Here is a 144,179-nt window from a genome sequence, read left to right as displayed (position 1 = left end):
TTGCAAGAGAAATGACGACAGTTTCCTTTTTCTCCGTCTGAAAGGTGAAGGGTGAAGGGTTAAGGGTTTCTTTACACTCATTATGTGAGGCGATAGAAGGCTTGATGAGAATCACTTTTATTATAGCTTCCACTCAGCTGTGTCCGCCACAATCAGTATATGAGCAGCTGATCTCAGAAATACACAATCACGTTTGTGGGCAACAGTATAACAATGGGCTTTGATTTCCAGGCTGCAAAAGATGATAAGGGATTCTGAAAGTGTCAATGATACCATTGGTACCTTTTTACATTTTTAAAAAATATACTTTTTGTAATTATTCTCTTTTAAATCAAATTAGCTAAATGGTGTGTTGGCAGCGTAGCAAAGAGGTTTTGTCAGGTGCAATACAAGGAGAACTTTCAAATACATGCGAAATGTTTAGAATATGTATATAATAACATTATTTTTGTCTGTATCATATGGATATAGTTGTTTTATGAAGACTGAAAACAAGCAGGTATTCCACAGAATTATGACTACCTGTCTCTGATTTGCAACTGCAACCCAAAAGATCCATAGATGCAGTGAAGCCACTGCTTCAAACACTGTCTCCAACTATCAGCACAACCACTATTTTCTATAACTCTATCTTTTAAGCATAAGTGAATGTTTTATCCAATAAATGATCTCCACTCAAGAGGTTTAAAGTTCTTACTTTCTTGATCACCAGATGTTCATTAAAGTCAAAATTCATGCACCCATAATTTTTTGATTTTAAGATAATTGCACCACTTATAACATTTGAATCAGCCATTAGACGTTGGAGGATCCACAGCTGTGGATATGAAAAGCACTTAAGTTCAGATCATCTGCAGGATGTACTCTCTCAGCTTGGATCAGCCTATAGGATGAGTCCAATTCTGGCACAGTAAAAAGCTGGTGATAACCATTGTGTAGAAACGGACCAGATAAGCTCTTCAGTGCCTAATCTACTGTTTTACTGCCCATTAATATAGGAAGAACCGGCTTCAGAAAACTTTGATTATTAGTGCCGAATGATTGCACTGCTGTGAGTTGGTGGGCAGCCACAGCTTAAGTGAGACTCAAGCCACTCATAGAACATGTACTGATCTAACAGTGTCATTACTCTCTTTGCTATACTTTAAAGGGCAATTTAGAGCTGTGGGATTTTAATCGGGGATTGAATAGATTTGTTTGGCAACATAAGATCCTTGGCGGAACAGGTGGTGGTTGGATGTTGGAGCCTGAAGCAGCAGGAGGATAGTTATTAATAATTAGCTCCTGTGTAGGTAAGTCAGACGTTGCTGGGAAAACTATAAATTGATGAAGTGCAACAGGAAGAAGTAAGTTGGATGATGGGATGGGAAGTAAGGAATCAAATGAATGGATATATGACAAGTGGCATGGCGAGAGGAGAGTAATAAATCATCGGGGGGGGGGGGGCGGGAACTCTAAATGATCCTGATACGATCCAACAAGCTCTTGATATTAAGTTAACTTTTATCAAGACCTCCATCAGACATTTTTCTTCTTCTGCAGCAGCGCCACTTGCAAATGTGCACTGCTTTGTGGGGCAGAAACTCTAAGCAAACTACATTAAGCCAACCAGTTTTTTAAGGAAATCAAACATACTTCCTGTTTGAGGATTTCATCATTTTAGCAGCTTATTAACAGTACATTGATGCTCATAGGTCTCAGATCCCATTTGCACATTAGGAGGTTTAAAAGCCATAATCTTGTGAGAGACAGACAGTCATTTTCCATAATAACACACAGACATGCACAGTTTGCACCTTCAGCCTTCTCTGTTTTACACATATGAGGCTGACACTGACTGCAAACATCATAGCTGAGGACATCTACTTACAAATGCATTTTAGCAGTTTGCTTTTACTTTTTAATATTACAATCCTAATATCTGTTGCCCCTTAGAGATGCAAAGATCGAACAATCAATGCACCTCAGTTGTGTTTCGCTAAATTAAAGATTAAAGAATGTATGCAGAGAGAGTCAGAGGCTTGATATTGGTTTTCAACTTCCTGGTAATTTCCTGTGATGTCTGCTTTGCACTCGGGCAGGTTAATATGATATTATTTGAATAGCACCATGCAAGTGGTTGATCTACCTTTACTCTCCTCACAACATGGGTACATGTCCAAAAAAGGTCCAAGGCACTCTTCTGGCAAATAGTCAAAAACCTTTATTCAAACGGCTATTACATATTAAAACTATAAAAACATAGACCACTGTTTTTACATGTTAAAATAGTCACAAACCGCCTTCTTCAGGGTGTGGGTATAGGTCCGCACAAGTCTTTACACATTATTGCCTTGTTGTTAAATTGATCAGCCTTAACAGATGGCGAAATCGTCAGACAAATTCTAGAAACGGCAAAAGACTCCGTTGTTTATGACTAAATTAGCCAGCCACGTGACCGAGGTGTAATCCGCGTCATGTCGTGACTCCTGCACCCTCTGCCCAGGCACCACCCCTCACCTCACTGGAGTATTTCCAGTAAGTGAGAATGTGTCTGACACAGACAATCTCCTGTGGTGTGCTACATGTGTGAAAGAGAAACTCTGGACAAGTTCATACGAGAAAAAAGGCACAAGATAATGTAATCATAGAAAAGTTCATGGGTGGAACTTTGTTTTGTTACCTCTCGCTATGCTAAAGGAGTTATTTCATCCCAAGTGTGCACAAACCAGACATTTTTCGTAGGTGTGGCGGCTCGGCCAGACTTTACTCGTGGTGCAACCCCATCCAGGTTTCATTACAAGTCTGACTGACCAATCTGTCAGTCTCCCTTTGTGGCCAATAAAGCCTCTGCCACCAGTTCTCATGGAGCATTTCTCAGCAGTCACCCCGACTGAAAGACAGCTTGACAGTAAGTGAGTCATCCCGTCAGAGAACAGAGAAAAATCTATATTTTCAAAGAGTGAGTCACATTTCTTCTTTTGGGCTTGGTCAGCTTCATAATAAAACAAATACTGCTTTGCCCCTTTTTTATGATTTGACATGAGAACAAATTGAAGCTTAAGTTTCACAAGGTCAAGGTACACAGTATCTGGCACGAGGAATGCATCATCATAGTTTAATTCTTTATATTTTTGCCAATGTCATGAAACATGTGATTGAACTCTATAGAGCTTGTGCCTTAACCAACTGAACCACCAGGATGCACCATTGTATTCCTCAACCTTCACAGTTAGCCTTGCACAGTGTTTCTGCAGATCTCTGCTGTTATCTGTCCCTTCAACAGCATCCCAACATCGCAGGGTCATCCCCATGGTAACTCCATGACATTCAGGAACTCTTACTCGGGTTCTTTTATAAGGACATCAGACCATTTGGCGAGCGACTGAAACTTCTCACCTCCCTCTCTCCCTGTCAAGCCAGCTGCCTCTCAGGGTAGACATACTGTACAGTACTCTGTTACCCAAGTCAGTCATAGAGCAACAGGGCTGCACAAGAATGCCACGTATAGCATGAAGCAAAGCAGTCGGTGTTTGTAACTTTATTACTGAAAACATCTCTCTAAATCTGTTTTCAAAGCCATTCCTTCTCACTAATAAGTTGTAAAAATCACCTAAACTGGTTTTTAATGCCATCATATTGTTGAAATTACTATAATATTCCTATCATAGAGTAGTATGTGAGTCATTTGCCTGTTAACTGATGTGAATGTGGGCGGTCTATACTACAAATCGAAACAAGTAATGGAAAGAATAAGAAAACAAATAGAAAATTAAAAGGCTTTTCATCATCGGTTTTCTGTCTGCACGCTCCAGCTTGTCCCTACTTTCTGTTCTTATTGATTTTAATTTGTGCACAATGGACTGTTGAAACTGGTGTTCCGTGCGTTTGATGTCAGACACTGGCTGATTTTATTCTTCGTGTTTGGATTACCACAGACATTCACGCCCCCCTTAGGATGAACGACAGTGATCCCCTGACATCCCCTGAGGGTGAAATGTTTGGTTATGGTGTCATTTCTCAATAACTATTGAACTAAATGCATCCAGTTTACCCTTTACCATTTCACCGTGGTATGTCTCGTTAGCACCGTCATTGTGAGAATGTTTAGAAGGATGTTTGCATTTAGCTCAAAGCACTACTTTGCATAGGTCACACACAATGGGAAGCGTGGCTATATGCTGTTCACTTTAATAGGCCAGAGTCATCACACCACTACAGCAGCAACTGAGGATTTTAAACTATTTGTTTAAGAAATATTAAAAGAGCATATGTGTGGGTTTGCACTTGTACATAGTTTACATTTGGCACTTTGGCACTTTTATCACTTTTATGACTGTTCTATTTTGTCTTTGAATGATCTGTGTGTGTGTAACTTTGTGTCCTGACCAGGTCTCTCTTGAGAACGAGACAATGAGATAACCTTTTATAAATAAAGGTTCAATAAAAACATCACATTTCAGAAACTATTGTGATGGTACACCAAACCATTTTGTTTTTTGCTTGCTTTTGCAAATTTTCTCTACAAAAAAAAAGAAAATGTAGGTGCAGTCTGCGGTTTTATTGCATTTATTCTCTTTAATTATTTTAATCATTTCTGCCGAAGAAAACCAGCCTGCTCTGAAATGGGCTGAAATTCTTACAACCAGCAGAGGAACATCCGAACAGCCTGCCACTGTGCTTGTTGACCTGTTTGAATGCTTTCAAGCAGTCAAACAGATGCGATTCCTGCGGGGCTTATCTTCCACTTCCACAACCTAATGAATCTTGGTTGAATTGTATTGCCTGAAGTAGAGTCAAAATGATCACCACAGAGTGGACACTGTATTGGCGACAGCAGCTAAAGCAATACTGCAGAACAATCGAATCAACCTGATAAATTCATCATATTTGACAACCACAATGCCCAAACTGCCACTGGAGGCACAGCTTTGAATATGATAAATGTTGTTTGCCTTTAAATTGACTGAATTTGAAACCCTTTCCTGCATATTGCAGATACACTTTCCTTTAGAATAACCTTAATGCTTGTTTCCTGGTGTTAGAATATGCCAATGTACATCTGGACTTACTGCCCGTTTGTCATCATTACAGTCACAGCAGCTGTTTAATTTCACGTCCTCCAGCTCGGTCAGATTCGCAATTGTTGTTTATTTTATCAGAATATTCTCTCTCCTTGTAGTTTCATATCAATAGCCTGACTATTTTGTGAAACATAGCTCACTAAAACAATGTCTTCTCTATGCAATGATTGTACATCTTAGCAAAGAGGATAACGTGTTATAGTTTAAATGCAGACACACATACAATTAATGCAACAGGTTGAACCAGGAAGTCACCTTGCAAAATTCAAAATGTTCCATTGATAAACCTCATCACATTGTCATCTGGCCCATGAAACCCCATGTCATAGTCTACCCATGGTATAATGTTTGTGTTTCACCTTTCCTGTTAATACTTGGTAATGAAGCATGTGAGCAAGAGATGAAGGTGGTGGAGCTGAGGTTGTTTCCTGTCATGTATTTGTGCATATTGATGTCATTTGCTGCAAATATGCTGCTCCCTGTTTATATGTCTGGAAGTAATCAGTTACAATCAAATACGATGTAAAACACAAAGTTTAATTTATTCTTTTTTTCAACTCATTACAGTATCTATATGTGTGTTCGGTTTGCCAATGTTATTATGGTAAACCAAAAATAAAATATTATTGATCAATTAATAAATACAGTGATCAATTAAATATTTCGAAGATAATAAAATGACTGTATGATTATACTGTTACAAAATAAAATATGGATTTTCATAAGATGTGCATTTTTTGTTATTAGGTTTCAAAATGCATTTGTAATCCTTTCTGCAGCTCACATGTGTGTTCCATAATTATATTGCTCCACTTTTTAAGCTTTTGGACACTCATTATTTACTTAATAATTACACAACTTGAACAAATTTGAGGTTTCTATAACAGAACATTGTGTTTCAAGATCAGAAGAAAACAGATTTGAAAAAGCAAATCGTGATGAGAGGCATCATCACCTTTTTCTGAAACCTCTCTGTACATTATGCAACTGCACATGAAGAAACTGAAAGCCAATATTATCATCACGTACCACTGACCTTGGAAACAATTTAGCGTTTCTCTTCACCACCAAACTGTCTCTGAAGTCGAGCTGTTAAACCACTAAAAAAGGGAGAGTGGAGGGTTTTATGCTGAGCTTCAGTTAAATACTAATTACGGGAGAGGGCTCTATGCTAATCAAAAAGAAAGAACAGGGAAGTAACTTTTCCTGCATCCAATTTATGACACGGATTGCATCAATTGTATGAACATTGTTTTGCGGATCAGGCTTATCATATTTAGTTCTACTGCGCGTTTCTCAGCTATGATATGAACAAATGAATTCCCTTAAGATACATTCCTGTGAGACCTAACCTTTATGCTCACACAGTAGTGTTTAATAGATTGTGAGTATTCTATTATAAAAGACAAAAGGAAAGACTGATGACCAGCTATTCTTATGACAATGTGTGCCGTGTCTGTGGGTATGTGACAGGTTTGTAATTACCTGGCTGACTATAAACTCAAATGCCAGGCCAGAAGGGAGGCTATATAAAGACAGGTCATTAAAATGAGACACAGCTCATTAGCCTCTTTTGAATACCACAGGTCTGACCTGTTGCTCTTTATTCTTCCTGAGGATGATAAACAAGACTACAGCCAATGCGGCTCTGAGGCTGCACTGAAGCACAGCAGTACTTTAGCATGATGATTTAGCAGCTGTAATCTTTAGTATCGTAGTTTAGCGTGTTAGCATGCTAACATCTGCAAATTAGCACAGTACAACAGAGGATGTGTTATTAGTGTCCCAAAGTCATTAGGATACCTCATCTCAGAACCATGAATATATTTACAAAGAGCTGGAGCTTATCCCAGCATGCACTGGGTGAGAGGTTGGTTACACCCTGGACAGGTCGGCAGGCTATCTATCACATTTCTAACGTACACCGACAACCAAGTTTACACCTATGAGCGATTTCTCCCAGACTTTGAACATACAAAAATGCAAACTTGTAGGAACACCCCATGCGGCCAGAAGAGACTCTCCTGCCGTGAAATTAGTTAAATGTTGTAGATGCCTTGCTGTTTAATGAAATCCTGTCTGCACTGACTGCAGTCCTCAGCTTGCGTTTTTCATTAAACCCCATGATTGAAGTACTGCAAAACAAACAAACAACTGTGGAATCATTTGAAATAATTGACTGCAAGAACATCAGCATAATGGTGGTACAGGCTTTATTGTTAAAATGAATGAAACAAATAGGAGACAGGGATTGGACGGGGGAGGCAGATGATGGTTTTATGTCTGCAGGATAGTTACTTTGATCAATCTACAGAGGACTGCAAAGTGCTGCTTTTTCGGAAATAGTTTCCTCTCTTTCAATCCTTTGAATTCAGTGTGGATTGTAAATGAACACGGGAACTATTGTTTAACACGTGCAGCTTTCCCTCACATAGAATGCCACGTGCAATCAGAAGAGTTTACGTGAAAGGTGATCTTGTGAACACACAAGTGCGTCATTTGGAAGCCGACAGACAAGGACTACTCTCAGCCCTCTTCATGTCTTCAGGTGTTCATCAGTTTTCTTTTCCAGAGATTTCACAATTGTGTTGTTAGAAATGATGGACCTTCAATGTGGTTTGGCTGCACAATGTAGAGATGTGATAAGCACCCACACAACAACATCACTTCAATCAAAATGCCACTTTCTGCATTTTCTCTACCATCTACCATCCGGTGTTTGAGTTGTGTCTGCGGATAAACCAGCAAAAAGGTTATGATGCAACAAACGTTCCCTAGATACTGCCTCTATCAGCTGTATTAACTCCAGATAAGCACAGCAATAACCCATAGTCATGTTGTGATATGGCAATATTGATTTCAGGAATATAATATCTGCAAGTAACACTTTCAAGTCCATTCCAGCAGTGTTATCTTCTTCTAGCAGATAGCAAGAGCCCTATCAGATCTATCGAGGGGATTAGTTCAATGTGGGGGCGCAGAGCTCATGGTCCTAAAAGATATACGAGAGTATCAGCAAACTGGTTCCCTTTTTTTTTTTTTAAGCTCCGATACTGCATCAGTAGAGAGTGGGATGTTTTTGTAAGGCAAGACGGATGCCTGTGATCACCTACTGATCTTGTGAAGCCTTATAAACGTGGGATAATCTCTCACACATTTACCTCAGTCAGCACCCTGCAGGGGACCTCGCTCTGAACCGCTTCTTATGCAACCAAATGGAGACTTTTGGTTGAAATGATTTCGACACCCTTCCCACATTTGTTCTGAAGTCACATTCTGTCTCTGAGGAGTGACTGGACAAATATGCAGTGAGTAACTTACAGATAAAATGTTGTGATGGCCTGCCAACAAGGAAAGTCTGTAACAGAAAGGCACAGATGGCCCCTGGCTGTACGGCTCCACCAGTCAGTGCAGAGGTGGAGTGTCAGCGCAGAACAAGGTTACTTATGAGGGAATGAGTAACTGACCATGGCTGTGAAGTTAACGTTGCTTGTTTTTCTGGATATATGTTATTTAATATGAATTAGTGTATTTACTTAGGTTGACATATATCATTGATATTCATATACAGTACAATCACTTTTGTCAGGGAGAGGATAAAAATGTCACTTTTGCTCTTGAAATACAGTGAAATGACCGCAGTAATAGTGACATTAAACTAAACGTTATAGCATCAATAGCAAATGTGTGAACTGGTGTGGCAAGAAATACATGTATAGATAGATCATCAATAGAAGATTACAGCAGGGGGCACTATAGTCAGTATGTACACAGTGTTGAGATCACCTCTAGAAATGTAGAAACTATTTTTATTTCTGCCTACTTGTATCTGTTCATTCAGATGTGATTTAGGATCCTTTTGTCAGACCCTCCTAAGAACAGAGCATCCATCTTTCTGAATCCTCTCCCTGCTGATGTATGCAGTGGTGTTTCTCCTGAACTGTTACTGTGTCTTTTAGGGAAACCGAGGCTGTGTTGTTATGAGGAATGGTCTGGAGGCAGTAATTGCTCATGAATGAAGCAGGGTGCTGGCAGGTGTCTTCAGAGCTCACACTGCCAGGGTGCGATTTATCAGAGAACAATGTGATACAAATTACTGGTAAATTACGGCTCTTATTCCGTTTAATTACTGCTCCATGCAACCAATAATAGTTATCAATTCTTAATTTGATTCCAGCAGAACTCCAAACTCTCGAGATGCATCACTTCTCTCTCTCTGTCTCTGTCTCTGTCTCTGTGTCTGTCTCTCTCTCTCTCTCTGTCTCTGTGTCTCTGTCTCTCTGTCTCTGTCTCTCTCTCTCTGTCTCTGTGTCTCTCTCTCTGTCTCTGTCTCTCTCTCTCTCTCTCTCTCTCTCTCTCTCTCTCTCTCTCTCTCTGTCTCTGTCTCTCTCTGTCTCTGTCTCTCTCTCTCTCTCTCTCTCTGTCTCTCTCTCTCTGTCTCTGTCTGTCTCTCTCTCTCGCTCTCTCTCTCTGTCTCTCTCTCTCTCTGTCTCTGTCTGTCTCTCTCTCTCTGTCTCTGTCTGTCTCTCTCTCTCGCTCTCTCTCTCTGTCTCTCTCTCTCTCTGTCTCTGTCTCTCTCTGTCTCGCTCAATCTTTCTGTCTCTCTCTCTCTCTGTCGCTGTCTCTCTCTCTCTCTCGCTCTCTCGCTCTCTCTCTCTCTCTCTCTCTCTCTCTCTCTCTCTCTCTCTCTCTCTCTCTCTCTCTCTCTCTCTCTCTGTAAACAGGTGTAAGGCCCCCTCTGCTGTGTGGTGATGCCACCTACTGGTCAAACCTAGGTTTTACACACAGAATATGAAACTCTATGGTGCTTGAGACACTTATCAAAAAGACTCATGCACATCTTGGTTGTTCAGCCTCAGAGGGCAACAGTGTATTTGCTCAAGATGGGTTGTCTCTCATGCACTGAACAAAGCATTCCTTTTATTCGAGCGATTTACAGCACTTTCCCTTCTGTACCTGCCTCTGTGTACTTATGATAAAGACACAATAACCTGCAGCAAACACACCCTGTAGAATGTGATTCAGTAAAGTATCTCTGTCTTTGGAGTATGGGTTATTGTATCTATACTGCTTTAATTCCCTTGCACACAAACTAGATTCCATTGAGATATTTTGACTCGACAGGTGCTGGGTATCAGTCTCTAAGCTGTACACCTGTCTTTGACTCAAATTTCTAATGAATCCCACTCCGTGTAGTTCACCAGCGGCTGTGTCCGTTCTTGGCTATCCCGTGTTTTTTAAGAAGGAAACCCAAACATGGGGGGAACAAAGAGCCCACTGTGTCTGCTGGAGATATTCGTCACCTGTGGTAACACTATGATGTAGTGGAGCTGGGATTACACGGGTTTAGGAATGTGAAGGGTGACAGTTTGGACAAGATGGCTATTGTTGAGAGTAACACCTGAAATGGTAGTAGAGGTGAAAACTGATCAGAAGGAAATGGGAAATGGCTCATCTCCGGCCAAGGAACAGTTCTGGCAAAGGTCCATAAGCATGTGATCTTACTGTCTGGAATAGACCGAGGGAGAAACATGTCCAGAGCTTATGATACTATGATAACAGCAGGTCACAGTGATTTTAGGAATTATACAGATGTTGTATACACATGTATATACGTATATACAAAAGCCAAGTTGTGTTCTCTTTAAGGTCACAGACAGATGAAGACAGGAATACACTTCTTTATGTTTGATAGTAATAAGTCTTTAAATTTTCCCAATCGCAAAACCTTGTTTCCAGCTTCCTTCCCAATACTATCTGAGGCAAAGACAGTAACAGACGGTTTGATCTTATTTTCTTGCTTTGTATAAAGCAAATTCCTTCAAGTGTGGCTCTTTGCCTGAGGAGAATTTAAGAAGACTCAAAGGCTACTGCTTTCAGGAGGATTGTTGCCATAAAACAAACTGCCAATAAAACAAGGTTGTCATGGAGAGACTGAACTTTCAACATGTTCAGATCTGAGAGCTTCTCTGAAAACAGAGCACGGTTTTTAAGATCACTGTTCATAGTCACATTTTTCAAATAAATTTAACACTTCTTAACACCCCGAGGCTCACACAGCTGTTCCACTAGAATAATCTGTAACAGATCCATGTAGGAACTTTATGAAGAGTGAATAGCATTACTTTATTTCCAGTCCAGATGGGATACATTAGGGAGTAGGCCTGGTTAAGAATACCCTACTATTTTAGCCTCCTTACAGCAGCTCTGTGCCCTGTGCATTAGGTCACCAGCTGCTCCGAGTCTCCAATCTTTCATTTCCAAAACAGGGCAAAACATGGAATAATATTTTGAGGGCTGGGAATTTTTTTCACACATATGTAAGGTGCATGTCACGCAGGGCGGCGGAAGATGTGAATAGAGCGATTGAGAGGCACGAGACCCCGCGGAATGCACAGGAAACCACTGTCCAGATGTGGAGGGGCAAGACAGGGTGGGGGATAGGGGTGTGGGTGTGGTGGTGGTGGTGGTGAGGGGTAGGACTTAAATGTTCACAATGTAGAAATGGTATGTTACTAGCAAAAAAGGGATGAATCTTTGACCAATACAATTAGGACAGCACAGCCCACACACACTGAGCTAGTTAATATGCCATTATTTCGTGGCTCAAGTGTGTGAGAATGATCAGTGTTCATTACTTGTTTTATTGGTAGTGGCTTTTAGGCCTGTTGTCCATCAGTGATCCATTATGTTTGCCTCTAGGTCCCACATGGGAAGAACCCGCTTCTCTTTTAAAAAAGACTCTGGGAAAAAAAGATCCATTTCACTAATTGACACCCACAACTCTGGTTTCCTGCGAAAGAAGCGTCAAAAGGAGGGATGAGCTGCGAAGTTCTTAACAGGTAATACCTTACCTTATCTCAGAAATATGTAATATCAAACGTATTGTCAGGTATTGTCAGACAGTCAACGTTTATTTCCATCAAACACTAAGGGTGTGTTCCTTATTTGTGTGCACGGGTGTATTGCCATGTCGGTGTGTATCCATATTTTCTATAACAAGTGGTTGCTTGTGTGTGGCTGCAGCGTATTGTAGTTATTAAAGTCAGTAAGAAAGGAGGCTTTGTCACGGCCATCATCTAAACCCAGTCACACGGGCCATCTTGTGCCAGAGAGCCCAACTCATTTTTACCACTGCATTCCTGGGCTGTTTGGTAAGCCCATAGGGGTCCTTTGCCTTCTCTCTTCCTCCCTCCCCCCTCCCCCCTCCTCTTCTCGTCTGGATTTCTCATTCCATCTTCATTTGGGTCCTAATGGAAACATTAGTCACACACACACACACACACACACACACACACACACACACACACACACACACACACACACATACACATTATTTATTTTCCAAACTGAAGGTTGTGTAACATGATGGGAGGAAGGCCAGGTGAGGTTGGTCTGAGGATATTATATAAAATAAACGAACAAAAAATGCAGAAAGCTATCGACTAAACAGAGTCATTGGATCGTATTGCATATTTGTACTGGGAGTGGATCCAGATAGAAAGTTAGTTTAAAGTGTCTTTGAGAACAGAAAAAGCTATTAACGAAAAACGACAAAGCCCTCTCGGCCCATTTGCATGCACTTTTGAGAAGGTTCCTAGTTTCAGCTTGTCAGTTCCCATTTACAAGTCAAGCAAAGTGCCAGGTAAAAGGTAACACCTACTGATCATCAGTCAACCATTATCTTGCACTGTAAGGATTGCGGAGGTTGTTTATTTCCCTAGTTTTTTAAGAAGCCTAAATGTCCTCACTTTCCAAAAATGTCCTCTCTCTCATTGTCTAAAAACTCTAATTGACCCTTGCAGTATAAACACACACACACACACACACACACACACACACACACACACACACACACACACACACACACACACACACACACACACACACACACACACACACACACACACACACACACACACACTGTCCCTATAGGCAGCTTCTTTCCCAAGCAGTCTTGATTACCTCACTGAGCCCTGGGCTCTGCTGCCAGCCCTGGTCAGCGGGTTTTGGAAACAAGAGGTGACAGAGAGCTTCCTCTCATTTTCTGCTATTCACTCTCCTACCTTCTTTCCTCTTCTAAGTGCTCTCCCTTTGTTTCATTAGAAAACATACACATTAAGTGACACATTCAATATTGATACAATCACTTAGGCTGTCAGAGGTTGTGTTGCATAAGCTCAGAGGGAGCAGGTAAACTGATGGGTTTTGCAGGAACCAGTTGCTCTTTTCTCATCAACACTAAGCTCTGGGTTTTTACTGTCTCTGTAAATGTCTCGGGCGTTGCTCCCCGCGTTGTTTCAGTGGCTGACAAACAAACAATCCATTCATTGGATAGCCAAACTTCCCAAGACACTCAACCATATGTTTATACATTCTTTCAGTGAAAGAGGCTGTTTGCGGTTGAGCTATTCTAGTTTCCCATATTCCACTCTCTCCTGTTGTCTCTCTTTAACATTTTCCAGACTTTCTTCCTCCTTCTTTCTCTCGTTCTCTTCCCTGACTTGCTTTATTATCTCTTTCCACAACTCCTCTGTTCTCAATGATATGATATTATGGGTAGAGAACTTGTTCCTCAACATTTGTTCAATCAAAGACTTTTCATTTGTCTTTGGATTGGGATGTATGTAACACAGTTCATGCATGTATGGTATGACTTCACCTGAAGTGTATTGGTGGAGTGAAATAATACTTAAAAAAATATGCTTAAAAGATGAAAGTAAAAATCATTGAACACATTTCCATCAATTGCACAAAAGTAAGAATATAACTTTATTCTAATATGGTTAAAGTAATTCCATGCTTGAATTTACTGCTGGAATAATTCTTGCTTTTTCTTTCTTAATCCAGAGTCAGTCATTGTAGGTATGAAACTGGGCGTGCACAACTGGTACTTTATTCTCATGTTTGTTGAGTCATACACAGTCAACTATGATACTATGGTTACCACGCTATCTTTGTTTGATGGGTTTTATTTTTGTGCAGGCAAATATAGTGTGTCTGTGGGTGTGAGTGTGGGTGGGTCGGTGTGTGTGTGTGTGTGTGTGTGTGTGGATGTGTGGGTGTGTGTGGGTGTGGGTGTGGGTGTGGGTGGGTCGGTGGGTGTGTGTGTGTGTGTGTGTGTGGATGTGTGGGTGTGTGTGGGTGTGGGTGTGGGTGTGGGTGGGTCGGTGGGTGTGTGTGTGTGTGTGTGTGGATGTGTGTGTGTCTGTGGGTGTGAGTGTGGGTGGGTCGGTGTGTGTGTGTGTGTGTGTGTGTGTGTGTGTGTGGATGTGTGGGTGTGTGTGGGTGTGTGTGGGTGTGGGTGTGGGTGGGTCGGTGGGTGTGACAGGGATGATTATTGTTAACCACATTGTTTGTTTTGTTTTTACTTGTGTAAATCTATTTGGAAATGATCTTTACATTTAGAGGGACATTTTCCTCTATGTTCCTCTATATTGTTTTTATTTATCTGACAGCCTAGTATTTCTTACTTTACAGAATATTTACAAAATGTGAATATGACTAAAATTCATCAAATATAATGTATTTTTGTTAGATCAAACCATCCAAAGAAATATAATGTAAATACAACCACCACCTGAAGTAGCTCAAACAGTAAACATTAAATAACTATCAAAGAAGCAATTTTAATAAGTACTTTTACTTTTTATATAGATTTGTACTACTCTACTTTTAGTTAAGTACACATTTGAATATCTATATCTGAATACTGAACACAGAACACTTCTTCCACTTCTGTCTAATCCTCTGAAACTTGAGCAGACAATGACTCAGCCAGCAGGCTGACTAATAGCACTTGTTCAAGTGTTATTCACACACATCCTGCAAATATCCTTTTCTTTCTTTGATCTTACCTGATATTCATCTTTATTCATCTTATAGTTCAGTGTGTGGCGTTAGTAACCTGGGCTGTGTTGTTCTCCACATGTTCATTTTTAGGACATTTTGGCATTTTTCTTTTTTTTGGACATAATGTCAAATACACAACGTAGCCCAATGCATTCTGCATTTTGGAATTCAGCATCACTTCAATGCAATTTATCAAAGGGTCTTCAGGATATCTCGGCCTCTGACGTCAGTGCTGTCATTAAGATCCTCTCTGAAGCAAATCCACTCATAGAAAATGTTAATGAACTCTGACATGGCACTGCCATGCTGCTCGCAAGATGGGATTGTGGAAAGGTTACTATGGGTTATATGGGTATTTATCCCTCATGGAATATATAGTTTGTTAGGATTTTTATGAGTTTACCATTCATATCCCACTTTCTAGAAATTCCGTCTGACTGTCTTAATTAGTTTAGTCTCAGACCTAATCAATGGATTTAACTTAATCTATGAGGTTTAACTCCTGCCCCAGCATGCCAACACTTTGGTCAGGCCTGGGCATATACTGTATGGCAGACAGCCTTGTGACTTCCCGACTCTCCCCTGTGTTTGTCTTGGCAGAGTCTCCCTCTCAGTATGATCTATTTTGCCACCCTGCCCTTCCCTACTACACCACGACAGCCATGCCCAGCTGCCCAAAAGTTATACCCCGCATGTGCCATAAAGACTAAACAAAAAAATATTATTATGTCAGCTGTCTTAAGAGATGTAGAACAGGGAATGGGCTCACATGGATTGTGTTTCCATGGATGAGCTTTCCGTTTGTTAAAACTTATTTTTCTAACAACACAACCTCTCTGTTGATCGTGTCATTCTGTTATTACAATAACATGGTCTGACTGCATAATGAATAATAATGCTTTAGAAGATAATTAATATGTTTGACCTGAGATATTACCCGCTTTAGTTGGTTCCCATTTGAATGGTTGGAGTGGGTTGCACTGGAGGTCAGAGGTGGGGTCGAACTCTGATACTGGCTTTTGTTTAAGAATTGAATGTAGTGGTTTTGGGTGAAATTATAGACATAAAAACATCAAAAATATTAAATATAAACAGCTATAAATGAGAATCAAGAGTAACACTATCTCCCTTTTAATCTACAGTATATTCAACATATTCAATCTCTAGTGGAATATTTACACACATTTCTATGCATAGTCAGTTGTCTTTCAAAATCGTACTTTTTTGTTACAGGTGTAACATTCCTTGTCAAAGACGTTGGGTAAAACTACTTTAAAGAAATTCCATTAATATGACAGGCCTTGCTTTTTTAGCCGAAAAAAAAAAAAAAAAAAAAAAGTTCCTTCCTTCCTTTCCCTTCCAGCTGACACAACTTGTTCACAGAGACCACAGCAAAAAAACCTTTCCTCCCTGGATACCCTTAGTATATTACTTCCTTAATTCTTCTGTGGAAACATTTCAACAAACCTGGCTCCAGAACTGCCAAGGCACATTCTGTACTAAAACAAGTAATGCGTTGTGCCCTGTTTGACTTCAGAGCCGTTGAAACACAGAGTGGCTCAGTTCCTTCGACTCCGCAGGTGCTGGGAGCGCATTTCATAAACACCTGCTGGGAGTTTAGAGTGTGTGTAACTCTGAAGCCTGGCTGATCGACAGTAAACTGTGATTGTCTGGGTTACAGTCAATGATAGACAGTCTAGACTGTCATCCGTTAGTCAGTTAAGTCAACCAAAGGTTAACACTTTGATATTGTATTTGAGAGCATTTGGCTGGACCAGTGCAATGGATGTTGACTTTTTTCACAACATATTTGACATTTCCTTGTCTGTATTAGTCAAGGGGTGCTCTCTTTATCTGCCAGCGTTCCTGGATTGAAGACTTCATCCACAGCTCTGGTCCTAACTCCAGCCACAGTCTTCCCTAAGGCCCAGCCCTAACCTCAGCATCAACCCTTCAGCAGTTTGGAGAGCAGGAGAGGACCGAGCGAGCTGACCCAAACTTCCCAGGATGAGAAAACTTTAAATCTAAATGTTATTCTTCTGGGTCCTCAAAGGATACATTGTGCGGGGATCCAGAAGGACATACCAGCCTGTGAAAGAGGCTCTTTCTTGTTTTCTGCCCGTTGGCCCCCTCCCAGTCTCTCCGGGGCGGCCTGTCTCTCTCTGACAACAGCTGCTTGCTGCCTGTGGAGGCCGGGGGTGAGCGGCGCAGCTCCAGACATCTGTAGGCCCTGAGCCTGGGCCGCCTAGCTCTCTTTCTTTTTTGCACACACATACACATACACACACACACACACACACACACACACACACACACACACACACACACACACACACACACACACACACACACATTGGAGCCCACAGTCTGCCCAGCACAAAGGACTACATTCATCCCCCTCATACAGTCTCTACTGGTGAAGAGGTCGTCTGAAGCTCCCAAGCTCTCACTCTTTTCTGCCTCCTCTCTCTCCTTGTCCATCTCCTGTCATTCTCTCAGATATTCCCTCCCTTCTCTAACAGTCTGTCTCCGTCTCCCTTCTTTACGGTGAGCGAATGCTCTTCCATTCAGATGCATGAGACTCACATAATCAATCATTAAACATTATGAGCCGCGGTGTACCAGAATGACAGCGAGGGCCACACATCTCAATACAAGAGGAGACATATTGGCCATTTTAGGAAGCACAGTGACCCGTCTTTAGGTTTAGATGATGTCTTAATGTGGGTGTCTTTGAAAAATATGTGGGAAAGTGTATGTGTTTGTGTGTCCCTCTGTGTGCGTTTTACCTCCTAACCCTGAAAACAGACATTCCAGTGCAGAGGACTTGCCGACTAAGTTCACAAAGGGATACTGAGAGAGGCCAGAGTGAACAGAGATCCTTTGTACAGAATGAATGTGGCCATGAGAAGTTTGGGAACGGCATGGTTTGAGAAACATCACAAAGTTGCTTTTAGAAAGCCCCATTGGTAGGAAACCATCTACTTTCAACATAGGAGCTTGAGGTTGACCATATGTTCGTTCCCTTGCCTTTTGAGAGACAGAGCCAGTCGCTCCAAACCACAACGTGTGTGGGAACTCAACCGTAAAGAAAATGCGCTTTGAATGATTAACGTCTTTAAGTCGGCTTCGCTGTCATCCAAAATACGTGTCACAGATGCACTGTCCATCACCTGGACCGCCTTTTGTGTAAACCCTGCGTCTCCAACCATCTGCCCTACTGATGTGCCCTTGAGCAACACAATGTATTTCAACCAGCTCATTGCACACTGTGGTGTAGCTGATTGACGCTTCGAGCTCCAAACTTGCCTGTCAGTAGTGTTTTGCAGCCACTCTAATGTGCACTTTTATAAATACACCCCATTGGACCTATTAATGGACTTTTTCATTGAACACTTTTCTAGAACCTATTTTATTGCACTTTTGCTGGATTTAGTTTTTTACAGTAGTATTGGACTTGCTGTAATATAAACCCCTTGTGTTTTAAGTTTATACAAACTGTTACAACTTTCTGTACTTTTATATAATTGTAGTGTACACATCAATTTCTCTTTGAATTGGCTCTTCATTTTATTATTTCCTTATGTGCTCAGTTTTCTTTTTCTTTAAAAAAAAGAAAGACATTGACGCTCTCAAACCATCTCCATTGTTGTTCCATGAGGAAATGGTTGTTCCCTATCCGACCTATGGGTGGCACATGGCTGTATTTCTCCCACTCTGTCAGTGCTGCAGCTCAGCTGTAGCTATTTGTACTGGATGACTTCAGAGGTCATTATTTGACACGTGCACACTGTACACTTACTGTTCCTATCTTCTTATTCAGACTCATTCACAATTCACAATACTTTTCAATCTCACAACACAAAGTTCTAATGTGTGATGTTGAAAAGAAATAATGAACACATGCAGAAAACACTTATGCCTGCATTGGTGAATAACTTGTTGACAGTGGTCATAAAATGTGATGCAAACCAGAGTGTATGTTTTACATCAGCGCATTTTGATCTCTGCATAAACTATGTGTTCAACCCCAGTCATGTTCCATAGCTCAGCAGTAAAACCCATCTAAGCTCTACACACACACACACACACACACACACATGCACACAGTGATGCGTGCACAAACTCAGTCACACACACGCATGCACACCCACACACACAGAGTCAGCGCAGAGCGCAACTTGTCTGCTCATCTGCTTCTGATTAGTGACGACATGAGCGATGCCAAATGGGAGATATGGATCTCATTCCTCTGCAGACAAAGCCTCATTCATTGGCAGAAAGCTCAGATGTGGGAAGACGATTCCTGTGACTTGGACCTGAGCCGCTCTGCTCCTTCTTGGTCTCATGTTGTGCTGTGAACGGGCGGTTTGTACCACATGTGTTTGTATGGATAGAGAGATGTTGGATCGGACAGTGGGAAGGTGCACATTAACACAACATACTGTATTCCTGTCTGAGGAGTGTAGACACTGGGGACGTTGTTCCAAAGTTCATCTGACTTTTGATGTGAGATAATATAAAATATGTTCCATTTAATCAAGGGTAATTTTTAGGACACATGTTTTCAGGTGGGAAAAGAGAAAATAGATCCTTCAAAATGAACAATATATATTTTCAATGACTTGCTTACATGAATTGCTCTTGTGCTCACAATGGATCTTTCTTATTAGCATGTCAAACAGATGTGTGTGTTTTGGATCACGTACAGGACACCAGGTAACCTTTTTATTAATCGTCTTGTTTGCTAATGTTGTGTTTGGCAAGCCAGTGAGTGTGTTCGAGCCTTAAGCCAGAAGTCAGTGACCTGCAGACATATACCTGACGGCTGTAAAGGCGATGGAACACCTCGAGAGGACAGGCAACCTTTTTTTAAGGCAGCTTACCCACAAGCCTTCTTAAGTGCTCGGTGTGACTCATTGTTGAGGGAAAAAAACTGACAGGTGCCCACACTTGGGTGAAACTTTACCTTCAAGCTCCAACACATATGACTAATACTCCAAACATTCAGAAACAAATCTAATAAACTGGCCTTTCAAAAGCACACACGTAGATACAAATGTACAGTCTTTGTCCCTCACGGAATGATGTCACACATTAAGTCCACAAGGAAAGAAATGCATACCAACACCCTAACATGTCACAGTGTAACGAAGTCCAATAAAGGTCATATTCTGCAGTTTATGCAACGTTTACCACCTCAGCCAAACAATGGCTCTTCACTGCAATTACCTTTGCTTTATAGTTTCACATTTAACTCTTGATGCAGCCAAACAAGATTTTGTTCATGAACATTTTTCAAAAACATATTCTTTTTATTCTAACTATTGTTCAAATGTTTTCGTTTCTAATTACACAATATGATTATACTCTATGTTTGCAATTCTGTTTGCTGAGACTGGCTGTACGTTCAGGCTCAGAGGTTGTTGACCTGTCGTTCAACTACGTGCTGGCGAAATACGTCATTGATAATAATGTGTGTGATTGTTCTGTCTTCGTTCCTCACAGGTGTGCAGTGTCATCACTCTCATTAAGCTCTTAAGCAATTGAATCACAGTAGTTACACTGCATGTGGACTATCTCTCAATCTCCTTTTCTCTGTCTCCTTTCTTTTCTTCTCTTGCCCTGAACTGGGGAGCAATGCGCTCGCCAAAACATTTGAGAGCAAACTCATCATAAAGTCATTTCCCCATCATATTAAGTGCACATTTTTAAGGGGATAAAAGGTCATTGGCATGATTTATTTCAGACAGCTTGGGTGATTTTGGATTGTGCTGCGAACCTCAACCACATAACATACTTGCCCAGAACTTTGCTCTTGAGACTCGGGTGTGTGGGTTTTTGTGTAAGAAATGGCTATGTGTTTTCTTGAAAGGTCCTGATCAACAAAACCAACACAAGCGGTCACAAGCGGTTGTTTATATTAAAGGAAGAGCCTGCACAGTGTTCTCCAGTGCTGTATTGTTTTTACATGCAATGTTATGAAGTGTGTAATGTGATGCCATGGTGTTAATCTTATTATCTTAATGTTGACATATTATCATTCAGGGTTGGGCGTAATGACGATAACACGTTTGTGAACAGTCAAAGACTTTTCTGTAGCATTAATATCAAAGGATTCAAGGTTTCCAGGTCTTATTATTGTCATTGTGCAATACAGGATTGCACGATCAAATGTATATGTAGCCCCCTCCATGCTGCTCACTCAGAAAATGTACAAACATATTAGAAAATGAAAGGACATTTTTTTTAAATAATGAAATGCATAATATTATATGATATCATGTAATGTAATAACTCTAGTAATATTATAATAACCAATAATACATCATATTGAGACATCTATACTTTGAATGTAGTCGTTAAGCAGGACTTCATTTTGCATCAATGATGCCATGACATGAAATGACCTTCACTGTAATAGAACACCCAAAGCACCCACACCTTGTCATCATGTTATGTAAACATGAGTTGTTAATAATAGAAAGTTGTATCGTCACAGGTTAAATTCTTAATGTAATAGCTGCTGTAATGCATCCAATAGGCGCCGAGTCAACCAAACAAAGTAAGAGTGAGGGTAACGGTTCATATTGCAAGTAGGTTAAAGTCAACGTAACGCTCAAAATCAGGGCTTAGTGTACAGTTTGGAACTATGATGTCAACAGGACTTTTCCTTCATTCCTTACTTCAGTAGCAGCCGTCTGAGTCTGAGTAGAAACCTGGCGATGTAGCGAGTCAACTCAACAAGATCCGAGTACAGCACCACCAGGTTTTCTGTAATCTGCGAAAACAAGCAAATGTTTTGGGCTTTTCTCTCCTGGGCACTCCCCTCCTTCTGCACCGCATGGAGCAGGGTTCATTTGAAAGGCGCTGTTTGTTAAGGCTTTAGCGGTTAGTAAGTGCTTCCTTTGTTTGGTGGGAGCGCGGAGACAGGGGGTTAATATCTCCCAGGGAGCGCATACAAAGAGGGCCTTCAGCTCCCCTGGCCGGAGAGGGGTGGCTAGATGAATGAGGCCGGGCCGTGGGGCAAAGGTGCCAGGGAGGGCACGGGAGGGTGGGGAAGTGCAGGGGGCAGGGGCGAGTCTGGGGGGGGGGGGGGGGGGTCACAGGAGTAATAGAACAGTGATGGGGGTCGAGGGGTCGAAAAGGCTTCAGGGGGCAAGATGCGAGTAGTTAACTTTAGTATAGTTGTGGTCGGGAATAGAGAAGAGGCTTGGAGGCGAGGGGGCACATCAGTGTACATTTTGGGTTAAAACAACCACCGCAAACATTTGTAGAAATCAAGCGCAGGTTTAACAAGTCATGAACCGGACGATTATGGCTTTTTGACGTTCCTCGTGTCTCGTTTCCAGCGCAGGCTAGTTTGATGCCCCATGGTAGGTGTTTGGGGATATTAGGTGTTACGATGTTTGGAGTAGCTCCCTCTGGACCCTGTGGTCTGTATGGTTCCGTAGTCCAGGTGCCACAGGTGGCAGTACGAGTATATTTTCTAAAGTGTTTTGTTTCTGCCCTCCACTTCCCTACATCTGCTTGGGACCGGGGATGCCACGGTGAGGAACATTTCCTCACCGTGGCATCCCCAGTCCCCACTCTCTGTGGGTTCATCCCCTACATTAGACACCTTTCACATTGTCACATTGGTTATACATTGTCTTGGTACGTTGTTATTATAAAATGATGAATTATAGCTTGAGCTATAGTGTGGAACACAGTGGAAATAATGAATGAAATAACACTGGTGTGGACTGTTCAAATCATTTAGATGTCTCTTGGGGGTTTGCAGGATTTCAAATGTCTGGTGAGCGGGTTGCTGTATTTGCTATATGTCGAAACACTCTGCAGAGAGAACTTAATCTACTACCATCACTACATCAGGAACAATCTATTATGCTAGTTGTATGCTTGTAGCAGCTAATATAGAATTCAGTAGCCGGTGGGGGCGATGGGCAAATAATGCAATCAATGTGTGCCTGAACACCGTCTATCCCCGGTAACACAGACTACTGCGGCAAGCCTACTTGGGACATCCAAAAGTGTGTGCATGTGTGTCTTTCGGTACAATGTTTAACAGGAGTGCAGAGTTTCCCAATAGAGCCTGATTATGGAGGGTCAGCGTTGCATGATGAAGAACAATGGGATTTCTGTAGTAGTTTTTGGATCAGATTGATGCTTTTATTTCATGGGAATCGGTGTGTGCTTTGGATTGCAACATTTGTTGGCTTGGGTCTTGATGCAGATAAAATGACGGCGGAACATGACTATAGGGAACAAGTCTCATTCTTTGAATTTGGCAGAAAGAAAGGAATTGATGGAGGATCAATAACACAAGACTTATTTCCTTGGTTGCTTTGTCCTTTTTCTGTTATGCATGTCCAACATTACAGATAATGAACACAATTCCATTAAACGTGCATGTTAATAATTACAGATAATGTTTTACAGAAGTACAGTTCACTTCCATTTGAAATTCTGTGTTCATTACCTCGTATTTGATTAGTCTTACTCCCCCGCTCGCAGTCTTCTAATGGTGCGTATCTCATGTTGGATTGAAATAATGCCTGCACTGAATTATTGAGGGTTGCTTGTGAGGGCTTTGTTGATGTCTCCATCTTCTCTTCTCTGTCACAAACTCATTGAGAAGAGGGAGAGAGAGAGGGAGAGAGATCTGTCTCATTGAGCCCAACTCTTCCCACGGAACTCCAACTGAATTCCCGCTGCGTCTCGGGCCAAACCAATGGTCCCTTTGTGCCCGTCTATCAGAGTTCCTCTCTCCCCTAGACACTGCCCTCTCTGTGCCCTGCAACCCTGGACCAACTATCGCCCCTCTTACTTGCTATGGGACTCTGTGGACTACATCAACCCCATGACCACTTCAGCCAAATCTCAGCAGGGTTCACTGCCCACCTCTGTCTAAAGTAGGGCTTATCGCGTGGGAAGATTTGGGGATGTAGGGGTGTACTGTACAGTTACTGTGAGAGCTACTGTAACTGATTTAACGGTATGATTTCACTATCTGCTGTCTGTATGCACATGCGTATGTGTATGTACCCATGTTTAAACTGTATACAAACTGTTATTTCTTAAATAATATGTACTGTACCATGATGCTTCCGATACATGTTAATGCAGTCTTTAGTAGGGGTGGGCAATATATGACCTAAAATGTTTGTGACAGTATTATATCACGGTATTACAAAATTAAAATGGATATCCCGCAAAAGAATATGATTCTATCTCTTTTCACTCCATTGGCAGAGCAGGGCAACATATCTTAAGTTAAGAAACAAAAAACAAAACAGATTTTTGGCTCCACATAGGAATGAAAGTAAGGTATAGGCCTACAAGTGTTTTGGGAGGAGTAGTCTGCCCCATAATGTAGGTTATTTAGTAATTGTTATGTGATTCATCTTCAGAGTTAACCGCTATGCTGTTGTTTTGAGTTGTGAGTGAACTGTATCGCTGAGCAACCTGAATCTGAGCATAAGAATATTTGCGGTGCAAACATTTCCCCCCACATCTCTGTAATATCGGTGCCACATCATATGTGATCTGACATACCAGCCCATACCTAGTCTTTAGTAAAATATTAGAAAGAGCTGACTAACTAGCTCCTGTCTCACATCATTTAAAGATCACTAGCACTGTGTTAAGTCATGCCAATCTCCAAAAATAACCTGCACAACAGGACTAAATGACTGCATGATGTTTTGTCCTGATGTCTGTGGTTATGAAGGCCTTCACAAAACTCTGTTTGCCCCCCCCCCCCCCCCTTAAGGACATTCCCTGCTGGACTCCTTTAGGATTAACCACGGGGCAAGAAGACATCCACATGTGACTGCACAACCTCCGGCATCTTCGATGATTTCCAAAGTTCTGATCTGAATGACAGTTTTGGTAACTCCCCAGTCAGCAAAATGGTCAAAGTAATTGTCAGTATCATGTTGCCCTTTTAGTTGCTCGCCATGAATATACTTTTATTGAAGTTAATGCATCCTCTGATCCCTATTCACCTTCGTCTTTTCCTGTTACCACTGAACGTTTTTGTTTCTTTTTTCGAATTTGGTCGCCATAGCAGTGTTTCTACCCGAATGATCTCATCAAATCCATACACCTTTTTAAATATGCTGTGCAACGCTGATTCAAAGCAGTGCTGTGAAAGAATAATATTTATTCTCTTTAATCCCCATCTCCACCTCTACACATTCCCCCGCCTACAGAACTGCAGGAGTGTGCCAACAATAGCACCCCTCCCTTCTTTCCTCTCTCCCTGCCGCCCACTCTGCTCTCTCCCGGGTCACGTCGGCAGAATGGGGGGCAGGTGTTTGGGTAAAAAATGCCATGGAAAGGAAATGTGTATAGGAATTGGCTCATAATGGTGTAAAGACAGTTTCAAATTCTGATATACGTGGCTGGAAACCTCTGCACTGTCGTCTTCTGTAGATAACCAACAGTTAGAGATATCACAGCTGTGGAGAGTATGTATTGCATAGTCTGCCAGATAAAACGGTGCTGAAAGGTACCATTGGGTTTGACTGTTTTGCTTAGCTAAATTAATTTCCTCCAGGTGCAGTAATGGAAATACTGAAGGGATTCAGTGAGTGATGTACCATAGTTTTTTCTTCAGTTTTGTTAAACCGCACTCCTGATGTAGTGATGGCAGTAATAGATTAAGTTCTCTCTGCAGAGTGTTTCGACATATAGCAAATACAGCAACCCGCTCACCAGACATTTGAAATCCTGCAAACCCCCAAAAGACATCTAAATGATTTGAACAGTCCACACCAGTGTTATTTTATTCATTATTTCCACTGTGTTCCACACTATAGCTCAAGCTATAATTCATCATTTTATAATAACAACGTACCAAGACAATGTATAACCAATGTGACAACGTGAAAGGTGTCTAATGTAGGGATGAACCCACAGAGAGTGATCAGCTGAACGTGGAGCTCCCCTTGGCTTTACGCAGCTTTATAGTGAGTTTCAGCTCATTGTTATCTGTCCGGCCGCAACTTTACCGTTTTGATTCACTCTCACTGCTCTCACAGCTTTGTTTTTGGCCGCAGTAGGCAGCTGTTTTCAGTGAGAAAATCCAGACAGAGAGCAGTTAGTGAATAGCTGGTGAACAAAGTGGAGCATTTAGCAGCTAAAGAGCCAGATATTTCTCTCAGGAGTTGGTAAAGACCACAAACAGTGCTTAGAGACAGTGAATATTGGACTTACATTCTTCAGGTCGCCAGAAACGCAACTCTAATGAATATAATGTTGCTGTGTGTTGCTAAATGTGTAAAAAAGCAACTGTTTGCTAACAATATTGCCATATTACCATGACAAGGTGATGATATGTTAATGTATACTGCTGCCCCCAAGTGCCCCCCCCCCAAAAAAAAAACAATATTGGTTGGAGAGTCAGGTGTGTTATGCTAGTGGCAGCTAATATAGAATTGAGTAGCTAGTCTTAAGCAAACATAAGGAGCAAACTACAGAGATCTGGTACTCTCACTCCTTTTTGTTTGATATTGAACATTTTTATTCACTTCTTTATAACTCCAGATTTCTTTATTTTTCTAACCTTTGCTCTTCAGCCCCAACTGACTCTGCCTCAAATGACATCACAGGCAATTTTACAGACTTAGCCCGGCTCCGTCTGGAACCACAAAAGGCTTTATACAACTTTATTCAAATGCAGTAATCCAGTAAACAAACTTTAATGTGTAAAAAGAGTGCAGTTCCCCTTTAAGGTTAGGTGTCTAAAACACTTTGCATTAAAGTTAAAGTAAAATGAATATATATTTAAGTAAGACATCTTGGATTACTGGTCAATCAGCGTTAAAGTCGACCACATTACACGGCCATGTACCACCACCTCCAAAACTTTGCTTTTCATTTCCCTACTCTCTGCATTGCCCCTGAATGTTGGCAGTGGAGGTAAAGTATGTGCTGCAGAATTGTCCAATATGAATGTTATTCCCAGAAAGTGTGCGCTGAATACAGCCCCTTAGTTTGATATTTCAACACTCTGTCTTGTGATGTCATTTTCTCTTCTCAGAGGGAAGTTCTCTGGATGAAAATGTTTTTTTTTTTTTACAGAATAACTTTCCCTTCATTCTTGTGGTCAAAAATGCCTGGCACCATGAAATGGATTATTTTACCATGTATTATGATGGAGGAATCCAGCCTGTCTCCAGAATGAAGTAAACAGCTTTGAAAATCACATACACATGCTCTCGTCCTCTCTTCTCTCTCTCTCTCTCTCTCTCAATTTGAGGAATCTTTGCTCCCATCGGGCGAACTTGGCTTCAGGATCATTTTTCATCTGTGATACAAAGACTGACGTTTGTTTAGGGACTGCGAAAGGAGTGAGGTCATCAGCTGTGTGGTCAGGGAATGAAAGACGAGATGAGGAGAGAGAGAGTTCACCGTGATCTGTGTCTGCCCTGGAGCCCGAGGTTTTCGCGTTGGGGTTTGGGCTGAGAGACGGGGAAAGAGGTCAACCCTAGTGGCACTGCACTCTCCTCAGCTCTTGCCTCATTCATCGTATACTAGTCGTTTCCTTCAAGAACTCTTGCTCAAGCTTTTCTTTGTTCTCTTTGGCCTTATCTTTCAATCCCCATTTTCCTGCTGAAAAGCATTGCTCTCTACAGGATCAAACACTTGCAAAGCTTGACATCTTGTACAGCGCAAATGATTCTAGCGAAAACAAAGTTTGACATTCCAAGAAATCGCCGCCCTTGGTAGTGTTTATGAAGAACCCCGAGTAAGATACTTCCCACTTGATGAGGGAAAACAATGTGCTAGATGAGAGTTCACCACCACTGTCTGTTCAGGTGTCATCACAAGACAGGGGATCTGTGAAATGTCTAGACCGTAACTAAACAAAAACCTGTGTAATTAGCCATTTCTCGCCCTCCCCAGGATTTGGCAGACATGTTGAGCACATAGAGCACGATCACAGGTGGAGCAGAAGGGTGAGGTTTTGTGAATTAAGTGGCTGTCAGAGCTGTCACGTGGACATTAGTGTGATGAAAATTCAAGGACGAATACATCCAGTCATTGTATTCACTGTTATGAACTGTTATGAAAGTTTAATGAGGATTGAATCACTCACCGAGTCACACACCTTTTACTCATACCTACTTTTATCACTTCCACACAGCAGTTCCTCACCTTTTTTTCTCCCCTCCCTCCATCCCGTCTCTCCATCTATTCCTCTCTTGTGCTCTCTGCTGCTGTACAGCCTTTCCGTGACTAGCTGTCATTAATCTTCCCTCTCTAGGGGCAGGATCTTGACTGCATGCCAGCAAGCGCTCATACAAAGCCAAGACAGCCATCCAAAAACAGAGCCGCTTTTCTTGTTTCCAGAGCACCACGTAGCTCACACTCACACTGATGCAGCCCTCGGGGCAACGCTGATCCATACAACAATGAAACTGCTCTGGATGCAGCTTTACGCATCACACCTAGGCTAATATCCATACATTTAGATACACATGCAGGTTGGCATGTATGACATCTCTTTGCTTTCGCCTAGTCACACTGACTCTTTCCTCTTCAACACACTCACACATCAGGTATTGTTTGGTTACATGTGTTTCTTATAACCTCTAATATTAATGCTTTTGGGATCTATATTTTAGCATTTGTTGTCACAATCATCAGTGTCTTATTTCAATTCACTCATCAGTACCTGCAGCCTTGACTAGCAGCACCTGCAGCAGCTTCCGTGAGGGAAACAATGATTATAATTACTACAAATACATGAGTCAGTCAACCGCTGTTTATATTAGAGTGTGATATTATCAAACCATACACACCTACGTATGTAGCATAATAATACTGTTTGCAAGAAGAAACACCTGAAGCAAAAATACATGAAATTCTTTGTCGGGACACGAAGTTCCACATTCATTTTATTGTTCCTTAGTGAAAACACAAAAAGCAGTTAGTGTTTTGTGTGTGTTGTGCTATTTATTTGATATGTTTGTATGTAATTGCCTACTTGTTATTCTGCATTGTTCTGTCTCCTGGATGACTTTTTGGCCCAGAGAAAGCGTGGGTCACCTGACTGTCGTGCTGTCCCAGCAATCAGCTCTGACTTCTGCTCCGCGTCATCCTCAGTGTGTTGGCAGCAGACTCTGGACTTTGTGTCTCAGGTGGAAATCACACATTGCAGCACTGGGTAGAAGAATGGGTAGCATTTTCAACAGTTGCCCCTAATAAAAATGCAGCTCCTTCGCCATCATAAAGAGATACTGCGAGGTTAACAGTCTATTGTTGGTGCTATAAATGTCAGTTAATGGAAAGAGATGAGAAATAGTGCAAATTCAGCTGTGTAGCAACACCATGTGTGTGCTCCACTATGATTATGTTTTACTATTTCTCATGCATGGGCTTTTTTTATCTTATCACAAGCCTTTTTCTAAACCTGGTCCCCCTCCTTTACTGTGAGAAGAGATACTGTGATCTGCGCAATAATAAATAAAAAAAGAAGGGGCCACCAGCAGTGAGTGTATTGCAAAATCTCCTTTTTTTTTTAAACAAGTGCTCCATTCAGCCCCCATCAACTACTTAAAAACACGCACATACTTTACCCCCTTAGAACACATCATCCAAACTCAACAAACCACCACCACATACTACTTAACTTACCCACTTCCCTTTGCCCTCAGATCCTTTATAGCCCCTTCACTTCAATCTAGCTTGGACCACCATGCTTTCCTTCAAGAGTTCCCCACCTATTCAGTGATCCAACCACAGGAACTATGCACGGTTTACACCTCTGACTAAATAAACATTAAGTGATTATAATGCTGATATGGTTCTGAAAAGCTTTTCACTCTTTATGGCTTTGCTTTTGCTCAAACCCACATTGTCTTGATATACGGGTGCACAGTAATGTGCTCTGGGAAATATGTTGCAAAGTCCTTAATCAGATAGCTACTTCATGGTGAAATTCTAAAAACTTAGAACCCTTGTTAACCCAGCTGTATTTTAACGTGTGGAACATTGTCTGATTAAAAGCGTTTTAACTTTATTCCAGAACATTGCTTTTTGAATTTCTTTGTTCCCTACCAAAAAGCACCTTCATTACACTTCATAGCGCTCCAGACCTTTTCTTTTTTGATGTTGCTGTCACTTAAAGATGTTTTTTAGCTGTACTTTAGATAGATCAAAAGCTGGCAGTAAACACTTTTGGTACTGCTGTACAAAAAGACAATATTTCTCTTAAGGTGTCTTACTTTCCATAGCTTTGACAGCCGCCAGACACTTGAAGAGAACGGTTTAGGGCTGTGAGTATATGTGTGTACAGATCCACTGCAGTGCTAAGGTTGACTTAGACAGCTGCTGTTTGTCTTAAGAGTCAGACATGTCACACACTGTTCTGTTATTGTTTTTACAATCAATCATCAATTAACATCAATAGTGTCACTTGTGCTCTTCAGTTTTAGCTTTTACAAATCTGCTCAAAGATTTTTCATGAATAACTCTGCAGCACCAAACCAACATCAGGCGTGAGTCTGTTGAGGAGCTGAATACTCATGTGGAGTTAGTGGTGACATAAATGTTAGACGCTCATAAGGCTTTCAAACAGATCTCAGAGTGCATTCTATGTACCCAGAGGCAGGATGGATTTACAGTCACTTGTGGATTCAAATAGTATAGTAATGGATCTTTTCTAAAGTGCGCAATGATGTGCATACAAAAATGTGGTACATCACAGTAATTGCTCTGACTTCTTAAATACAAAGACAAGATAAGCTCCGCGTAATTACTACTTTCTTTTGTGCAAAGGAGTCGCTAATAAACGAAATGTTACAGAGAAGTATCTTTCCTCAGCGCTTCATGTTCTCAGCCTTGAGGCAAAAGTCAGTCAGTCGTATTTCATTGTGTTTGTCTGGAGGGGGGAACACATTAACCTGCCTCGGCTGTCACGCTAGCTCCCAGTTGAGTGAGTCAGCATCAGCAAGAGAATTTGGACCTCAGCATACCTTTCTCACACATCAAAGCGAGGCTAAAGTGACTCCATGCGCTCAGCCTCCATGGCGTGGTATTCACATATTGAACACTGTTCCCTGGCCAGTTCTTTTGTACAAACAACATATTGTGAAGAGTGACACATGAGTGGTTAAAAGGGCATTAATGAGAATGTAAATGACAATGCTGATCATACTGGATTTGCCAGTCAGATAATCCCAAGTGTTACCTGGGGTGTGGGTGTTTCTTCATAATCCTCCATTCTGATGTCTCACAGCCGCACAATAATGAATTTCATTAGCATATGATGCAAACAAACAAACCGCAAACCAAATGCCAACACTCGTGCCTGTTGGGTGGAACAGCTTTGTGATTTCTGATAGTGGTAAGAGTATTTCCTGTTGATGATCTTGACACATTTGTTCCTCCTGAAAGGTCACTGAGTTCTCTGGATTTTAGGACTCAGCTGTTGGAGCTACTATAAACATATTAAACGAGCCATACATGTAGAGAACGTTTATTGTAATGGCGAGCATTGAATGCATTACAAATAAAATTGTAAATCAATACCGCACTGACCCACAAACTGCATGGCATGTGTGTAGGTCCGCGACCTTTCATCAATATGCAAATAGACGGAATACATCAAACGTCAGCAACAAAGACCGCTATCATTTTTACGCTTTTGTTGCGGATGAGTCTCTTGTATTCATTTCAAAGCTGCTTTGTCAGTGCTGCTTTTCTCTCTGCTAGAGCGTGCCAGGAAGCCACCATTGTATCCCAGCTCAACCCTGTCATTAGCTGGCTGGGGTGCGGGGTGTACTGTTTACAAACAGCTGCCCGGTATGACCAGAGAGAAAGTGACACACACGCTATGCACTACAACACAACTGTCTCGGCCTGCGTGACTGGATGACGTTTTTCTACTGATAACACGTTTCTGTTAAAGTGTCAAATCAAAGCTATTGTGGAAGAGTATTGGAGCAAAATCTAATAATAATGGGTTACTAATATAATAAACATGTAACAAATAACATCTGTAATAGTTCAAATATATTATAACCGTATACTAATTTGCATGGCTCTATAATAAAGCAGGTTGACTTCATCATGAACCATTACGTCAGCCTTTCAACCTCTAAAAGTCATCATCTGCATTACTGTATTTATGGATACATGCTGAAATGTTTGTTATCCACTTAATCTGGGTAATGAAAATGAACAATGGTTCCTTTAGCAGCCATGTGGCAGAAATTTCCAGAGAGGACGTATTTCACCGTTACGTTGCCACATTGTTGGTTTGTCTCCAAGCACACCTTGTAGTGTGAGGAAGGACAATACAGCTCATTCACAGACCTGAACCAACTGTGGCACCTTATATCCACAGGACATCCATTGGCTGGACAAAAGCAATTGTTCCCAATGAGAGCGACAGAGATGAACTGAGCATGAAACAATAGACAAGAGACAGGACACGGCAAGAATGAGTTAAAAAGCTTAGAATAAATGGAAACATGGAGGAAGCTCAATTTAAATAACAGAAAATGTGGCGGGGGGTTATAAAAACAAAATGGGTGAAATTGAGAGTTTCTGTATTTGGATTCAGAAAGTGTTTGTGCCTGCATCAAGGAGTCCAATGACACAGTGGAGACTGTAAGAAGTATCCCTTTATACTCCCACACCAATTGCTTCATATTCCCAATCACACAGCCCCTTTGTCTCAGCGTTTCGTCCGTGCACAGGGAAACAGTGCGCTGCAATGACGAGACGTAGACAGATTATCTTGTTTGAATAGCTTTTCCAGAGCAGCAGAAGGCCAGCACAACAATAGGTAACTTGTTGTAGGCACAACAAATCTAATATTCATTTAACATAGCCATGGGGGCTGCCCATGCTGGTACAGTAACTGTTTGTATTTGCATAATACACTGCACCTCACCAGGGCTGCTAATTGGGCTGGTTGTACAGAGCCAAAAGCCCCTGATGAAAGAGAGCAGCGGCCACAATTATCATAGGAGACACAACAATGTAGGGATTGAAATAATTTCTTTTATGCCTGCATGGGACTCTCTTCTCCTCTCTGACAGTCTGACTTTTCCAAATACAGAGAACAGGAAGGACTCAGCTGAACCTCAAGCTTAGAAAGTAATCTTCTAAATCTATGCTTATGTGACTGAATCTTAATGAATTGTATATAGAAACAATGCACTATGTTTGGTAACCATGCTGTCTGAAGTTGTCTGAAATCCCCATGCACTAACTTAACCCTCATGTCTGGGTTTGTCAATAGGCAGTATGTGAGTATTTGTGCAGACATGCATCCTTGTGTGGGTGGGGGTGTGTGTGTATTTGATATTGCTAACAAGCTAAAAAGGTCTGTCTTTGCCCACACATTCATTAGCGCTGATTGAAGTCATATGTGCTGCTGGTAACATTGGCAGAGAAGTTTTATGTTTTTTTTCTTCTGCTTGGACATGATGATCGCCCATGATGTGTCAGAACCAGTCAGACCTTCCTTCAGTCTCGCAGTCAGTACTGGAGTGCAGCTCGAGGGATGTGCGTGACTGAGATTGGCATTGGTAACAGAGCTGCAGTTCACAGACCAAATGTGGGCTTGTTTTATTACCTTGCCTCAGTGTTCAACATCTGTTAGATCACAATCATTCACACGCACCAATAAATATTTTGCATGTTATTCACATATTTTGTTTTGTGGAAGGTGCACCCAAAAAAACCATGGAGCAACAACATAATTGATAATCTGCGACGGCAAATCTTCTGGTTTCTGTTTCTAGTCCGAGTAGTATTGACCAATCACGTTGGAGCAGGCATTAGTTGCATGCAGGTAAACAGTTTGTGTGGAATGCAATCTCGGAATGCCTCGGCTATCGTGCGTCGATGATTTAGCTCTCATTGGCTTAAAATTAACTTGTAAACTGGCTACTTTTGAAACAATTCTGTCGTATTGTCTCTCAACTCCATTCTCACTTTTCAAGTTGCTAATCGGACTGTAAACAATGAGCAGCGCACAGAAAAAGAAGTCTTGGATATATCCGCTGGCTTCCCTTGCCCCCAGAGGCTGATAGCTGATAGGTTCCTAGATTGGAGAAGTGATGGACATGTGCTCTGATTATTGATGACTCTATAAAGCTGAAAATCCCCAAACTTATTGTTTTTTGTAACTGTACCCTAAATTCATATTCTCATCAAAATTCTAAACTAAACTTTGTTACGTTTTCTAGGCGCTGATGAGAATGTTAGAAGTGGTCGTTAACACTTTGAGTTAAAATAATTGAGTCATATATATATATATATATATATATATATATATATATATATATATATATATATATATATACTGTTTCTAAACAAAACTTAACTACTTTAGGTTATTGAGCGTTTCTAGCTTTTGTTTCTGTTTTGCCTCCTTGAGAGAGGCAACCCGCCGAGTTTGTTTTTTTACTCAAATCTTTCTTTTCCTCTGGGCACCCTTAGAGACGCGTAATCTCCATAGGCAGCCTTTAAAATCTCATAAATGGCCTGTTGTATATAATGTTTTATGAAGGCTCCATTTTCACTAGGAGATTTACATTTTAATCAAAAGCGTCGGGAGAGGAAATCAAATAAATGACCTAATGACGCTCTACCTGGATACTTGTTTACTTGAAGAGTAGTTTTTTTTTAATTGTATTTCTGATTTCATTTGTCCTTAGGACCTCTGATGCTGATGGGACAGTTCTGAGGTCAGGTTATTTCGGTCCTGGGGTTTTGGTCACGGGTTAACTTAATTTAATGAAATACATTTTTACATTAATGGCATTTTAACACAGTTACACAGAGATCCAGACTCTTGGAGTACAGACTACATTACAAATGGTTCCAACCAAATTAGTCGACTAAAGCGTGATAGTGGACAAGAGTGTCCAGTCAATCAAAAATTCAGTCAGTCACTCGGCAGCAGAGAAATAAACTTCATAACCTCTATAGGAAACAGGTGCTGAGTCAGTGAGGAGAGGAATGTCAGAAGAATGGGGTGGAGAGGGTAGCGTGTCTGTGTGTGCATATCCGAGAGAGAGAAGTGTATGTGTGTGGTGAGTGTGTGTGTGAGAGAGAGTGTGAGTAAGGCTGAGTGGAAGCCAAGGAGAGAACAAGGGGAGGAGACTCTCTGGGGATTGCGTGCGGACATCAAATGTTTACCTGTAACAAAAAGAAAGGGGAAGGTGTAGAAGGGAAAAAAAGGAGAGGAAAAAAAAGCCGTGGTTTACAGGGGTGGGCGGGGACCCAAAGCCTAAAGCATGAGCTTCGCACGCAACTTAACAATACTACCTTTATGAAGACTGTATTGCGTTAGTCAGTGAGCACACACACACACGCACACACACACACACACACTTATTCATGTATGATACCGCTGGTGTTACACAAACACACGCTAAACGATGGCACTCACACTGCAGCTATCCGTGTGAAAGCCTGTAAAAGAGGTGTAAGAAAAGTTTTGTGACTTCCAGATAATGGATCAAAGAGACTCTGACTCTTTTGTGGCCACACATTTTACACCAAGTGGGACCAAATAGCTGACCCCATCTGTAGAACAGCTGCAGTTATGTTTGACAGAAGGGATACTTGTGTCTATCCAAGCTCAACCCAGAACCAAAACTTCTAAAAGCAGATGTTCAGCATTCCCTCTCGTCCCCGACCCTCTCTGCGGTTGCCCTGTTCATTTTTCATCATAATTGTCCAACAAATCAAGACAAAATGAGATTCAGCCTTTGTTGTGGGAACCACAGAGAGCCCCAGTGATTTACAGACAGGCGGTCTCTCTCTCATGCTTTCTCTCGGGGTCTCTGTCTGGCTGTCCGTCTCCTGCTGTCTCTACGTTTACAGTATCTCGGCTCTCCATCTCAAGGTTTCCTTATCTGTACCGAGAACAAAAAGCCTGGAAAATCCTGTGCTAGTGCAAGACTGATAATAGATTACTTAACAATAGTCACAACAGGGGTTTATATTTAAATCTCTATATTATTATCGACCTTTACAGTAACACCTCTTAGTTATCTCTGTGTAGCTGTGTAAAGCTGTGGAGTAATATTACACTTTTAAATGCACACTCCAGACTTGTGTAGAAAACGCTCAACTTTGTAGCATTTGTTTGAACACCCATTTAAATAATCACATGTTGCATATAATAAAACAACACGTGCATGCAGAGTGTTCTCACGACAATTACGCATATAACCAAACGCACCCTTTTTGTCCCTTTTTCCAGTACTTTGTCTCTTCCTTTTTTATTGGAAGCAAAATCTGTCAGTCACAGCTATGATTGGCAGCTTGCGTGTAAAAGACAGAGTTTTTGGGATTTAGCCTGGGGCGCCTGCGGTCACCACAATATGTGTACTATAAATAATTTGACTCTGTATGTCGTGTGATTGTGTGAGCAGTGAGAGAGAGTGAGAGCGAGAGAGAGCGAGAGAGAGAGAGAGAGAGAGAGCTACACACACACTGGGCTCAGGGCTTCCTCTCCGTGCAGTGTCTGCAGTCAGAGCACAGGTACAATAGGGAGCATTGTTCAGCTGGCAGGCCTCTGCGTGCCGGCCCCCCCCTCCTTACCTGAGCACAGAGACAGGTGTATTTCTCCTAGTCACGCATAGCCCTGCCACACTCCCAGCTGCCTACACACAGCTTGCCAATGAAATCACACACACTACACACACACACACACACACACACACACACACACCTAGAAGAGCATCTACAGACAGCACATGCTGACTACAGCTACTAATTTTATTTCTCACAGTAGATTCTTCATTTGAACCCTTAACATTCAGCTAATTCAAATTTATTTTAACCTTAAACTAAACTTTAAATGTGTACTTTGGGGAGTATCAAAGCACATGTCTCTTTAACAAATGACACACATGTAAATAGACTAAATGTACATGGCAAGGAGTACAGCTGCACACTTACTACATTGTATTTTCCATTAAGGTGTATTCTGTTGATAATTCGTTTTCTTTTTTACATGTGATGTTTACAATGTTTGCTCTTTCACACATAAACCCTATAAACCCAGGCACCTGCAGGTTGAATAATTCTCATGGTCACACTATGGTAAGGCTCCAGGAAGGGTGTGTTTGTCCAAAGAAATTCTCCCATTTGCCCAGTGTGTTCGGGAGGAAGGAGGAATGAGTCATGCACATGTCAGTGGTACTGCACAGCCAGTACAGGCCAAACGTTCATTTAATTTCTCCTTAAGTGGGAAAACATGTTTGAGTAAACATCAGAACCCCTTTTACAGTTTGACATCTTAATGCAGCGCGAGAGGGGGAAGGCCTGAAGGCAGCGGAGGATAAAGGGAGATGACGAGCGCTCAGAAAAAAGGACTTGATTTTACCAAAAACAATCTTGACATTACAATCTACTATGTTAAGAATAACATAATAGGTTTGGGGAGGGGGGTCATTAATTACATGGTTTCCTTTTGAAAGAGCCTCCCTTCCACAGATCTGACTCCCTGAGGTGCTGGAAGTACTCCAACCCTATCAGTCTCATAGCACAAGAGGATTAGCTCTTTATCCTGGGTGATTCTATAGAAAAGGGGTACACGGCGCATTATGTCTTATTATATAGAGCAGGCGCAAGTCATTTTTTTTTTTTTTACCAGTTTTCACACGAGCAATCTTAACTCGCGTCACTCAGAAACCTTGCATTGACCCCTGTTTAGCTTCCCTTCGCCCGTTCCCACGGAGAGACCTAAAAGCTGACGGAAGTCGGCATATTGGCTGAAGATGGAATTACATGACCTGCCAACATGGATTCCAACCTCAGGTTTCCTGGCTGATATTTACCGAATTAATTTCCAGGCGGATGCAGAAATAATAACACCCATGAAAAATGGGAGGTGGAAAAACGAGGGGAAACCAAGTGTGGCAGGCTGGTGAGCCTGCGGTGAGGGCCGTGCCAGCAAAAGGGCATGCTGCTTTTTGGGAAATACTTGTCATTTCTCATCTAGCCTTTGATTTCCATGACGTCGCCCCCACCCCCACCTTAATAACGCAGCTCACATCATACTATAAGATGGACTGAGTCGATAAAAAGCGACAGTATGGCCTGCATTGTTTTAACCTTCTCTGTCTTTCGGTCTCATAGGCTCTTGCTCTCTATCCTGTTGCTGGAGCTTGGGCACTCAGAGCCACATAAGGAAACATTTGTTCCCAGTCTGGTTGAATAGAGCCTTGTGTTTGAGGTAGTCAAAGAGATACAAGGGGATAGGACATCCAAACAGTCCAACACAAGAGCTCTGCTCTGAAGCCCCTCTCTGTCTGAGCCGGGGCCAGTAATGAATGTCCTCTAGTCTTAATCACTCTCAGAGCACACACTGGAGATATGACTGACTCCATTGTCCTCTCTATGTTTTGTATGTTGAAGCAGAAGTCGTAGAGGTCATTGCTTGCAGTAAATATTAGATTTGTTTCACCACCACCAGGTGATCCCTGCACCACTTGTAAGGGCTCTTTGGGCAGAGCAGATTTCTACATATGCATTTTTATATTCCTGCATCACATGTGTTACAGCTATGCATCTTGATATGTACGCTAAGCAATTTGTTCATGCTGCTTGAGAATATCTGAACCTTCTCTTCACTCAGTCATCCTTGCTTCCCCTGGATTCTCTGATGCATTCCTCCTTTTCCTCCCATCTGTGTGAGCAGCGTTCAGAATAGTTATGTGCTCTCTGGATATGATTATCCTTGTCACACCAATCTGGAAAACATTTGCGTGCACATTAGCACATACCCACGAACACACACTGGCGTGAGTAGAGACATGGAGGAGGAAGATGCACAAGTAGGCACTTGCACACACACACACACACACGAAATCCTGCAGATATGCATGCATTATGCATGTACACACACTGAGAAATAATGCCTTTTCATTTCATTTGGCTCTGTTGTGAAGTGGAGTAATTGCCGAGCATGAAAGCACGGGGAACTGCCGGCTCTATTGTTGACATTCATCACATCGTTTTTAGATAAGAGATCATTACCTCTTAATTACCTCTACAAGATAATTGCCTATGGTAATACTTTAATTCAGCCTTGATTAATGATTAATGAGCTAAGGGTGCCGAATGGCTTTTGTGCAAGAAAGAAGGTCAACACAGTGAACCAGATAAAAATGTGTAAACTTCTTTTTATTTCTTTCTTTTTTCTCAAAAGGAAAAAAAAACCCTTCACACAGCAGCGGTGGCTTAGGAATGCGAGACAGGAATGTTGTTGAGTTACTATAAAGGGGGTTTGATCACTGAAAACAATGTCTTTGTGTTTTCATCCCCAGCTCTAGTCACGCAATGCTGTGTGCGCAAACCTCCTGCAACTTTTCAACCTCGGCACACAAGAAAGCCATCAAGTACCTGCAATTGACAGAATCGCGTGCAATACAGGTACTCCAGGATTGTACTGGAGCGGGGCCAAATAGGGAGTAAAGGAAAAGGTGGAGTGGATCTTCACCTGCTTAGAGTGTAATACACACTGTCTTGTGACTGGAGATCAGTAACAGTGGTGTAGTGGAGGGAAAAGACACTTTGACTTTGTTTTTTCATTACATTACATGTTAATTATAGGATGATACAAGTTTGTTGTAAGTTCTATGAGGAGAAATATAGTTGATTTCTTAGATGAGGAACACTTGTTTAAGTCAAAGTTTACCCACTTTACCAACATTATGTCTTCTTTTTGGTCACTTTCAGACATAATTTATCAAAGGAAATGCCATAACTCACATATTCATATGCAGTATGTTTACAGTGGTTTTATCTTAGTGGACTTTAAAATGACATACATAATCGGTGTACTTTGTTCAAATGATTGTATTCACAGGTAAGTCAAATTATCTCTTAAAACAAATGATCTCTCATACACAACAAAATGTGTTTTGTTCTGACTGTCATTTAATGAGTAACACTTTAATTTAACTTGACTTACTATACTTACTTACTTACTTACTATACTGCAACTTCAGTGCTGTTCTAATTTTAGTCTATGAGGCTGCACTCCGTTCCAACTAATCCAGTTCTTGTTTTGAGGTTTAAGGGAGGCTATGATCCCAGAAATACAAGCAAGCCTGGAGGTGGTTAAGACATGAAAGTGAGGTAAGAAAGACAAGAGATTCATTCATGGGAAGGTGATTCAAGGCACCGACATCCCTGTATCTCTGCACAGCGACAGAAGATCATTATTACTCACACAGGGCTCACACGCAAACCTGGGATCAAGCTGACATATGATGAGTGATTGCAGCATGATTATAACAGCCTATAGTGTTATAGATAATAAAAAAGTATTATGATAATCATAAAAATATATAATAAAAACATTAACAATACCAATAAAACTAAATCTAAATCATAATTAAAAAATATCATCAAAACTTTTTATGTTAACATGGTTCATTTATTGTAAGTCAGTGCTGTAAGTGAACATTTTCCAGTCATGGCAAACATGTTTTACCCTCCAATGTAAGCAACACATACTTATACAGTACTTTCAATTATACATTACTGCCACTTTATCTTATATGTTATACTATCATATAATATGTATTATATTCCACATAATGTGTTTTTATTTTCTCTTTTTGCTATTTTCAAAGGGTTTCAATCTGGTAGCATACTCCTGTGGTCTAAAGATTTCAGCAACATCAATAAACTCCATGTACCATCATGCCTTGCGCGCTTACGTTGGCCGAGAGCAGCATGTGCTGCGCTGCGCTGCTCCAACTATGGCTCAGTGCGGCTCAGGCTCTTCACAGGAGCGCATCGTATCAGCTACAGAGACGCTAGTTGGAGCTCCAGCAGAAACCATCACTGCACTGGAGCACAAGCAGGAACCAGCTTCTTGTATTGCTTATTGGATATAATCACAATGATCGATCTGCTTGATTTTGCCAAAGCAGCAATCACTTTACTCAAGGATTCTTTGGACGCATAAAGAGGATTAAATGCTGCGGTTACAGCACTGACACACGTGGAGGACTTATTATTATTGTTGTTATTTTTATTATTATGTATGGTTAAACGTTATGATGGCAACAGCTGATGGATTCAACACTCCAGCTGTGAATCGTCCTGTAGGATATGAGGAAATACTGTCTCTTACACTGGATATGTGGTGTCCATTTCTCCTGCTGCCCAAGTCCTTCTGCTGGACAAGCCGTTTGTTGGACAGACGAGTCTCTTGGGATAGTTCACGCGTGTGGCCAGTGTCATAGATGGCCACTACAATGAAATGATTTCTGAAATCGATATTTCTTGCGGTGGATATTGGCACAAGGAAAGGAATATCATGGAATATATTTTGAAAGCGATGCTCAGCAGATGTCCAGCTGTTTGGATAATGACAGAACGCATCTCTTCATCCAGCAGGTAAAATAACTACCTACGACTTCTGACTTTTTGGCTATGAAATGTTGAGTTGACTAAGTTTCATGTAGTCATTTATTTATTATGAGCTGTATAAAAAAAAACGTGCAACATAGTCAGTGCATTCTGACGTGTTCCAAAGGGGTCCCAATAAGGAATAACTTAATTTCGACTGCTAGTATTTGAAAAATTAAAGAAATAACGTTCAATAATGGCTGTTTTGACCAAGGGTTCTGTCGTTATCTCCCTACACACCCATTTGGCCCACATCTTCACTACCAAATTACAACTAACAATCAAACTGCTCGCACATGGGATTCAATAAGGGCAACTCATATCATGTTGGGCTATAATCTGTGTCTGAGGAGGGGGCGTGTTTCATATAAATCCTTGTCAAACCTCATTCTGCCACCCACCTGTTCAGTGTTGGAGCACTGCTCCGTTATTCTCTGGGCTCATTACACCCTAAAAACTTGCTCAAATTGATGTATTTCAGACGCATGACTTAAATCACCCCCCATTTTCAAATTGACACCTTTTTATAACCTGTCCTAACCCTGATGTTGCCATACACCTGCAGTGCCAGGTGTCCACAGACCATTCACAGAGCCACGACCTGTAATACGTTGTGAAATACCAGGTGCAGCACAGTAAATGAACAGTGTGGATACAGTGACCTTAGAAAGCAACATGTAGTCCACCCACCTCTCCCACAGTGACTCTATTCAGGTGAGAGTAAATCTGTCTCCAGAACTTTGCCCACAGGGAGGGCCTTCCACGAGAAGTGACTGTCACTAGTAGCTGCTGCTACCTGACACATGGCATGTGTACGGTTGATACACAGAAAGATTTGAATGATGTGTAGATGTTTCATTTGAGTGGAACCATATATGGTCAGGATCATATGAGAGAGGTGTTTGTACCTGTTCAGCTTCTTAGCATTTCCATCTTTTAATCAGCAATCCATGTGACAATGATGTTGCACTCGTAGTAGTTGTGTGTTCATGCAAGTTATCCGATGAAGCTTCCACCTTCCTCTCCCTTCACCCTTCAGCTCTCACTCCTCAATACTGTCTAACTTCCTTAGCATTGAAGAATTCCATCTATTGTTGGGGCAGGGGACAGAGCCCCACTATATGTCTGTATACAGCGCAGAGCACAGACCCAGCACCCCCCACCCACCCCTGTCCCCTCCAACTCAGCACCCCCACACACCCCCTCCATTAAAAATCTTCTCCAAACAAGACCCCCTTTCTCCACTGAAGAGGGACCCTCTGTCTAATGCCAAGTGACTCTCATGGCCAGCATTGACGGTGGGACACTTGCTTCACAAAAGGAGCTGAAGTGTCAAATAAACTCGGTCAGAGCCCCCGACACACAAGAATTCCTTTATCTGGCACCCTGGGAGGCAGACAAAGACAGACTTTGTGTCAGTGAGCAGGCCTTGACTAAACACTGGGGCTTTTTTTTTTTTTTTTAACTCCTCTTCTCCCAACTTCTGCCTCTTCTTCTTCCTCCTCCTCCTTTTGTTGTTTGAACGGCGGAGCGGGAGCATGTCTGTTGACGTGACCTCGCTCGCCCAGCATCTGTCCTGCACACGGCCAACATCACCCCTGTGCTGTGTAAGCACCATACAAACACAGATACACCCCTGCACTCCCACTCCCACACACCCGCTTCTCTCACTCAGACTGTTAGACATCAAAGCAGCTAGAATATTTCAATATATGTCTTTTTTTTTTGGGATACGTTTGTTTATGTCTTGGTCCAAGGCTGAGAATCACAAAGCAGGAATTTACTTTCTCACAGGGCTGAGTGTGCTGGCTGAGCTGTTATATGATATGCTTGTGGTGAACCGCAGTAGAGAGCCATATACACACCAGGGTCAGAGTCACTTAACAACCCTGTATTTACTCCACTCAACATTTCCTAGGAACTTTCTCATCACTTGCACTTCTTTTGAGTTCAGATTCAGCTGTATTGTCTTCTGTTTTATACTTAAATGAAAACATAATGAGCTAATATCAGATCTCCTCACACCAGGTAACATACACACTTAAAACTAAACTCTCACACACTCTCCTTCCATACTCTATAGCGCTCTATAGTCTGCTTCTTGAAGTTAAAAACCTAGTCTGTATGGAAACGAGCCCAAAGTGCTGGAAAATGACCTCATACACCGTGGAGACAACGCTGAAGCAGCACCACTGAGTTGTGGCCCGGAGCTGGAGCTGGCCGGCCCCAGTGATAGACATGTGTATCAGGCCCCCAGGCATGCTAATACAGGCCTGCCAGGGAGCGATAGTCCCCAGCACAGTGGTTAAGGTAAACAGATCGAGTTGCTGTGGTCGAGCGTGTTAATGGTGTGTTTATGAGCTTAAGTTGAGTGGTGATTTATCATGTCTAAACTCAAGGCTCACCTCGGGTCCTTGGCCTTGATCAAGCTCAGTATCTGGTGTGTGTGTGTGTGTGTGTGTGTGTGTGTGTGTGTGTGTGTTTGTGTCTGACATTGCACACAGGTGACAACACCGACTGAACAGCGAGACCTCATGGTGAACCGTGTCTGGATGTCATGACCGTTTTCGACCACTGAAGGGAATAAGAAAGCCATAGAAAAATTTATTACGCATTAATTACACCCTGTTTTTGTAGCCAAATGTGCCCTCAGCATTACCTCATCAGGTCCGCGGGGCACGAGGCTCAAATCGCAGGAAAATATCCTTCCATCATTAGTGTCAGATAACCTTTTAATGAGCTCCATGAGAAATATCAGACTGTGAAAAAAGCCGTTTCTTTCATATGGAGCACCATTTACACTGTGTGTGTGTGTGTGTGTGTGTGTGTGTGTGTGTGTGTGTGTGTGTGTGTGTGTGTGTGTGTGTGTGTGTGTGTTTTAGAATGGGCTCTAAAGTTTGTCTGAACAGGAGAACTGTCATTTATTGGTAGTGCAGGAACAATGGGGAGCTTGTCTCCGGGGTGGTGGGGGCCAGAGGGGGGCCAGGGGGGGCCGGTGGAGCCAGGGGAGGGTGGCCTGAGATTGGGCAGCAGCCTCTGACCAAGAACAAGCCCCTGTCTGATGGAGAGAACTGCTGACCCTTCCTGAGTAAAATGGCACCTTTGTTTCGAGGTGTATGTGTTTGTGCCTATGTGTTTATGTGTGTGTGTGTGAGAGGGAGAAGGAGAGAGGTTTTGAAAAAGCTGAGAGCACTGTGTAAAGTTTTCTTTCTTTTTTTTCACAGCAGTGTGGTGATTTGCCCTCCATTTGTGATTTTCTCTTAGCTTTAAGTTTTGTGACAGATTGTCAAGGAACGTGTTTAAAGAAATGGGGGCTAAATGAATCCGTTATCGCGCACAGAAGCCCTATCGTAACATGTCATTTTGTGAGCAGCCATCTCCTTAGAATGTGCCCAGCATTTGAATGTATACTTTCAAGAAGCCAAACAGAGGTGTCCAATACTCCTCATCATAGAACAAGCTCCTACCGTAATACACAACAGAGTAGCATGTCTATAATGCTACACAAAGCTATAGACCTCTTTGATGCTATGACACCAGACCACCGCTTCAAACTAATTAGCTATTTTGCGTTTTCCTCTGGCCTGTTGCCACAGTCTGTGTGGTGTTTTGTCCGTTCTGCCTACCAACAATTGTCTTCTCTCTCTAATGATGCTCATGAGGGAGAGATGCTTTGTTTAAACAGGGGGCTAAGGAAAATCGAAGAGAGGAGGGAGGAGAGAGGCGGAGTAGATGCTTGTGGGTAATGGCAGCAGATTGCTGATTTCCTACAGGGAAACCACAACTTGCATAGAGGGTGGCATGTGTGTGTGTTTATGTGTGTGTGTATAAAGGAGGGTGTTATACTGCTTTGGGAGCTATCAGGAAGTGGGAGGCTGAGAGAGACAGAAAGCTTGAGTGAGAGTGTAGCAGGGAGGCTTTAGAGGAAGCGGTGAACATGAAGTGGGGGATTCTTCAGAATGATGCCTCTGGGTCTGACACTTAAAGCTTGTCCTCTTTGATAAAGCTCTCTCTGCACCTGGTGTTTAGCCCTTTTAACTCCCTGTTGTATGGCCCGCCGTTCCTTATTGGGTGATAAAAAAATCTGGCACACTTTCTCTAACTTTTTTAAATTTGAAATCCTGCTATCCCTTCTGTCCTTGACCTCCTGTGTAAGCACACAGCCCCGCTGAACTCTGCAGGATTACAGAAGAAAGAGAGCATTGGAGAGATGGGGAGCACAGAAAGGTGAAAGGAAGATGGGTGGAGGACAGACTCTCCCCCCCGCCCCCCAACATGCCCCTCCTCGACACACACAGAGCAAACAGGGAAGACACACAGTGCAGCACAGGGGCATCTCTGTCGGCACACACGCAGACAGACAGCACTCCATTCAAACTGCTCTCAGCCACAGGAAGGCTGCACGCACCACCCACCTCACTACAAGGACACTATGGAGTAGTGAATAAGAGAAGTACAGGCTGAAACTGCTAGTGGCACTGGGATACATGCAGACAAGGATACCAGTGTGAGGGTGTGCAGTGTAGAAGTGTATTCTGTGGCACACAATATCGCTTCTTTTTCTTTTGTTGCTTTCATGTTGTAAAATGTATAATTCTCACAAGATTATGTTTCCCGATGAAGCCCCCAGGTGTGATGGATTGTCAGGTTGTTTTGCAATGCTTTAAATACCCGACATTCCTTCCCCTGTTTTCACTCGAACTGACCTCACTTGTTCTTTTTCCGTGCTCTCGTTTTGGAGGGAAAACTTCTCCCTTTGGCGTTCCCTTCTCACAATTTGTCACATTCCACCGAACCTGTGACCATGTTCGGCCTTTACTTTGCTGGGTGTGGGTCGCCACGGCAACTCCAGCGCGTTTCAACGAGTCACACCTACACAAGTAAGCCATCCTCATTCAGGAGTTGGGTCCTTTTTTTGTTTTGTCATTCGATCCACTCTTTCACTCCTCCTCCCTTTTCTTTCGTTCTCAGTGGGGAGGATAAAGGAGACATTTTCAGTGTGAAGAGGAGCGTGAAATTTCCTGTGTGACCTCCCCGGGACACCGCAGACCACCAGGCTCCTCAGACGACTGTGTTTGTGTGCCTTTTTTAAATCCTGCGCTTGTGGGGAGATCCGTGTGACGCTTGCTGACAGCTTTTCGTGCGTGTCTTGTTTTTATTTGCTTTGTATAAAAGAGATTGAATGAGGTCAAGTTACACTCTACTAGATGGAAGTGTCAGGACATTTAGAAGGTGTACACAAATGACTGTATCACATAAAAGCTGTAGGCTGGGTGACTGGGAAGCAGACGCTCCCATGTTTAAGGCTCTCCAAGTGGGCCGGTATGTTATGTGGTCAAGCATAACACATGAGATTGTGACACATGTGCTGTGGAAGTGGCTGTCAGTGTCCCTGACCAGGGGCACAGATAAGCATACAGAGCCAAAGTGCTGTAATGACAGCTAAAGCGACCGGAGGTTGTCCAGACGTCAGGCTGTCATCACAGGGCATCACTCATTCAACAGGCCGTGGGAAAGAGATATATATTCATGCAGTGGGCTATCGCTCATTGGATTTGTGTCACTTTTAAGAAGATTGAAATGTTAGCACTGACTGATGGGGTCCATAAAATGGTTTTATGACAAAGAATTGACTTTGATTTATATTTTCTCTCTGTAAAAATCTTTCATTGGAAACGGTGGCAATGTTGTGTAGTGCAATCTGTGAGTTTTGATTTTTGGAGTTGCCTTTGTGCATTTGTTAGACTCTGCTGCACCCTTGTGGACAATATAGGCAGCAACAGAATAACAGTTTACTGGGCTGCATTTCTTCCTTTGGCCACTAAAGATCTGTGGCGCTATATGAAAACCTTTAGTTAGAACATGAAGGATTTTCAGTGAGCTTTGCGTTTACATAAATAACTGTTTCATCATCCATAGTTCTATAGAAAGTAACAGTTCTGTATTGATATTAAGTATAGCTTTGCCTAATTCCTCAGAATATATTTGAAATTTCTATTTTAAACTAAGTTTACATTGTTCTGTCCCGGGGATATTGGATGTTAAAGTCAACAATGACTAACGAGACATTTACCAAAGGAATATAATTGTTTATTGAAAGGATGTTTTAATCCCCCACAGACCACATTTATATTTCAATGCGCCAATTGCATTTGAAAACATAAAGAAATGTCATTAACCTATTGTTGTCATCTCTAGAGAAACTCTTTACTCTATTTCTAAGATCGACTATACAATTAATCCAAATACTCTTCAGCCAACCTTTTCACACATTTGTAGAGATCTCACAGTGTACACTTCTCAGTTACGCATTTAGGTCACTCGACAGTAACTTATGTATCAGATGTGTATACACATTTTGTGAATCCAACCTCAAAAGATGAACTCCAATTAATAATAATAATAATAATAATAATAATAATAATAATAATAATAATAATAATAATAATAAGCTTTATTTGTATAGCACCTTTCATACAAGAATTGCAGCCAAAGTGCTTCACAGCAAAAACATAACAATTAGTACAAGATTAGAATAAGAGCATTTACAGTACAATAATCAAGGTGTAGATGTAAATGAGTCTGAAGTACCATTATAAAAATAGCCGAATTAAAATAGTATAACATAGCAGATAAAATAACGGATAAAATAATATAAAATAGCAGATAAAATTGCAGAATTAAAATAATATAATATAGCCAAATTAAAATTGTATAAAAATAGTTGAATTAAAATAGCAGATAAAATAGCAGCTAAAATAGCAGCCTTTACACATTCTTTGACATTTTCATAATCCCTTTGTCTGTACTTTCATCTATATTTGTCTTTGCAAATAATCCACATACTTTCTTTCTATCCCTGTTCTCTGCTTCCTTCTCCCATAACATAAACTTTTATGTTCTCTCATTGTTTTCAACGCTTCAGATTTAATCTTTCTCTTTGACATTACTTTTTCCTCTTGCTCTCTCAACCTTACTTTCTTACTTCCTCAACACTAAATGATCCTCCTTCAGGAAAACCAAGCTTAAAAATGTATGAAATCATTTAAATTAGTTTAAAGTGGCTAAGATAAAAAATATATAAAATATCACCATTTAAATGAAAGTGAAGAGATATGTTTTTAGCTTACTTTTGAAGATATTGAGATATTGATATTGATAGATTTAAGTCTTAAAATGTTTTTCCGGCTCACTGTTTTCTTGTTTAAATAACTTTATATATATTCTTAATGTTATATAAGTATTCTCAGGCTGAGAAATGTTTTTTATGCATTTCCAGTTATACTGCACATGATAGATGATTGATATATGGATGATAGATGATTGATGGATGATTGATAGATGGATGATAGATGATTGATAGATGATTGATAGATGGATGATAGATGGATGATAGATGGATGATAGATGATGATGGATGATTGATAGATGGATGATAGATGATTGATAGATGGATGATAGATGGATGATAGATGGATGATAGATGGATGATAGATGGATGGATGATAGATGGATGATAGATGATTGATAGATGGGTGATAGATGGATGGATGATAGATGGATGACAGATGGATGATAGATGGATGATAGATGGATGATAGATGATTGATAGATGGATGATAGATGGATGATAGATGGATGATAGATGATAGATGGATGATAGATGATTGATAGATGGATGATTGATAGATGGATGATAGATGGGTGATAGATGATTGATAGATGGATGATAGATGATTGATAGATGGATGATAGATGGATGATAGATGGATGATAGATGATTGATAGATAATTGATAGATGGATGATAGATAGATGATAGATGATTGATGGATGATTGATAGATGGATGATAGATGATTGATAGATGATTGATAGATGGATGATAGATAGATGATAGATGGATGATAGATGGATGATAGATGATTGATAGATGGATGATAGATGATTGATAGATGGATGATAGATGGATGATAGATGATTGATAGATGGATGATAGATAGATGATTGATAGATAATTGATAGATGGATGATAGATGATGATGGATGATTGATAGATGGATGATAGATGATGATAGATGATTGATAGATGGATGATAGATAGATGATAGATGATTGATGGATGATTGATAGATGGATGATAGATGATGATAGATGATTGATAGATGGATGATAGATAGATGATAGATGGATGATAGATGGATGATAGATGATTGATAGATGGATGATAGATAGATGGATGATAGATGGATGATAGATGATTGATAGATGGATGATAGATGGATGATAGATGATTGATAGATGGATGATAGATGGATGATAGATGATTGATAGATGGATGATAGATAGATGGATGATAGATGATTGATAGATGGATGATAGATGGATGATAGATGGATGATAGATGATTGATAGATGGATGATAGATGGATGATAGATGATTGATAGATGGATGATAGATGGATGATAGATGGATGATAGATGATTGATGGATGATTGATAGATGGATGATAGATGGATGATAGATGATTGATAGATGGATGATAGATGGATGATAGATGGATGATAGATGATTGATGGATGATTGATAGATGGATGATAGATGGATGATAGATGGATGATAGATGGATGATAGATGATTGATAGATGGATGATAGATGATTGATAGATGGATGATAGATGATAGATGGATGATAGATGATTGATGGATGATTGATAGATGGATGATAGATGATTGATAGATGGATGATAGATGATAGATGGATGATAGATGATTGATGGATGATTGATAGATGGATGATAGATGATTGATGGATGGATGATAGATGGATGATAGATGATTGATAGATGGATGATAGATGATTGATGGATGATTGATAGATGGATGATAGATGATTGATAGATGGATGATAGAATGGACATTTACTTTCCTTGAATGTTTTTTATGTAAATATAAAGCTTTTTCCACATATTAATGAAATGTAAAGGACAACAAGACCAAGTAGTTTCATCCCTCTTGCTGCATACCTTTAAGGACCAAAACATGTCAATGTCTTTTGAAAACACCACTAGAGGTCAGAGTTTGGTCCTTGTCCAGAAGCACATTGGAGGACTCCACTGCTTACTTACTGTTGTATACTGTACAGCAGGGATCTTCAACGTTTTTCAGGCCAAGGACCCCCAAACTGGTGTAGCGTGGTGCAGGGACCCCCTGCTGTATCTATTGTACACAATAGGCTTTAGGAGGTCTGTGCAATGGGGGAGGAGGGGACGGACGGACGGGACGGGGGGGTGTGTGGCGTAAATTTATTTTTGTTCACCCCTTTCCTTTCCTCCACTCTGTCTCTGACTGTAGGTGTGTCTCGCCGCCTTTCGGGAAGTACAGCGGAGGAGGGAATGTGAATGGCAAAAAAAAATTGTAATTTCTTTTTTTTTTTTATTGCTTTATCTACAAACAATTTTGCAACCCCACCACTGCAGTACCTCCGTGGACCCCCTGTTGAAGACCCCTGCTATACAGCACAATGTAGTCTGGTTGTAAATGGATGGTATTGGATGCTTTTTCCAATTTTTGAGATCACTCACTTTACAGGCATGTCATGTCAGCATTCACACACAGTCATACAGAGTCAGAGGCTACCTTACAAGGTGCACATCAGCTCGTCAGTAGGGATAACCACACACACACACACACACACACACACACACACACACACACACACACACACACACACACACACACACACACACACACACACACACACACCGGCCATTGGGAGTTCAGTATCTTTCCCAAGGACACTTCGACAGGGGCTGGGGATTGAACCACTGACCCTCCGACCACTGGAAGACCACCCTACCACTCTACCACTCTACCTCCTGAGCCACAGCCGCCCCAAATGTTATTTTCTTTTCTCAGTGGCATGACGTTTTATTTTCTATCACAGTGGTTGCAAAGTTAGAGCTCTGTATTGTGTATCCTGAGTTTAAACAATGTTCATGAACATTGCTGATTTTATTAGGGGCGGCTGTGGCTCAGGAGGTAGAGTGGCTCGTCAGTGGTTCGATCCCCGACCCCTGCAGTCAGCATGTCCAAGTGTCCTTGGGCAAGATACTGAACCCCAAATTGCTCCCAATGGCCTGGCCGTCGGTGTGTGTGACGAGCTGATGTGCACCTTGTATGGTAGCCTCTGACTCTGTATGAATGTCTGTGAATGCTGACATGTGTTGTCAAGTGCTTTGAGTGATCGCAAACATTGGAAAAGCGCTATATAAAAGCAGTCAATTTATCTGCACACTTTTTTTCTTGCTTCATTATTTTCTTGGTCACTACAGTTGACTACATTACCCACTAGGTGTCGCTCTTGCATTAGACTAGACTGTATAAGTAGACAATGTCCTCTACAGTACGTAGAGCAGTTTTCTACTTTTGTTTTCTAAGATATCTACAGTACACTTTCAAATTATCTGATTTGAATATTTATACATTTAACTTGTTACTGTTTAAAATCCATAAGCGAAAGACATTTGTTGAATCTAGTAAAAGAGAAATCTCTGTTGTTTAGCCAAAAGCTGCGTCACAGATTACTTTATAGACTTGTGTTTCAATATGTTTGATTTTTAAATGAGTAAGTAGAGATATTAGGTCATTACAGGCATAGTACACTCAGTACATGGCTGTATGTCTTTCTAGTGTACTAAAGGTTAGTTTCAAGTTGATCACTAGATGGCAATGTGGTAACATGAAACATTATTCCCCTTCTGAAAAGTAAAAGCTACTTTGTATGTCCGTGTAACCCTGTGATCTATGGAGTAATGGATGAAGATTGGTATTATTATCTTATTATTGCCCCTCATTCTAGCTCATCTCCCTTTGAAGATCAAAGTGTCCGTGTGCCTCTGTGTGTACCGACACTGATAAACCCCGAGTGAACTTCAATAAAGCCAACTGCTAACTCTGTACATCTGTCACTCCTAACCCCTTTCTGGCCTTATGAGTTGAAATGCTGTTGAAACCAGCAGAGTCGACCGTTGTGCAGCACTTCATGTTTATGCTCAAAGTAAGAGATTTCAGAATAATTTCAGCAAAGTTTGAGATACAATTGTAAATGTATGGTAGTGTAGCTCTGCGTGAAACAACAGAAACGGTAAACAACCATCGGCAAACAGTCTGGCTGTTCAAGCCATGATACGGAAACTTGGCAAGTCCTTTGTTGTCACCTTTCACTCCTCTACACTCCTCTGTGAACATTACAGAACACAGAGAATGAATGAGAGAAAAGTACGGGTGACAGGGCCAAAGATCAGGTGGGGCAGCTTATTATTGGGTAATGGCACAAGTATAATGCCACTTACAGTTTAGTTCCCACTGGTGTTGGTGTAATGTTTCAGGTACATGCTGGGAACACTATGTACAGGCCTAAGCGGTAGTTCATAATCGTTGTTGTTTATTGTTTCATGCATCCGGTTGAACTTATAAAACTTACAAACAGGGTTTCTGTATGTATTAGACCTCTGCAAATTCAATTCCTTGTAACTATTGTTGGAATATGACTAATGTTTAATTTCATCTGCTCCTGATTCATCTTTTTTTAAATTAATTTACTTTTGCTCTGACGCTCGTTTTGGAAGGCCCCGTCTTCCGTTTCCTAAGAGTGAGTGTGTGTGTGTGTGTGTGTGTGTGTGTGTGTGTGTGTGTGTGTGTGTGTGTGTGTGTGTGTGTGTGTGTGTGTGTGTGTGTGTGTGTGTGTGTGTGTGTGAGCACGACATTGTTGAACGTTGACCAATTTGCTTTTAGTAAACAAGATTTCAGAGTATATAGTTGTTCAGGTTTCTGTCAGTTTGAGATCATGGGAAAGAGTGGCATGAGCAGAAGTTTTAATCATGAGTTGCGCAACCATGTGCACATGCACATGCACGTGTGTGTGTGTGTGTGTGTGTGTGTGTGTGTGTGTGTGTGTGTGTGTGTGTACACACTTAGCCCCGCCTCTTGCACTGGTACAAGTGTATGTCAACTTTCCCATAATCTACAACTAATCAGATTACTCCTTTTGGGTTTGTCACTAAGGGGATTTAGGCCACCTTGAAGAACTATGCTGCCAAGTTGTGCACACACACAGAAATGCGTGCACACACACAGCCTTCTGCATAACCTTTTGTAATATTTCATACACTCTGTGCAGCTCCTCCGGATCCCTCTTATCTACCTTCTTTTCTTACCAAAACCAAAATCAAATTCCAAACATGGGCTTATCAGAGCTGTTGGCCACTATTTGCTTCTTCTCTTGTTCCTTTTTTTTTATTCTCAGTGAAAGTGCAAGCTTGCCTTTGTGGAAAGCTTGTTGACATTAGCACCTGCGTCAAATCACATTCATTTTCATAGTGGCAATTGCAAACCCACAACAAAAGTCAATAGTTGCAACATTGCTCCCAGCTGCTTAGCTTATCTCCATCTCTTCTAAGCTCTCCAAAATTACTCATCTCTTCATAATAATCGATCATTTAAATCCTTCAGCAGCTTTTGATAACAGCTACCGCGGGCTAGTCGAGCTGAGAACCTGACCAAACCTGTCCAAGACAGGCGGGCAAGTACCGTAGGAGTTCACTTGCCTTCAGGGAAGACTTCCATGTTTTTCCCAAGCTGAGGCAATGTGTTGAGGCATGGCAGAGTGGGTAGAGTGAGCAAGGTGGAGCCTTTGGTAGAGATACGGAGGAGGAAGTCTGAGTGTTTATCTGTCTAGTCGATGTCTCAGGTAAACCTCTGTCTACTGTTCTAGTTAATCATCCACTCCGGACTCTGGCTTTCTGTACTTTGTAGGCAAGCAAGGCTTCAGGACAACATGTGTTAACTGCATTTTTCACATTTCAAACTTCAGAATGCACATGCTGGCTGTTGTATCAATCACGTCTTTTTGCAGAAGTTCAATAAAGCATTATTTAGTGAGCCTTTCTCTATAACTATTTATTATGGTCCTGTGTCTTTGCTCCCTGTAGTTGAAGTAAATGTGGTGTTGTTGTAGTGGCAGCAGCTTCTCTAAAGGCCTTCTTAATGTACGCAGCATCCCCTATTCCCTCCGCTCAACACTGTTTCACCCTTCCACTGGGTAACCTTCACTGTAACACTGGGCTTCCGTGGATAACATTGGCAATAACTCAATTAGAAACCGGGGGAAATCCTAGCACAAGGAAAATAAATAACTACGTCTACCCTTTATGCTTCTACCTCCAGTCTGTGCTGCAGCTCTCCATCAGCAGCGACCTAAATGGGGTGTCCATGCATTTGGGGCGTAGACAGCTGTAGAAAGGGAGTCTGGAGCTGAACTGGAGTACACATAGACACATGTGCACGCACACACAAACACTAACATATACACACAAGGAGGACATTAGCAGCGGTGCTGTTGTAAGCTTGGGTTTCAGTGTGGTGGTGTAAGGAGGGGAGTTTGTATGAGGTGGGTATGTATGTTTGTGTGTGTTCCTCCGTTCGTGTACGAAGCCTGCACTCCTCCACTGTAAACTATGCCTACCTAGCCTCATCCAGACATCTGTCTCTCCCTCTCTCTCTCTCACACACACACACACACACACACACACACACACACACACACACACACACACACACACACACACACACACACATGCCTACGCCACCTTCTCAGTTAATCCCCAAGTCCATACAAGCTACAACTTGAAATCCAAACCCTGTGTCCCAAAATCTGTGCAAGGGTAATTCACCTCCAGATATAATTACAGCTGTGACATTTCTAAAATCAGGATAAACTGTATGAATTGTGCGTTATGGGCACTGTGTGGCCTGTAAAGGCAGGGAGGTATGTGGAAGTAGCTGGTTCACATGTTTACTGTTACTCAGAGGCTTGATGGAGAGCCTGGTGGCCTTGAGGACAGGGCAAAGGTCGCTCAGGTGAGGTCAGACTTTTCCATACCCTTCCAGAAGTGCGGCGCCACGCATCAGACCGCCTGGCCTGCGCTCTGGAGGGCCGAGTCCAGTCGAACCGGTGCAGAAGAGGCGGAGAGCAGTTGGAGAAAAGGTTTTGGAAAATGTGAGAGAAGTGGTCAGGGACCTGGTGGTTACTGATGGCAAGTTTCCCTACCGCCAGCTGCCAGCTTATCGACTTTAACGATGTAAGCGAGCGATGGCCAGTCCCCCTCTGCCCCCTGGGTCTCCGTGTCCTTCATGCCCGCCAAGGCAGCAAGAATGGCAGCAGCACACCAATAAAGCCCCACATGGTACTGATTGAGAGGTATTAAAGTTCACTTTCCTTAGCCTGCGTTCACCCATTCACGGAATCTTGAAGATCAAAGAAATTGGAACAGCCCGGCATGTTTGATAATCTTTATGCCTCAAATGTCCTGCTTGCTCAAATTGCCTTGGTGTGGATTTCTTTAATCATCTAGTGAACAGGTTTGCCACAATAATATAAACACCATCCCAGGGCTAAACTGCTTTTCCGATAAACATTTTTAATTCAACAACATTTTCCTTGTTTTTTTTGTTTTTTTAAACCTTTACTGTGGGGCACTGCAGGGCAAAATGAGTTGCCAGTCCCCTCCCTACTTTAATTTTCAACCCACCTTTCCTATCACCTACCTCCCTCCCTCCCCCTCCCCTGCGCTCCTCCACTGAGCTGTTTTGGAAGGAGCTCCAGGGGCAGTATTCATTTAAGAGTCAGATATAAACAGGCATTAAAAGGCAGCGTGGTCTTAATTAGCTGAAGCTGCTCGTATGTTTGGTGTGATTGTGTAATGTTTATACTTCAGTTGCGTGTGTGTGTGTGCACGTGCATGTGCATGTGTGCATGCTGTGTCAGGCCACCGTGCTAATCACCTAGCCTGAGTTTTATTGCTCCATGCGATGTAACGATGGCTAAGTGGGAAAGACGCCTGCCACAGTGACATTGGTGACTGATAACTGTTAATGTCACCAAGAAGAAGTGTAAACGTAGCTTTTGTAGCACGTATACATACATACATACAACCTTAACTTGCTTATCCCGACATCACACAAAATGTGGAAGTGAGAAAGTTAAGTGACACTGATTTGTCTTTCCTCATAAACAAACCTCTGGCACATTTACAGAGGCTCTTATAAGGGTTGGTTCAGCGTGTTACTTGCTTTTCATATTGGATGGTTGTTTTGTGAAATGCAACAGAAAACACATGAGCTGGCAGAGTTTGCGAGGCAAGTTGCAGTCTTTGAGTACAAACTGCGTGCGCATGTGTGATCCGAGGTCAATGGTGCACTCATCAAGTCTTCCTCATCCTGATCCCTTCTCACGTTTTTATCAGGGATCCTACAGTGATTATGAAAATGAAATAACTGTCTAGTTAGAACTGTCTGTAGAACTACCTATCCCTGTGCTGTACAGTAAAGCAATGAAATATTTTCCCAGTCATAAAGGAGTTACAAGAGCCATAAAAACACCTTACGATGTCTGGGTTTCTGAAGCCAGGCTGTAAAGCCCTATTGTAAAAATCTAGATTGAACCGATATAGTTGAGGAGAGTGCAGCAAAGATGAAAAGAGCCTTCGCTTAGCCATACTTTCATAAACCTACAGTGGGCTTAGTTCTTACCGGTAAGCAAACGGGAAAATTCTTTGAATTCCCCGGCCTCACACCCTCACTCCACTTTTGCCGCCCTGCAGCCAATACCTCTGGCTACATGCTGTTTGTAGCGTGTTTAATGTGAATTATAGAATTAGAGTTGTTACTTTCCCCTGAACAGTTACATACAATATATATTTTACTTTATAGTTTGTATATTGAACTAAATCTGTAGACGAGAGAATATTATGGGCATAGGGACATTTAACCGGGCACACACACTGATATTCAGCTACTACTGTGTAGGTGGGCCAGAACACACAACTGTCTGACCATACTAGAAGCCATCCACATGTGTACGTTTGGACTCACCACCCTCCTGCCCTTTTCTTTTGTCCCTCGGCTCCTCTATCTATCTTTCTATAATTGTGTCCCAGACCCAGACATGTCCATAAATAAACGGGGTCTCCCTCTCCTCAACCAGACCCAAGCCATGTTTATGTTCAGGCCTGTGTTGGGGGGCCATCTGGACCACTGGGCCTGCCTCACCGCCTCTCTCCGGGCTCAGGTGGAATCAAGATGTGCCACCAAACACCAGCATCTGCTTAATGGACTAACATAGGCTTAAAATATAACCATTGGGTCATTGGAGATATATATATATTTTTTAACTTTTATTGAAGGGCAAATATTCCTTGACTTGTGTCCCACACATTTTTAGTTTTAACACTTTGCAGTCTTAGCATAGCACTTAACAACAAAACAGTCACTGTACTCTGTACAGTCTTTACAGTTTTGTAAATGCAATATTATTGTAAACATATTTTCAGAATTCAAACTGTGACTTTTGGCCAGAATCTTCCAGTTCCTGCTTTGCTTTTACACAATCTGTAAATAAAGTCAGAGACTTTGTCATAACAGACAGTGGAGGAGATGTTTGGTTTATTTACATTAGCTGGATGTGGTCTCCTGGTCTTCATTTAATTTGTGCCAGGAGTCATGCTATTAAAACTAATGAACACTTATTACCCCGAGTTGGATTCTGAGCTCCTTGCTAAACATCCCTTCTGTAGCTGTTTGTTTTACTTGTACCTGATTATTCAAACAGAGCAGTAAAGCATGTGGCTGAGCCTTTGCCTCTGGTCTTTACAGGTTGTCTCATAAACAGTCTGATCTATGATACGTGATTGGACATGAGAGCCACAGTTTTCATATGAGCAAACACGGGTGGTCTTCACCTTTCCTCACTAATCATCTTGGACCGAATCCAGTATTTTATTGAATGTGCAATCTGATGTCCTGCGTGTCGTTATAAGAAAACAAAGCTGTTTTAGAGTTGAACACTATGAAACTTTTACAAACTAAATGTCTGCGTGCATTTTCATTGACAGATTTTCTTGTCATGCTCAAGTCATGAAATCTGCTTTGCATATGTGAGGGCACATGGAGACACAGTTTTATGTATTGTGATGTTTAATACTGCTCACAATTATAACAGCATGTTTTTTTAAAGTGTGCTACATTTTCAAGAGTAAAATGTTTCACCACGTTGCCTTTTTATCATAGTTTCAACACCCCCAGGATTTGCTTAATTTATAATTGTTTGCTGATCGCCAGGTGTCAGATGAAGATGTTAGAGTAGCTAGTACATCTGTCAGGGGTGTGTGTGTGTGTGTGTGTGTGTGTGTGTGTGTGTGTGTGTGTGCGTGTGTGCGTGTGTGCGCGTGTGTGCATACAGTGTGTCCATGTGTGTTTCTGTGATACATGGCAGCTTCGATGTGTCCCTGCAGATCATCAGTGGCATTAAGGCCCTGTCACACACATATCCGTATGACAGAAACTTATGCCGGCGCATACGAAAATTTGTCAGAGTCCAAATACGTCCAACTTTTCATCGGATCGGATCGGACATTACGTGACATTAGACATACGTGAATACGGAATATGTACGTGAATACTTACCTACGTAAATACAGTACGTGAATATTTACCTATGTAAATACTTACGTGAATACCTACGTGACTACGTTAGAGGAATGTTAGATATAGGCTACGTCGTCTGACGGTGAACCCTACAGCCAATGTATTGATAACGAGTGAATACCCTATTCCTACCCTATGTTAAGATGATGCCTGATGACGGAGTAACTTATTAAACGTGTTTCTACAGTAAAGCTAGCGTTCAGCATGTTAGCCGTTCTCCAGCATTCAGCATGACGTGAACCAGATGGCACTTCTCCAGCTCCGTTGGCCAGATGCTCTGATACGTTTTAAATAAGTAAGTGATAAGCTATCAATGTTTGACATACGTATAATAATTAGTTATGTAATTGTTATGTATACGTCAGCTACAACACCGCTGTGGAAAAGTTGGACATATTTGGACTCTGACACATTTTGAGCTAATTTTCATATACGCCGGCATGTTTCTGTCATACGGAACTGTGTATGTCCGGCGTGTTCGGCGTATTGTCTGTGTCCTTCAAACGATCACAACATACCCTTCATTTATATCAACCTATTGCCGATATTTCGTATGCGCCGGCATACGTTTCTGTCATACGGATGTGTGACATGGCCTTCAGAGGGTGTTAGTGAGTGACATATGAAAGTGTGCACGTCTCTCCCCTCGCTGAGACCTTTGTGCTGCAAAAATCGGCCCGAACAGCTCAGTTATTGTTGAGGGAAGGAAAGAGCCCTTTCTTCTGACTCCTCTCCCGACACTTGTGGTTTTTAATATGATATGTGCATACGGAAAGCATGGTCAAATAAACAGCGTGTAAAGTTTCCCCGTGTCTGTACCAATCCGTCAAAAAGAGATGGAGCTCCACTTTCATCCTCCCCGCACGGCTTCACCCCCACCAAAACCCCTCCCACTGCCCCACAGCCCCTGTCATCACCAGCTGGAATTTCCCTTGAGTCAGTTAGCCATTTGTACTTGTTTAAACCTAATGAAATATTGTTAGAAGTCATGCCACTTGATGGCACCTTTGTTTGTCAAATACAAGATAAAAGTGCACCTTTTGAGAGAAAGGGGAAGAGGAATAGAGAATGGGGGAGGAGAGAGTGAGCTTAGACAGAATGGATTGATAAACATGAACATGAGAGGCAGATTGAGGGAAGCACAGACTGAAAGATAAAACAAAAAAAGCCTTTCCTGTCTGCATTTCTGCCAGTGACATTACCTCTGCACCCCTGAGGAGGAAGCATATCAGCCCATTTTGCTGAAACCCTATATCGTGAAATTAAAAGGTAGGGCTTCATGGTGCTGCTATGTCTAGGTCAAAGCAATGGTACTAACACTCTTGTATTGCATTTCACTTAATATGCTATCATTGTAAAAATCTGTAATTAGATATAGAACACAAGGCACCACACCTATAAATCTAGCACGATTATAAAGGCCTGTGTTGGCTTGATACTCGGACTCCACCTACGTCAGTGGCACAGCTGGCACTCTGTGTGTGTGTGTGTGTGTGTGTGTGTGTGTGTGTGTGTGTGTGTGTGTACTCACAGGTTATAGACTATATCAGTCCCTGTTGTACTTAGTCGTTTTGCTCTAAAGAGTTTGGAGACCTCACAACAGCACGGAACCTTCTTTTACGACCCGACTTTCCTTGTTTGTACTGAAAATCATAGAATATGCTGGCAACTCGGCAAACAATGGAAAGAACAGATTAGAACATTACAGCATGACGTGACGACAGAATATTTAGTACACGAGTGGGCCCTGGGCAGCTGTGTAAAGTAAGTAACATAAAGAGACGAGAGAGATATGGGCCAAACATTGTGAGGGAACATCGAAGGCATGCCTATGGAAAGAGTTTCAGTTCCTCCTTAAGCGTCGCTATTGGTGGAGGAAATCCTGAATGCTCTCTGCAGGGGCCTTCCTCTGTTCTTCCTGGAGAGAGGGTGCCTTCAAAGTGCCCGATAGCACACGTTTTTCTTGGATGCCTCACAAAGTCTCTCCACACATCTGAAGATGTATTTTTATCACAGAACAGATGACAGGGGTAATCCTTTGGTGTCGTGCCACCACCCTCCTCCCCCTTCCAACTGACCGTTTACTTCCTCTTTTTGTTTTGTTTTCCCTCTCTTTCTTTACCCCCCACCCCTCTCTTATCAGATAATCCCTCCCTGTATAGAACGGTCAATTAAGAAGCTTAGTTGATAGAAAACGAGACCATTTTGGAGGCATTGAATGTATGAAAATGCAGTGAAAAGGGGGGTTGTGACTGGCCCTCCAACCGAAGAAAAGAGGGGTATGGAGCCTTTTTGGTGGGATTCATTTACCAAAGGAGAGTTTGTTTCGCCTCTGAGAGGTTAGACACAGAGCGTTGAAAAGTGGCACAAAAATCGAGTTGAGAAATGTCCCAAGCTCAGCAAATGGTTTAGATTTCAGACGTCACAATCAGACACCTTTGTAACTCTAGCATTGCTGACCTTTGTCTTGGATGCAGAAAACACACACACACAACACACACACACACACACACACACAGTTTCTGATCTGCTTAGTAAGATTACACACAAATTACCTGGTTTATGACGCAGCAAAAATGTGTGATTAACATCCATAGAATTATGGTTTTAAAGCTTTTAGCCACTTACTTTTGTCTCATTAAGGAAAACACATTTCACAAGTTTAACCAGTTAAAGCCTTATCATTTTTTTTGCAATAAATAAATAGACCTGTGTACAGGTAATTATGAAAGAGGTTTTGCTCTGAAGTCAAGAAATCAATTTGCAACAAAAATGATTTAATGACATTTTAAATGTATTTTTGTGACCCCCCCCCCCTTTAAGCCATTTTCAAGCCAAACTCAGTAGTTCTGTGTGTGTTATGTAACATTTATAAGCGATAACTAGCGATGATTTCAGTTGGATCTTTTCTTATCCTTATCAAACTATGGAATTCATTCTCAGCACACACTTATTCAGCAGTACATGTACATGTAATCCACCTTAATTTGAATGAGTTACAGGCCATTTCGGCTATGAAGTTCGAGATTTGGCGGGGGGTGAAAGAAATGCTTTCTGTGTACAAAACATAAACGAGAGGTGCTTTGGAACAGACTCTGTGCTGTGCTGCTGGAGAGGAGAGAAGAGGTGGAGGAGAGTGAAGGGGGGGGGGGGGGGTGTAATTGCCACATTAAGGGGAAGGAATTCAAAATAAATTTAATCTCCCAATCCCTTTCACCCCCCAAGAGGTTTACAGTGAGCATGCTCCGTCTTGTTATGAGACACAAGGAGAGTACAGAGAGAGTGAAATGGAGACGGTAAGAAAGAGGGCGAGGTTCTGATCGAGGTAACCGACTGGCTCCTAACCAGGATGAACTTGTGTGGGAAAGGTTCACCCAGAAGGAGCAGCTTTGTATGCAAAAGCTGTGCAGCCATGTCTAAGTTGGTTGTGCCATGTTTGTGGATGTATGAAGTAGCGCTGATGACCTTTGCTGCCAAAGCATTCACTCTTCTCTGCCGGCACCTTTCCGACAGTGCCTCACTCTGTAGCTGAATAGTGTCATCAAGACCAAGGAGCATGTTTTCACCCTAACCAAACACACCACACCAGCTAATTGCACTGACTGGCACATCTTCAAGAAAAGGAAGGAGAAGTGGAGGGTGTATGGACATCATTAAAATCAGCTGCTTATGTGTTTGGTTGGATTTAAAACTTGCCAACTCTGGGGTCACAACAGAGGATGATAGAAAACCAGACGTTAAGTATAAATTCTCCCTTGTGATGTCTTTCTGTCCCATTTTTCCATCAACTAGGGACTTGCTGAATAAGCATTTGGTGTCTTGAAAGTCACTTCATCGTGTTCTTTTTCTGAAAATAACTTCAGGTGGATGGACGCCCTAAGCCGTTGAGGATGTGTCAGCTTGTGAGCTGCAGTGTCAGGGTTAAAGGCCCCGCTGGATTCTACTGTATGTCATTGTGTGGTTTGGGCTCTCACTAGGACATATGGTGTGGTGTATTTTTATAATGTAATCATTCCTCCTCCTGCAACAACACTGTTAAAACCTTCTGCATGCTGGGACAAGAATTCAGTCAAGAGCCCTGCTGACCCAGACACAGCAGAGCATAAACAATGAAACTAGGGCTTTGGCAACACACACAGCACACATGGACACACAACAGCACACACTTTGCCCCACAAAACGTTTGTTGCTGCCCAAAAAGCTGCTTCACTTCCTGCAAATTTGTCCAGAGTATTAGCCCTGGTGTTGTCTTATCATATTTTTCATTAATGTTAGTTAGTTAGTAGTTGAGACAGTCATTGTTGCATACATCTGGGCCCTTATGAGTGGTTTTATTAGTGTGGTGTGTTTATCTGACCAAATGTAACCTCTGGTATTCTGGGGTGAGTCATCTTCCAATGTCAAGGAGGGACGGCAAGGTCAGCTGGAGTTCTTTCCTGCAGGAGCAGTTTAAGTGACACTGATTTGGCTTTCAGGTAGCAAAGATAATTAAGACAGTTGCACAAGCCTATAATTATGACCTCTCCCCATGCGTAACCCGTCCATGTTGTCTTTTTACTCTCATTATCAGCTGTAAATATCTATCTACTATATGTTGTTGAAAACCGGTTTTTGTGCTCTACTTTTGGCACTTAACATATTTTTTAATGGTGTTGCTGCTGACAAAGAAACACTTCTTCTCAAACCTTCCATTCAACTTAGACAGATTTATTAACCCTTCTGTTTAAAAAAAGATTCCTGTACAAAGAAATGTCACCTAACCTGCCGTTGTGGCACAGGAGGATTGGCGGCATGATTGAATGGGATTGTCTTTGCTCCCCCCCCCCCCCCCAACTCATTAGGGAAACACCAGCCCGGGTTTCAGGGTGCTGACAGGCTGATTTGGTGTGATGGGGTGCCCTGTGGATGAACATGCCATCCCCTTGGCTGTCGGGTGAACACTGTGCTCTGTGTTGATGGGGACGACGGGCACACAGATCACGTTTCCAGCAGAAGCAGGAAGTGAGAATTGGAGGGTTCCTCTTACCAGGCCCCTTCTTTCCTCCCGGTCCTACACAGAGCCAAACTCAAACCATGTGTGTTCTCACCCCGTGGACCTCCGCATATAGCCAGTCTGGCTGGCTTGTTGGCAAGTGCCATGGTCTTCTTAACAACATGTGATCTCAGGAAACATTCAGCCCCTCCCTCTTGCCATTGTTATTTGAATCCCCCCTCTGTGTAACTCCACTGGGGTCTCTTGGGGAAAGTGGTAAGCGATTCCTCTCTGTGTCCGGTTCTCCAAAGACACATCCCTCCCTCCCGCTTGGAGCTTTCATTCAGGGTTATGCACACGATGGATGTGATTGGGGAAGTACAGTAGTCTGTCCCCAGGGCCAAAGGTCATTTCCTGATACTCAAGCTGCCACGCGTTAACGAGGAGCAGATTAAGAAAAATGGCTTAAACTCACAATGACAATGGAGGAATTAAGCCTCTGATAGTTGCGTGGTTAAACGGTAATTACATAAACTGATCAGGATTTGTGACTAGTTTTAAGCCGGTGGGAAACTGTTATTTATGATTTGTTTGTTTTTTACGAGAGAAAGATTTTTTGATGCCCATATATTTTACTTTCATGTTGAAAAAAGGGCCTCACTTTGAATAGACACTTATGTAATAAAACATTTGATGATTAACAATTGTAAAGAATACAATATACAAACATGTCACAAACACGTCATCTGTTTCAAGACAAACAAAATAAACACTATCTTTGTCAGTTGGTGACAGTTTGCACTGAAGCTCCCTCCGAGCATCGTGCTATATAGTTTATGTATACCTGATTGTGTTCAGTGCCCTCAAAGTCAGGATATTGTAGTCATCGGTGGCATGTTGTGGCATGGGAATACCCCTAAGATGAGGTATTTATGTTGATGGAAAGCGAGGCTGATTAGGTGAAATACCTGTCTCTGCTCCACTTCAAAATGTCTGTTTACAGAAAACACAGACTGATGAAGGGATAATCTGTCAAAAATATATGTGCCACTTCTTTCTTTCTCTCTCTTACTGATTTCTCTTGGTTCCTACATTTTTCAAGAAAAATAAAGCTAATTTAACCCTAGCATGGGAGAGAGTGTACATGCATTACAGTATTAAAAAAGCCCCCAAAAATGCTGCTGTGTTTGCATTCTTGCATCCGCTGTCATGCCGTTTGTGAGGGGTTGTTCAGTCCCTGCTCCTGCCTCATTCCTCTCCTCTGTCTCATGTGAAAGTCACCCCCAACCCACCTCCCACCACCCATTTTTTTCTAATGAGACGCATTTTATGGACACCTGTGGGCTGCCATTTCCACTGGGGGGGATGAGGGCTCGGGGCGTGTCAGCATTGCCAGCTTTTAATCGAGACGCGTTGACTAATCGTCCAAGGATTAGCCTCTTAGACAAGGCCTCTTTCATTCTGACACTCCATATACCGCGAAGACTTTGCATGGAGATGGAGAGGGCGGGGGAGAGTACATTTTTGGGGGGCTGGGGGTAAGTACAGATGGCATACTGTACCTGGATGTGCTTTGTTTGATCATGCCTGAGCCCTCTGCATGTACACACACAAAACACACATACACACAACACACACACACACACACACACACACACACACACACACACACACACACACACACACACACACACACACACACACACATATCCTGAGGCTGGATCTTTCCCCAAGTTCTCTCACTGGAGACAGCTCTGCATATTTCTCACAGCAATCACATTTTGTGTCTCAAACAGCAGAGAAGTGAAGGAATACGTTTGCACCATTCTGCCCTTGTGCTGTGCTTTACAGATACAAGAAAGTGAAAAAATAGGAAATATAGGAGGGCTTAATTGATTTTGAGCAACAAAACCATTGTACCATCTCACTACATGCCTCTAAAATACTTTTTCGGGAACCTTGCCCTTTCTACAGCCCGCTTACAGACGAACACACACATGCAGACTTGTGCACAGAGTGAGATTGTGAGTGAGATTGAGTTTAGCATGCCGTGAATGCTTTGTGTATGTATGTTTGGGAGTGTGCTGTGGACCTGTATATTGTTGTATGTAAATGAAACAGGGAGACACCGTCAGGGCACTGTGGCGTAGCTGGAACCTGATGTTTCCCAGACGCTTTTGTTGTATATTCTAGGGTTTGATGAGGTCATTCATAACACACATCACATAAATGCACATAGGCAACACATGCACACAGATTTGTAGGTACAATAAGGTAGAGAACATTCATATTTTAATGGCCAGTATGTACTCCTAAGATTTAGCATTGCACTCCTTCAATATTATATTAGCAGATAAAGAGTTGATTAAAGAGGATCATAGTTGATGCAGCAGAACCAGAGATATCGCCTTTTATTCCACACTTTCATCTTTGAAAACCCTACACCTACATTACGCACTATGCAACTGGACTGCTTTTCCTTAGCCGCATTTCCACTGCATGGTACGGCACGGCTTCTACTCAACTCGACTCTTTTTTGGTTTTCCATTAGCAAAACTTGGTACCTGGTACTTTTTTTGGTACCACTTCTGTTGAGGTTCCAAGCGAGCTGAGCCGATACTAGAAGGTGGAGTTCAAACACTGCAGAACACTGATTGGTTAGAGTGAATCCTCACTAGCATGACACAGGACATCCTGCACAAACCCACCATTTTTAAATAGCCTAAGTAGCCAAGCCACAAAAGGCTTTAAACTGCTTTTTCCACACATACTGTACTACTCCTCCAGACCTTTAAACAGAATCTGATGTGCAAAATGAGTTCCCTTTTAAGGGACCAGTGTGTTGGATTAAGTGGCATCTAACAGAGAGATTGCAGATTGAGACAAACTGAATACGATAAATGTTATACATACACAGCGTGCTGCAAGTACTGTTCACTTATATTCTCGATAATCTCCTTTTTAGTTTCTGGGAATTGAAGCCTGGAAGGTGTGACATGCCATTTTTCAGGATTCCATTTGCACAGTTTGCCTCTAAAGCCTGTGGGTTTCAGATTTCACACACTCATAAGAGTAACCTGTTACACACTAAGCTCTCTCTGAATAGAACATGGTGCAGAGCGAGCGAAGGCCCAAGACAACCTTGTAACATGACAAAGGAGGGCAAACACCAGAGTGATTCTTGTCTTTTTCAAAGGCTTCTGTTGGAGTCCCATGTTGCAGTGGTTCCTCATTGTTCGCTCCGTTGACTCTGACTGAAGTGTCTGTTTGTACTGAGAAGCCTTAAACCTAGGGTTTTTCTTCTGTCTGATTTGTCACGGTGACAACTTTTGTAAGGGTCACGCATGTGTGGCATGTGGGCTGGGCACAGGTGTGTAACGGCAGCCACATGTTTGCTCGGTGGTACTATGTGTTCTTTCAACTGTGTACACTCTCAAATTGCCCTGGCTCAAGCAAACATAAATGAAGAAACATGCAAAGAGGAAAGCATTGCAGTCAAATATCTGTCTCGAAGTGTCGAAGTTCCTTTTCTTTTGTTGAATTGCCCCGTTCAACTTCTCAGAATCTGTTTCTCTGTACTGCGTTTGCTCTCGAATACATACTGTGGCATGTTATTTGTCTAGTCACAGGAGCAGCCTGGAAGCAGCTGCCAACCTGGCTCTGCAGTTTGTGTGCTGTTTCACTCAGCTGGTGTGGAAAATGATAACAAAGATAATAAATTAAATAGCACTGAAGCATTTGCGGTCGAGGAGATAGAAAAGTGAGACATACTTTACGACGAATGGGAGGGGCAAGGTAGAAGCTGATGCTGCAGGATATGAATAGGTGTGTGTGTTTGTATATATATATATGTGTGTGTGTCTGTGTGTTAAAAGGTTGTGTTTACGAAGCACAGGGCTGGGAACTAAGTGTTTGGCCCTCCAGGTGTGTGTGCCGGTGGTTGTCGGGGCTTGTGAGGCCCGCTGCGGAGGTGGCTACGTGACAGCTGTAATGATAGGTTGTGGCGGGTGAAGACATGAGTGTGTGTGTGTTGCTGCTGCAGGCAAGTGTTAGCTTGGCTCCTGATGACACACACACACACACACACACACACACACACACACACACACACACACACACACACACACACACACACACACACACACACACACACACACACACAATGTACCTAATATCAGACTTCACAACCCACGCAGCGGGAGCAATTAAACGTATGACATCAGGACGAGTGAGCACTTGCCAAGTGAGGAGGGCCAAGTTCTTTAACTCTGGTGATCCTCAACCAACCAGCTCCCTCAGCAATACAGGCTCTTAAATCAGGTGACAAAGAGTTCAAGTTCAGTTTGAGTTGTAATCTGGCAGAGCAGGTCAAATGCCTCCGACTGTCTGATTGCCTTTGACCTGTTGACTTAACAAGATGATCTGTGTCTTTAGCTCTTTAGGGTGCATTTACACCAATAATGGACGATTCAATCGGTCTCTGGAACATTTACGTCTTTGTTTTATTTGTGCAGATGAGAATGGTTCCACCATGTTCAGTAATGCACTAAGTAAGTTGAAGACTTAACCTGGTTTCAAAACCACAATAAACGTAGACAGTGTCCATAGTTAAAGTCTGTAAACTACCAGAAAGGCTACAAAAATCCTGCCCATAAACCAGCAACTTGTGCATCCATATAACCCATTTCACTAGTAATTGTGAACCCAAAGAATCAGATACTAAAAAGTACTTTCTGTAGAAGCAGTTTTCAGATCAGCACTTATATGCTCTTAGTCACACAAGGCGCTCATCTCTGCAGATGTTTAAATTAGTTCCTCGTTTTATCACAGGCACATACCTGGAGCTCATTAAATGGGATCTTCGACACACTACCCTCTCCTGTCATTTACAGTAATGTGCAAAGATAATAATGTTGCTCGACAAAGATGCTCATTGTTGTGGCTTGCAGCAAGGCCTTGCATCTCGGGGAAATAGAACTTGCTGCGGCTAGCCGCCCCACACAATAAAGCTCTCAGGAGGACCTTTTCAGTGCCGGGGCGTTCCACAATGGTCTCACCACTCTGGCCGCATCCGTTTGCCCGGTTCTGCGCTTCTCTGTTCTATGATACCGCAACATTTGAAAACACACACACACACGTAGACACACAGGAGAGACAACAGGCAAGCTATTGTCTTGTCTTATATACGATGGACTCAGAGCTACTCATGTCTGCATGTCTGATTTTAAAGTATGAGCTGTGGTTTTTTTGTGTAAGACGGTTAAGTTGCTGCTGCTTTATGTCAAGATAACTCTTTAACATGTCAGCTACCATTCAACCTCTCAAAAGTAAGACTCATAAGAGTAATGCCACGGGAGACAAATGCTTTAGAGAGTCCTTGGCCATTCCTCACACCATGCTCAGGAGAAAAGTAATAAAAATGTACTCCATGACAGATGAACAGTAGAGGGGTTTGGAAGCTTTTGTCCACAAAGATCAGACGCTATTGTGAGGTGCGTCTGTATAAATCCTTGTGAGATTATTTTCTTTTACATTTTATGTTCTGAATCGAACTCTAATGGGGCCGAGTTCAAAGAAGTGAAGAGGATATTTCCTGCTGTCTCAGGGCTTAGTGCTAGTTCAAAGACTTCCAACTGTTGACAGCAGCTGGTCTTCTCAGGAGCTCTGACTTTGTCCTACTGTATAAAAAAAGCTACTACTCAGCTTTAGTCAATCCCCAACAGTACAACACTATACATCCCCCGTGCACTGTAGTAGAAAGCTTTATGGTTTAGATAGTACTAAGCTGTCTGGAGCGGTATCAAAGCTTCCCACTTCCATATCTGACTCTTGTTGTTTCTCTTCAGTTCATTTCTTTTCCAGTCCCAGAGACGGCAGTGCCCAGAGGCAATGTCAGTGCTTATATTTGTGATTTTGTTGGCAGCGGAACAATGGTTTAGTTTAGGCAGTGCATTCCTGATTATTGACACACTTTGGTATGGAGGTGGATTAGTGAGCGCCTTTGCTTTCTGATTCTTCTGCCTTGGCTCGTGAGCAACACCTGGGTGTATCCATGACAATGGGCATCACAATGAACAGTGATTTCGCCACCAACCGGTTCGACAGAGAGTCTGCGACGATGCTTGTGCAAGGAGGGTCACTTAAGAGAAGTGGAGAAGTGGGAAATATTTGCTTGACACAAAGCACACAGTGAGTCCTTGCAAAAGTGCCCAGCTACCATCAGAAGCTAAAATGTGTTTATGCACAAGTTTCTATGCTGTATGTTCAGTAGAAATAGTTGTACAGGGTGGAGATGGTGGTTTATGGTTTCTGCAAGAGGAGCTGGTTGCATTCTGACAGCCCTGATTACCTGTGTCCGGTTGGCCCACATGTGGTCTGTGGTGAGATGCCCCGATAGCTAGGACTGAGGCAGCATTGTAAGCCAACAAGCAGCTCGCTGAGGGTCTTCTAATGACCTGCTCCTCAGTCTTATCAACAGGAGCCCACAGGACCCATATCAAGCATCCTGGTAGAGACTTCTACTGATATCATGACATCATGGCCTTTTAGGTTCTACCCCTGTTATATTGTCGCCTTTTAAAGCTACTTCATGGCAACATTAACAATATGAAACCGCAAATTGTTTTGTATCAGTTTTGATTTAAATGCACTCTCATGTAAATGTGTAAATAACATATTTGCTGCCCATTGATTTTCATATGAAGAAAATACATACATAAATTGTAATAACTTTGAAGAGCAAGGCTAGTGTATGTTTAGTCCTGGAAATGTTCCAGAAATACATTTATAAGGAGTTTGATTGCCTTCTGCAATCTGTCGAGTGTGGTTGTATTCTGGAAGATAGAATAATAAATATCACAACTGCTCATATACATAGATGTTGATACGTAGTTAACTGTGTTTTTCATTATATTATCTTGTATACGATTTTAGTTCAGTATGTGGGAAACATAATACTCTCGGGGAGGAGCTTCATGTTCACATTTCTCCTCACAGCTTCTCTGCTCAATGTTTAAGCTTTGTTGCAGGGCTCAGCATTGGTTTGTTACTTGTAGTGGAATTGAAAAGTTGTTACATTCTATGTTTTTTCCTGAGTGGAAAACAAACCTTGAGAATAAGCAGATACTGTCAATATGACTGGCTGTCGAGAAGAAAACAGTGTGTCCACATAAAGTTACTGTCCATGCGTCCCAGAGGTGACTGTAGTCCACAGTAGAACTTTATCTCAAACTTCTCAAACTGTGTTACTAACGAGCACTGATAAGTGAGGTATTTATGGCAATTGACTACCATGTCATGTGCAATCAAAGGTGACATTTCTTGGCAGGCCAGATAGCTGACAAATAAACCAAATGCGGGGAAAACCCATCAGTTTGGAGCCTATTTGAGCCACTTAATTTCTCCAACCAACTTACCTGGTGTGTAGAAATAACAACTTCTAATTATGTTTCTTCATATTAGAATTTTTTGGTACTTTTACATTTACCTTTCAACTTAGTTTGCTAATTTTCTTTTTACAAGACTGCTAAGCGTTGGTACAGGATGCACTTTTCCCATGAGCCTCCCATAGTCATGCCATAATTCCAAGACTAATTGCATGTGAATAATCATAACCAATAATATAGTACTGTAATAATCAATCATACCTACATGCTTATCATTCCTAAATTGTATTATGGGCTTGTCATTCTGTCACAAGTCAACTGCACCAACAAAAGAACTAAACTATATAAACATAAAGAAATGCAACCTCCAGAGGGTGACTGCTGAAAATAGCACATCATTTGTGAAAACAAACAAACATGAAATGTTCTTCCTGATGGCTGAGATGTTAAGTAGACATAATGTAATCGGAAATGAAGGCTGAGCAGAGTGGAACCGGACCTAGCCTGTTCAGGAGCCCTCTTACTCACAACAAGTTTTTGTTTGGCACTGTCCCTTTTGTTGACACTGCAAGGTTCTCATGCCTATTAGGTTGCTGTTGGCGAGCGGGCACCGTGATGACATGCCCCGCACAATGCCATTGGCTGGCTCATTGTCACATTATCACCTGCTTCCTCTACTGGAATAGTTCTATACGGCTCGAGTAAGGTGCACAAGCATTGTCTTATAGTGTAACAGTATCAGTAGATGACATACCTGTACTGTGTAGCCATTGTATCTCTGTGACATCACTAACATACCGGACACATTTTCTTGTTCTTGAAACATGTTTTTTGTGTAAGAACGTGTTCTCCAGTCATTCACCCTGGGTGTGTAATCAGTGTGTTAGCCTTGTCATGCTGATGAGGAAGTCCTGTATATAGTTATTCTTCTGATGGCTCATCCCTGTGTGGGCACTTGAGCGCTGGCCCTCTTTGGAAACAAAATTCCTCCTGCCAGTAATAAAGAGTGTTACAGGCCTTGGCCATGATCTTATGGTGTAAGGCAGCGTGGGAAGTTTGTTGAACTTCCTGACCCCACGCACCACCGCAGCACATTGACCCTCATCACGTGACAAAGGAATGTTCCGCATCTTTTGTTTTAACATCCACAGCACTCATGGAGTTGAGAGCAATTTTGCATACTATAGAATGATCACTCGCTTGGCATTTTGCCTCCCCATTCTCCTCCAGTGTTATTCTCAAACAGGATTTGCAGGCAGCTCTCTCCTGCATCTTTTAAATCACTTCAAGTGCTACTGAAGCCTTTTTCACCGAAAGCGGGCACCAATCTAATGGCATCATTTGGGCCTGCACACATCAAGAGAATCAACCCCTTTTTTCTATACTTAAGGTTTTGTGAACAGGGGAAAACAAAAGGCCGGCCCAATGAAGCGCATCTTTGCTGGCGGGCTGAATAGAGGGGCCCCTTTCATGGCTGTTTATGAGCACCCCTCTTCAAAAACACACATACAAATCACATCCAGTTCTCCCAATGGCTCCTCTGATACGAGGATGATGGCAGTGAGGGGAGGGGGCTGGAATCTCGTGGTGCCTTTCTCTCTTTTCATATGTTCCAGTTGATGGATTTCCACCCAGTGTCACCCCAGCTTTACTATTGGATACATCAGTTTGTTTTCATGGGCTGAATCACGTGTTACATAAGAGCACGTTGGGTATCTCTGCGGAAAACATCATTAAAATGTGTCATATAGCAGATGTTGGACAGAAGGCTGAAAAAAAGCCTAGGTTATTAAACTGTCCGTTGCCTTTGGTGTTTCAAAAGGTGAGATACAATTTATGGGACAAATCATCTATCATGACAGTGTGCATCAAAAGTATAAATCAGGGCTGCAATAAGTGTTTTGATGATTAAGTCATTGACAGCTATTTTAAAAATCAATTAATCATTCAAGTAATTTTTCAAGCAAGTATAACATAACATTTTATGGTTCCAGCTTTTCAAATGTGACCATTTGGTGCTTTATAGTAAATTAAATAGTTTTTAAAGATTTGGTGTTGATCAGACAAAATAAGACATTTGAAAAGGTCACCTTGGACGATTAATAAAAAAGGAAAAAATAAGATTAAACAATAATGAAAGGAAGAACCTGCCCCTGTTCGTTTTATTGCTTTTCTTTAATTTGATGTAGAAAATGTCAGTACATAGTGAAAAATGTAGATCTCAATTTCCCTGAGCTCAAGATGACACCATCTGATGATCAGTTTAAAGTTATTCATTTTACAATAATATAAAATCACGCTTCTTTCAACATTTTTGCAAATAAGCAAATAGTGTGCATTTGGGGGGGGGGGGGGGGGGGGGGGGGGGGGGGGGTAAATAACTCCAACAATCAATCCATTACCAAAATAGATGCTGTTTAATTTTATACATATATTTTAGTTTTAATTATTGTAAGCAGTAGAAAGTTTTTCAGATGGTTTAATTTTGTGTCCTGTTTTGTCTTTAGCCCTATTGATCTGTTGTGGCAGGAAGGTTTTGTCGACTCGAGTGTCCGGAGGGCCGTCAGTGCAGTTATACTGATGACTAATGTTACAAACTGTCATACTGTGCTGTCAATATGTTACTTACAATGTTGCAAGGTCATTATGGAAGTACGTTGTAGTATTTAAGTGTAATTAAGTCCAACTGTAATGCTGCTGCTTTATTGGTTAATTATATAATAAAAAAAAGGATTTCCACCCTGGAAATCGAAATATATGAAGTATAATGTCAATATTTCCCATTATCATTTGTGATTTAATTAATGCCTTAAAAAACTGAGTATGTGGCAGGGTGTATGCAGTATGTCCCTGTGTTAGTGTGCATATGTTCACACCAGAGCAGAGGGAAAGAGAATACATGCTCATGCTAATTTAGTGGATGCATGCCTGGCTTCTTTGGGTCAGATATAAAGGTCAGAGAGCTGACAACTTTTGTAACAAATTGCAAGTCATCCCACCATGAAGTAGGTCTTCTTGTAACTACCTTTTTCCGCTCTGTGTCATATCTTGTTTAACAGGTAAGGTTTGATGGACAGGAGGAATGCAGGCTGAGGGATTTGTTTTGTAATGGCAGTCCATTCTTTGGGTGTTCTTATGCAAACAGAGTGGCGCTATGTCCTGTTTTTACGGGTTTCACACGTCACTGTTCAAACTCTCAAACTGGCTGGTCCCCAAGAGTACATGGAAGAGAGCAAACAATGCTCTAATACTTCACTACTCTGACCTTCTGCTAACTTGGTACACACACACACACACACACACACACACACACACACACACACACACACACACACACCTTTTACTAATGCTTTCAAACTGTGTTATGCAAAAGGATGTGTGAAATGTTCATTTTAATCTCAGGTGTTTGTGGTTTAAAGGTTGGGCATCTAAATAAAAATAAAAGCAACAAAGACAGGCATAATGTTGACATAAATCAAATGTGACTTTTGTTTTCATTATCAAAGTGCTTTAATCCTTGGAGGGTAGATATTAGGTGTGGATCCACCTGATGTTACCGACACAGTTCAGCTCAGTTTCACTCTCAGTTTACACTTGTTCGAAATATTCCAAAATACGAGTCTCTTTTTAATTGTATTTCTATAATAACTTTCTATACTCTACATATCAGGAAATAGATTTATTTGTAATGCAACTCGGGTCTCATAAACATGAGTGGTGGATGCTATATGTCATGTTTAGGTAGCATACAAGTGGTACATTTAGGTTCTGTGTGCCGTCCTAATGGAGTGTCACTTTAATGTGTTTGAGTCAAATGCACAGGAAGAAAAATGTTGGGAATTCTGTGGGAAAGTTTAAAAGCTCATAAAATGATGGATTTCCAAGTGCTCCCTAAATTCCAACAAAATGTATTGAAACAGTACAATGTCTATTTTTATTAATGGCATGGAAAAATATAGAGGAAAGTGTGCAGTGCTCCCTCGTTGGTGCACACAACTGTGTGTCTCGGTTTGATTTAGTTTATGTAAGCATATGTGAAGTAGTTAGGTGTGTCTGGACCTGTGTGTAAGTGCAGTGTGTCTTTACAGTACTGCCAAGCTCCCTGCCATGTTGTCCTTTTATACAAACAGAAAGGAACCGAACAATACCTCCTGCGTCTATAGATCCTTCTGCCATCCTCTCTTTACTGTTCTTTTCCTTTCCGCTTGTTTTAAATCTGTCTCCGATATATGAGGCATTCCTTTGTGGTTGTGTAACATGATTTGAGGCGAACAGAGAGAGGGCGAATGAGACGGAGAGAGGAAGAAAAAGAGAGCGAGGGAGAGGTTTGTCTTGCTGGGTTTCATGTCCTACTGTGCGCTCATATTTCTCAGCCCGCTTCACAGTTGTGGGTAGCTGGCTTATCGTTGGCCTCCTCGGCTCTTTCCGTCATGCGTGGCCTACGTTAATCTCTCCTGTGTACTGTAAACCGCCCCTAATAACCCTGCACACGATTAAAGCAAACATGTTAATAACGGCCTGCCTCATTATCAACTCACACTGGGAAAATGAGTGATTCAACCTCACCTCTGTAATCGTACATGTGTGGCTCAGAAATAAGCCAGAGAACAAGACAACCTGCTTATTTAATATCTCTTACAGGAAAAAAAGCATAAGCCTTTGAGCTTGTCTGATTTTCTCATTTGAACAATTGACAGGATTTCTTGGCATTCTACATTAAGACATTGTTACTGATGAATCTGCCATACGAGTATAAACTTCTGCTGTTTATGAAGAGACGGGAACAATGAGCGTGAGGTGCAGGATTGAATGTAGGGTGTTGCTCTAGAGGGTGCTGTTTACTGAGGAAATGTTCTTCATCTCTGCTCTCACTAAATCATATTCTTTTTACTCACTAGAAAACATAATGTTTTTAAAACATCCTATTAGTAGTAACAATGTTAAAAAAAAGTCTATTCAGCTCTTTTATTTATTGCTATTAGCAGATATTTATTTCAGATAAACAGATTTTGCAGTCTTTGAAAGAGTGTGTGGTATTGTGCTGCAAGGCTTCTTCGACGTGACATTAGGCCATTGTAATCCTTCTGTGTGTATGTCCTCCTCACCTGTGACGCACGCACGCACACACACACACACACACACACACACACACACACACACACACACACACACACACACAACCCCTGCAGATATTTACACAAGTTTCACACAGCCAACAACGGTAGATGATGAGCCGTCAGTCAGACCTTCACTGGCAGAGCAGAGATGGGGAAGAATGTGTCCGTGGCGATGGTTACACCTGTGCTGTCTGTGGTTTCCTGCGGCGGTATTGCAGGGTGTAATCCCTGACATCGCCTGTGTTTATGCTTTTGTTTTAGTTACAGGCCTGATACTCTCATGCTTTAGAGCTTAGATGGGACTTCTGCTTCACTTACTCCCCAGCCTGGCCCAGGGGCATCCTCCCCAGCCTGCCACACACAGGCTCTTCCCCGGCATGAACGGATACAGTAAACAAACACAGTAGCTTTCTACATGTGTCATACATCCTTTATACCCCTCTCTGTACACAGTCCAGTATACATCTATGGAAACTTACGCAACTTTAGTTCTCAAATCAAACTAGAGACTGTGTCCTGCTTTTATGTAAAAGGTAATTCATGCCCAAACTCTGTTCTAAATTTAGAATGTGCAAAACCATATTTTTCTGTTCATCTGGACGTGGATTGCCATAATAAGATCATTTATGGGGAACACTAAATTGTGGTTGTTTCCTTATGTACTCAGAGTATTTGAGGAGGTCTTTTTTAGTTTTTTTATATGGTTTGTATTTCGTCACTCATGACGCCGGCTGCACCACTGAGGTCATAAACAGGGAGGAGAAAATTCCAGTGCCAGCGATTGAACTCACTTTTTATTTTAGTAAATATGCTAAATTTAGAGCTCAACTGCGGCCAAAGGTTCGTCCCAAACTCCCTGAATGACACACCTTTCGAGAAGTGACTCTCAACATCTGCTATTTTTATCATAATCTTACTTTTTTTCCCCTTGTTTTTGTTCCTTTCTCCCTTTTTCTTTTTTTTTTTCAGACACACTATAAATTATCCAGTCCTGTTTTTCATTTATAAGATTTGTTGGATGGATTACAATAGAGAGGATACTAATTCCCACAGAAGGAAAGACATGCTGTAGCTGTGTTTATGAAAACGCTGTGCTCTGACGTGAGTAGCAGTGGAGAACCAGTAACAGGTCCTCTCTGCTAACACACCCTCCTTACACCGCTGCCCAGTGAAAAGTCTGTTGTAATGGTGGCATTTCAACCCTTCAGAGTAAGATGGCCAACTGGATAATGGGATTTGGTTTGCCATTCTGGGGAGCAAACCAAGCCATGACGGTGCATAAAGCTACAAATGACGGCTTCTGCTGACTGAGACAAAACCTTCCACTACATAAAGTCTAGCCTATTATAAGTACAGTATTGAAGCCTTGTGGTTCTTCTTCTGTATGATGTGACATTGATGAGATCAACCCGTCGCCCGACTGTTATTTCTGTCCCTGACCCATTCTTGTCAAGCGGCACACTGCTCCACTGTAAAGTGGTCACTGTTTTGGAGCCTGGTCCTGCGGGTTCAGGCTTTGAACCGTTTTCCATTCGTACCTCATATTACATGCTCTAACACTGTTTTACCTAAATGAACCCAGCTGAACAAATGGATAGTGAAGAGTTAAGCAGATGGAATACTATACTTTAGTTGGTTTGTGAAGTGACGTTTGTCTTCTTTTGATTTTCTTTTTCACAGTGAAGGAATCCAAATTCTTGGAATGAGATGTCAACCTTTAATTGCTTCCCAGGGATCCTTTGGTGAGTATATAATGTTTCTAAAGACTGCAAATAGTCTCGGTGTGCTTGTGGTGTCTCAGTGTTAAAGTTCTCTCCTGTAAACCTCTGCTATGTCCGTGGGCTTAACCATGTGCCCCTATTGGGCCAGTTTAATTGTCATAAGGTGATGTTATATCCCTATTTCCAAGCTTTTTCGTCCAGTCTTTGTAGCTCTTGTGGCTCACCCAGATGTGCTGACTGTTTTCACTATCTTTAACAAAGCGGACATGTGCCAGATACTTTTAGTGTTACTGTGGTTTAGGCTTATAAAACTGACGCAACTCCTACTTTAACTGTCGGCACAACTGGCAGCCAAATGTTAATTATTTAGCTTAACATGAAGAATTTAGACATAATTTACTGGGAGATATTTGTTGTGGTTTACGTAAGAGATTGTTCTCATCCTCAAAATGACATTTTAAGACAAACCATTTCATTACACTGCTTTCTAGAGCCACAGCCATCAATACTGTGACTGTGCTGTTGCCTGCGGTACTCAATGTACTTAGCCCTCTCTCACATCCCATCAACCCCCCTTCCTTTTCCACTGGTGCCCCCTATCCCTTACTCCCTCATTCAGCTGGTCCACCCTCTACCAACCAGTGTGTGCCTGTCAGCATGTCACCCCAGGGTGATGCCCCTCTCTCAGCCCCTTGGGGCCCTTTTGACTCCGCAGCACTCCGTGTTTGCCCAATCATTTGGGAGCCGGATACGGGGATGAATTGTTAACTACAGCAGGTCAGCCTGTGCCCCCACAACCCCCGGCCCTCTCTGCTCCCCCCCCCACGACCTGCTGTTGACTCATCTCCATGGCTATGTGGCAGGAATTTGTTTTTTCTCATGAGTCCGCTGCCAACCAGCTCCCCGCCACCCTCCGCCACAACCGTCCCCCTCTTCTCTTCATCCTCGCCGCCTCTGAACGCCCAATCAAAAGGCAAGCTGGAGGGAGTCACATGGTCAGGAAGTGTTGAGAATGCATCCCACTGAAGCGGTGCTGTCACTTTGCTTTGCTCTGCTGAGAAAGAAGGTCTTAGGGGAAAATGTGTGTTATTTCTTTGGTAGGAAAGTGAGTCCAGTCATCAATGATTTCCTGAAACACAAGCATGCAGAAATCTTTAAAGAGACACACACACACACATGTTTTGAGTAAGCAATGTACAGACATGTGGTTTATAATGTCAACTTATTATAAAATATGTTATGTGTAAACCGCTTTAATCCTCCTCCTGCAGCCATTGTGATGGCCATAGTTAAAATAATTCTATTTGTGTTTATTTTTGCAGTTCAATGATGAAGAGAAAGCCTAAACAGAGCAGGCCTATACATTAAAGTTGTGTACCAGTCAATTTCCACGCTTCACGTAGCGCAGTAAAACGGCACAAATGGACGGTTCTCCTGCATTCCTCTTTGGTATGATTTTGTTGTGAAAAATACTACATGTGGCTCTCTGAGATGAAATCGGGTACTATCTTTATGCTTACACAGTTTTGAGCAGTTTATTTCCCATCATTGTCCCAACATATCGACAAGCTCAAGTGTGTACGGGTGTGTGTTTGTGTGTTTGCCTCCACATGAGTTATTAGCTTAGGGCAGGTGAGTGTTTGCCTACCTGTCTCCCTTTTATGAAGTGAGTGTTTGCTCAAGGAATGCGCCACGTCCGATTTGTCATTGACTGTTATTGTTCAGCTCATCCGACTGATGCCTTGAGGTTGAGTTGTTCTGTGCCCTGGCATGTGAGAAATATGTGCTTTTCTTCCTTTTCTTTTTTTCCTCTTTTGCTCGGTGTATTTGCACGTGTTCTAAGATGAAAATGTGGCTTGGTGGAAAAGTATTAAGGATGGTAAATACATTCGGAATGAAAATGAGAGGAGTCCAGAAGTGCATTAAGCAAAAGTGGAAAGTGAATTATTAAACATCATGTTCAGAGAATTGACTAAAGTTTTTGATGAAAACCAGAGTTTGAACCGAGGCTTCTGCTCTCCATCTGCAACTACATGGAACGTTTTAGTTTTGGACCTGGGTCAGTTGAGATAGAAACTTCGTCTCTCTTCAGTTATGCATTATGCAAACTGAAGTGAGAAAAAAGAAGAGGTATGACGTGATCGAGAGGAATTACTTCTAACCAGACTCATCCTGTAGTAGATGCATAATGAATCCTGATGAGCAAAGTTGGCTCCCTCGCTTTGTAGGAAATGAGGAAGCCTCAGCAAACTAATCCCTACCACTGTACTTGAGTGGTTAACAGAGTCATTACAAATACCATATGCAGCTTTTCATGCTTGTTATATTTCCAAAAACTTTTAATCGTCAATATTTAACATCTATAAAAGCAAGATTTGTGTTCGTGTTTAAGTATTTGGATTTCTGTGTGTATCCAAATGTGCATGCATGTGATTGTGTGAATGTATAAGTACATTTGAAATTGCGTGCGTGTGTGCGTGTGTGCCTGTGTGCTGTGTGCGTGTGTGTCTGTGCGGCTGTCGTCCTGTGCCACCATCTGGGTGGTCCTCACGGCTGGTTTGATGGTAATCCCCCTGTCCCATAAATCAGTGTCCGGGCTCGGGCCGGGAGCTGATGCTGTGTGACCACTGGAGCGAGGGGCTTGAGGCACTAAGCCGAGACCCCAGCCGCTACCCTGGCCTGGCCTGGCCTAGCCACACGTCAGCTCTCCACACCACCTTTAAAATAACTCGTCACGCATGGCCGACTTCGGGAAACGGCCCCATGCTCCAAGTACATACCAGCCGCCAACAATATAAGCCACGGTAGAAACGGAGGGCGCACTCATAACCTGTGGCACGATAAGATAAAGTTTCGTCACAGTTTGCAAAACCTTTCCCTCAATATCCAGGTTTTCAAAAACTTTTTCATTATGGATCATTTTCTTTTTGCAATTTTCAAATATTTACACAATGTATTTACTAATAATACATTTTGTTTGTTCTGACTGGTGGCTAACAACTCAAAGTGACTTCTGATAGCTTCTAGAGAGCTGCTCTCAGTTCAAATGTTTCTGTCTGACTGAAAGTGCTAAGATTAAAGCCATATCTTAGTCTTTGTAGGGCCTATACCTCTCTCTGAGAATGAGGAGGGAGGATGAAGGCCTATCTGAGCTGTCTGGCTTGCATACAGCTCTCTGCTGAGCTTTTATCTAGGGAGATTGGTTGCAGCTCTGTCCAGACCCGGCTCCCGGGGAGTGCACAGTCCCGAGACCTGTGGCATTAATAAAGATAATGCTGTTTGGAATAATAACAGTCAATTCCACCCAATAGAGTAGAGAGACAACAGAGTGTAGTGGAATACAAAAGAAGCTAAGATGAAAGGCTGAAACATAGGCTTGTGCACCTCTCTGTCTCTCTTGTGGGAACTGATGGAACCGTTATCAACATGCTCGCACACAAACAGCACTGAGAGGGATCCTATGCCGATTTTGACCCTCGGGTGCCATGACGCAGAAATGCAATTTGTTCTTTTGTCTGCCAAGATCACAGAGGGAGACCAGTGACTTGTCTTTCTTTTTATTCCAATTTTTTTCTCTCTCTCGCTCCCCTCCTTTTCATTCTCTCTGTTCCCCATTGCCTTCAGTGAGTGCAATTTAGTTTGATGAGCAGGTGGTCTTTTTTGAATCTCACAGTGATTTTGGCTCCCACCTCTGGCGTGTGGGGCTTTCAGTTGGAGTCAGTCATGTAGGCCAGGATTAGAAGGGTGGAGGAGAAGGAGGAGGAGGTCCGGTCTTGGTATTGGCGACCTCAGCGCCCTGCAGTCAGAGCCATGCAGAGTGCAGATTGAAAGAGTTATTTTGTTGCTAAAGCTCTCAGACGCACCCCAGATGGCTTTTGTGCGGGCCAGGGACATGTTTGGTGACAAGGGTTAAAGCAACAGAGTTCTTCAAGCTTGGTGAGTCTCTGGGCTCAGCAGGTAAAGTACTGTGAGCCAGACAGACTGAGAAGGCAAAACGTTGCCGTCTCGGCATTTTTTCCACCTTAAATCTGAACAATGGAGCGAAACAAAATAGGTGGATTAGAGCGAAGGGAAGACATACTTCCCAGCAACACCCCTTACGACACACCCTTATACAAAGTGAGATTAAGGCCTCCGAACATCCACCCAAGTTAAGATTTATTGGAGCATCTCATCTGATGTCACAAAAGACAAAAGAGCTGGTAATGAGGGAGGGAAACATGCTGTGCCTGCATTTCCAGTCGAAGCCATTTCCCCCTTGCGCACTATTTCCTGGTAGGAGAAAGCTGCAGCGACTTTCACTGCTTTACCTTTGATCTCAGTTTAATCACACGCTGCTAATTAACAAACCCTGTTACTACTTAAAGCAAATTATGGCCTGTTACTTTATCTGTCCTACATTCCTCTGCAATACTCTCCATGGTGACGCCAAGACAAGCAATCAATATTTTGTCAATAATGCTTAACAGGTGTGCTGCTCTGCTTTCTTTCTCATGTTGACTCCTTGTGTCATAAAATCCCTTCTGCCCTTGAGCATGAGGACTTTGTAGCATGATTCCAGACACTAGCATATCAAATTTAATCTAGGGAAACAAAAAGGTCTGGTGTTGGTTGTCCCTTTCCCTGGTTTGTGACAGAAATTGGTAATATTAGCAGGTTGTGTCAAATTGGACCATGTTAAGGCCAACAGATACATCTAGGCCTAAAACTTTGATTTGATTATTAATCTGTCAATTGTGTTAACACTTATTGTTTAGTCTGTAAAAGGTAAGAACATTTTTTCACAGGCTTTTGTTTTGTTTGACGAAGAGTCCTAAACTCAAACATATTTAAATTAAAATGACATTAAACACAGAAAAGCGACACATGCTCCTTCATTCGGTTGATTTGTTGTCTCAGCAATGGTTTAATCATTGTTCTAAATCACTGCTTGTGATGTATAAAACTGCATGTTATCACATTATAAATACAAAGTAAATATTTCGTTTTGAAGAATGAGGTGGCCTCTGAGGTGCATTTTTCCTAAAACAAGACAATTATTTAAGCAGCACATTTCTTCTGCATAAACAACATCTGATCTCTATATTGACTGATATAATGTCTTCAAACTTGCTTATCTTATGCTGTCTAACTCTGCCTCAGTGTTGATTGGAAATGTCACAATGAGGAGCTTTATATTTGTCACTGGAGATTTGTTTGAGCAAAATCAAATAGTCAACCCACAAAATATGGCTAACAAGAACGCAATGTCATAGTGAAGTTAACGTAGTGGTAACCAAATTGCCATTTTGGTCTGAATATCAAGCCGAGGATTCTGAGGTCTGAGCTGTAAATCAAAGTGGGAGGAGTGATTGGTTGGACTCCTCTGTTCACCATTCTGCGTTTGTCCCCCCGAGTGTTTGTCATGAAAGTTTCACAAGTGGCCGCTTCTACTTGCACTGATAAACAGCAGGGATTGGATCCAGACTTTGCTGGGTTCTAGCTGGCGCCCTGGGGCTTGTAACCACACAGATCGGGAATGTTAGTCATTTGTTTATTATTGGTGATATTTGCCCGTTCCTAATCCCTGGCCGGATTAGCCCTGATGTGTTCCTCATCCCACCTTTTTCCACCGTTGCAGTCCCTGGCATTTACATAAGGAGTTTTGTGCATTTTGTTAATGTGTGCATGGACACACACACACACACATGTACATGCAACGGCGCTCTTCTAGGTTTGTGAGTCGATGCATGAATGTGTGTTTAAGTGTGTGTCCCATTTCACATGTGTCGCTGAAGGATGTAATCAAGGGAATTTGACAGATATCCCCTCTAACTCCATCCCATGTACCGCTGTGATCAGTGTCAATAGTAAAACGCTATTACTGTGGCTGATATTTTATCCCTTGCCAGGGCATCTTGCTCTGTGGCCATGCTTATAGCTGGAGGCGTGTTCAGATCTACCAATTCAGGGCTCCAGAAAGATTTTTGTTAAAGTTTTTTTTCAGACTGAAACTCACAAAAAGCCTTATAGGAACTAATTAATCAAAGACGCTGAATGTCAGCATGGCGTCATTGGAAATCGGAGAGAACTGATGCCATGAAGGCGGAGAAAGTAGTCACAGTGGTGCTTACAGTACATGTCTGTCCCATGTGTTGTGAAACTATTGGCCGAAAGTCACCTGGACCAGAGAGGGAACAGGGTTTACTAAGCAGACCTAACTTGTTCAGTGTGACCTTTAAAGAGCTGATCCCTAACAGTACATAAATCTGTTTCCAGTTTCAAAACACGACCACGCACATGCACATTAACATGCCGTACTATTTCACCCACAATGTCTTTGAGGGTGAGAAAATCCTGCATCCAGACAAACACTTGGCCCTGCACAAAATTCCTCCTCCCCAATTCCTCCCACAAACATACACAGAAGAAGATACACCAATGCAAGACTGACAAACATATTCAGGACATAGACATGTTATTATCTATGTTTATGTGTGTGGGCTTTGAGGCCAAGAGGTGACGAATGACACTCAATACATTTTTGGAATATTTGACTTAAACTTGTCTGTGTGAGAACCTCATGTCACTGGATAGAGCTGAGTGTACTACAGTAGACATGATTTAGGGAGAAGCTGACTCAAGTTTCAAATCATTTAGGGCACATCCAGGACAAGTAACAAGTCTCCATAAGCATATCAAATCAAGATGCAGCATTTTAACATTTAACGTGGTGATAATTTGACATATCTTAAAACAAGTAATTTCCATAAGCACAATACTTAAGTATTCAACATGTGTGGGCAATGCCTAAAGAACAGTCAGGTTTTAGAGCAGTCAAGTCTCATGCCATAACTTTCATGATTTGGGTCCGATTTTTGAATTGAATCAAGCTTAGTAAACCCTCATACAGTGTCTGACCCCTCCCAATACGTCCTTTGTTACCAGTGCACACAAAGTGTTTTTAGTCACTGCACATGGAAGCTGTCCAGCTGAAGCGGTCACAGCTGAGCTTCATGGGGTGTTAGTTAATTGGCAGTTTTTGGTAAGTGCAGTTATGCTCCACTATGCATATCTTCCTCAATGTCCCCTGCACTATTTGCCTTTTTAAAGTGTCCTTTAATTGGCTGCACAGTCACAGTCTCCTGCTTTGACTGTCCCCTGTGGTACCTGAATGTGGCCTATTTGACCCTGAGGTCCTGGGGTGAAAACCTCATCTTTGGCAGCCAAAACCAATGACCGTCAACCAGATTTCTTTCTTATGTTTTCAGTCTAAAGTTTTCTCTACCTCCGTTTCCGTATTTAATATGAGTTTTGAAGGTGATCTGTTTTTCATAGGGACAGTATTGGGCCTCTGAAAAGCAAAATCCGCGCGGTTTCAACACCTCTTCATAAGCCTAACCTTCCCTGTGTTTGTTTGAGTGTCTGCCAGCCTTAGTTAGGCAGTTCTGTCAACATGGTAACATGCCTGCCTTCTCAACCCCAAAGCAAGGCCTCATATTTGGGCTCTAGAGGATCCTGACTAGTACATCTGATAGATCTGGCCACAGCTTCTCCCTACACACAAGCCACTTCCAACTGGGCTGCATCAGCAGTACTGAAAGACCTGAGAGTACTGTGATCCCACCATGGGGTGAATGGCTGTGGCTCCTGCTGCACTACACTTTAATCCCCTTCCCTTTTAACCACAATGGGAAACATGTGCTTACTCTGTGTAGGGTACAGGCCCACCATGGGAGAGGCTGTTTACTTTCACTCTTAAACTAACATTTCACAGCTCCTGTGACCACTCCTGGTTACTAGCTCCACTGGGTTAAGATGGTGATGGAAGATCATTCGATGACATGTTTGTTTGTTTGTTTCATCACCACTGTTGCTGCTGAATAGAACTGTCTCCTGACTTCACCTTGTAACATTTGACAAACAAATTAGCTTTTCTTCTAAAGTATGTCCACCAAGGGAGGAGGGTTCCAAAAGTGAGTTTTAGGTCAGGATATATGACACTGATGATTGCACTTCCCTGCTTCTTGGTGAGAGAATTAAGCAATACTGCGAACCATGCTTGTCAAAACTATACCCTAAACCAACATAATCCGCTATGGAGGATTCTTCCAGATGTGATCATCGCTTTAAATTTTCAACACAAGTATAGGGTTGTGGTCTTTGTCCCTAAAGTTGTGTTCTGTATCAAGTGGTAAAATAGTTGTTTCTGTGCTACAAAAGAGAGATGCAGTGGTGTAAAACAGCAACTAGCGGACATATGCCAACCCGGAGGAAAGGAAATGCACTCCAGATGAAGATACTACATTCTGGTTTATTTTACCGGTGTGTGTGTGTGTGTGTGCTGTGTGTGTTGTCAGGAATGCGTGCTCTAGGACTGACCATATGTCTCTCGAGTTACATCATAGCATTTCTATATCCGGTTATTTACTAGGCCAGCTGTTTTTTTTAAAACATTTTTATCAATGAATTGATCGTTTTTTAGCTCAAATAAATGTCAAAAATAATTAGCAAATATCATCATTACCAAATCTCACATTTTGTTAAACTACAAATCCTTATATTTCAGATGCTGTAACCAGCGAAAGGGTTCCAGACAAATATGGACGTGCAAAAAAGGATAATACAAATCTGCTCGCATTAAAGAGATTTTGTCCGATAACTAGTTTTCAAACCTCAGATGCCCTTGAAGGCACCAAAACTTACTTTGCACATAATAATGTACATTTGACAAAAATGTTGAAAAGATTAAGGTCAAGCATTTGGTTTGGTATGCTTTGGAAAATGGTTGTAAGCAATGTCTAGTAGAGACATATTTGTATTTCTTTACACAGTTGCTGTAGAACTTACCCTACATCAGTTTCCATTGAGTCCAATCTGAGGCTGTGGTGATCAATTCTCAACTCCTGGCTAGTTGCACTGCATGACTGAATCAGTTCCTGGCCTCTACAGGTGTGGCAGGTGATCTGAAGGATGAGTGAGCTCTTCCTGGGGTAACAGTAGCCTCAGCCAGCTCCCCCTGTTGCCCTGTCACAATCTGCCCTTTCCTGTCGTCTTATCTGAACATCCAGTGCAATCTAACCCAGGGCGCGGTACCTCTGCTCCTCCATTCCCCTCGCTGCCGGTCCCCTTCGCTGGTCATCTCAGATGTCACTGTGAAGAGAGAATCAACTCGCTTGAGTTGAACTTCAGTTGGGCTGACTGACAGAGTCCTGACACCCCATTGTAGGTACAACTGTCTCAGCTTCCTGCCACCCACAACTTCCCACCCTCTGACCTCCATGGCACCAAGGGCAAAAGGAGTGTAGACAATGAGCTACACAGCTGATTATTTTAGGATTTTGTTTATTATGATAAACACAGAGACAGCAGTGATTGGTTTTTCCAGACTCGATAGCAAAGTAATTCAAGTTTCCTTAGAAAGTTGCAAAGTCAAATGAGATTTGGTTGCTGTTTGGGCCAGAGGGACATGCTGATGTAGTTGAAGGGCTTTCTGATTAGCAGAGTGGAGACTTAATGTAGATCCTGTAGGGACAGAGCCTTGTACTTCCTCCAACTGTCTGGGTTTAATTAAGCCGACCAGTCCACCAGCAGCCAGCCAACCAGCTTCTTTTACATAGTGACTTAGATTGAAAGACTGAGAAGAACTTGGATAGTTGCAAATCTGATCACTGAAGCTAAAATGTGCAGAGACATCAAAAGTGTTCAGCACCATAGAAGCATACATTATGGAAATATTTGCATGCTCACCATGTTTTATCGCTATTACTGTGCTTATTCAACCAGTCATGTACTTATTTATCTGCTAACTCAATCACTCAATGGAATAATTACAAAAAATACAAAGAAGTAATCGACCCAGGAAAGTTTGACACTAATTTAAGCAGAAGAAACTGCTTTAACACATCAGTGCTTGGTAATCTGAATAGGACTTGAATCATTTGCGAATCATCTATTATTTGCATTCCTGCCAAACACACTATAAACATGTTTCCACATGTGCTCATTCCATAGCCTTGCTGCCAAACGGCAGTCGAGCGCTGCTGAAAGGAGGCTTATCACAGCCTTCTATGATTTTCCTTGACAAAGAAATTGTTTTGTTTTGTTCTCATTCAAGGGAATATGTGGCCTTAGCTGCACTCATTGTAGTTTAGAGGCCATACATGCTGTATATAATGTATCCTGTAAGTTTATATGCATGTTTGAGCCAGTATTTCCGGGCCTGGCTGTTACTTGCAGTTTGCGTACATTCACAAACACGAGAGGGTGTGTGGGACAAAATCTGGTGTGTGTGTGTGTGTGTGTGTGTGTGTGTGTGTGTGTGTGTGTGTGTGTGTGTGTGTGTGTGTGTGTGTGTGTGTGTGTGTGTGTGTGTGTGTGTGTGTGTGTGTGTGTGTGTGTGTGTGTGTGTGTGTGTGTGTGTGTGTGGGTGTGTGTGGGTGTGTGTGTGGGTGTGTGTGTGATGTGGACCTGAGCCCCAAGCTTTAAATGTGTGTGTGGACTTGCAGACCTCAGCTTGGAGATGTAATCTGATTTGCAGAAATGAACGGGTTTTTTCACATGACTGGTTTAAAGGACCACTGGCGCAAGGCTGTGCCAGTGGTCCCTAACTTGTGTGCGTGTGTGCTAGTAGACGCGTGCATGTGTGCTGGCATGCGATACAACAAGTATTTATTTGCTTTCCCAAAGTGCACTGCGGATATATGAACATTTGTTAGTGCAGGCTCCTAAACAGTAGAAATAGAAAGGTGTTGAAGTTTGTTATGCGGTTGAACACACCAGAATGCTGCAATTATTCTGTTGTTTTTGGTTTTAAATAAGATTTATTTGGGTAACATTTTCATGAAAAGTAAGGCCCCTGCTAATTAACAGTCGATTACACATCTGGAAAAAAGTAGAGCTCTGGTTTAGACTCTGATGCAGGTTTTGTTTGCAACTTTCTGTTTACACATCTCTTATAATCAGAGCTTTATTTTGAACTAATGGACCATCAGAAATTATATCAAATAATTGAAATCATCCTATAGCCTCAGCCCTCTTTAGAGGACTGCTGGGATCAAATCTCCTGAAAGCTTTGCCTTGGAATCCTCCCTGTTTTTTTAACATTGTTTGTTGATGTTTTTTTCGGGGTGGAGATTCTCTGCTGGATGTGGTCCATCATGTGATTTTCATTGGAGGGTGGCCGGAGGAGACGACCACAGTAAAAGCAAGTGAGCGTGTGTGTTTGTGTGTCATCTGGCCTTGTTAATAAATGCAGGTTGTTTTCCATCTGGGGGTCATCAGTTGTGGTCATCACATATTGTACACAAGTGGAAGAGAGGGGGGCTCTTGTGTGTGCTTGTTTGTGTGTCCGTGTACATGCTTGTTGTAAACATAAGCATGCACAGAACTTGCGAGTTGTGTGTATGATCTCACAGTGTTCACGCCTTGTCTTTTCTGAGAGGTTCAATTGTGTTTGGTTGTATGTTTTCACTCCTGTGTGTGGAGAGTTAATAAGCAGGATGATGCAGCGGGCAGGAAGCTCTGATCCCATCAGGCGTGTCAGCAGGGGCAGTTTTTCATAAGGTAGTAATCTCACCACACAAAGGGGTGTCCAATATAAGAGAGAGCCCCATACCCCTGAGCTAATCAAGACCTGACCAGTGCTTCTCCTGGCTCGCCAATCCTCTCTAAACATTACCTCATCTGGAGGCTTAGCCTAGCCACATGCTGCTCCTGCCTGCTGGTCTACATGATAACTCACTTAGCTCAGTACGATAGCTAGAAAAAATGGAAACATAAGAAGGGATATAAAAGAAATGGGACCAGCACACAACTACCTATGGTGCCTGGTGCCAGGGAAAGGTATTTTAAAAGGGAGAGGAAAGAAAGAATCATTTTACCATGTCCTCCAGAAACTCTGGGAAGCAATTTGCCGGTATTCAGTTTCTCTCCCCGCCGTCCTGTTATTGCTGTTTTCCCCTCAACTCTTGGAGCCTTCAACCTGAAAGGAGGTTCTTAAGTTCAGGCTTTGTGTCACTCGGAAACTCAGTGCATTTGTTGCCAAGGTAACAGGTCTGGGACAGTGAAACTCAGAAGCAGAGAGCACCTTTGTCCGTGAATGGATGAAGAGGGACTGGAGCTGTCATCGGTCCAGAGAGCACCACTTCGGTCTTAAACACGACCAACAAACCTGTGATCAAGAGAAGCTTCTTGATCCAATATCTACCTGAACCTGTTAACCTTGTAAAAAATAAAATCAGAACAACACGTTATTTCAAATGGAAAAGTCGCTTAGACTGCCTCCCTTCTCCCGACCTGCGAGCTACTGCAGAGCTCCACTGGAACTTAGATTTACACAACACAGAGTAGGGGGATCTGTCTCTACTCAAGGTTTAGCTTTTAAAATGTCCGAAGGTACTGGAGAAGTCATGTGGTTGACCAAAAAGCGTAAACACTAATGCGACAAGAAGGGTAGGGTGAGTGATAACCTAAGAGCAACATGACATCTTCCTACATTTGTGTAGTTATTGTGCTCTGGCATTATGATAATTTAACTTTAGAAAAAGGCCCATACATTATGCCTTCTTGTCTTATGTCCCATTAAACTGTTGCACTGCGTATATATGATCCATCATCACTGGTTGCATATGCATTTCATATGAGTGATGTTTCATTAGATTAATGTTTAGAGGTACACTTATCCTAGTACAATACAAAAAGCCCATGAAGATTTGTGTAGCATACATGTTTTTCTTTTCCACTTTCCTATCCTGTTAATCATCTCATGATTCCTCAAATTTATTTTGAGACTCCAAGGTTGGACTAACTGTAACCTCATCACACTTGTGAAGAAAGAGGAAGGACACGACTGATCTCTTATTGTTCTTTAGTTAAATTCATATTTGTCAGAGTGTTCATGCAAGTTTGGGCAGAGCTGAACTAAATGACATCTGTTTCCTCCGTTTTTTGTCAACTTGTTTACTCTTGAATGAGCTCCTCTCTGAATCTTTTTATTCCCCCCTCCTTTATCTTTTTCAGATGATCTCAGGTGAGCACCCAGAAGAGGCTGAGTAATGGAAACATGATCTCAAGAGATTCAACAGGTAGGGATGACTGTTTTTTTGTTTGAACTTCATTCAGTGGAATATGTGATCACACACAGCGCAGCTTATTATGAACTGACAGTTGCTATAAACAACCAGAGTATGGTACATCCACTGATCAAACAAAGGTAGCAGTAGTTCACATATATGTGAGACATGATCAGGGTGATGGCACTGGCTTTATGCCTATGTTCTTGCTTTTTTTTATTGTGTAACTCAAGTCATGACAGCATGGTAAAGTATGCAGTGGCACCGAGATATCACTTCAAACACGGCGTCTCTCAGGAGCCTCAGATCCTTTCAGTGAAACTGAATGAAGATATGCTTTGATGGCCCACCACAGAGTCGGTGGCCTTCAAAGAAACCTGTTGATGGGCTTGTGCGGGGCAGCCAGCAGGCTGAAAGAGTGGTACTGTATACGTGCGCCTCTCAGGGAAGCCGTGGGTGTTCTCAATGGAGGTCAAACATGCTTGACCCTAACATGAGTAGTCTTTTTCTGTAGGTTTTAGGCTTGCATTATCTTTTTTTTTCTCCTTCTACCAGGTTCTCTGGGTAAATGAAGGGGAACTGTGTGTGTGGATGGCAGGGTGCCAGCAGACAGGTACAGTAGATGTGCTGATGAGGGAGTGCGATAGGGGCCGGCCTCAGTCGCTGGCCCCAGGCACAGACAGGCGTACACGGGCAGGCTGAGATTCAGAGGCAGGTTGGGACCTGGTTCTGTATGCTGATGCTGCTCTACTGGCTCTGCTCCAAAGTGAGGCATAGGAGAGAAACGTGGGAAGGGAAAAACCAGAATAGAGGTCAAAGGGAGCGATAGAGAAAATCAGGTGAAAGGAGAATTGTTGAGTGAAAAAGTACACAACCAAAAATTATGTAGATAATAACAGAGAGTGTTAACAAAAAGCAATAGAGTGGTTGTGGCTTAAGGTTAGGGGAAGCAGGCTTGAGAGAGATGGTGTTTGAGGCCCAGGGGAAGGAGAGAGAGGTAAAGGAGGAGGGAGATGAAGAAAGAGTACACGAGTGAAGCCACATCCTGTAGGCTGGTGGAACGTGACTCCTCGCAGGTAAACCAGCTCAGAGGTGCAGACAGGCAGAAAGAAGATGAGAAACACTGATTGATGAATGCTTATCCTCTGACACGTTGCTCCCCGGCTAAAGAACAGGCGGGACAAGCCTGGGCCCGCCACTTTGGCTGAGTGGATGGTGTGTGGGGGCAGACGACGTAATGTCATTTTGTTGGCGGTTGTATGCACAAGCACAGGTAGAGCAGACTACAGGTTGTCAAGAGGCCACCTACCTGCATTACCTCACCTCGGGGCGTTCTGACGTCGTTGTGAAAAAAGCAGATGTTGAACACTGATCAACCCCGCTCTCATAAGACAACACCATATTCATCCAACTGTTATTCCGGATACAAAACAATTTCCTCATCTTCTTCATCAACTGTTCACACACTTATACTCTAAATACAAGTGTTTTTGTATTTGTTTTATTCCTTTAATCATTGAAATGAGACACTTGCCTGAGGCAATACTAGGTTTGACATCTCAATTCTGGTATTCGTCTGAAAAGTAGCTTGTTCCAGCTGCACCTCGAGAAGGCTAAGTGATTCGTATCCACACCGCTGGAAGCAAAACACTCTAGACGCCTAGATTTTGCCACCACTCATAATGTGATAATTTCAGCTGTGGACAAGTCTCTGAGTGGTTCATCTGAAACCTCTTCTTTATGCCAGTTTAAATCCTCAAGCCCTTTTCTGTGTGGAAAGTTTGTGAAAGCAACCAAAATCTGCTGAAAGCATCAGCAGGGAAGATCATTTCTGGGCGTTTTATAAATTCTTGTTGTTATAAGTAACTTCACTGAACAGTTTAACATTTAAAAAGGAATGTTGCCAGAAAAGATTAAAACCTCTAATTTACTTTAGCATGGGTATAGGGAAACATGTGTCAATGTTTAAGTGTCTTTTGGCTTCAGTCAATCATTAGTTTCTGTATTATGTTTCTAGGATCATTTTAAATCCTGGTTTGGACAGTGGACCAGCATCCCCTGCAGCAGATGTTTGCTCCTGGCATGGCTGCGAACAGCGAGAGCTCCATCACTGACAGTCTCGCTCTCAGGATCCAGCGCCAGCAGCTTGGACTTGGAGAAGCTGTGACATAAACTCTGCGGTGGAGTGTGTTCTGCTGCTCAGACATTATGGAGCAGATCAGTGAACCCTGTCTGGAGAGGCACTCGATCGGAAAGTCAACTCGTTGAAAGAACGTTTACCGTAGTTACCACAATGGATCTACACATTGTTTGACTTTTTCTAAATTGAACCTGGATTAATATTTTCCCGTATATACATCTGCTTTCGATATTCAGTGTTTATTCACGCTGTTGCTCATACACTGCAGTTGTGACATATACTGTGTTATTCTGGATACAGTATCAACAAGCGCTGGAACTGTAAATGGAAAATAATCAAATGTTATTTTCATTTTTTAGGTTGGATTTTACCGACTGTAGGCAGCGCTTACTACCAGTGCAGTCGCATACAAAACGTATCTTGTGAAGACCACAAGGAGTATGCACAGCATTGTGTAAAATGAATTAGTGCAGATATGATCAAGATTCCTCACTGGAAATGTAACTTCAATGAATCATTTAACAACTTCTAATTGCGATCACAAAGAAGCCATTGTAATCAAGGTGCTTACGAATGCAAACCAAAAACCTCCTCTGGTGAAACAACATTTCATACTGACACATTGGCATCCTTTGTTGTTATTGGTTAATAATCCTGTCAAGCTATTTATTCTGATGATGATTTATAACTCCATAACGTTTGTTGTGTCTGTAAAATAAAGAAAGTGAATCCAAGCCTCTGTCAGTTTTGTCATAACTGATTTGATTGTTTCACAATGTTCGTTATGTGTGTGCATATGCTGTTAGTATTAGTCGTGCTGGCTTCATTACTTGTTGGGCCAGTATGCGCCAATATGCTACCAGGAGGACTATCAGGAGTTGTTTCACTCTTTTCTTTGTTTCCTCTCCTGCGCAGACAGTGAGAAGCAGCGTGAAAGTGAAAATAGAAAAATGTGACATTTTAAATAATGATCCACTGGATTGTTATTGGAAATCACAGAGTTTTACTTCACTAATATACAGCATGAATAATAGGTCAATTCTATTTCAAATTGACTGAGCAAAAATATAATTTACTTTCATTACACGGTGCTTTTAGAAATAAGTAAAAAGATGACATCATGGAAAATGTGTTTGCTGCTGGGTTTGGTTTCTGTAAAACCTTGTATGTATAATGTTGACGGAGAAGTGCTTAATGTCACAGTCTAGATCAATACGAGTCAAACTGCAGGGAGTTTTTCTCCATTTTGTGCATGAAAATCCCCACAGCAGAAAGACATTCCAACGTACACTACAAATGCATTTATTGTTTTCAATTAGTTTAGGTGAGTTCAACAATTCAGCAGTGACTTCCCATTCAACTGTCTTTCACTGTCAATTTCAGCTGTGATTCAATAAAGTTTGGCTCAGGAGGGGGGGAGCTACGCACCCTGCGGGGGATGGGACGTGGGTGCGGGAGCGCGGGGAAGCGGAGTTGCTAAGGGGGTAATTATTCTTGAAGGGGTTGCTTATTGTTGTCTTTCTCTGGTATAAAACAAAGCGGACCGGGTTAGGCTCCTATAGCAGTGTGCTCAGGCTTTTATTCTGGCGCTTGACAATGTTCTGACAAGTTGTTCAAAGCATCATTGGGATCATATTAAGAATCACATTTGTGGGGGACGAGGTCATTTCCATCAGTAAAAGAAAAGGGGTGTGAAGGCCTCGGCGCTGATGTTTTGGAAGTTGAGCTTCATGACATCTTTATGGCCCTGCTTATGGTCAACAACATTAGCATGTTCACAATGGACTTCCCTACTTGCCTGCCTCCCCCTCTTTTATTTTTCTCCCCCGCTTTTTCTCACACACATACACAGCTCAGGGGAAAAATGACCTCTCTGCAGCTCTCAATTCACTGCACTTCTATAGCCCTGAATGGACCGGCTGAACAAAAGGTGACATAATTTTCTCAGGGTTTGATTGGCCCCCTCCATTCCACAGGATGACATCATGCAACCCCCCCCCCCCCCCACCGCCCCCTTCTCCACAACGCATCACAACCAGCACCAGCACACCAACCCTCCCCTCCATGTTCTTGGATGCTGGGTTCCCAAGACAACAGAGCTAAGCCCAGGCTGTGGGGCAGGACTTGGCAGTATATTGCAGCTTGGCTGTCCATAATGAGCTCAGGCAGCGTTGCTCTTGTGTTTGCGGTAAACAGTCTTGGGAAATGATTGAAAGAGATGGGAAGAAGTGGAGGGATGTGGATAACTGTCTTTTATATTTATATATATATATATATATATATATATATATATATATATATATATATATATATATATATAATGGCGGCTTCCCTCTTCATTCCACCTCTCCTCCATAGGGAGCGTTGATGTAACATTTTGCAATAAAAAATGTTTTCCAGCAAGAAGTGTCAAGCCACAAACTTTTAATGTCAAGCACAAGCTTTGTTTCGGCCGGCGAGCTCTCACTTAAAGCTCTGCCAAGTTCTGGTACAAGTTTCATTGTGTCTCACTTTCTCTCTCACGAGGTTCAAGGAGGGAGTGGGAGTGTGTGTATCTATTTGTTGGATGGAAGGGGGTGCATTTGAAGACGGAATAATTACTTAAGACAAAGGATTGTTCGATCTGCCCTAAGTTGAATTTTATGTTCATCCTTATTCATCTTTTCAAGTATATCTACTCTGATGTTTTTAATGGAAGTCTTTTCACTTTTGGAAATTAGAAATCAAATAAAAAAGATGCATGACATGGTTTTACAGATAAACTTTCCCTCTCTTTTACAATATACCCACAATTTGCAAAAGGCCTGTAATTGGGGTGTTCCTTAATTTGTCGGTCTATGATGTCAAGTAACAAATCCTGGGTTCTCTCACAGTATCAGAGTATTGGCTGCCTTGCTCAGCTCAGTTCAACCTCTGACCCTGACTAATAAATGTCACTTTTCATGCTGGTGTGCATCCAGGACTATTATAGGCACTGTACACCAGAGTATCACACACGTTCAAATGGCCGTTTCCCCTTGGAATTGTCGTTAATGAGGATCATTTGAAGTGAGGTTGACATGCAGCCCGTAGCCAAACCTTGTTGGTTTCAAACACTCCTGCAGAATAGACGCCTTGAAGCACACTCCAAACCATTTCCTCAAATTGGAGCTGCATCCAAAGAAAAAAATCACACTTAGTCTTGGAATATATCCTTATTTCATGTTGAACGTTACATGTTACATTGAAGAGTCATGTATGACGCATGGTGGTGCTGGTACATACATAAAAAAAGATAATTTTCAAATGTTTGCTCTTCCCATACAGCTTTCTGTCTTTATCTTGTCAATCATGCCAAGTCATTACTCTACTTTAATTAAAGTGCACTTCTTTATAGTTTTCATGCTTTCCCTTTCTTACCGTTCCTTGTGGTGTGATGTGATTAACTGTGGTGTGCCGGGTTGGCCCCTCCTTGGACTTTGTTGGAAGAAAGCATAGCTTTAGTGGGTTTTCAAGCTTGGATGAGCGTTCACTGGGTATCGGTTACCTCTGGCATGTTGAGAGTGCGTGGGCTTCCATCGGCTATGACGTCGACCCACTCTGCTCTGCTTGCACAGGAGAAATGGTGGGAATCCACTACTTTCCCTTTTCTCTGTATTTTCCACAATTGTTCTTTATAGAGGTAACCTATTTTCCACCAGGTTTACACTTTCTAATGTGTCATGGGATTTATTATGACCATATTTTCCCAAGTAAGAACTTCATCAATTCATCAGCAGCAAAGTGGTAGTGACATGATGGTTATGTACTTCCCAAAAAACACAAAAGATACTTTGGCGCTTCTGGTTTATTCATGGTGACAGCCTTGATTGGCAAGGTGACATAGATGAGGCAGTTGCATGGGAAACCATCCTTCAGTCTGGGCAAGCACCCTCTCTCACCCTCTCCATCCCGCGCCTCTCTCCCTCTCTTTTAATCCCCATTGAGAAGGGGAAGGGGAGACTCGGGAAGCAGGAGAGGATGAAGAGGAGGAGGGGAGCAACAGAACAGGCCAAAGGCTCCACTGACATCCATGGGAATCTGCAGATCCATTCACTCGTAATTATTAGCATCAATGCAGAGAGGCAGTGGCAAGGCGAGGGGCGGGGGCAAGGGGGTGTGGGAGAGTTTTGGGGGTGGGGTTGGGTGGGATGTAGCGAGGGGGGGGGGGGGTTTGTCGGTTCAAGATGGAAATCAATCACCAGAAGAGCCAAGAGGTTGTAATGAGCGCGAAAGGGAGAGAGATGGGGAACAGGGTTACTTTCAATTATGGTAAAGATGATGTGAGCAGTGTTTCCCTTTTCTTTGTGTCTGGTCTCTGGAGAAGTGATGACAAGTAAATAAATATTTATAGACAGAGGAACTAAACAGTTCATGATCAAATATGAAGCCAGTGGTCATGAACATTCTACTTCTGATTAAGTCATTTGCCATTTGGTTTTCAGGTGTTTGGTCTCATGTGACTGGTTGAGTGCTATTTAATGACTTACAGTCAGTGCTGATTCACTGCAAGTCCTCATAGAGTTAAGATTTCAACTTAATTTATTACATTATTGTTGAATTGCTTGCCTCCTTTGACACATTTGTCATGCAAGTGTATCATCATTTTTCATACGGATATGTGAGAGTAAAATAATTCATGTGCTCGCGTGCTTCCTGCCTGTCTGAGTAAAATGAAGGGGCATGTTGGAAGTTCTCAAGTCAGGGATGCCAGCCCTATGTCCCCTCTACATCATACATCACCCTGTCAGGATATTTCACTCCTGTATTCAGAATTCCGGCTGAGACACCACCTCAAACACTTCGGGTTGTCCTCGCTTGGTGAGAACGTCACTCCCAGCCCGCTGAACACCACATTTGAACGTTTGCCGACTGGCCGATGAGGCGAGTCCGACCGATGGGGGAAATTATGACTAATGATTTTTTATTTTCTCCCTTTCTTCACTTGAAAATCTAAAAATTTTCCAGCAGAGGGTAATTCAGCACAGCAGCTTCAGTGGCCTGCCTGACCTTTCACTGATTGGCAAAGAGGAAGGATCAGATTTAAATGGAAGACACTTTTAGAGGTGCATTTTCAGTGTTGCTCATTGCTTCTCACTGTGAAAGAAAGGTCATGTCAAAGGTCAGGTCAGCACTTGTCCTTTTCGTTAGAAGGTCTGGTGATACTCTGGAGTTTACCTTGGGAAACACAGGCAGATAGAGATGTCTCATTTTGACAGTTGGTGTCAACGTGTCAGCTGCAGGGTTAAATTATCTCTTCATGTAAAGCTGTCAGAAAGAAATATTACAATAAGTTGGCCACGTTATTTATGCGGTATGCATGCAGCATTACATGCTCTAAAAAAAAAAAAAAGATATACAAACATCTACTACATACTGAAACCTCAAATAATTCCTAATGTGTTTTAAATTAATCTTTATTTAAGTTGATCATCAGAAAAATTCCCCTTAAACAGATGTGAAAATCATATGCTGACCTGAATGCCCAGAAACAGCCACATTTATGACATCTAAAATATTGCCTGCTTCACATGTGATACATTCCTCAAAAGGGTTTCACAATTACTACGTATGCTGAGGCATTGTACTTGCTTTTCAGTATTTATTTAAATAAATGTAACTTCCTTTGTCTCTAGGTAGTTACGTCTGCCTTGTTGAAATTTGTAGAACATAAATCCTTCCCCTTTAAATCAATATTGCAAAAACAGTAGTTGAAAAAGCAGGTAAAGCACCTTTTCTGTTTTTGAACCACCCGTGGCACATAGTTCAAGTCTTTCTAATGCTCTTTAACTCTTGAATTCCCAACTAAAGTGAGTGAAAATGATGATTTTAAATAACTCTCAATGTATTTTCCTTTTGTACTGCAAGTTATGAGGTGTGAATTCACTGTATATCAGGATCTCATTGTTTTGTCTTGCCGTATCTAGCAGTTCTCTGCCTCCCACACTGCAGGAATCCTCTGGTCAGAGAAAAGAGTAACCCCTTGACCCACACACACAAAGTTCCTTTTTACATACAGCACTTGAATTTCGTCTCCTGATGTGTAGAGCTGGCAGAGGGGTGAGGAACAACGAGAGCTCACACGGCCATCTATCACAATGATAGCACGGACAAGATGGTGGTGGTGTGTCACTTATGCATTGTGCGCAACGTGGATGTTTCTCTCATGTCTTCCTGCACAAAGTCTGAACCCTTTTGAACTGAGAGTACATAAAACACACACTAGGTATTGCACACATAGACGAGTATCTAACATGGCCAGTCCCAGTTCCAGATAAGAACTGTCATTCCTGGTCGATAGCCATCAGCTCTCAGGGTAGTCAGGCCCTGTTTACACAGCCAGTGAGGCCCTCGGCACCGACACACACTTCAGATTCTGCTGCTTCACCCATGTCGCACATGTACACCAAGATAACTGTTGGACACCCATATTTGCACACAGCCAAGGACGTAGCAGAGATACGGACACAATCGACACCATCTACTCCTTTCCCGCCTTCTGTCGGGGACCATTGCACACTGTCAATCTAAAGATTCTTTACACTGAAAAGTGAATGAGCTACAGGCCAAATGAAATATTCAAACTGCTGCTATAACTGTAGATTTTAATGAGTTTGTATTTATGCTGCTAATGGTTGACAATACCAAAGAGGGTAAAGGTTAAACCCAGCATGCATCCTGTAGGCAGAAATCGGAGGAATCCAAGAGAAAATTAGGGCCTGTTTTTATATCTTGAAACAGAGGGTGATCAAAATACTGCAGACTCAGGGTTTTTCTTCCTTTGCGTTTGTATTTCAAAGGCAGCTTTGTATTCCTGTTCATCCTGCTTGAAATGTAGCCCAGAAAGTTGACGTTGTGTGATCTTATCAGCGAGCCTCAGAATGTTCTTGTCCTCGCCAGAAATTTAAAACGCTTCCTACTTCATGGAAATCTCTGGGGTCAACACCATTCATAATTCTTTAGAGTATATCATGTTAAATCCATTTTAGGCGCCTCAACTTGAGTAAGAGTAACATGTTATATAATTATCACATTCACAAGTTATTTATTTTTTTAAATAAGCAGAATTGACCCATTTTGAGATCTGAACGTCTGTTTACGTAAAGCTTTTAACATTTAACTTTTCTAGTTTTCAACTTCTTAGTTTAATATAATTTGATATGATGATGTGTCAAATATGAAAGCTGACTTTAGCTGGTTAAAAGCTACGCAAATTGGTGGATTAAGTTAAATTCAAGTCTAGTTCATGAACATAATAAGAAACTGCCATTTTTACATCCATGTTTGCTTGATAGTTGTCTTCTTCTTCCCTACTTTTGTTGGCACATGGCTGTGTTCGTGGGCGCATACGCTCGCGCATGTGCACTGTTGTATTCAGAACAAGCAAAGCAACAAACAAAACAAGTACCCGCTCTATAAAACATTGCTCCATAGCACTACGACTGGCACAGTACAGTACTGTGTATAGTGGAATAGGATATTATATTTGGTGCATATGGTTAGGAATAATCACCAAGAAGGAGATTGTTTTATTGGTAATTTCTTCACTGTTGACACGTTAATGTCATCCAATGAAGATGCTAATTTTAAAGCCAACAATTTTAGCCATAACAAGAATCATGTTATGGACATTTTAAAAACATCTGTTGAGTATTTCTAGAATTTAAGCTCTGTGCGTTTTAATAGTTCAGAAGTGTCTGGACACGACTCAGAAAGTCCATTTGCTAAAACAACACAGTGATTGAGCTGAGCAATTCCCCAAAGTTTACTTTCACTGTGCTCAGAAACAAACATAATTTCACTCATTTATGGGGATTTTATTTGGATGGAGAAATGCGTTGCACTGGCCTTTGTTCAGTCAGTGAGAGTTCTGGAGTAAAGTGCAGCAGTAGCGTCTGACAGTGGCAACATATGACACATAATACAAGCTGATCCAGCAAGTTGGAGCACTAAAATCCCCCTTTTTTTCATTCCAAAAGGCCAGGAGCTTTGAATATGGATGTTCTGTGTGACATGCTCATATGCTAAGGCACGTTTTGATTTTTTTTGTGGCCCTTTACGAACACATCAATCGCTGACAGTGAGTGGTGTTTTAGAGTGGGTTCCTGATGTGACTAAGTCAAGACTGTGCAACATTTTCCAGCAGTTGGCTCCATGTGTCGTCTCTCTGGGGACGTGTTTGTGTGGGAGAGCAGGACCAGGGGCTTTGCTCTGAAAATCTGGTTGCGAGACTGTTGTGCCAAAATGCTGCCTACGCTGACTGTTGAATCTGTATATAGTTCAGCTTGAGAAAATGCAGGAACATCTAATTGTGAATTTGTTGCTTTGTTTGCGTGATTCTGTCAGGTGTGTTTTATTTATAACTTCCAAACAAAGGACTGTATGATTCAACTCTTTCCGTGAATGGAAGGTTTCATTATCCTTACTGGTGGATAAAAAGCATTCCCACGTTGAATCTTCCTGAGAACGGCCGTTAGCAAATAGTCCCATCTACACCTGAAGCAGTTTTAATGACATTGCCCTCTTTGCAGGTGAGTGTAATTTAGCACCTGTTGGGGAAAAGGCTCAGTTTCTCATGGGATATAATGCACAATTCTTCTGGTTTAATTAGAAATCACAATTAGTTTGTCCAGGTACTCTAACTGAGGTCCTTTCATTTTCTGCTGTTCTGTACTGTATCATCGAACATTCTCACCCAGTTGCAAAACCTTTGTTCACAGACAACAAGAGACTTAACTAAAATCTGATCACACAGTAGTCCTGCTTCAAATCAAATCAAATCAAATTTATTTGTATAGCCCAATATCACAAATTATACATTTGTCTCAGTGTGCTTTACAGACTGTACAGGTTACAACATCCTCTGTCCTTAGACCCTCGCATCGCACAAGGAAAAACTTCCTAAAAGAAACCCCAAAATTAAAGGGGAAAAAATGGAAGAAACCTCAGGGAGAGCAACTGAGGCTGCTTGACATATACTCAGGTCAAGCTATCTTTCTTGTGTTGATACATCGTCTCCTATTTCACCCCCTGCACCTGGGAACTCCCCTGAGAGGGGGAAATCAAGAAAGGGAACTATTCATATAATATATAGAGGGAAATTACAGTGTTTTAGTGGTGGTGAATGGGGAAATATTCACCTCAGCTATGTAAAGAATCCCTCCAGCATAGCAATGTGCTCTTGTTTATGTGTTTACAACCAGGGCACGTTGGAGTCACTCAGCGAGCCGATGGACATGGGTGTGAAGCTGCGGATTCATAGCTGAAGCCAAGCTTTGCATATCACATGATTAAAGCTCTTGTGATGGCCATAATGACAGCGGTGGTGGTGGGGTTACCGAGAGGTTACGACCGGCTGAGGAAGAGACACAGTTTATTGCCACTGGGGGGACCAATTAACTGTGACACCACAATGTTTTTTCGGGTTTCACATCCAGAAATTGGTGTCATTTAAAGCCATTTAATGACATTTAAAGTCATTATTTATAGCTGTTTTAAAAGACTACATAAAAATTAGGAAAATAGTTTTAAATTAACATAGAAGGTGCTTAGCATGATTGATAACAAACAGTGTGGGATGGAAGGATGGGAGTGGAAGAGTGTCTTGGGATTGAAGCACATCCTGTCAGCTGAGCTCCCTCTCTATCTCTCCCTCCCTCCTTCCCTCCGTTGCTCCTCTTAACAGCTGGGGCTCCCAATTGCATGCAGGGTGATGTGTGGGTTGAATGGGGTCTCTCCTCAGGGTGTCCAGCTGAATCTGGGCTCGGCCTGGAGTAGTGCTCTGGGGTTACCTGACCTTTTGACCCCTTGGTTAACCTCTCAACTTCATCTCTCCCTAGGGCCAAATGCATACCCATACTGAACGCATTAACCCACTGACCCCCCTCTGTCCTGCTTATTGATACACATGGCACTTCATCCTCACTCAGTAGTAACAATAGCTATTATATGCCTCCAGACACTCATTTGCAAATAATTTGAAACTTAAAATATGGGGTATGATAAAGTGTTTGAGGTTACAAGGAAATGGATGCACTGCATACTTAGAATATGTTAATGCTGAGTGGACAAGGGCAGTTTAGGACACAGTCACGCCAACAGCAGGCTCAAAGTCTGTTCATCCAGACTTAGCCGAAACTGTTCAGCAGCTCCTGATCGAAGTTGAAGGCTGAGTCTCTGGGCCTGCAGGCTGCAGGACTGCCAGGCTGGTCAGGTGGAAGGCTCGGGGCTGGGTGACTGCCACGGGGTAGCACCACTCCTCCCTCAGTCCCTGATCTGCCCAGCGTGCACAGGACTTAGGGCAAAAGCTGGGGATTATCTCCACTGCACTTCCACCCCTACCACCCACTGCTTCCTCGCAACACAGCACCATGCAGTACTTCACCTCCTCCCTCCCTTACTTTCTGCTCTGCACCTGCGAGACATGGGACAGGACACACACACGCAAACACACATTTATTTACAGGACTGACATGTTTTTCTTGAACTCGTTTTCCATACACATTTAAAACGGTCTTCTCTTTTGTATTAGCAGCCTCCATGGCCAAACACTTTCTGTGAAATTAATGGATGTTTACCAAAGGTTCATTAACTGAAATACTTTGTTGTCACCAGTGACTGATAGGTAACAGGACTTGTTTTTCATGTTCTTCCTCTGTGGTTACTCGCCCACACAGTCAGTCATCACTCACCAATCAACTCAGACAATATTTTCAATGAGACGTATAACCTAAGATTGATATGTCAACATATTTCTTAAATGTTCATAATATGAATATAACCCAACACTGAAGCTGTGGTATTTTCTGAATTTGATTTAAATGTGGTTTGCATGATTAGACAGATCTTTGTATTTGTTAAGGATGGATCCTTGTTGTGAAAGAGATTACAGAGGGCACCAAAGGCCTCTACCATGCTCTCTGCAGGGCTTCTCTCCACAGGACATCTCTTTAAAAGAGATCTTGAGTTTCATTTCCCCATAACTCATGGCCTACTATGTGCTCTCCCTCTCTCCTGTCTCTGTCACTCCTTTTCACTGCTTTCCGTCCTGTCTTACACACAAATGACACACCTAACTCTCGCCCTAATGAGCTGCCTAACACTCATGATGTCATGTGTGAGTGTTGACAAGAATCTTGTCTCCCTGTGGGTTGAAAAGCAATCAGTAGCTGAATAAGATGACAACTGATAGAGATGCTACAAAAAACAAATTAGCCTTTCACAATCGGATGACATCAGCTAGCCTGTGGCTGTCTCTGTGAGGCAGCAACAAAAGGCGCAGAGAGATAAAGACCCAGCGGATTCATTAAACATTTAAGATGAAGTGATACAGCTCTGGTTAAAGGAGTAATGCATAAAAATATGAAATGAATCACTTCATCATGTTGGAATAGAGATGTGTCTCTTGCAATGATTTAATTATATTTGGTTTTTTTGAAGGTTTGTACCATCAATACAATCAATGTGTCTGTACCTACAATACATGCCAAAAGCTGCAGCGTTGCAGCTGTGGGGTGGGATCTGCTTGGCACAGTGACATCATGTTTGTATTAAAGCTGAAGTCAGGGAGAAGTATACCATTCCCTGTGCATTTCATTACATCGTGTTGCTGATGTCAAGGCACATCAAAATGTTGTATTGGAAGACAAATGTATCACAGGTTCATACTGTCTCCTCCGCTCAGGCTTAGACAAGCTAAACAAGCTAAAATGGCCTCCAAGAAAGTGGATGTGTGGGGACTTGTTCTCATGGCGCTGCCTGCTGCAGGCTTTGGCTCCGGCACCAGGGTAGAGGTGGCGATGTGTGTGTTTCCGTGTGTGTGTATGTACATGCTCGTGTATTTTAGTGGGGCAATGGGTGGAGTGGCAGGGAACACAAGCAACAAATCACGGGCCTGATGCCAGGTGAGATAATGACACTGGCAAACAGGATTTTGGGTAACGGGAGCGATAGTACCTGTGGAAAAAGTTATGTCATCAAGCCGTTTTGGCTGCTATCTCGAACCACTGGTTTCATGGAAGGTGGCGGCTTAAACTTGAGGATCAGATGAAAGGGGGAGGAAGGAGAGATAATGTTTGGAAGGGGCTCAAAGAGGATGTAGGTGAAGTGGAGGGGAGTTTACACAAGTGTGTGCACACAGGGAGGGCTGTGATGGATGTGATATGGTAGGGATTACGTGTTATTTAGCTTGTTCTTAGTATGCTCTTGTGCACAAGGCGTATGGCATATCTATATGCAGAGCATGGTGGCAGAGACTTGTGTACTGTACTGTACTCCCTCCCCTGTCCCCTTAGCTTGGCCCCTGTAAAAAACATTTTGCAAGCACGTAGCCACTGTACCCCTCCCTTCACCTGCCTGTGTCTGCAACCACATTGCCCTCACACACAATGCTGGCAAAAGGCCATGGAGGCAATGTGCAGAGCACATTTTCCTGCATGGCCGAACACCGACAGACTGTTAAGCACAATGGCGGTAGAGAATTACGTGCGTCAACGTAGCAGCAGCATTGCTTTACTTTTCAACAGCAAAAACATGTAGACAGTATTCAGACTAGCAACTCAAGTTAGTTCTGCGTCTTAATGTTTTATTATCAGACACATACAGTACACCTCAAACAGAAACAGGAAGCATTGTGGGTAATACAGGAAGTTCAGATAAAGACCTTAACTCTGGTGGTTCAGTGAGATCAGGATTAACAAAAGACAACAAATATATCTAGGTTTGAAAGAGCCTGCTTGGTTTCAGGTTTGGCATGCTCTAATCTTTTATTTGATGCCCCGCTGGTTGGCAGGGAGCATTGAGCAATCCATTATGTTCACAGCTTACACAGGACTTAACAAGAGCAAACAACCTTAGTCCGTATAACTTAGAAATTTGATTGAGATTCATATTACATGATGGAAATGCAGAAAGATTTATAATGCATCATGGGACGGTCTTGCATCAGTGCTAGCCCGATATAGCCACGGCACTTTTATGGTATAGTTTGGATCCTCCAGTGAGGGCTGCCTGTGGTTTGAGGTGAAACCCAAGGCCTCACAGTCTAGGTGGGCCTACTGTGTTAGCTTAGCTCTGACAGCACCTGGGACTTGTTAGCATCCTGGCTAGAGCTAGATAGAGCTGCTGGACAAAGTTGAGCTCTGTGGGAGAGGAATAAAAGTTACAAAGAGAGAAAGAGCTTTCTAATGTAAGCATGAGGTGAGTGCTGCCACACGTTCTCAAACCTACGAATCAATTCACACATACACAGCCTAATCTTTGTTTCTATTCTTCATAAACATCAAGTAGGCACAGATGCATCACACTCAAAACCACATTTTTTATACATAGACAGGTCCATTGCATTTAGCTGTGCAAGGGGTGCAAACAATATAAAACAAATGGGTGAGAAAAAGAGAGATACAACATAGCTGTTATGTAATTAACAGGCTAATTTAACAGCGCCAACAATGCTAAGGTTATACGTTTGTATGCCATTAGTACTGGATAGAAATGTACAAATCGGATGTTACTGTATATGCTTATTGCTTGTAAGTTTAACAAACTCACATTAGCACACAAATCACCAGCCGTGAAATGAGCCGTTGCGACACAGAAAATAAGACTAAAATGATGTCTTATTTTGTAAAGATGGCCAAGTGTAAGTGCATTTAGTTGTTCAGGGTTGCTAAAGCACCTAAGGCATCGCTACCAGAGGATGGCTTGTGACCTTAGCACCCTCAGTGTGTAAAAAAAACAGGATTTAAAATTGAAGCACCTTTTTCTTCTACCCAGCAAATGTCCTACTCATGTATCCCTCATCTTTTTTCTTTTTCCATACATCTCTCAGTGGGATGTATTCTATCACCACTTCTATTTATCCACTAAGGGTACTATGCCCCAATCCCTAAATGGTCCTTCCCCTTCACATGCTCTCACATCCAGCCTTACTTTTCACATTAGTGCAGGGTTAGAGCAGTGGTTCCACCTCCATTGCCAGTTGGCTGTGACCCTTGTTCCGGCTCCAGCATCTGCACCAGTACGGCAGCATGGCAGCTCACTCCAAAGGGGTTGCACAGACTAAGGGCCTGGGTCAGAGAGAGGGGCTTCTTTCTTGTGACGCAGTCATTACAAAGGCCAGGGTAAGCCTTCTTTGCTGGATGGATGGGGCGATGTTCTACCCTGGCCAGGGTTGACCTGACTAGACGACCACAAGCACTTGGCTGGCTCCGGCTCATTTTTGGGCCGCCAGCCCACCTCCATGTTCTGTGCTCCATTTGGGCTTTCTTGATCCGTCCCAAACGAAACCACAAAAGTAGAGGAGCTAATGCAGTGAGGTTGCTGAGCAGTTCTACCCAGCCACAGAGCAGTGAGGTCATAGACTGTATGCCCCAGCCTAATGTTTGGCATGATACATGGGAACTGTCTGAATCTCTCTCAGCACCCGTACCTCCTATCCCCTCTTTGTTTCCTTCTCCATCTCATTCCTTTCCTCCCTTCTATCACCCAGCTTTCTGAGTGTCAAGGATCTGACGTCCTAGCACCTCATCATCCTTCAACGTATGAACATATGGTATCTATATCATGGTCATATATTACTCTTCTTTGAATCTCTCAAGATCCCATCCATGAATGCTGCACCAGCTTTCCCACACAGCACAAATCATTAGAGTCTTTGCATCTTGGCATTACAAATGGTTCTATGACGTGATATGTTAGCATAAATGCAGTGCTGCCAAAACAGGGCTACTTGGTAAGGCAGACAGGATTTCATATTCAGATACTGTTACACGTCACATAAGGGTATCAACTCTTAAGCCAAACCTATAGCTTTCTCAGACGGCAACATATCCCTTACGTTTCTTAATTGCTGTCTTGTGAAACTGGACATAAAGTATTTTTTATGAGACAGGCATAAAGACACAGAGATTTAATGTGGATGGTGAGGGTGTTGGTTTACATGTTCAGAGACACAGGGACTTCTCTCTGGGGACAAGAGGAAGCTGATAAGTGGCAATGGGGTACAATTAAATAGCTAAATCCTGCAAATTAGATATCATGCATGCTGGATCCTGCTTTCTAGTGCTTGGGTCCGCCAATGTTGCCCGGTGCAACAACATAAACCCTACCAAGTAATTGTAAATAGGAAATAGGAGAACTTTAGATTCCCTCTCATGTCTGCTCTGCAGTGACTTGCACACAGAAGACTGTAACACTTTCACAGCTCGATTACTGCCTGGGCAAGCTCCAATGGCAATTTTGTTGTACCATACAGTGTTGAATGGTAATATGCCCCTGTTGTACAAACTGTGTTGCACTTCTAACAGGATGAGACATGCATGGCTTGAGAACATATTGCTTGTCAGTCATACATTACCTTGTTCTAACACCTTCACAGACACAAAGGTGCCAGCATTGTTTCTATAATGCTCCCTCTTCCCAGGGTTTAATTCTTTATTTTACAGAGGTAGAAAAAAACCCTCACTTCCTACATCAGAACGTGTCATGTTTCTGTCTCACACAAACAGCCCCTTGTCTTACAGTGCAATTTACCTATCCCATAGCCATGAGGGCTGTTGTTCCCCTTCGCTTCGACAGGGCACAGAGCACAGTTCACTGGGAGGACAGGCCTTTATAGATGTTGTCTTGGTGACACACAAGCACTTGAGAATGAGACAGGATTCAAATTATGGGATGTCATGTGTGGCTGTATGAGGGAATGGTGCAGTTCTTTGTGAAAAAACTTCTTCAGTGACAAGTGTACGCTTACAAAGCTTTTCAAGGATTTGGGATTCAGGTATTTTTGTCAAGGAGCATGAAGCAATTGAACCTTCACCTACATGCACAAAAATAATACGGAGCTGTTAAAAATAATCATGGTTAAAATGTATATATGTTCTAACTCTAAAAGACCCTACTGTTTACCGCCCAGCAGTGTGAGCATTGTGCTGCCTTGCCAGGTTTGGTGCCACAGTAAAAGGTACATGAGCCCCACCCTGCTGCGACTGCCTACTGTGTCGAAGGTCTCATGCCAAGGGTAATGAAAAGTGTATGAATATACACTGCTCAGACTTGTTTGGCCTGTCACTGTAGCTGATGAGTATCAGTCCAAAGTAACTGTCAGCAGCTCTGTATCTGATGGCTATGTGCATGGTGTGTGTGTATGTGTGTGTGTGTGTGTGTGCGTGTGTATTTGCACATGTGCATGTATTGGCATGTATGTGATGAATGAGAGAGCAAAGGTGAGCGATTAAGAGAAATAAAGTGTGTGTGTGTGTGTGTGTTGCCCTGCATTTATATTTTGGCACCGGACAGCACATACTGCTCCTCGTCCAGTACTTTGACAGTTGTGGCTCGTTAACAGATTGGATACAGCAAGGTTTCCAAACTCCTTTCATGCCTTGAAATGTAACAATTTCATTGTGCGTCACTTGAAAAGCTTCTTCCTAAATTCACCATGAATCTGTCATCAGATTGCAGTGGTTCCAAATCGTACTTGCTACTTTATAAACCACGCGCCTTCAAGAAATTAAGAAAATTAAGGAGGGGGAAGAGAATGAGATGAAAGAACTTGGGTGTGGGTTTCAATATTTTATGATATTCTCCTGCTTGTAAAAAGCACACTGATGATGATTTCACATTGGTGGAAAATTATGCATAAATCATGTAGCTGCACTATGACAAATCTCTCAGAGGCTCTGCATGATTGCAGATAGACCAGGATGTCAGAGCTTATTAAAAAAGAACTATGTAGAGTTTGATACAGTTATACAGAGGAAAGCGGCTGGATGTTTTAAACTGAGTGCAAGTCTGCAATCATAATTCCTAAAACATTCACATAGTGTAGATGGCTCACAAAAATGTCATCCTGACAAAAAGCACAACAATGATACTGCAACTTCTGGTGTTGTGATCACAACAGATCACAGATTGATAAGCAGCTTATGAGCATGCATTATTTGTAGACGTTTTGTTTACAGTGAGGTCCAGCTCTGCTCTTAATCCTCACATATGCATCAGTCATAATGCTGTCTGATTGAAAGGAAAGATGTCTGTATGGATGTTGCAAGCTTCATATGTCGCAGTCGAGGAATATAATCCATACTGAGCCAACTGAGCTTTTCTCCCACCTTCACTTACATTAGACAGCTTGCCCACTGAGAAGGGGTGGACACATGTCATCTTTCAGTGACGTGGCTCATCAACACATTACTACAGGTGCATTACGTCAACAGTGTTTTCCTTTGCAATGTTGTAACTACAACAAACTTTGAATCAAGCGAAACAACAAACTTTACTGCTCTGAACCCTGACGCTTTCCCACGTTCATGTTGTAGCCCTTTGGAGTCCGGCGCTAAGTTAGCCGTATTCGCATTCTTTTGATACTAAACCCCATTAAGAAATGTTTAGTATGTCAATGTTTGGAATCTTTTTTTCCAGCACAACCTCACTTATATAACCAGTGTTCATGTGCTCTATGCAGTCAGCAACATGAGAGCTGCTGTTTCCTTCTGTGACTTTACTTTGTGTGTTGCTCTGCTGTCCGTTGTGTAGAGTTTTTGTTGGGGTCGGCGTGGGGTGCAGAATAAACGGGATGCCACGCTGAGTGGGCACATGCTACATTTGCATGTGCAAAGATATTTTTGTATCAACTTTATATCATCGTATCACCATTTTTACTGGGTCTATTTGCATGAAACAAAGACTGGCAGAGATTTTCAAGCTAGTACAACAACAACAACAGTCAGACTGTTGTTTTTATGCGGAGCCGGTTTGAACAGGTCACGTGATCTGATCACGCCGGCGTGACGGTTAACTCCTAAGGGTTAAGCTTCCTGAATGCATCGTTACAATGAAATACACACAGCATTTGTATCTGTGCTGTATCAAAAACATCATGCAAGGGAGAACACCATGCAAACAATGATACGGTAGATTAAACGTACCACAACATACACATATGCTTCATTGACCTATTATATTATACTGCTTATTACTTTACAAAGATCTTGCAGTTGCATCCTAACCAAGCATGCAGGGAAAATAACTGCATGGTATGCCAAAGATATTACATCGCTCATATGCAGATGGACATGTATTAGACTTATCCTGCTGTGAGAGGACACTACTAATGTACCAGGCTTCCTTACATGGCTAACTGTTTTTTAGAATCGATTTTAAGATTGTATTAATTATTTACAAAGCTCTGAGAGGCCTCGCCCTAAGTTATTTATCAGACCTCATATTGCCGCTAAGATCCTCAGATATAAAAATAAAGTTTATTATTACTATTTAATGTTTTTGTCTAAAGTGCTATTTCCTTTCAGCGAGTTTTCATTAGAAATACAAAATTAGCAGAAAAGCGGTTGAGTCAATATATGTAATCAGGTGTGTCTGTTCAGTCTCACACACATAAATGACAATCAGCTTTGATGTTGGAAGTTAAGTTGACTTTATTTGCATAATTATTAGGATAGCAAATACATACAATAGGAACAGTGTGGCAGTGGAAGAAAGCCTATTTAAACAAATAAAAAAACAACATTATTACTCATCAAAGACAAATGTCTGAAGATAACAACATTTTTTTTTAATCTTGAAGATCTTGCCTGCAATTCATATATTAAGTAATTCATGTGCTCATGTAAGTCATGTAAGTCCATTCATGTAAATTAAATGTACTTGTCCCTGACTATACTTCATTAAATCATTCCTTTCATTTGAACTTGTCAATAGTTATTCTTCAGTCCCATTTGTTTCCTTGTTGCACTGTATCTATGCAAACAGGCCACTAATCAGAACATCTGAGTCATACAGAACACATAAGCTGACAGCCTATTCCCTATAAACTGTGCTGACTGGGTGAGACACAAACACAGGTGTGTGCAAATTGTTATGCCACACTCACACAAGTATCTATAGCCACTATTGTTTGCCTAACTTCAAAGCATTACAGTGACTGACAGTGTGAATACTGAGCTATACCTGTCCAGCTTAACTCTGTACTAAGGCAGTGCAATGTATGCACTCTTTACTGTTGAAATCTTCGAACCACTGTTATTAAGTCCTTCTCAGATCATCACACATTTTGTCCTCTGCAATATCAGGTGTGTTTGTATGTTGTACATCCGTGCTACTTTCAGGCACACACTTGTTTCCCTTGTTTTGGATCCATGGTGACTGATGAAGATGACAGCTCTGTTTAGTGTGAAATAATTTGACTGTATGGTAAATATGAAGACATGCTAGTTGCCCCGGGTATAGTGTGAAAACTGAGGCAGCTCGACCTGCTGCGGCCTGTCTCTCTCAAACTAATTGAGGTGTGTTTGTGTGTGTGTTGTGTGTATGTGTGTTAGAGAATGGAGAGCTGCCAAATAGAGCCTATATGGACAGAGGAGGGTGCAGTGAAAAATGACAATATAGTGTATGTAGTGGTAGGAAGGATATATGGTATTAGAGAACGCTTCAGTGGTTTGACAAAAGAAATGTCAAGAGGGGTGGAGAGATGGAGTGATCCTTAATGGCGGGGTGGAAATTCTGCTCTGACACAGGCCTGTCAGCACTCCCAGCAGCCATCTCAGAGCGCTGCCATCGCTATGGTGACTGTGAATGTTTTCTTTAATAATAGGCAACTGTGAGCCCGTGAGCGTCCCCGTGCACAGATACACTTACTCATACTTTAACGACACCTGTCAGAGCAGCCGTCTTCTCCAAACCTGATGAGCTCAACAGCTACTGCAAGGAAGTGTGCATGCTTATGTATGGTCATGCGCGCACACAAACACGCACGCACACACACATACACACACACACACACACAGATCCCTTACAGTTGAGTGGAGTCATCAGTGCAGTCAACAGATTGAAAGTCAAACTCTTCATGGAAGAAGCCTGAAGGAAAAGAGTTTTGACAACGAATCTGTCTCGCTGTCTCCGCATGACAAAACAAAAGCTTACGTACACTCAGTGGAACTCTGGGGAAGTGAGAGAGGAACAAATTAGCGATATTGTTTGCGAAGGGATGTTTGGGGGCCTGCATCTGATGCTATCCCTACTGCCTGATGATATCTCACCTTGTAGGGATCCTGGGACATGTGTACCAGGGAGGGAGGCTTGGTCACGTCTCATTGCCGTAAGCTTGATAACATACATCTGTTTACAGCACAAAATCCCAGGGTTGGGTCCTCTGTTGCGTCTGCTCACTTTTTTTATTTTATTATCGCGTTGAAGTTCCCTCACTTCCGATGCATGTTACTTCACAATCATGCTTTGTACTGTGTTGAGATAAATATGATAGCTGAAAGACATGATTTACTCAAACAAATAAACTATGCTGTCATTATCAATGTATAAATCTGCCAGCGGGTGACTTCACGTTTGCCTCAGAATAACAACCGCAATCATAAAAAGCCTTTTTTCATGTTCCTGTAAGAAACACACTCATGATGAATCTGCTTGTTAACCTTGAATACAGAAGGTGCTCATTAAAACTTTAAAAATTGATATGGCTCTCTATCTCCAGTTGCTTTACGCTTTTGTTCAGTATGGGAATGGCACTATAACCCAGAGTGCTTGGCAGTGGAGCAGCGGGTCGTTTTGGCTCTGTGGCCTGTTGTGTCTTTGTCAATCACCTGGGCCTGGGAGGAAATGGCTGTTGCATGGGCCAGCAACATCCTGGCAGGCGCTTAGGACAGCTGAAACCATGGGAATGTCTATCAAATAGAAACTCATGGCACTTCTATTATTGCACAGTACAGTACTATTGTGAGTACATTGTTGAAGAGGTTTTCTATGGGAAAGAGGAACTTGTGGGAGCTTTCCTTGTTTAATGAATTGATTTGATGGATTTGTGGAATTTTTGTGATCTTCACTTTCATTATTTGTTCTTCCTATTCAACTCTTCCTCTCTGCACTGGTTGAATCATTTGATAGTCACATGCCAGCAGATTTGTTGTTGGACAGTGGAGCTGACAGTGTAAGGCTCATTGTTCCTCGAATGACATGCATTGATAAAGCCAGAAACGTCATGCTGCATTTACTGCTGTGCCTCAATAACCATCCAGTTTTCTGCCAAAACTATCAGGGAGGGAAAGAAAGAAAGAAAGAAAGAAAGAAAGAAAGAAAGAAAGAAAGAATGAATGAATGAAAGAACCAGCGGCGCTGAAAGAAATGAAACCCATAAGAATAGAAATATTAAGGACGCTGTACTTTTGCTGTATCATATTTGGACATGCATCATTTTTGGCTATATGACTGAAAATAAAATAAAGTAATTAGATAAAAATGGAGCGCCAAACAAAGTGCTTGTGTGCATCTCTGTGTCTGTATATGTATGTTTTAGTTTGAATTTATAAGCACCTGAATATGTGTAGCTCCTGAGGATCAGATGGAGGGTCATATGCATTTGGCAAATAATCCACATATTTTCTTTAGGAAAATATATCGTAACATGCAGCAAGTGGCCAATTAATACTTTCCAAATGATTTTATAATAAAAAGCATTTGTTCTCAATTCAAGTGCAGCGTCTTGGAGCCAGTAGCTCAGTGGACACATTCTCTCAAACACTTGTTGTAAGTGGTTTGATGCTTTTAGATATTAGTTTCATACAACAAAACAAACTCCTCATCTTTCCTTTTGAACCTGAACTAGTCAGCAGGACTCTACAGCAGCAAGCCAGCAATATAGCAAAAATATGGCTGGCCAAGGGAGAACACATTATGAAGAGAATCCATGTAGTTTGTCATCATTTGAGGCAAAGCTCAGTCATGATCCTGTAATCACTCTGAACCCGTATAACAAAGAACAGACCGTGCAAGCAAATCTGATTCAAAGCAATTTGTTCAATTATAGGGAGCTGGAAAGTGGAAACTGATACCCGGTATGAGACTTTAGTTCCACTGCATTCAGGAAAGGGTGCTGGAAAAATGATTGTATATAGCCACGACTTCTGCATTTCTCTTATAGCATTGTGCACTGTTGCTTGAGGACTTTGTGACACATTTGCTGCGCAATTTGTTGCGTTGAGTTGGCGACGCTGGTGGAGGTGTGCTGAGTGAGTCTGGGTCAGCGGCTAATACAGGCTCAGGGATATAATGTTCACACATACAGTAACTAAAACAGCTTCCAAGAATACCAATTATAGTTCATTTTAAAAGTCTAGCTGAGGAAAGCAATGTTTTTCCATCTGCTCTGTGTCTGTTTCTTTCACGTCCCATCTATGAAATCAAATGAACATTTAAAAAAACAAAACAAACTACATAAATAAAACAATATGAAAGTGGTAATTGTGTATTACAGAAACTTTCTATTTAAGATTTTGAAAGAAAACATCATATTCTTTTTCTTTTTACTCTCTTATGTTTCATAAAAACATGTTATCTAATAATTATATAAATAATAGTAATTATGTATATAGATAATAAAAACTAATTTAAGAAATTATATAATTATGATTACTAAAGTAAACCAGCTGGGTTAATACTGTTTTAGATTATATAATAACAAGCACAAAATGACTCATTATGTGTCAGAAACACATACCTCAGTGTTTAACACTTTAAATCGGTGATCATTTAAGGAGTTACTCCTCATTATAAAAATGTGATCTCATTTGTTAGTTCAGAGTCAAGAGACTATTACCAAGGGGTTGGTAATAGTCCGATCATTTAATTACCCTATCTTTTCCAAGTTATGTTTCACATGGTAGAGACATTCCTAGCATGGTCAAATGTCTGATCTTCACGAGACGCTTTGACATCATCAGTGTGGGCTGAACACAAACATTATGCACTTTCACTTCTCTCTGTTTTGTCACGTCTGTCTGACGCGGGTGATATCATGCAGACACATTTTCAGTTTTCACACTTTAAAGGGGAAGTTCTGCCGTGTGTGTTTAAATACACTGTCCTGTCAGTCATTCCCACTGTGTAGTGACGTAGTGATTGTGATAATTTCTTTGTAAGTAGTATTCTTGCTATAACCTTTGTGGTTTATGCTTCTCTTTTCTTAAGAGATGGCTTCCACGGGTGCGTTCCCTTTTCCACGGGGACGACAAAACTTCACACTTTCCCAGCTATAGCCTTCTTGGGAGTGGGAATTCACAGCTTCTGTCTCAGCATGCTTACTCCCTTGTTTCCATGTCAAACCTGCCGCTGTGGTTGTATGTTTTCCACACCAAAGCACGGGTTAAAAATCCCCAATTGCCTCTCAAAGTTGCAGTAAATGTGTTTCTCAAAGCTGCAGTAAAGGTTTGTGTCATGCAAAAGGTCAGAGATTTGACAAGAACAGAACTGAAAGACAGTTCCAAAAGCTTTCCTGTAAACTACAAAAACAATTAAACATCAAGAGGTTCCAGGTTATTATGGAAATTCCAGATTCCCTTCTTATATTGCAAGTTTTTGTGGGCAACGTGTATCAATAAGTTCTAAACGCAATAAAAATGCATATAACCCAATGCATGTGTATCCAATATATGTTCACAGGCACACATGCACACTTCCACGTGCACGCAGTCTCAAAACTAAAAGTATATAAACCATTGTAAGTTGCTGTTCCGGGCACCAAAATTTATGGTGAGAACACAGCAGAAAGCAAACAAGCAGGGAAGTGTAGGACGCTTCATGAATACTAAGTTGAATGCTATTAGCCAAAGGGTTACCACATGAGACAGCTGGAAAATTCCTGATAGCAGAATCTGTTAAACAGGGGGGAAATTGTTGTTTGAGCAACATCACAAACCTTTAGTCAACCTTTGTCTAAAACCACTTGCTTTTACCACCAATATTAGCATATTACGGACAATGCAGCATTGTGAGACTGTTGTGTGAGATGGTGACCCCACTGGCAAAGCACCGCTGTTGTTAGTGGAAATAGCAGGCAATAACAGCCTGAACCAGCGGAGCCAGTAGCCTGACATCTCAGGTACCCACACCAGCTTGATGTGCCAAGCACTGACTTCACTCCTGCTCCTGACTGTGTGTGCGTGCGTGCGTGCGTGCGTGCGTGCGTGCGTGCGTGCGTGCGTGCGTGCGTGTGTGTGTGCGTGCGTCACAACAGTGGCAAGAGGACATCTGTGACAAAAACATTCACTGGTCTCCCCATTAATAATCTGGTCCCTATTTTTCTAGTTTTTTGGTAATCCCGTACCCCTGGGGATGCAACGAGTTGGGATTAAACCATAGTTAATGGATATGTTGAATATGCACGCAGCTTCCATGTTGTAAAGACAGCCTATAAGAACTGGGTCAACTGCCAAGAGGAGGTGATTAAGGTTTGTCTGTTTGACAGGCACCCAAAGCCTGACAAAGAGAGGTAAACTTAACTCAGGCGCCTTAATTCTCATGTAGGAGAAAGATGAAGGCACCCACCAACAACTCGCAGAAGTACAGGGGCGCCGCACCCCACAGTCTGATCATTTACACGCACATGACCTCCAACTCTGCAGTGATCCAAAGCTATTACTTTCATCTTGGACTTTTCCATTTTACTTACCACTTCTTGACTATACTGTAGTTTAATGCAAAGATCATGGACCTACATGACTTGCCAGTGGTGCAAGGTGAGCTAGGCACTCCGTAGCGTTCTCTTGGAGATACAGGGGTTTGCATGATGTGATTTATGCACGTCACTGGTGCTCCTCTCCACTGGTTGTGTTGGATCACTGGTGTCTTAGATGATCGTTGGGTCTCTCAATGTCTCCCAGACGCAAAAGCATGACTTAATCTGTCCAGTAAAAGCCAGCAGGCCTACCGCTGCTGCAGGCCTGGCGAAGCCTGGCTGGGACTGTGCTGGAACTGTGATGCGCTGGGTTGGCTGGAGCTGCCAGATAGCTACGTCAGAAGCAAGCAACACACTGAGTGATGAGGATAAACAAAATCAGTCCTGTGTATTTGGAACCAGAATCTAAAATATGATGATTCAATCTGAATTGAATATCTAAGTGTTTATGAAAGTAAGGAATATATTGCTTTTTGTGATGTATAATTTCAGTGAATTATGTGCTCATAGGTATCCGGACAGATGGCTTGTGGTGACCTGTTACGGAATTGGCAGGAGTTTGTGATTAGATCGTAATGTAGGTTTAGAGTATCCTCCCTTGTGGTCTACATGCAGCTCCAATTTTTTATTGTTTCTGTTCAGCAATAAGTGTCAAGTACGTGACTTCAGAGCAAATATACCGCAATTATATTGCAATGCTTAATGGTTAAACTTCATGGTTCATGGTTTACTGTTGCTTTTGCTCTGCCTGTAATGCAAAACAGGTGAGTGAGGTAGTGCCACTGAGGCACAGCCTGAGAGGCTCGCCAGTTTGGATTGGGCAGCTCTTGCCCATATATCCTTTCTTAATGTATCAACCCCTCCCCCCCCCCCCCCCCCCATGCCTGCAATGTCCCTACCCTCACCCCTTTTCAACCAGACCTGGTCCATTAATGACATCCATTTTGGAAGGCGGTAAGAGAGGTCCTTTTAAGTGGCAGCGATTAAATAGCTTTTTGCCTATGCTTAGCAATGGTGCTGCTCTGGGCAGTGGACCATTACATGAAAATAAACCTAATTATTTTCTGTGCTGCTGCAACTGTGGCCCCCAGACTCCAGCTGCAAACTCAGACTATTGCTCTGGCCTCAGTCCCTGGGCCTCATGAAGCTCAGCCATCCCTATATCTTTAAAGCTAACCCAAAAAGTAAGATTGATTCACTTAACCAATAACTGGAACAATGGTCTTAACTCAAAAATCATAACCATCATCAGATTCTGTCTACTACTATAATCTGAGAAGTGTCCTCTTTCAGTGCATTAACTCCAACCTGATGTAAGCGGGTTTGAAAAAACGTGCCCACGGAATATATCTGGTAAATCTTAATCTAATAATTCCCATTTGGCCATGAATACATATGTAAATGAGTCTGGAGGGGTTGTTTAAAAAGGGCAAATGGTGTAAGTCTGACATGCTACAAACATGAACCATATGTGCTTCCCTCTTTGTCTATAAATGCAGTCAGATGGCTTTGTTCTTGCAGTACCCCCTAGGAGAAGGTTCTGTTCAACCCAGATCTCAACTGTTTCCCCCCTGTCCCCTTCCCAGTTCATCCTAGGTACCTTCAGGCAGCAACAGACCTCTGCAGCCTGCTGGAGCTTCGTTTCCTGGAAGATCCTCCTCTGAATGTCCCCATGCCAGATAAGGATGGTATGTGTGTTTGGGTTGTGGCGGTGTGGCTAGAATAGCTCTAAATATCTGTGACCAAGCTCAGAATAACTGCATTATGAAGGGGAGGTGGGCCGGAGGAGCCAGAAGGCAGGAGAAACCACAGTAACTGAAGAAAAAGGATAGGAAATAGATGTAAATCCACTGCAAGATATTTTGCGTCTAGTCTCAGAAGCTAGAGTTAGGCCAGGTGGAGCGCTGCACAGGCCCGAACAACGAGGAAGTGCCCTTCTCAGTGGGATATGGGGCTCATTGCTTGGAAGCTCATGTGTACCGCTGGGAATGTGACAATGAAAAAAAGAGCATTGCCTATAAGACTTAATAATGCCAATAATAATCGCTTTGCACTCTGTCTAGACGAGGAACGGTTAAATTGGGTGTGTGAGGGTGTTTGGGCGCGGGGGGCGGCCACTGCTGGAATGGGTGAGTAAAGTGAGCATTCTATTGAGGTCTTAGTTTGGCTAATCTCCCCCATGTGACAGCACAGCCAGATTTGCTGCCATGGAATGCCACAGGCTGTTGTGCTGGGGACAAAAAGAGACAGAGGCTTAAACTGCAGGGGGGCAACACTCCGTGGTCCTGGAGAGCAGCGCAGCTACGCCAAGAGAAAAAAAAGTTCTCAGGGTTTCCACACACACCCCTTCCTTTCCTGCCTTCCACTCCCCCCAACATCCCTCCACCTCCAACAGTCATCACCAGCAGTGCGCGCTCACCACCAACCATGACACGCGTGTGCGCACACACACACACACATGCACACACTAAGTTCTCACCCGCTACTGGAGTGGAGGTGTTTAGGGAGGGTCTTGTGCACATTTGACTACTCTTCCCCCACCTCTATCTCCAGTGCTAACAGCGATCCCTGTCCTGCTCCACAGTCAGTTTAGGATCACATCTGGTCCACAGCCGTACAGGGTGAACAAAGTCTTCACATGAATACCAGAACCGTGGCGAGGACAAACAATACAGATCCTGCGGGTGGATCGCTCATCTACCCCAACATTCAATGTTTTTCTGCCTTCCATTTTTGTAGCGCACATCATCTCTAGGGAACAGAAACCAGCAGAAACTGCCTTATTTTCACCCTGCAGAAACAGGCGGTCATCGCAGCTATCAATCGTGAGCTAGTTTGTTGTGAACGGTTCCAGTTCAGCTCACAATTATCCCATTGAATCCATCTTCTCTGGGGTTTGGGGTTTTTTCAGGAATTTACTTTGCAGTGATAAACATGATAAAATTTGAGCAGTGGTGAGGAACATTTTGTCCTTGTGAGGTAATGTGACCTCGCTCTTATAAGTATAGAAATAGCACAAAAGTCAGAACCTCAGATAGGCACTGACCTTTGCTGAGTGCAAATTTAATATAGCCTATAGCTGTGCACTTCAAATAGATATGCAATCAACCAGCTTTCTTTGCAGTAACTTGTAACTTGTTTTAGGCTTAGATAACATTATAGTCTCTAAAGGCAATATAGGCGACCTGTGTCACAGATTCAAAGGCTCAGCCTCAATCCCCTAACCCAACCAGCCTTTCACAAACCAGCCAAATCCCCCAGAGCCCCAGATCTCTAGTCTGGGACGGACGTGAGAATCCTTGTCTAGTAGGGGTAAGGACATGCAGTTCTGTCAGTGTCAACTCCACCCCTTCTCCCCTCTTGCCCCCCTCTGATGCTTTAATTAAAGAAATAATCAGGATTTGCATGACAATGGCACCCAGGGCTCTTACCATTAGTGGCCCGTTTGCCATCAGAAGTCTAATGAAAATGTAACATCACCTAAGCCCTCCTTCACAGATTCTCAGATTAGCCATAGCAGACTAGAAGAGAAAGCTCGGACCTTGAGTTGGTTTAATTCTTTTGTATGATAAGCATCGGCCCCCTAAATCCAGCCCTGCCAAATCCTCTTGAGAGGGGCTAAGTGGCAGAGCTGAGTGAAGAGAGAAGAGGAGGGAGAGGAGAGGGAGAGGAGAGGTAAGGAGCTGGAGAGGAGAGGAGTAGGAGAGGAGTGAAGAGGAGAGGAGAGGAGAGGAGAGGAGAGGAGAGGAGAGAAGAGAGGAGAGAGGAGCAGGAGAAGAAGAGAGGAGAGGAGGGAGAGGAGTATCGCGAGGAGGAAAGTCAGAGAGGAGTCTCTCCTCTCCTCTCGGAGAGGAGATTTCCGAGTTTCGAGAGAGGAGAGAGAGAGCTCTTGTGGAGAGAGTGATTCTGCTTTTCGCTTCTCTTTTAGGAGGGGAGAGGAGAGGAGGGAGGTAGCCAAGGTAGCCATACCAGGCTCAGGCTAGGCCAGACCCCTCCTCCCTTGCCTGCCTCCGCCCCATTGCCCTCCCCCCTCAGCTGTCCCGGGCCACAATAGGCTGAGCATCTTTTGTGGCATTAACGGTTTGTAGGAGCAGGAGAACAATGTATGAGAAGTGAGGAGCGCGGGGTTCCCACACACAGGGCCGACATGTCCTCAAACCCCCACCCAGCCAGCCCTCAAAGACGGCAACCTGCACACAGCTGATCGCGGCGCCCCTCTGTGCCCCCCTTTTCACACAAAACACACTTTCCTCAACATGGATGTACAAACACTCTCTTACAAAGCAAACACTCACACGCACGTAAATATGCATTGCTGGTTTTGACACAGATATTTGCTCATGTTTAATGCATGAAGAAGAATTCATGACATGGGATGCAGTTGTTGACATAGCTGCATATAAGCATGCGCACATGCACTTGCAGTTTAATTGCCTGGTGAGGCCACAGAGGGCTGGGGAAAATCCTTTTGTTGCACTGAGGGGTGATGTTTCGTTTGCGATCTTGATTAATTTGTACTGTCATATGTGGGAGGGGTCTTTTACCAGGGGGTGCAGGGTGGGAATGTCACTTACTCTAGGTTCGTTCCTGTCAAATATACTGACAGTGAACTGGGGTCTCCATGAGTGGGTTCCAACTCTCTGAAACTTTTGGCTTAACATCTCAGTTAATCTGCATTGATTCAAATGTGCACAAAAAAACATATCCACAACCATAAAGTACAGTTGTGTAAAATTGTATATTTAGTCATGGTGAACAAGTTAGAGCACAGGCCAAACAACACTTATGGCGATTAAACCCCTTTCCTTGTGTCACTAATCTTTGTATTCTCTTCAGGAAGCAGTTTGTTTCATTCACTAAATCGTGATTTCCCTGGCATTGATATGATAGGTAGGCCTACATCTGGAGGAATGGATTTCATACACAAATGAGTTGATGAATTATTATGGAGTCAGTAAACAGTGGGACATTTTATGCTTTATGGTGTTGAAACAATTTTGTCAATTTTTTGTGTGCACTTGCCAATTAATTCCTTCCAAGACATGACAGAGGTGATGACAACCTTGAACGAGCTTTGATTATCATATTTTAGAAAGAGTTTCTTCTGGTTCTTGAAATGTATTTATTTATTTCTTCACTAACTCATTTGTTTTATTTCATTTAGCTTCTCCCCTCTGGGCCCGCAGGAATGGCTGGTCACATGTTTAAGCCAGGCAGCGGCCACCGTGCAACACTTTCGCGTGCACTCAGCCTTGGATGAAATTAGTGTGACTGCAAGCTCAGCAAGTGTGTGTTTGTGCATGACAGAAAGCGAGCCTGCAAGTGCGTGTGTTTATGCATGCATGAGCCAGTGTTATTTGCACTAAACCAGAGCATTTAGTCTCCTAATAGCTCAACATGTCCCTGTCAGCAACTGAATTGTTAACCCTGAACTGTATAATTCCCCCGGGACTGTAGTATAATTAAACGAGCCACAGAAACATGCAAAATATGAATTGTGTGTCAGTGTTCAGGTGCCATCTGTTAAAGTGTCTTCCTCATCTATCCTGTAGTATGTGTGCATGCGTTCGGAGTGTGTCCTTGTCGCCCTGTCAAAATGTCATTGTGATAATGTGCAATAACGTGTCTTGTCCCCACCCCCACCCTCTCCGCTCGACTCTTCCTTTGCTCTCTTACCCTCCATCATCCAATTTATCTGTGTGTGGCACTCAGTGGATTCCCACACTCCACTGCTCTTGTGCTGTCAGGCCCAATCAGAGGCCGGATCTGTATTGATTTTCAGCCACCTGTGCCAGGCGCCTTGCTGCTGCAAAGACTCCCCGCTCCCTTCCTCCTCTGCTTTCCTTCCCTGCCCCGAGTCCGCCACCGTCTCCCGGGGCAACTGACGCACAGTGTGCAGTGCAGTCCATTTGTCACCAATTGTCAGCATTTAGCAGGGCAATGATGTGTGGCAACATGGGGGAGGGAGCAGAGAAAAGGGATTTGGGGGCAGGTGGAGGGGTTGGGATGTGAACCACATCCCACCAAAAAGATCCCTTTGCACATCACTTTAGACTGCAAAGGTTTGTGTGTGTGCATTTTCTCCTTTGCTCCTCCCAGTATAGTAGCTGGAAAACTTGAGTCTCTAAGTCAGGTAGGCACACTCCCTTCCTGCACACACTCTGCCTGTTATCAAATCTACGGCTGTCTCCTTCATTCACTTCACAGGATAAATGCTGGGCTACACTCGCCGTTCATTCCAAATCACCATAACCTGATTTGATTTTCAACAGGGGACTATTGAGTTGCACCAGCAATCTACCAGATTGCCTGGGGACGGTATTTGTTAGCGCAGAGAGTGAGTGAGTCTGATGTCTTTGTTTGTTTTCCTTAATAACCAGAGACTTTTTAAGAATGTCAAGGGCTGGATGTCATTAGCGGGGTGCGGCTGGTCCCTAGTGAGACAAGGCCCGAGTTCAGCTTACTCACTTCCAGCTCTGAGTCAACAGAGAAGGGGCAGTTTTCCGCCATCACAGCGCCCATCGCTAAGCCCAGACCCTGAACTCAGTGAGGACTGAGAGAGGTGCCCCAGTAGGAGAGGAGATACCAGGGTCCTATAATGGATCTGTTTTCATTCCAGGGGAAGTGGTTTCTTAGGTAGACTATGGGGAGAGCCCCCTTCTCCAAACATCCACAGAGGGGTTTATACTTTGAGGGTGAATTGGTGTTTTGAATCAAGGAGAGGCTATCAGGGAGACTTCTTTTTTGTCCGAACCTATAGAAGGTACACCAGGGAAATGATCACAGTCTCATTAATGATCAGTGTTCCAGACTTCTCTGTCACTCTGTGAGATTGTCTCATATCACTATGATGAATCTCCTGACTGCTGAATGCACCTTTCAAAGGACCAAACTGTCAAAATTGTTCCACTTTTTACTTTTACTTTCAGAGCAGGAGGCTGTAAGTACCGTTGCAATGACCGGTACCAGTCTTGAAGTATACCTGCCAGGATTTAGTTTGGCAGTGAAACTCAGGAGACTTTAGACTTCCACCTTGTTAAAATGATTTAACACCTTCTTCAGTCCAAGGCTGACAAAGAAGCTCAGATTCTTTAAGGATGCCATCCGAATGTGACACCCTGATATTTTCTTCAATTTTCTGAAGCAAACACAGATGAAATGCTTTTGATATGCAATCCACATAAATGGCCCTTTTCATAGGCTGCCAGGCAAAATGTGTTGACTTGGCCTTGACTTCAGGTGCCTCCAACTATTATGAAAATATGATGGGTGTAATCTTTAACAGTGTTTGGTGTGTGTTTAAGTGTATGTGTATAAGTGCGTGTGGAACTGGGGGGTGTTTTGGCAGGTTGCTGCTGTTTGGTGCCACTGTGCAGTCTGCGTTAATGGACTTCAGTGGGGGGTGTCTTGATTGCCCAAGCGCCTTTCGTCTGCTCTCCTCACGGGCTGCACTGCCAGAAAACGAGTCTCGGGACACGTTTTGGGGATCAGCTCGTGTAAACACAGACTGACCATTCCTGGGTCCATATGGAAGAGATCATTACGGTGAGGGTGGCGTGACGCCTGTCATAGTGGGGCCATAGGATCACATATTATATATCCATTATTATTATATCTACTTTCAACTGTACAATACTCTATTCACTTGCCATCATTACTCTATTACACTGTACATTGCAAGCACTAATATTGTTTTTCAGCCTTATTAAAATGATTACCCTGCTGTATATATTGTAATATACATTAGATATTAATTGTTATATATTATAATACAGCGTTCACATTTGAACTTTTACTCCCCTATGTTTGTATAAATATCTTATTTTATTTTATTATATTTCAATCTAAAGTGGAGTAGTTGTGCAATCTAATTTCCCCCCTGGATAGAAAAGTATTCTGAATCTGAATATATCCCCACCCATTTCCCTAAATAGCTCCCCGGTCCCCTCATAGAAAATACATTAAAGTCGGTCAACCTGGCATGCACTCCTGGTCTTCAGAATCACCGACTGAACTCCTGGCCTCCCTGGGTTGGCTGGTGAATGGAGGACTGCTTAATTGTAAGACCACCACTTATACATGCAACTTGTTATCAAACCTCCTTAAAGATATAAAACATCGACAAAATCTAACACATCCCTCTCCCCCGTGTCCTAAAGCTTAGAGGTTAATGAGCAGCAGTGTAATTACTGTGCTCAGGACTTGCTTCTTCTCATCATGGATGACTGGTTTGGGATTAACTCATTACCCCCTGTCCTGACCGTGCAATTAGGCCTTGCACCACAATTAAGTCTCCATGTTATGCCTCACTAGGCACTAGACACAGTGATCACTGCCAGCGCACCATCACTGCAACCTCTTATCTCCACTGTGCGGATGATCACTGAGCTATGGCTAGTGATTGTAATGACAGCTATTGTCTCTGCAAGTCCTATCTGGTGTATGGTATCGATTAGGTGTGTGCTATGAAATCGGAAAGCGTGTAGACGGACGGGCACAGATGCAGAGGTTGTAGGTTGTCTGTGGCTGCTATCAGTAACATTTGGGGTCTTGCGGAGTCTTCCAGACGTCTGACAGGGTGGCCCAGGAACAATGCTGCCCATCTGGAAACAGCTCCTCCTGGGTCTAGGCGATGTGATGGATGGGGAGATCTTTCTAGGATGTCCAGCTGAGCCTGCTGACAGGGACCCAATCAATCACCCTTCTGCTGTCCCCACTGAGGGGCACCCACCCCAACTTAGACCCACAGGTCAAGGGTTCTGTCAAGGCATCTTCAGCTCCTTATACTCATCCCTTTACTATAGGCATAATTTGATCATGTTAAGTGTGTCTTTATTCTAGAAGTGTTCATTGTGCATCTTCTTGTTTCAGTCACATTCAGATTCTTATTTTACTTTTTTCATTGAGTTGCTGTTTTACTTTATTTGGGTATAGCTCCTGAGAGACTTATTAAAAGTGGTGTAAGCGTAAGATGGGGATGGTGAGATAAAATACCCACGTGCTTAAGCATGCATAGCGATAAAAAACATTGTTTTCCTTCTAATAGCAACAGTAGTGAACCCAAATAAATCATTTACAGTAGCTGCACTGTGTCGAAAGTCTTTGATCTGTGATCAATAAATCTCCACAATCAAGCTATTTTGACAGCTTTGCAATCTATTATGTATGTTAGTGAAAAGCAGGTCTTTCAACCAATCTCCTGTGCTGTGATTGATGGGGTTTCAGACTGAGTTTCCTTTGCTCTGGAGACTCCACTTGTCAAGAGACATCTCAGGTTTCTGGCAAAAGTCCTCATATGCAGTTTGAGAAATATGTAGAACCACTTACAATATGGAAATATAGAGAGTGATTGATGATAACAATATGTGCCATGTATATTTGATAGCATTCATAGTGACAGCGCAAAAATAGTAGCATTTTTAAACTTTTAATTTGTGTGTTTCCTTATGCACTGAGGCATTGTTGAAAAAGAAAAGCGAGAGAAAGGTACAGCGATAGATAAAACTAGTTACAGGACCAATGGGAGGCCTTTCTTCCTGTCACTCAGTTGGCTCACCGCGGCACTTGTCAGTCATAATGACAAATGGCAGCGCTTGATGAAACAGAGGGGTTACATTATCACTTCCCTAATGAGGCAGCTCACAGCAGGAGGGGGAAAGAGGGAGCAAGACAAGCAGTATGAGGGAGATGGATAAAAAAGAAGAGGGAAGACCACTTTACTGTTGCCAAATACTCATGGCTGCCCAGAAATTGTCTATGTTTATCAATGAACAGATTTTCGGATCTCTTTGGAGTACTGAAACTGTAATCAGTTATATAACAGAAGCGTATCTCAAATGATTACTTTTGTTCTCCATTCCAACCCAATGTCATATTAAAGTGTTCCTTTGCACTGATCATATAAGCCTACCTAGGACAGATTTTTGAGCTAAGCCATCTGTATTTGGAACCCACTTGTGGAAAGATGTGGGGGAAAAAAACAGCAGTGAGGCATTTGTGTACATTTAAACAGTAGCATTTCACAACTTTCAGTCAGGAAGCCAGCAGGGACAGAGATAAAGAGGTTTGTTGAAATATTTCCTTTTTTATTCACAATATATGTGATTTGTCGGGGCGTTTGTTGTGAATGTAGCGTGGTAGCATTTGCAGTAGCCAGGCCAAAGGACGTTCCCTGTGGGCCTGTGTCTCTCCATGTCTTTATGGCTGGCTCTGGACTTGGCGCTGGAGTCCGAGGGGGAGATTATCTGGCCTGTCTGCCTTCAGGAGCTCTCAGGGTTTGTGTCTTTGTGCAGCATTAGAGCTGGCTGGGAGTGCGCCCACCGAGAGAGGGGAAATGTGTTTGACATACGCTCAGCGCACACGGTCGGGGAGGCTGGAACAGCAGGATACGATTAATGACCACAGAATAAGATTGTTACAATATGGCTTCCCTCACCCCCACCTTCTTCACCGTGGGGCTGTCATATTTCACGGACTTGCCTGCCTCTGTGTGTTTGTAGTGTGTTTGTAGTGTGTTTGTGTGTGTGTGTGAGTGTGTGTGTGACTGTGTTAGGAAGGGGCCCTTTTATCCTCTCTTTTTGTTGTCTCTCTCCCTCTCTCTCTCTTCTCTGTATTTCTCCGTTGATGTGGGTCATTGATATGCAACAGTGCATTCCTGGATCTTACAGGAGAGCCTGTTCTCATGGTTATTGTGGAGTACTTTGGAAGATTAGACACAGGGACACAGGTCCTTGGACTTTTGTCATGGTCTAGGTAGGACATAAAACCTGTAATGTAGAGGTTAACAGACCTTTGATTTAACAGATTTATAACTGAATGGAGACTTTACAAAGATTTGCAACTGTAGAGAAACAAGTTTTGTTTCTCAATTTGTTCCCACTCCTATGAATTTGTGATTCTGCGGTGATGAGTTTGTGTTTGATATCTATCGTTATTATAGCCAATAATAGCAGTAGAAACAGGGAGCTGCTGAAACACTGGTAACATATAAGTTTGCCTTACAACAATAAATAGAAGCTTTAAAAGAAGGTTCATGGGGAAACCTCAGGAAGAAAACAATCTGGAGACCAAATGTTGCCAGATTGTTGTGGTGGTTAGGAGGCTCTTTTGAGTGATCCTCAGAGTTCTGGGGTCAGTGCCCAAAGCCCAGAGGGCCACAGAGGCATGGATGTGCAAGGGCAGGAGGAAGGAGAGGAAAACCTTAACAAGGTGTCAAACAGGCCTGTTGGATCTTTGCACATGAGCACACGCATAGCTGAACCTGCGCTGTGATGTTTGTTGACACGTCTGGGAGAGAATTTTGAAGTTTTCACAGCTATCATAAATCAGGAGAGGGCATGATTTTCCCAGGGTTAGGAGCTTCATCTCACTCGCCTTTGGCCAATGCCAATGGGCCATCGAGGCCCACGAACACCAGCAGCCTCATCTGCAGTTTGGAGGCTTCTCACTGTCATTTGCTTGCGGTCAAACTTAACAATAATGGAGAAAAACTGAGTGTTATAAGACAATAAAAAAGTCACATTTCTCCTGTAAGAACACTAATCGTTAAATTTGAGAAGTTGGTTTTAGTGAAACTACATTTCTGCCTCCTAACTCTTCTCTTCCTGACGTCTCCTTGGAATTTCACAGCAAGTTACAGAAAGTGAAGAGAGAGAGAGCGAGAGAGAGAGAGAGAGAGAGAGAGAGAGAGAGAGAGAGAGAGAGAGAGGATGTACCGTCTGGCAGCTTTGGCTCTGCACTTGGGTACGGCACTCACTCATTTATTGAAATCCCACTTTGTGATCCTGCCCTAAAAGGAGAGATTCAAATTTCTCCTTCATCCAGCCCACGTCAAACGGACACTTTACTGTCATTTCTTTTGTATTTTTTTCCTACTGTCTCTTCCTCCAGATGTATCGGCTAGTTTGGTCTACTCTGATAATCTAACATAGAAACAAAAGAGGTAGACATCTCTTTCTGTCTCTCTCTGCACTAGTTAAGCAACAATCTTTTGTTTTATGCATTTAACAGGTGGCAGACCTCATCACCCTCGCCAAGTGCTCACTACACACCTGTTCACCACAGCTGCTGTTGCAAAGCACTCTGGGACATGTTGCTAATTCCATGTTTTCTGAGCCCCTGGCAGAAAAAAAGCATATGGAAAAGATTACATTTTTTTTTTTTTTAAATACAGCTGCCGAATTGGGAGGAGTTTTAAATCTTAATTTATGTCCAGTGGCCCCCGAGAGCTCAATGCACTGCAAATTATGAAGACGCGTTCAAATAGGCACAACACAAGCAAATGAAGAAACATCTTCACCTATATAACAACGCATGAAAACATCAATTGGACGAGACATGTGCAGCATTTAGAGAAAACGCTGCAAGTATCTCACAATAACATGGAAACTGTTTACTAGGGACACTAAAAAGGGACGCACACAGCAAGGTAACACAGCGCTTGTTGTTGCCATTGTTTGTGACTTAGGAAGTTATTGAAGTTGGCTATCCAAAGGAGGTGTTAGAAAATGACCAAAAATCTGAAAAAAGTGTAACATTGTGATTGCATGATTCAGATATAGTTGCAGATATCTGCTGTTAATCCTAGCATAAGCCTGTTTCTTGCATCATGCGTTCACAATGACTTATAGTCAACTTCAATGGCCTTATAAACCAGAAACCAGAGACAAGGGCAACAGCAGCGTGTCCCAGCTGTGTGCATCACTTTTTTATTCTCCCCTGGAAACACTTTCCATTGTATTGTGAGCTTTCCTTTTCCTAAATGATGCTCATGTGTCATCACATTGATGTTTTCGTGTGTCGTCAACTTGTTGAAGATGTTTCTTCATTTGCATGTGTTTTCTTCATTTGCAGTGCGTTGATCTCTCAAGGCCATCCATACTTATAGCTGGGGCCGTACTAAACGATAACGTGCCAGAAAAGATACACGACTATTAAACAGAGAAAACTGTCTGAGAGGAATGGGCATTTCAAAAAAACAACTACTCTCTAAAATTTGAGTTGCATAAACGCTTCATGCAGAGAGTTCTCCTGCACCTTGATTCAAAGTAGTCCCTTCTGCACACGATGAGGCCAAAAATGCTGATGCTTTAGAGGTAGTTGGAAAACACTAAACTGCCTGTGGAGAAAATAATAGGGGCACACAGCAGAACAAACCCAAGCCCTTCCCAACCCCCATCCCAGAACTGCTACCAATTAATTCACTAAAGAGGCAGCACACATTGTGAAAGTTTCAGGATGGAAGCATGAGCACATGATGCTGTTCTCTTTTTGAAAAATCCATTGAATTAGCTTTCAATTATCCTTCAGATATTTGTTTCAAAGCCAGTGCAGATTTAACTTGCAGCTTATTGTCACCCAGTTATGTGAGCAGTCAGCTGTCTTGCTGCAGTAATCTACCCAGCAAACCTTAAGTGGCAAATCACAAGACACTTGTCTTATTAACCTCTTTACTCAAATAGAGTTACTGCTTCTGTTTATTACAGTTAAGTGATATTTGCTTCAACTTTAAGGGAACTCAATACGGTCACCTTCCTCCTGTGCTGTCAGCATCAGGCCTGGGGGGTCTGCTTGGCGATTTCTGACAAAGTTCTGCATGGAGGAAATGAGGCCAGTGAAGACCCCATTGACCGTAAGGCATTCTGCCCATATTTCACTAAGCTCCTCTCCCAAAGGAAAAGGCAGCAGACACGAACCATATCAGAACACATGCTGGGGCGGGGGGGTCAGCAAAGAAAGAGAGTGAGAAAAAGGGAGGAAAGGAAACCCACGTACACACACGTAAACACACACATTGACAAAAAGAGGCATGCAAAGTGGAGGATGTCACAATAAAGAAAAAAGGTGAAATACAGACATTTTACTCCTTTCCTTTCCTCCTTTAGTGTGTGTGTGAGTGTGACTCAGTGTGAGAGAGAGCCTGTGTGTGTGTGTGTGTGTGTGTGTGTGTGTGTGTGTGTGTGTGTGTGTGTGTGTGTGTGTGTGTGTGTGTGTGTGCGTGTGCGTGTGTGTGTGTGTGTGCGCGTGTGTCACTTCATGTCTCCATGACAAACTGAATCACTCTGTGTAATTAATTGGTTTACGGCACCGTCTGCTTTAGGAATCTGCATCTGGCCCTGAACTTTACTTTTACATGTTAGTTGAGGTATTAACTTATTTGGACAAGGGATTAAGTCTTACTGGTTGTCCCGTAGATGGAATGGACAAACATAAGGGAGGTATGTTTGAGATACTGGGCCCAGTAAGTAAAGAAACGGCTGCTGACAAAACTCCAGAGCTTGGCTTACTGTAGTCACTGCGACAACTAGCAACTAATAGTGACTAGCTCCCCCAACACATACATACCTCCCACCCCGTGTGAGACACCTCCCACTTTCGCTCTGAAGTCTTCAACTGACGACGTTTTTCACGCTGTTATCCAGTACAGGACAAACATGAAAGATAATTATGACCATAGAAAGCAAGCACACAGAAACCGCACAGCAGACCTCTTGTTTGCAATTCAGGAGCTGAACAAATATATAAATAGTTAAGACTGCATGGCAGAAAGTTTCATCTTTGCGGACAATATTTGGTTGTTTTGTACATAGTCGTGGTCACAATGAAACAACACAGAAACTCTGCCGCATTCCTATGTTACACGTAACATAATCTCTCTGTATGAGCCACGGTTATGCTGCAAGGATCAACTGGCAGAGCATGGCTTATACTCAGCTCTCATGCTCTGTGAGAACAGTATCAGTTTTGATGACATGTTGATTTGCATCCCCTCAAACAACCTGTGCCCAATGGGCATGTGCACCGTAGAACGATATGTTCTGTGGCGATTCACCAGGTACAGAAGAGAGAAAGACAAACTACTGTATCCGTGGTGTTGGTTGGACGGCGCAAACTTTCTCTCGGTGTCTTAATTGGAAACAAATGTAGAGTTGGATGGAAAATCTCAATATTATTAGAGAGAATCCTTTTCCGAAGCAAGGGATAATAAAGATAAGGATGAGAAAGCTTGATTATATAAAGCTTATAGAGACAATTACTTGATCCATCATCTTGTTTTGACTCCTGGCTCCAATTATGGAGAGTTGGCTTCCTTTTTGGCACATTTATATGTTCCTTTTTATTTATTTGTTTGGGTATGGAGTACATTTTTGTCACAGAAGATGAGTTTCACATACTGTGATGAAACACAGACTACAATAATACGTGAGTTTATGATACATCTTTGCAGTTGCATATTATATGCCAAAAATATCAAATAGGCTAAGATATATAGTGCAGGGACATTACCATCTCATAACATGCACTGACTGAGTTCTTCAGCCACAAACCCACCCGCTGCCAGCCCTCACCTACCTTCCTCCCAGACTGAGCTGGAGCTCATGAGGCCTCAGACACACTTAATGGGATTATGGTAATATAATTTTGTGACGCTGACCTCGGGCCGGTGCCAGGTTTCTTCCACATCCTTAGACAAAGGCAGGGAGCTCACCAAGGGCTCCAGCAGGCTGGCCCAGCTCGGCCTCTTGGCACAGGCCGATGTCCTCATGGGCCCAGTGTAAGATGGATGGCTGCGGGGCAAAGTCTCACTTCCTAAATCTACTCAAACAGTGAGCAAAATCAAACAGTGGCAAGATGGGATCGTAAACTTAAATAAATATAATTCCCTCAAGAGTAAGTTGACTCCGATGACTGTTGTTCAGGTAACTCATCGTATTTAATGTATACAACGATCAATAAGCTTCAGGATGTAGGAAAGTTGCCCTCCCTTTGCTCCCAACTTGAATCAGCACATAGTAGTTTTTCAGCTGAGGGTGTAGCGTCCATGGAAACGGCCTTGTGGTCAGCTTGTCTTTCTCTGTGATTTAGCAGAGGTTTCCTCCACTGGCTGTTTTTTATTGGTTTAAAAAAGGATTTTATGGACTGGACAATTTAAAAGCAACTCAGTGTGGTGGTCAATTCAAACTGTCCCCATAGGTAATATAAAGAGAGGAATTGTGGCACAAATAAACAAGGAAGAATAAACTGGCCATATTATATACTGTATAACATATTTGTATGTTTGAGATCGTTCATTTTTTACTTAATTAGACCATTTGAAACGTTTCTTCTTGAAATACTGTAACAGGCAACACATACACACCAGACAGTCCATCAGTATAGAGTAAGCTTGCAATATGGAGGAGTGCTGTTTGACTCTTCATCATGTTTTGTCTCACTTTACTTTGTTGTATATTTTATTGTTGTCCAGTCTCCGCGGGTGTATCACCAGATTTTATTTCCCTTTTTCTTTTCTTTTCCTCTTCCTTTTGCATTCAGAAAGACCACCCATAGGGATCGGAGGGGGCAGACGTCTCTGTGGAATAATAATGGGGTCGCCCTGGGAAAATTGCCCATGGAAAGGCCTGTCTGAAAAAAAAAAAAGAAAGAAAAATTTGGTCTTGTTTCCGATCTCTCTCGGGAACATTCATCAGGGCACTCCTGCTGTTCGGAGGGGAGCAGTCCCCCGATCCACTCACTGGCTGGGTCACTCTGCCACTGCCAAGACTTTCCAAGCCGAAGTCAGGAATCTAGGGCACATGGTTTAGAAAAGATGCTTTTTATTTGCATGCCCTGTTCTATTTTTAATACAGATTTACAGTAATAGCTTGTAGTGTGTATTTCCTAAATCCTGAATAAACAGCTGCTTTGAAATCTGTAGTATATTTCAAAATAAAATGTCTAGTAGTTGCTGTGATCATTATCATTTCTCTGTGGAACTTGTTGCATTCATCATTATGTTTGGGCTGCTACTTGGCAAGGCTCACTGTGTCCGCAGAAAAGCCCAACTAATGAGTCACCGTGGTCTCACACAAGGAGAGCCTCAATCCTGATGTCATTTCCTGATTTGGTGACACACATGACACTTTTCTGATGAAACACGATGAAAGTGGATATCACCACTCTACGCTTTTTTTTACTGAGGGAAGTGCTTGGTCTAGCTACTCTAACTATATTTCAACAAACTCAATACACTTTTCTCCCATCCACACACTATCCAGTTGTGGAAAGTAAATGTAAACACTCTGTTTAAAATTATAAGCAACACAGAGGAACTAGATTGGGTTTGTTTATTAATGGAAGGAGCCATGCAGAAATAGTGTTTGTCTGACAGAGTTCTTATTATTCATGAATAATTCAAGTAATAATTCATATAAGTTTTGAAAGACTAATCATTTCCCAAAAGTGATAATAACATCCTCTGATTTCATGATTGGTTTTTGAAGAGCTGGACATACAAATGTAAACTTTTCATACTTTCCCATGCACCCACGCCAACAACCTGAGAATTAAACAATTGAGCAAAAGTGTTCTGGTCATTCTCTGAAGCTGGAGGAACCTGTGTTTACCAAAGTTGACTTTTTCCCTTGTTTTCTGAACAGAGACGTTGGCTGCAGTTTAACTCTCAGGCAACATCTTCCATCAGGAGCTAATCATGTCCTGAATACTGTGTTACTCTACGCCTGTTGGAGCCAGCTCAGACAGCATCAGGACATTGTGATGTCTGTTGCCAATGGTTTGAGTCAGACAAGATTTCTTTTACATTAAGAACTCCTCCTAACAACTGTCCATGTTTGTGTTGAATGTGCTCCCTTATTCCCTTCAAATATTTTTTTCTGACAGTCTGTGGTCTTTCTGTTTTGGAGAATTAATCCTACTTTGAACTGAAAAAAAAAGAGACCGAGCTTCTTAATATCTCAGTCATGTCAGTCATTAATTCCTTGGTTTGGAAGATAGAAAAAGTGGCTTAACAAGGTTTATTTCCTTGTGATCCCACTGCTACAGTTTTCTACTCTCCCCCGAGCCATCACTAACTGGCCTCCCTTTGCCCTGTTGGGCCCTGAGGCCCTGCTGCCCTGCTGCCTCGCTCCAGGTCTGAGCCACTAGGGATCCACTGATGGATGTGCCTCAGGGGGGCTCTCTGTGGGAGGTGGGCTCACGGCTTCACACACTCTGTCCGCTCCTCACCGTCAGAGGGGAAGATGTCAGCCCTCATATTTAACCAGACACAGCCGAGTCAAGCCGGCGGTAGGATCTCTGTCTTGCATATTATAATGTTTTATTTTTTTGCCAGTTTATATAACACAATAATGTTTTAATCAGCAGTTTGTAGCAAAGTTACATTTTATTGTTTTAACTGCAGTGATCAGTTATAGTGGCATGATTTAAAAGAATATAGATGCATTTTAGATACCAACTTTAAATCACAATTCTAACCGTAGATATATTCTTTCGTCAGTGAGTTCCCTGCGGTATTGTTTTAAAATATTTTCCACTTACAACAAACCCACTAAACGCACTCATTAAATTGATTTGATGGTAATATAAATATTACACAGCATTACTTTTAGGATTTTGCAACCCTAGAAATACATTGAAAAAATGTTTTAAACTTAAACCTACAAAAACACAAAGTTTTTTTTAAATGTAAATGTTCACTAATAGTCACTAACATTTAATGATGACTAGACAATTAACACCAACTAATAAATAAATTATTATAATTAACATCTTCTCAAGGAGTCTTTCCTTTATTCCTCTTTACATGTTGGTGCAACATATGCAGTGAACAAATGAAAACAATTGCTTCCCTTTCTCAGGAGAACTTTTTAAAGGTAATATTCTAAAATATTACAACGATATAACACAATGGTTGTGATTCTATTTGATTCATCAAAACAGTGTTTAATTACCATTTATCTCATTCTGCAAATATTCTGCTTAATCTTGACAACTTATTTTTCTATCTCTCAATTTGTACTGAGTTGCAAGAATAGTAAGAGTGCGACTAGTTGAAGCAAAAACTGTCCAGTCATCACGGTGAGATGAGGTGCAGCGGTGGGTGGCAGAGAAAGGTTCAGTCGAGTTGATGTGAGGAAAGAGACGTCATCTGCGAATGTGCCTCAAATTTCAACACAAAGCTATAGTACCTGATTGTGTTTACACTGTCACTGATTTATTAAGGTCAGCTCTATTCCTATATTACTTGGCAAGTAATGAATAAACAATATTCAATGTCTAGTTTGTTTCTTTAAGCTGTCGTGTATACAGGCGGGGGGGAGGGGTGTGGACATACGTCTTCTCGATAGGCCGTGGTAATAATGGACCCGTGACCTCATGGTCTGAGAAGCCAGAAGCAAAACCACCGCTTGAATATACCGATTTTTGTTATTCACTTTACGTTGGTCTAACGATAACTTTAGCAAACTGCTGCAGTGGGTAGCCGACAAGCTGCCTCTGATTAAGGCAGGAATTAGATTAGCTGTGTCACAGTAAAACAATCTTCTGGATTTCCATCGTTTTCTGAGTATATGAGTTAGATAAAGCCTTCAAATTGATTCAGGAAATATCATCTTAATTTAGCTAGTCATCTGCCAGTGGTGGGTAACTTGTAATATGAATAAACCTGTACAATACAACACAGATATTACAGTATGAAACATGCTTATAATTAATGGCACAAGACAACCACATATTTCTCAGTGTTTTGTTTTTATTGCAAACAATATAATACAAAAGATAAGCTTTTAAGACAATGCCATGTTTACCTACGGAAACTGCATTAAGGAGATGACAAGATGGGAACTAATGATACAGAATATAAAATGAGGAACACAACTTTTTTTCAAAAACAAAAAGTATCCTGTTGATTCCAGCAAATTCTTTACAAAAAACAGGCGGCAGCTTCCATACTCATTAATTCATTTGTTAGAAAGAAAAGGAGAAAACTTCCAGTTTTTCTTTTTTTAGAGAAAGACTCATTGTGTAATTATAAGTAATCTGTACAATAACTAGATCATGAATAAACGAACATTTTATACGGAAACATTTACAAATGATAAATAAACAAATTTGTACCACATATGACAGCAAACTATTCCACTGAAAAACGTTTCATCTCAGTTAGCGGCTGCTGAATTAAAAAGATAATTGCAAATAGTTATTTTCAAATAAAATTAATGCTAAAGAATAAATTAAGAAAAAGGTTAGGAAAAAGGATGGGGCTGTAGGAATGATAGAAGCGCGCCAGACTCAAGACCTGCTGGCTGCTGAGGAGAATCAGGTCAAAGGTCACTTCCTGCATCTCCTCAAGCAGGAAGTCAGAACTATGCTGTGGTTTCGACACTGCAATGCCAGTGGAAGGAGCCTCTCCACTGTGGCTCCAGAGGCACCAATGGTATCAAGGCAGTACCCAGATAAAAGCAAGCATTGCTCAGTTACATCTAGCAACACAGTAAGGCCCCTAGTAGAATTACATGGCACCTGCTATAACGTTTCCAACACAATAATTTGAGCGAAAGCAAAGAACAAGAAGTAGAACATTTGACTAATTCACTGATGACATGGTCATATCATGGCCAAAAATTCTAATCTATTTTGAACCTGCATTGCTCAATCCTTGCATCTCATGGGAATTACAATAAAATATGTACAGTACAAAAATTCAAAGCAGAATGTAGGCTGTAGGTATTATAAGACGGCAGTGTCAGTAAACTGGTGTTTCTTACTTGTGTACAAAAAATACATTAGTGAGAAGTAAGGCCACTGAGGGTGTATTTACCCAGCATTCCCGCTCCTTTAGCTGTGTTAAACCTTGGAAATCTTGATGATGAAGATGCATAAGACACTGATTATGATGATGAAGATGACAAGAGCAGAACACATACACAGTACATACTAAAATATTTATGACCAGTATATCCTCACAGAGGATTTAACTTTTTTTAAACATTATATCTAAAAAAATATAATCACAATTCCAACCAATACAAAAGGCACTGTTGTGAGCCAATCCAAAGATATATTTTCAGTACTATAAAAAAAGTCCTGTCATGTTTTTCTGTTGGCAATGAAGGGTGTGGGGCATGGTGGCGCAAAGGCCGCCGGGCAGAAAGAAGTCTATGCATGTGATGGATGTTGTACAGTCAGTGCTGAGGGCCGCCTCCTCATGGCCTGGAGAGCTGTGTGTAAATGGGCTGCTGCTCCCACTGCTGGGGACTGTGGGTCTGGGGCACAGAGGGCACTCCGGTGGTGTCGGCGATCGGGGTGTACATCGGCCTCTGGCTGGGACTCATGTAGCTGAAGGTGGAGTACAGGCCAGAGCCTTGGCCAGCCGCGTGGCTGTAGTAGGAGTTGGCACCACCTTGGTGATCTGAATAGTCATATTGTGCTCTTGTGATGGAGGGGTAAGAGGAGGCGCTGTAGTGCTGCAGGTTGAAAGACCCATAGGTGATGTGCTGTGGGGAGCCCTGCTGCTCACTGTAGTGGCTGGGGCTCAGCTGCTCTGTCTTGATCTGGGTGGTTCTCTGTTGACCCTGCTGGCCTTGCTCTCCTCCTCCACCCAGGGTGGTCAGAGAATGCTGCTGCTGCTGCTTGGACATCCAGGCGTGGGCCCCGACATTGGCCGCCTGACTGACTGAGGAGCTGCTGATGCCGTAGCTGTTGGTGTAGCCAGCCTGGGCCGCTCCGGTCACCCCAGCATGGCTGTGAAGTGGCAGGTACTGATCAAACTCATCGACATCAAAGCTCCCCATGTTGGAGATGACCTCGCTGCTCAGCTCGCCAATGTCCACAGCTCCAAAGTCGATGTTGAGCTGGCGGCTGGTGCCCTCCTGTATGGGGCGCCCCTCGCGCTTCAGCTCCGGTTTGGTGGACGGGAGTTCTGTCTTGGGGGTGGTTGGGGGTGTTGGTGGGCCCTGTGACTGACCTGGATAGAGAAAAGGCAGGGTTAGCTACACAGTTCAATTCTAAATCAAATTTAGCTGCAAGTTGGCTGGTGATAAGGTTAAATACCAAGATAATTGTAAATGCTTTCAGTAGGAGGAGTTTGTTGGCACTATACTGACAGGTGTAAATGCTGATGGCTTTTAATTATTAATCATTAACAGCTGTCTGTATAAGGCCCTAAAGGCTTCTAAATATTTGATTGTTTCAATATGTGCCAAAATGAGCCTTGTTTGAAATAAAAATACTAGAAAATGGTTTCTATTTTTCTTTATTTCTTTATGTTACATTCTGTATTTCTTTTCTTACCTGAGTGCTCTCCTGGAGAATGCACCTCGCCCATACTAGACGCTGGAGAATCGGCCCTCTGCAGCGCCTTGAAGATCGCGTTTGGAGAGATGTGGGTTTGCTCGCCGTCTTCGGGGTCGTTCTGCCCGTTCTTGACAGACTTTCTCCGCCTTGGCTGATATTTGTAGTCGGGGTGGTCCTTCTTATGCTGCACTCTCAAACGCTCAGCTTCTTCCACAAACGGGCGCTTCTCCACTTCGTTGAGCAATCTGAAAATAGCACAGAGAATTGTACATTCAAATTAATACACATTAAATGAACAACAATCACATGACACGGTTGATTAATTAATGCAAGACATGTGCACTTTACTGAATTATTGCATGTATCGTTTCAATATCAATAATTAACAAATACCAGATTTTTAAAAAGTGCGTATCCTACGCTGTGCATGCACATCCAAAATGACAATAAACATTCAGTAAAAGAGAGATATTAAATTGAATATAGGCAAATTCTCAAACTGTAAAGCTCTATGTGAAGCAGCAGGCAGGTGGTGCATTTAATCGAAATAATAGTGCGCTGCGCACAGATGCGCGTAAAACGCACTGCAAAAGAGATTGAGAATGCAAAGTGCACCTACCTCCAAAGTTTGCCTAGGGTTTTGCTGAGTTCCGCGTTGTGCAGATGCGGGTATTGATCGGCCAACTTCCTCCGTGCAGCTTGAGCCCAGACCATGAATGCGTTCATAGGTCTTTTGACGTGAGGTTTATTTTTATTTGAGCCGTTAACGCGCACAGGCATGGGCACCAGCGTCCAATCGTAACCCTTCAACACCTGGGACACCGCATCTCTGATACACACGGGGAACTTTTCTTCTTCGCCCTCTTTCTTGTAGTCTGGACCCAAGAGGAGGTGGTTGTCGGACGGCCGGGTGTTCTCAGTGTCCGAACCGGACCCTGACGGGCACGGTGAGCCTGCGGAGTCATCAGACATGCAGGGGCTGGGAGCGTCAGAGTGACACTTCTCCTGTTCTTCTGTCATCTTCAGGTAAGGATCGAGTAGATTCATGCGAAAAAAATAAAGAACAACTTCGCAGTAAAAAAAAGGAGAAAATCCTTCTTTCTAAATCCAAGTGCTGTGCCCAAAGACTGCAGTGACAGCCTGTCAGGGCGCAAAGCTTGACTGGCAAACTTGAATCCTTTTAAGTCAAAGTAAATGTCAAAAATAAAAGTTTTTGATGCTCCTTCGACTTTTCACAATTTCGCAGATAAGAAGGTAAATTGCAAGTGATCGCTTTCTATTGCTCAACTTTGCAACTGTGACTTTAAAGATAAATGTGACTGAGAGGTCTACTCTTGGTGGATTGCTGAAGAGTCTAGAGACACAGGAGGCGATGCCTCGATTTATGTTTGACGGCAAGGGAAAGGATTGGGGGAAACTTTTGGTAGGCGGAGACGTAATATGACTCTGCTCTGAAGAACGCTTGCAGTCAACAACAGCGAAAACCCAGCTCGAGTAGGAAAAAGGTGTTTTTCCCTTTTAATCTTTGGTTTCATTTCAATTTCAGGTTTAACTAAAACATTGGAAAGTTAATACCACGGGGCTAGGGCAACAATTACAAATCATAACAAAAAACGTTACAATAATGTTCATCATTGTAATATCATGGTGATATCAAAGGAGATAAAAAACATCCTATGAATTTTCTTTGAGACACAAAATCTGTATCATCAAAATTGCAATAGGTCTAATCCTCATTTGTATTGTAAGAAGTGCAACACGATTGCAATTGTATTTCTTTATTATACTTGGTTATGGGTTTTTTTCTTTTCTTTTCTTTTAATATTTTTTTTTTCTTTACAGAAATGACAGGCTTTTTTTTTGCAGATTTATACAGTTTGTCCCCAGATTGACACATTTCTTGCTTTACCAACCAAATCTAAAGAAAATCTTTGTGTTTAAGTTTCTTTTCTGAGGTCAATAGTCAGCTGTTTGTATGAGATATGTATAGGATATACTTTTTGATTGATTTTTAAATAAGAGCAGTTATCTCCTGAAAACTGTAAACGTTTTCAATTGAATTTTATCTTTTATAACTCTGTTTTCCATCTGGATAAATGAGTGCAGTTGTGTTGTGTTTGTTGCACAGAAACAGTTGAGTGTGTAAGAAGCGTCTCTCCGCTCTTCACAGTGACCACAGTGACCAATAGGGGGAGACAGCAGTCCAGAAACTTGAGATGCAGCTTCGACACATGTGCAGGGGCTGCTATGATTAAAACTAAGTAAGAGGGTGATACAGAAAATATTTCAAAATTTAAGTTACCGCTCTACATTTTAATTTTAGGCCGGCAGAAAATGTATTGGTGATAGACGATAATACCAAACAAAACACCTCACATTAAAAATGTTTCTTATCGCAAAGAATCAACAAGGGACTGTATCTCCCACTGAATCCATAATGTCTTGACATAGACTGGGTGTTTTGAAAAAAATAACTAATAAGAATAAGGATAATTATAATAATAACGACGCTACTAATAGTAATAATGATACTATTAATGATGATGGTTTGTTATTACTTCAAGAATAATATACAAGTGCTTTTAACATATTGTATGGGATATTATATTTAATACTTTTTCTTCAGTGATCACAAACCATTTTAACAAAGTCTGTGGAAAAAGTGGATCAAAACAAACGTGTCTCAACAATAAAATCTACTTTGCTGGATTTGCTCCAATACTTGTTTTCAGTGGACAAAGGACACTTTGTTGAGAGAGTTCAGTCACTATAATCCATGTATTCAATTTTACAAACCAAATCCGACTTTTACTTATAAGTGGATATATAGTCGTGGAAAGGATGAACGTTTTCTATTTTTACCATAACTTTATTACGATTTAGTAATTAATTAGTCAAAAGAAAAGCAATTTGATTAGTTAAGTAAATATCTAATCATCAAGACTGTTGCTTAGAAATAGAAAAGCATTTTCCCCACTTTTTTCTCAGTCTTTATCAGAAGAAATAACACAAAAGCTGATGATCTACAGTCTACGACTTTGAAACTAAGATGAAGATTGTGAAAAAAGATTTTTTTTTTACTTTTTTTTAAAATAATTTCTTAATATTTAAAAGTCTCATTTTATCATACATTTCTTTTTGTTTTAGAATATGTTTCAGTGATTCTCTTTATTAGTAGGCAGTGCCTTTCATTGCTAAAAATAAACATTTTGCCATGAATATCATCTTTCTCTATAAAGAGGGCAGTGGTTCAAGGTTTCCTGGTAAAGCCTCTCAGTCTGTCTTGACCCTGAAGTTTTCATTAAAAGCAGCCTAATATGCCTGTCAGGTGTACCTGCTACTTCTGCCCCTTGTCTTATTGGTTGACTTGATGCTGTGGCCGGCTGCCCTGTCAGCTCCCCTGCATACAATTAAATAACGTACAATTTAGAAATGTTATTTTTCCAAAGTTCACATGAAACTTAGTGGATTGGAAAACCTAAAGGGGTGTAAGTTGTTTTTATATCATGGGCAGTTAATACGTATAATTATGTTGATTTTGTCGCACTTGAAAGTAACCTGATTCTCTGTACTTGGACTGAAATCCTTGATCCATTTCCCTCAATAAAGGGTAACTTTTGAGATGACTCTCAGGGTTGCAGCGCACATCAAGCAGCAATACTGATACTCTTACCTGTAGCTCAAAACAACATGCTACGTCTCACCAGAGGGTAAACATTTGATGTCATTTTATTCGCTTTTGAGCTGAGCTGCTGCCATTTGAGATCGTTGAGCTTGAGAGGTGAATGGTCTCAACATGCAGAGGAGGAAACCCAGTGATGGCTAACACAGAGGCATCAGAGGTGTGGTGGAGCATGTTTGCGCCCCCGTAGTGCTGACTGTGGAGGGTTTGAGGTGCCCTGAAGACTTACGGTCGATCAGGGGAGGGGGCCACAGATCCTCAGGGGCCAGGCACACAGCTGGAATACCTGCATGCAGGCCGAGCAGGTCTTGGGAAACTTCTCAGCTTGACTTCGAGCCATGGCGTCAAAACTTTGAGGCAAACACTGGGGGTAAACTGCCAAATCATGTCTTCCACCTCTCCTCGCTATCTCAGATTCCACTGCAAATGTTTGAGCAGGCCGCCTCTCTTTTTTTGAACTTTTTGTGTCGTATGTATGTGGGTGTGATAATACAGTAAGTATATGAGTCTCCGCGTTGTTGCCTTTGAAGAGTGTTTGTCAAAACAATTGAATCAAAAGAGGAATACGGCAAGTGTTACATATATTTTACATTACATTAAAAGAAGGGCTTAATTTAGTGTAATATTTATAGAACCAAATACAATAGTACGTTAAAATCTTCTTATCATTACC

At 42.2% G+C, this 144,179-nt stretch overlaps 1 protein-coding gene and 1 long non-coding RNA gene across 2 annotated transcripts; one reads left to right on the top strand and one right to left on the bottom strand.

The window, feature by feature from the left end:
• The first annotated feature begins 40,696 nt into the window (after window positions 1–40,696).
• Window positions 40,697–93,988, top strand: LOC115012570 (uncharacterized). Its single transcript, XR_003832702.1, has 4 exons — window positions 40,697–41,318; window positions 78,028–78,089; window positions 91,068–91,132; window positions 93,138–93,988. It is a non-coding gene; the product is annotated as an uncharacterized LOC115012570 (long non-coding RNA).
• Window positions 93,989–137,242: 43,254 nt separating this feature from the next.
• Window positions 137,243–140,871, bottom strand: LOC115012084 (transcription factor Sox-9-A-like). The gene is made up of 3 exons (XM_029437533.1): window positions 140,444–140,871; window positions 139,822–140,069; window positions 137,243–139,495 (listed from the first exon to the last, which is right to left on the bottom strand). Exons 1-3 carry the CDS (start codon window positions 140,869–140,871, stop codon window positions 138,735–138,737), a joined length of 1,437 nt encoding a protein of 478 aa, XP_029293393.1. The 3' UTR covers window positions 137,243–138,734.
• Window positions 140,872–144,179: the final 3,308 nt, after the last annotated feature.

The sequence above is a fragment of the Cottoperca gobio genome, chromosome 8, assembly GCF_900634415.1.
Source record: "Cottoperca gobio chromosome 8, fCotGob3.1, whole genome shotgun sequence".
Classification (NCBI taxonomy): Eukaryota; Metazoa; Chordata; class Actinopteri; order Perciformes; family Bovichtidae; genus Cottoperca; species Cottoperca gobio.
The sequence above is the reverse complement of the archived record's forward strand: the minus strand, read 5'-3'. Positions and strand labels throughout refer to the sequence as shown.

Bases quoted from the DNA above. Each gene is read 5' to 3' on its own strand.
- LOC115012084 (XM_029437533.1), bottom strand. From the start codon at position 140,871: ATGAATCTACTCGATCCTTACCTGAAGATGACAGAAGAACAGGAGAAG. The intron at 140,070-140,443 runs GTAGGTGCACTT...TGCTATTTTCAG, and splicing joins ACCCTAGGCAAACTTTGGAG to ATTGCTCAACGAAGTGGAGA. The intron at 139,496-139,821 runs GTAAGAAAAGAA...TTCTCTATCCAG, and splicing joins TTCTCCAGGAGAGCACTCAG to GTCAGTCACAGGGCCCACCA.